Source organism: Vulpes vulpes, chromosome 14 (assembly GCF_048418805.1).
Source record: "Vulpes vulpes isolate BD-2025 chromosome 14, VulVul3, whole genome shotgun sequence".
Lineage (NCBI taxonomy): Eukaryota > Metazoa > Chordata > Mammalia > Carnivora > Canidae > Vulpes > Vulpes vulpes.
This window is the reverse complement of record NC_132793.1, coordinates 14,455,563-14,574,856: the sequence shown is the minus strand read 5'-3', so window position 1 is coordinate 14,574,856 and position 119,294 is coordinate 14,455,563. Positions and strand designations below refer to the sequence as shown.

Here is a 119,294-nt window from a genome sequence, read left to right as displayed (position 1 = left end):
AAGTCTAATACAGTATCAGAAGGTATTGTTACCATTCACCCCATACAATTACTGTAAAAGCCCTATGCTTGGGGCAGAGGAAAGGACGCAGTCCTGTCCTCAAGAGGCTGAGGTTCCGGGGCCAGATAGGCATGTCAGTGGGGTGGAGTGCCATACAGAGTGCTGGTTAAGAGCTCAGACCCAGCAGGCAGAACAGTTGTTAGAATCCCCACACCACCCCATGCTACGTGCATACACTCAGACTTAACCTCTCTGTATAACGGAAGTGTTAATAGCTACCTCATAGGCTCGATGGGCCTTAGAATAGTGCCTGACATGTTAGATAATGAATGTCAGCTGCTAGACTCCCATGTTATGAAAGCTCTGAAATGGGTACCTAATGAAGACCAGGAGGGTCAAGGAGGGCTTTCTGGACGAGATTGGGCCACTCTGGACAGCAAGAAGTCCAGGGGTATAGAACACAGGCAAAATAGCTTGGAAGTCAGGCCACACAGGGCTTGTAAGGCCTTTAAGGCTTTTAATTAAAATGTGGGGGCTTTACCCTGAGGCAGCTAACGAAGCCTTGAGTAGGGCAATGATGTGATCAGGTTTGGTTTCAGAAAGCTGCTTTTGGATGCCTTATGGGAAGTGACTGGCAAGGAGGTTAACTACTCTTCTGCAACCTGGTGAGCAATGGCTTGGCCTGAGTCACAACAGCCAGTGGGCTCAGAAGGGAGGGATAAAAGGGTAAAGGGAAAGAGAGAAAGTAGCAGGGCAGAGTAAATTACAGGTGGAAAGGAGGCCGATCCCCTGGGGTGCCGTCTCTGAGATAGGGAATGCTGCAGAACAGGATGGAAGGTGAGGGGATTTATCAGTTTAGCACAGGACCAGCTTGAAGTACTCAGGATATGCAGGTAGAAGTGTCAACAGGTAGCTGGTGCCATGGTTAAGAGCCTTGCTCGTTGCCACCAAATGTCTCTGTGCCTGGATAGGTCCCTTCACTCTGCCTTAGTTTCCTCCACAGTAAAATAGGGCGAACAGCATCCGACTGCCTCTCGGGTTGTGTGGACGAATGAGACCCGCCTGCAAGGCACAGGGCACTGCACACAGGAATCAGTCCTGGTGACAAGCCCTGATCCTGGCTGGAAACGTGAACTGGGAAATTAATGTGTCAGAAAGGGCAGCCGAGAACACGAAGGAGTTGGACAGGGAGGACCATGACAATAATAGTACAGGTCAATGTTTCAAGGTGACAGTAATGATATTAATAATAGCATTTATTAATAGTGTTTAGTCTGTGCCACGCTCCATTCTAAGCACTCTGCACACTAGCTTGCACTCACAACCCTGCAAGGTAGATACTATCTATCATTGTTCCCATTTTACAGAGTAAAGGAAACTGAAGCACCGGGTGATCTGTCCCCAGCAATGAGGATTCAAACTCGGGCAGCCTGACACTAAAGCTAAAGCACCGCTGCACTGAGTCAGCTTGGTCCTGAGGCCTGCTAGAACTGAGTTGTGTGCAAAGAGCTATAGAAGCCAGAGCACAGCCAGTGGGAGAGGGATCAAGGGAGAAGATGGTATCTGAGCTGGGCTGAAAAATTTGCCAGGCTTATTAGAGGAGGAAGGCATTCCAGCATGAGCAAAGGCCCAAAAGCTTCAAAGTGCACCTCCACTGTCCAGAGCAGTAAGGATAGATTACCCAGTGTGGCTGGAACCTGAGAGGGGTAGGAGGGGAAAGGAATTTGGACTTGATTCTAGAAGCGAAGGGGAGCCCTGAGGGTATTTCAACAAGGGAGCAGCCAGGTCAGATTTCTTTTAGCTGGATCTTGCTAATGGCCCCATGTTGAGCACACTGGCATTGGCGGGAGCTGGAGGCAGGGATGCAGGGTGGAGATGATGACGTCAGAACCTCCTTCCCGGCTGTGTGCCCCTACCCTCCTCTCCCATTTCCAGTATGGAGCACCTATAAACGCTCTGAACAAAGTAGAAAAAGTCAACCAAGAGTGAATGCTGCCTGGAACGGACGGATACGATACCCGCTTCTCCATCGCCAGCCCGGTAGCTTGCACCCCAGACCCAAAGGCTCCAGAAAGGAACGACGGCGGGGAAGGAAAGGGGCCTCACCTCGGCCTCCCGCGGGTTCCAGCCTCCTGCCGCGCCCTCACCCTACCCGTCATCCCCGGCACCCTCACCCCGACAGCTCCAAGCTGTGCCATCCCCGGCACCCTCACCCCGACAGCTCCACCCGCACCCCCACCGCCGGCCTCCCTCCTCCAGCGCCAGGCGCCGCTGCAACCCCGCCGGCCGAGCTGTGCACGCCCAGCGCCAGCGCCCGGGAACCTGCCCGGGCTCCCGCGCCTCGGTGCGTCCCGCAACTCGGGTGCCCGCTCCTTGGAGCCCCGAGGCGCTCGGGTGGTGCCCCGGACGGCAGCCCGGCCAGGCGGGCCCTGACACCCTCACTCAGGCTACGCGCTTCGCAGTGTCTGCTTTTATTCCCCTGCACACAGAGCCCGCAGGGGCCGCGCCTCCCTCCCGGGGCTGAGGCTGTGACGGGGCGGGGCGGGGGTGCTGAGCCCGCCCTCGCCCGAGGGACCGCGGTCTGGGCGGAGGCGGGGGCGACGTCTTACTGCACGCCTTCCATCATCTTCAGGAACTCTGCGGGGATGGAGAGCGGAAGCGTGAGTCGCACGCACCCGCCCGGGCTCCCGCCTTGCGGACAAAGCCACGGACCGCCGCGTGGGAGCCGCGCCCCGCGCCCCGCCCCGCGCCCCGCGCCCCGCGCCCCGCCCCGCGGCCCTCACCGTCGAAGTCGATGCGGCCGTCGTTGTTCTTGTCGCCGTCTTTCATCAGGGACTCAATCTCCTCGTCTGTCACGTGCTCCCCGGAGGCCCTGAAAATTTCAGCCAGCTCCTCCGCATCGATGTAGCCGTCTGCGTTCCTTGGGGCGAAGGGACAGGGTGTCAGGACAGGCGGGGGCCAGCCGCCCCCCACCCCACCCCCGCCCGCGCCGCCTGGTCCAACGCACTGGCCCAGCCCAGCGCCTTCTCGGCTCCCCAGCCCTCAGTGCACCTGTCGAAGATGCGGAAACACTCGGCCAGCTCCTCCTCGCTCTTGCCCTTCGCATCCTCTTTCATCTGGCGCACCATCATGACCAAGAACTCCTCGAAGTCGATGGTGCCGCTGCCTGAGGCGAGCAGGTGGCGAGTGAGCCTGAGCCCTGCAGGCCCACCCCGCCCGCCGCAGTCGCAGCCCCTGGAGGGCCACCTGCTCACCGTCCTCGTCCACCTCCTCGATGATGGCGTCCAGCTCCTCTTTGGTGGGGGTCTGGCCCAGCATCCTCATCACCGTGCCCAACTCCTTGACGCTAATGTCCCCGCCACCATCAGCGTCGAACATGTCGAAGGCAGCCTTGAACTCTGAGCGAGGCAGAGGACCGAGGTGGGCCTGGCTGGACTGTCAGCCTCACACCCTCCCTCCCACCCTGCCCAGCCCCCAGCACTGCCCAGCACACAGCCACCCGGCCCACCCACCCGCACTCACCAGCGATCATCTCCTCGCTGAGGTAGGACCGGGCCTCCGCCTGCTGGTCCGTCTGCAGGAGACACAGAGTCAGCAAGCAGAAGCGGTGGCCCCAGAGCTCATTCTTGCCTTAACCCCCTTCTCTTCAACCCCTTTCTGTCAGTGCCCTTTGGTCTTCCAGAAGAACAGTTCCAAACTAACAACACCTTCTGCATGCTCCCGCAGCACCTGAACCCCAGTTTTGAAGAACAGGGAGGAAACACAGATTATGCCCAGGGTCTCCAAACCTGCTAATCAGATGTCAAGTCAGGAATCCCCCTTTCTAACCTTGGGCAAGTCACTTATTCTACTTTAGCTCTTCTCAGCTGCATTTCAAGAATGAAAAGATCAGAGATGTCAAAGGGTTTTGTAAAGTACCAGCACTATTCCAGCATCATTTTCCAGTGTCCCCTAGCTCCCAGTAGAGCCTGGTACTATAATAGGGGCTCAGTAAATGTTCTCAATAATGCAAGGCAGAGTCATTGAGCCCCAACTAAGCGTCAGGCCAGAGACTGGACACTGAGGCCAAGAAGACCCAGACACCCATCCCTTCCCTCCGACAACTTGTGGAGATGGAGATTTTAAGCTCCCTTCTTATCACTTAGCCATTGGAGTAAATCATAATCATGCTGGACAGAATATAATGGGGGCCTTGTGGAGGTGGAAATAAGATTTCAGGGGAGGCTATCTGGCCACATCCAAGCCAAGGCATCTGGCTATGGGACTTTGGACTGAGGCTGGCGGGGAGGAGGGGCTGAGGTGGCCAAGGCCTTCTTCGGCGGCCAGCTAGCCACTGCCCTCCTCCTTACCCTCCCCTCCTCCCTCCTCCTTGCCCATGCAGGAGGGCAGGCTATTTTTAGCCTGGCATGGGCAACAGCAGCTGTCCTGTGGGGTCTAGTTACCCCTTGAAGTGGGGAGGGGGACCTCAGGGGAAATGACCTCCCTCTCTGGGAGGCTGGGGTCTCTAACCTTGGTCTATCATCTTCTGCCCCTTCTCTCCCTCATAGCTCTTGGGATCCTGCACCTTAGCTGGCTTGAAGCTCTGCAGGCCTCCCTTCTTCTAGAGGACTCCTCTCACCGGCAGTAGGATGATTTGGCAAGACCTCCAGCTAGCTCACCCCTGCCACTGGCTTGCTAGGTGACTCACTCTGGCCCTCAGGGTCCCCACCTCCACCGTGAGGGAGACAAGCTAACATCCCCCTCACAGCTCCGTGGTCAATACTGCCAAAGCCTTAGGTCTGCAGGGAGTTGGCAATCCCAGAGCACCCAGCCCTCCCCTTCCTAGAGAAGTCCAAGGCCTTCTTCCCAGGCTTCCTCCTAGACATCTAGGCTCCAGGGGCCTACATGTTCCATCCTTAAACGTCCAATTACTGAACTACAGAGCACCCGGATCTGGCCTGGAAGAGGTCCAGAAGTGCTCCAGCAAGCAAAGGGATGAAGTTCCTTCTTGTCCTTACCATGGTTGCAAGTCACTGGGCCTCCCCTGCTTCAGGTCAGTCACCTCCTCAGCACTCCACCACCCAAAGATACTCTGGCCTGCTCCAGCACCTTGGATTTGTAGGGGCACCCTCTCCTCCCACCTCTCTGCTCCCCAGGACTAATTGCCCTGGCCAATCAGATCCTGGGGTCAGCGAGCACCTCCTCCTTTCCTCCCCCATCCCCATTCCAGAGTCCTGGCCCATTACCTAATTTAGCCAAGGGCCCTTGCAGAGAAATTTAAGCCTGTGAGCAGGTGGCAGGCCTTGACGTCCTAGATTCTTGGGAGAAGAACCCGCCCTGCTCCACTGCTTTAGGGAGCCCCTGCTCAAGAAACACGCTTGCTCCAAGATGGGTGAGGATAATCAGAATCCAGAAAAGTGAAGCAGCATGGCAGACAGGAAAGAGCACGAGCCTTGAAGTTTTAAACCCAAGACCCAATACTTTCTTTGCAAGCTGTGTACTCTTAGGCAGGTGACATGCCACTCTGAGCTTCAGTTTCTGAGCTTCAGTTTCCTTCTCTGTGAGGTGGAGATGGGGACAGTCATGACCTCCCCTCACAGAGAGACCAATGGGAAATGGGGCCCAGGTGTAAGTCGCCGAGCTTGTGCCTGCTCCATAGGGTTGGTGCTTGGCAAGTGGAATGTCCTGTCTGAACCATGCTAGAGGGCAGGGGAGGGGAGGAGGAGAGAATGACAGCCAGTCACTGAACCTCTAGGTTCACACTCCATGCTAAGCATTTTAACCATGTGATCTCACGTAGTAGTCATCTCATAGGGGAGAAGCTATTATTATTCCCTTTTTACTGGGGAGCTTTGTTAAATCACAAAGGTCTATAGTCATGTCAATGATTCTTATTACTCCTGAAGGGAAGTTGGGACAGCCAGGAGGGGACCTGTCCAAAGGAGAAATCTACAGATCCAGGAGATGGGTATGCATTTGGAAGAGAAATAAACATTGAGGGATGCCTGGGTGGCTCAGTAGCTGAGTGTCTGCCTTTGGCTCAGGGCATGATCCCAGTCTAGGGATGGAGTCCCACACTGGGCTCCCCACAGGGAGCCTACTTCTCTCTCTGCCTATGTCTCTGCCTCTCTCTCTCTCTGTATCTCTCTGAATAAATAAATACAATCTTTTAACTAATAAATAAACATTGAAAGCAGATCTTTCGAGTTTACCTGCTCCAGGGAAACGGTGTTTGTAATTCACTTTTTTTGAGGGAGAGGGGGACTGGGGGTAGGTTCTCTAGGTGGGTAAAGGGGCAGCAGACCCTTTCCTAGAGCTCGGTGAAGAAGTCTGGAGCAGCTTGGCCGGCCATCTGGAGAGTGAAGGGATGGGCAGAGCAAGTCTAGTCCATAGTGAGCCCAACACCCAGGGTCTAGGCTGGGTGTTGGGGAGGTAGCCGAGGCTGTGGACAGCAGCTAAGTCAACAGAAAGAGCACTAAGGCAACTGAGCGCAGAGCCCAGGGCCAGTGAAAGGAGGCTGGATTCCAAGGAAAGGCAGATAGACAGTGGCAGCTGGGCTGCCATCTTCCTCTATTTATAGACATTCCCAAGAAAAGCTCAGTGGAGCCAGGCCGGGCTACATAAGGCCTCCCCCTGCCAGGCAGAGGGCCAAGGGGCAGCGACACCAGGGGAGTCCAATTTGGATGTGAGCCTTGGAACCACAATGATTTCTTTGAAGCAGAGAGTTTGGAACCCTCCACAACCATTTGTTCATTAATTTGTTTTTGCATTTATTCAGAGAAATAGATAAGGTCCAGATTTATCTATTCCCTTTAACCTCCCAATCTCAATCCCCTTTCCTCCCCATCTTGCATGCTGCTCTGGTCTGGTCAAACTAAAATAGAGCTCCAAGCGCCACCCTTTAGAGCCTCCAGGTCTTTGTACATGCTGTTTGTTTTCTGCCAGTAACCCCCATCTTCTCTTCACCTGCCTACATCCCTGTCATCTTTCTCAGCTTGAACATCACTTCCTTGTGGTGCCTGGCTAGCTCAGTCGGTAGAGCATGCAACCCTTGATCTTATATATAAACTCTTATATATATACTTATATAAACTCTTGTCATGAGTTTATATATAGAGATAGATATAAAATATATATATTTAAAAGGGCACCTGGCTGGCTCAGTCAGTGGAGCATGGGACCCTTGATCTCCAGGTCATAAGTTCGAGCCCCACGTTGGGTGTAGAGCTTACTTGAAAAAGAAAAATACAAATCAAAAATAACATCACTTCTTTCGGGATCCCTCCTCCCCTACACAGGCCAAAGGAGTCCAAGGCAGTCTTCAGTCATAGCCCTGAGCATGCCACATGACATGACCTGTTCTGAGTTCCATGGACCAAAGATTGTTAGTTGTTCATCACTGCATTCCCCGGTACCCAGCACTTGGCACTTAGCAAGCACTCAATAAATATCATGTTCTTTTATATGAATAACTGAACTGAGTGGCATCTGGTTATGAGGAGGAACTTCCTAACCATCATGGTTGGATAATAACAGGAATGGGAAGCACTGGGAGATAATGAGTTTCCTGTTACTGAATGTGTGCAACCAGGAACTTAATGACCATCTCTAGGGGCAGTTTTAGGGAGATATTATACAGAATCCAGGACAATGGAGAGAATATAAGACATCAGGAGAACTAGTTCTCGTCCTGTTTGTATGACCCAAGGCAGGTCCCTTCCTCTCACTGAGCTGCAAACTTCCCATCTGTAAAACAGATGTACCAGACCAGATTTCTGACAACCCATGGTTTTGTCTTTTATACCCAGATTTGTGAGACATATGCCAAAATACAAGTTAATATTCTTGTTTGCTGTTCAGTAAATGAGTGAGTATTGAATAAATTAAGGAATGAAGTGTGTCTTTTTTGCCCCAATGTCCTATGCTAAGTGGAATGAAAATTAGCTAGAGCCTTGAAATTACATGGGATGTGGCCATAAATCCCAGCTCCCCTATTTCCTTGCTCTGGATTTTGGGAAAGTCAATTTGCCTCTTCATCCTGAAAAAGGACCATTGTTATCCAATAATAGCTCCCTCCCCAAGATGTGTGAGATGTCACCCTATGTAAAGTGCCTAGAACAGGGTGTAGGAGTCAAACCTCAAAACTGAGAGCCCTGCCTCTTCTGCACATAGTGGAGCAGGGAGTGTGTTGTGTTTTCCATTCAAAGCTACTTTCCCCCACCTGTCTCTCACCCTATGTAAAGTGCCTAGAACAGGGTGTAGGAGTCAAACCTCAAAAACTGAGAGCCCTGCCTCTTCTGCACATAGTGGAGCAGGGAGTGTGTTGTGTTTTCCATTCAAAGCTACTTTCCCCCACCTGTCTCTCCTGTGCCATTCAAAAAGGGTAGTAGGAAGGATTGTCAGAGAGATTTTATTTGTTCAGTTGTATAACAAACAATATCTGCCCTGCTAGGGACTGATCACGAGGCCTTTTGACAGGAAGTGACAATTAATTCTTTCTGACCTACTCCTGCCCTCCCGATAAAAGGTAAAACACAGCCCTTCAGGGAAGTTGCTGAGATTACCAGGCCTTCTGTATCAGAAAAGAACAGAATGAGGAACTCATAGCTGCAAGTCCCCACACTCAAACCTCTGGCAAGCTGTGTGACTCTGGGCAAATAACTCTGCCTTTCTGGATCTCACTTCCCCGTTTATTACTTCCTATGTGTGAGGCTCAAATGAGATTTTAAGAACCTGTGAACACTGTAGAAACAATAATCGCTACGTGACTGATGGATATGTCAGCCCCAGGTCTGCGCCAGGCACTGGATCAGGGTCCTTCCAAGAACTAATTACAAAATTAGTACCAGTTTGAAATGTTCCCGTTTCACACAGGAGAAAAACCAGGTTCGAAGTCAGACTCCATCCAACTCGAGGAGCATGTCTTCCCTTGGCCTCAATTTTTTTCACCGGAGTGATGGGCCTCCCGCTGTCGCCTGACTTTGGAAAGTTGGGAGTGTTGGATGGATGGAGACTGCGGGACAGATTGGGGCCCGCCGGGGCAGGCCGGGTCTTTGGGATGGGTGGGAGGACTCACCGAGGCTGGGAGCCCCTGCGGATTGGGTACGATCCCGCAGGAGGGCTGGGGTTCGCCCAGGCCTACCCAGGATTCCCAAGTCCCTCCCGGAGCGAAGGGCCCGGGATTCCCGGGAGGCTCCGGGGAGCGGGCGGGGCCGGGGGCGGGGCGGCGGCAGGAAGCGGCCGGAGCGGCGCTGGGAGCGGCCTGGGCCCGGCGAAGCCCGGCCGGCCTCGGTAAGCTGCCGGGGCTGCAGCCCGGCCCCCGGGGTACCGTGCGCCCCTGAGCGCAGGAGGGAGAGACGCGCGAGCGGGCGAAAGAGACGAGGGGAGCCTCCCGGCCTCTCCCGGGAAGAGCGCGGCCCTAAGTCCGCGCGGGGAGGGCGGGCGGCGACGCCCGCGGCCCGCGGGACCCCCAACGGGCTGGGGCGGGGCCTCCGCGGCGCCCCTCCCCCCCCCGCCTGGGCCCCGCCCCTCCTCCCCGCGCGGGGCCCCGGGTCTCCCTCCGGCCCCCGCCCAGGACCCAGCGTGGCGCGCTCCCCCCAGGGTGCCATGGCCTCGCGGCTCCTGCACCGGCTGCGGCACGCCCTGGCCGGCGACAACCCGGGGGAGGCGGCGGCCGGCCCGGAGGCCGAGCAGTTCCCGGAGAGCTCGGAGCTGGAGGACGACGACGCCGAGGGCCTGTCCTCCCGCCTCAGCGGCACCCTCAGCTTCACCAGCGCCGAGGACGAAGAGGACGAGGACGACGAGGACGACGGGGAGGTTGGCCCCGACCCCCTGCCCTCCGGGGACGGGGCATCGGGAGAAGATGCAGGCGAGTTCCCGAAGACAGAGGCGGGAACCCTGGGGCTCATTAGGCCTCCACCCTAGCCCTGTTCCCCAGCCACCTCTTGGCTGTGTGACCTTGAGAGAGTCACAACACCTCTCTGAGCCAAGTTTTCCCTCGTGTCAAATGGGGTAAATCACTCCCACCTCGAGGTTGCTGCGGGCATTAAACGTACAGGGTCTGGGATACAAATCGTAATAATGTGCTTGCCATGTTTTGCAGGATGGAGGTATTTAGAGCCTACTATCTGCCAGGCATGGTTTTGGCACCTGGCCCCTCTCTGGCCCTCAGTTTCCATTTATGTCAAATGGAAATAAAGCCTATCTCACCTGTTGGGAGGATGAGGGTGGGCATCATACACAGTTTATGTCTAACTTAGCCCCAGGCCCACTGATGTGACTGGTCGTGTGCTCATGCAGAACGGAGCCCCCCACCTGATGGGCAGCGGGGCAGTCAGCCCCTGGCAAGGCAGTTGCAGGATTTCTGGAAGAAGTCCCGGAACACCTTGGTGCCCCAGCGTCTGCTCTTCGAGGTGACCAGCGCCAACGTGGTCAAGGACCCACCCTCCAAGTACGTGGTGAGTGAGGGCCCAGGAACTCCTGGGCTGTGAGTCTAAGTCTGGCTAAGAGAAAGGGAGGAAAGACTCCCAACTTCCTGCAGCGGTGGGGGGCTGTGGGGCGTGGCTATATAGTTATAAATGGTCATCTCATTTTAGAAATGGGGAAACTGAGGCCAGAAAGGGGATGTAACTTGATCAAGTCCTTAGGCAAATGACTTAGCTTTCTGAGGGATTATGGACCTGCCCCCATCCTGGTTTTGAGACTAAGAACTGGTGTGTGTGCCCCACCCCCACCCCAGATTTTGCAAACCCTAGCAAAATACAAGATATACAGAAAAGAGTATTATGTGGGTCAGACCTGAGACCCAAGTTGCATTGGTTAGTGGCTAAAACGGGTTTTCGATCCAGACCTTGATTCAAACTCTACTTTTTCCCAGCTGTTTGACCTGGGGTGAGATGTGTAACCTTGGTGACCCTCTTTCCTCATTTCAGCCGTGAGGATAAAGCAGAGAATTGTTGCAGAAATTAAATGAGACAGAGATGCCCGGGTGGCTCAGCAGTTTAGCACTGCCTTTGGCTCAGGGCATGATCCTGAGTGCCAGGATTAAGTTCCACATCAGGCTCCCAGCATGGAGCCTGCTTCTCTCTCTACCTGTGTCTCTGCCTCTCTCTGTATCTCTCATGAATGAATAAATAAAATCCTTAAAAAAAAAAATGAGATAGTGCAGAGAGAGCCCTTAGCACTGTGCCTGGCGTTACGAAGTGCTTGATAAAATGGTAGCTCCATTATTCTGACTTAACTTTGGCTTGAAAATGTCTGGCATCTAGGACCTGTTGTGGCCTCCTTACAGCCCAGGTGAATCAGTCCCCAGGCACCCACAGTGTACACAGTAATCTTGTTCTGACGGCTAGATTTAGGGGGTAGGTGGGGTTGGGATGAAGAGCAGTGTGGGGGAGGGCCTTGGAGTCTAGTTTTCCTTGCCATGGCATGGGAGAATGAGGTCTGCCAGTCCTAAAACCCAGCCTGACCTGGCCAGTCCTGGCAGACTCAGACTTCCTTCATCTTCACCACCCTCCTCCATTTCTGACTCAGCAGGAAAGGGGCCTGGAGCCCTGTCCCACATCTGGGCCTCTCCATTCCTTTCTGCTGCTGTTAGTAAACGAGGGCCACGCCCATGGGGTGACTGCTCCAATTTGAGCAGGGATTGACTCAGATGATCTAGTCTTAAGTGGCAAGAGTCCCAGCCAGGCGTCATGCACAGGAAAGGGACCCTGAGGAACAGCCGAGCAGCAGGGAAGTATGGGGTGAATCTGGGAAGAGAATGACAAGATAGAGCAGGAGGGCCAGATATGCCCTGGCCCATGTCTGGGGAGACAAGTCCCCTCCCCTGTCCAATGGGACCCTAAATTCCCCATTTAACTTTTCCTGGGGGTAGAAAGCCCAGGCTGTGGAATTAAGCAGGCCTGGGTTTGAATCCCAGCTGGACTATTTCCCAGCTGTGACTTAGAGGACATCTTTGAGCTCTTTGTCCCTCGTGAAGCCCACTTCCTCTGCTGTCAAACAGAGGCAGGGACTCCTTACTTACTGTGCTTCATAGTCAAGTGCCCAGCACAGCACATCATGGCACAGGGCAGGTGCTCAGTTAATGGAGCTACTGTTATTATTTTCTATCTTGGCAGAACATTACAAAGGTCAGATGATAATGGATATAAAATGTTTCCTTTCTGACCAAAACTTAAAAATAAAAGTAAAAGCTACATGAATATAAGGGGTCATTTTAGACAATGCTTCCTGAAGTATATTTTGCAGGAAACTGGTTTCCTGGAATGTTAATAACTGTTTCTTAAAAAAAAAAAAAAAAAAAAAATGAAGCCACTATGTTTTGGGAATGCAGAATTGAATGAGGGTAAAATAAATTTCTTAAAGACGGGGATCCCTGGGTGGCGCAGCAGTTTAGCGCCTGCCTTTGGCCCAGGGCGCGGTCCTGGAGACCCGGGATCGAATCCCACATCAGGCTCCCGGTGCATGGATCCTGCTTCTCCCTCTGCCTGTCTCTGCCTCTCTCTCTCTCTGTGACTATAATAAATAAATAAATAAATAAATAAATAAATAAATAAATAAATAAATAAATAAATAAATAATTTCTTAAAGATTAAACTTTTTAATCCTTGATTTTTTTTTTAAGATTTTATTTATTTATTCATGAGACACACAGAGAGGGAGAGAAGCAGAGACACAGTCAGAGGGAGTAGCAGGCTCCATGCAAGGATTCCGATGCGGGACTCGATCCTGGGACTCCAGGATCACACCCTGGGCCGAAGGCAGGCATTAAACTGCTGAGCCATCCAGGGATCCCCAACCCTTGATATTAATGTACTTTGAGAGAAGCAAAGAATAGACCAGAGGTGGCTAGAATATTGGTGGTTTCAAAGAACAAATTTGAGAGAGAGAAGTCTGGGTTTGATGTTAGCATGCCTTCATCATATCATGCCTCACTAACCTTCCTTTTTAAACCTGGTGGGTCAACATTATTACAGAGTAATCTATACTCCGGTGCTCAGACCTCGGGGAAGCTTCATGGTCATCTTGATCAGCGTTTCTCAAACATCAGTCATTTCAGTGCCACCTTCATGATTCCTATCCTAGCTAAATACTACTTGTATCATCCCTTGCTTACCATTTTTCTTTAAGTCCATCTATTTTTTTTCATAAGTTTAAAAGACTTTAAAGCACTACTGTGTGTGGAAAGCCTTGCTTGCCAGAAAAAGAACCATAAAAATTAATTGATTAAATCCAATAAAAGCAGTGAAAATGAAAACTCATTAAAACCCTGCATGAATGCTGTTGCCTGAAGGCCCAGACCTGAGATTTGTTTCCTAGCTCTTTTTTAAGATTTTATGTATTTATTCATGAGAGGCAGAGAGAGAGAGAGAGAGAGAGGCAGAGACACAGGCAGAAGGAGAAGCAGGCTCCATGCAGGGAGCCCAACGTGGGACTTGATTCCGGGTCTCCAGGATCAGACCCTGGGCTGAAGGTGGCGCTAAACTGCTGAGCCACCCGGGCTGCCCCTGTTTTCTGGCTCTTTTCTGAAAGTGGAGATGAGAAGTGTTGGAGAAGTGCATTTTAAAAACCAAACTGAGAGCTTCTCAGCCTGTAGTCAGGATCCAAAGAGAATTAGGGGGGAGTCACCTCCTGTCTCTGATTCAGTATTACTCCAGCACATACCACCTAAAATCTCAGGACCAACATCTACTTATATTTTCTAAGTATCCCTCATGTGAGTGGACACTGACCTAGGCCAATGTTTCATTCACTAGAGAGGAAAGGAGACCCAAGGGGGTACTGCTTTGCAGATGACACATCGAGAGGGAACAGCTGACCAGGGGTTAGGACCTGAGCCCAGGTCCCGATGTCCTCTTCACAATGATAGCTACTGGGGCTATCTGAAGACCTCTCCTCTGGTCTGGTTTGGAATAACCTGGCTCTGGATGTGGAGGCTCTGTGTCCAGAGTGGAACAAAGTCCCAAGCTGGTCTTGAAGGCTGGTTCAGAGGCCCAGGAGATCAGCCTGGGTTCCAGCTCGCAACTGGTTTACCAGAGGGGCTGTCAGAAGAGCGAACTACCCGATCAGAAGGGAGTGCTCCCTGGAAGGGGCAAAAAGGGCTGGCAGCTCCAGGCACTGAAGCTCATCTCTGTCTTTCTCTCCCTGTGCTGCCTTGGGCGTGGGTCGTTTCAGACGAGCCTCAGGTAAGATGAAGCTGGGCTACCTGGCTGCTGCCCCTGCAGCTCCCACCCTCCCGGGCCCAGTCTCTGGAGCAAAGGGAAGAAGTGGGTGAACACAGTTTGAGGTGTGGGTGTGGGGAGGGAAGGGGCGCATAGACAACTCACACCTCTCCTGACCCCACCCTCCCCACAGCTCTACACCCTCGCCGTGATGGGTCCAGGGCCACCTAGTCGCCAGCCGGCCCAGATCTCTCGCCGCTACTCGGACTTTGAGCGGTTGCACCGAAACCTGCAGCGACAGTTCCGGGGCCCCATGGCTGCCATCTCGTTCCCCCGGAAGCGCCTGCGCCGGAACTTTACCGCAGAGACCATTGCCCGCCGCAGCCGGGCCTTCGAGCAGTTTCTGAGCCACCTGCAGGCAGTGCCTGAGCTGCGCCAGGCCCCAGACCTGCAGGACTTCTTTGTGCTGCCTGAGCTGCGGCGGGCACAAAGCCTCACCTGCACCGGCCTCTATCATGAGGCTCTCGCACTCTGGGCCAACGCCTGGCAGCTGCAAACCCAGCTGGGCACCCCCTTGGGCCCTGACCGCCCTCTGCTGACCCTGGCTGGGCTGGCCGTGTGCCACCAGGAGCTGGAGGACCCTGGGGAGGCCCGGGCGTGCTGCGAGAGAGCCTTGCAACTGCTGGGGGACAAGAACCCCCACCCTCTGTTGGCACCCTTTCTGGAGGCCCATGTGCGGCTCTCCTGGCGCCTTGGCCTGGACAAGCGCCAATCTGAGGCCCGGCTCCAGGCCCTGCAGGAGGCGGGCCTGACCCCCACACCACCCCCCAGTCTCAAAGAATTGCTCATCAAGGAAGTACTGGACTGACCTTGCCTAGACTTCAGGCCACTGTGGGGAGAGGCACTGCCCAAGGACAGGGGGCTGGCGGGCAGTGAGGATGGCAGCTGGGAAGCTGGGGGTGGGGTGCTGGCAACCCCTAGAAGTCCTATGGAGAATCTATAGTAGACCAAGGAAACCTGTTCTTTCTGTTGAGCTGGACTCAGGACAAGCTTCAGCTGGGGTTGCCCTGGGATGGTGCAGGGAGGAAGTCTGCTGCAGCTTATGAACGCCTGGGGACTAGGCCCCAGGGTAGGTCAGTGTTCCCTCTTCCTTGGCCAGAGGGCCAGGGATTCTGCCTCCAGAGTCCTGGAGTAGGGCTGCGGTCTGGCCCGGGGGAATTAAAGGCCGGCAGCTCCAGTGGTACTAGTCTCTTTATTGGGTTTGCGGACAGAAGGCCCAGCCCTCGACTGTAGGAAGTTGGGGGGAGAGGGGGAATCCTTGAAGCCCTAGGCCGAGCTGGTCCCTCTGGCTACAGCTTGCTCTTTGAGGCCCAGGGCTTCACTCGGATCACACCCTCCTGGGCACAGGACACAGCCAGGACGCCATCCCGACGCCACAGCCGCCCTTGGACCAGCCCCCGGGAGCCACCTGTGGGTGAGGAGAAGGGTGAGAAGGGCCTTCTCTCTCCTTCACAGCACAGCCAACATGCTCCTTGAAAACTGTCCAGCCCATCTGGCTGCCCCATACAAGGGCACACCAAGTGTTGTGGCTTCTCCCAACTCTAAGTGGCCCTTTATGAGCCTAGTATGGATTGTCCCTGGGGGTAACTCCTGTGGGAACCTCACTTGACAGTTTAAAAGCACTTTCACATATCCACTGGCTTCCTCAAAAAGCTCACAGGGGGAAGAATTCTGAGGGCAGTCTGGGGTCAGAAGCTTGGCTAAATAGATCCACCCCACCCTGGCCACTTGTGGTAGGAAACCTGGCAGTTCCCTAATAAATCAAACCGGGGCCTCCAAGTGGTAATTCACCAGAAATACCCCTATCTTCACCCCTACCAGGAAAAAGGGGGTTGGGGAGGGCCTGGGGCCATCACATCTGGCCTCCCTCCCTCCCTGCCTGGAGGCTCCCTTGCTAGCCTTGGGCCTGAGTAGAAGCCAATGGTCCCCCTGATGCAGAGTAGAGCTTAGTTCTCCTAGTAGCCAAGGGAAGCAGGCCTCAGCCCATTTTCCAGATGAAGACACTGAACTCCACAGAGCCTCAGGTACTCGGCCATGAGGAGTTGGCCAAACCCGACTCTATGTGTCCTAACTCCCAAGTTTGCTGATCCTGTGTGGTGTCGCTATTGGTGCTGGAGAGTTCCCCTTCCCCTGAGGAGAGAATCCCTTTCGTTCTGTTCCTGTTTTACAGAGCAAGGCCTTTTTTCATTTGAAATGTACTTCCCAGGAGAGGAGCCCAGGGCTCTGAGACTAGGCTGTGATGAACTAGTCTGGGCTTCTCTGTGCACTAACAAGCAGCCAAGTGGTGGAACCCTTAGAGACTACGGAGGACCCTGACCCCCACCCAGGGTGGTTAATCAGCACTATTGCTCAGGGACCTGCTTAAAAATAGTTTCCTGGATTTCATCCAAGACCTGCTGAGTCAGAATCTTGGGGGTGAAATCTGAGAATCTATTTTGAAAAAGCTCCCCCAACTGGCAATCTGATGTGCCACCAGGTTCAGATACCACAGCTCTAGGGGTACCTAGAATAAATAAAAACAAATAGGGGACCCTATTTGTTTAGATGGAGAAACAGGCTAAGAGAAAAGCTGGGACTTTCCCAGGATCACACAGAGAATCTGAAGTGCTTCTGGGACCAGAACTGGGTCTCTCACCCTCCCTGCATATTAGAGAAATGAAGCTGACCCCTTTCAAGCCTCACACTGTTTTGAAGACAAGAATGCCAGAGCCTAGGGGGGCAGGATCGGATAAAGCAGGCTTCCTGCCCTCCCCCCCACCTCAATCCCTTGTCCCATGTGGCCCTGTACTCACCAGCCCAGGGGCTCTCACACTCATAGAGCATCCAGTGGTCAGCTCGGAAGGGAGTGTGGAACCACATGGAGTGGTCCAAAGAGACCATGAAGTGCACCTTGTACTGCCACTGGTGAGGCAGCAGTGCTGTGCCCAGGAAGGCGTAGTCCGAGATGTAGGCAGCCACGCAGCAGTGCATCTTCATGTCGCCCTCCCCTGCAACATGTGCTTGTCCCGTCAGCCCTGCACTCCTGGGCTTTATAGCTCAGGACCTGCAGAGAGGCGGGCCTAGAGGGGCTGCCATGCACAGATGTGTAGACTGCATAAGGGCACCTGGCCCCAGGTATATGAGCCAGGTAACAAAGTAGGTAGGGAGGGGCAGAGGGCAGAGGTAGGTGAGGACTGAATTCCAGTCTCCCCTCCCTAAGTCTCCCACACTCCGCCCCCTAAGGGGTGTCTTCCAGCTTGCACAGAGCTACCATAAGGTTAGCAGGGGTCCTGGAGAATCTCGGCAAAGTGCCTTGCTTCCCCAGAAAGGGCCTACATTAAGGTTAATATAGTCACCTCCCCTTTATCTTCACATAAGTGGCCAAGAGAAGCCAACTTCCCCATCACGCCAACAAGGAAACAGGCCCAGAGAGGGGAAGTAACATGCTCAATGCCACAAAGGGCATATGAGGTCCAGGCCTAGTCCCTGAAGTGTTTTCTTCTAGTCCTTGGGGTCCTCTTACCAATGTAGCCCCGGGCTCGCACCCAGAACATCTGCTTAGGCTCCATGCTCTGCAGCTGGCTCAGGGTAGGTGGGTTTACTGGCTTGATCTCAATGGGCACCTCCTTGGCAGCAATTCGGTTCAGTCCTACTCGGTACTTCTCTTGGAGGTTGGGGTCCCTGAAAGTAAAGGGAAAAGGGAGACCCTCTCTGAGCTGCTTCTGTGGCCCCTTCCTTTCTCCATGGGGGCTCCTGACTTTTCCCCACAGCTCCCCTTCCATCCAACAGGCAGAAGAGCATAGTGTCTGAATCCTTTCTTTGCTGCGTATAAGCGCTGTGAACTTAAGTTTGTAACCTCCCTGAACCTATCTTCCCATCTGCAGAATGTAGGTAATGACAGCAACCTATCTAACACTGCAGGGTGGCAAGGTGGACCCCGTAAGAGGCACTGCCCTAAGCATTTCACATGTTGTGACTACCTCATCACAACAACCCTGTGAGACAATGCCACCATCATCATCCCCATCTGATAACTGAACTGAACTAAGCACTGGGGAGTCCAAGGAGCTTGCTCAGGAAGTTGAGAAAGCAGGATGTGGACCCAAGTGGTCTGGTTCCATGGTTCAAGCTTTTACCCACTTCGCTATTCACAACTTTCAGGAAGCAGGCTGCACAACTTGGAGCCTCGGACTGGCCTACCTAATCCTCAGCAATTGGGAAGACCGTGTTCCTGGGAGGAGAAGCCCATCCCCAGGGAAGCCCCTCCACCCAGTAGCAACCACTCCGAGTGCTCTTCACCAGGGTTTCCATTTTCACCCCCACCCTCTAGGGCACTGTCCTGCAGACCTTATGTGATGATGGCATGTTCTGTACCTGCACTGTCCACTCTGCTAGCTGACCTTATGTGACGATGGCATGTTCTGTACCTGCACTGTCCACTCTGCTAGCTGCAAGCCACATGTGGCTACTGAGTGCTTGAAGTGTGGCTAGTGTGACCGACAGAACTGTTGATTCTATTGAATGTTACTCTAATATAGCCACATGTGGCTAGTGGCTTCCTTGGATAGCACAGCTCTCTATTTAGGGACCTTTAAGAATGATGTCCTCCTTTCATCTCAGCAAACATTTTTAGCTCTGACAGCAGACCAGGCTCTGTGCTTATTCCTCTCTAATGGTAGTGGTATAACTACAATTCACTGAGCTGTCACAAAGCGATTTATTGTCTTTTACCTCACTTAATCCTCATAGCAGCTTTATGAGGTAGGAATTACAATTAGCACCCTTTTATAACCGTGAACAGGCTCAGAGTGGGAAAGCAAGTTGCTCAACCTCACACAGCCAGCAGAAAGAGTCTAGATTTGAACCCAGGCCTTTACCAAATGATCAAACCCACATCTATCCCATCAATACTCTGCTGCCTCCCCAGCATGCAGCAAAGGACAGGGGAGCTCTCCTTATGATACAGCTGTGAGGTAGCCAGGACAAACATAGCCAGTCCCAATTTTTAGACAAAGAACCAGGTCTCTGACAGGCTGGGAAGTTGGGCAAAGTCACACAGCAGCAGGTGAGTACTAACAGAGGCACAGACCTAGCCAGAACCCATGTGTTGTCCTGTGTCAGGACCCAGAGCTCTTTTCACTGCCCCAGCATTTTTCCAACTTTATGAGCTGTGATCCAAGAAAGGAATATGTTTCACCAGGTGATACTGAAAATATTTAACACACACTAAAGAAAAGGTAGCAGGGACTGTCACTCTCTGCCAGGTATTACCTCCTAGGCTGCTGGACCATGAGTGATTCCCAAAGGAGGAGAGGGATCACTCAAGCCCTGGAGAGGTATGTACCATGTGATTAGAGAAGTATTTCAAAATTTTAACAACCAGGAAAGTTGTGATAGTACCCGAACTGGCTGAATCATACACTCTGCCTTTATAGCCTTACCTGACACACTTGCCTGTGCCCCATACTTACACCAGAGAGACACCCAACGGAAACTCAAGTTTTACAGAAGGGGTCTTACCCTTAAGGCACACAATACGCTCCAGTATCTGTGTGTGTGTGTGTGTTTTTTTTTTTTTTTTTTAAATACCAGTCAAGACCCACTAAAGGATTCTATGACCTGCTCAGATGACAACTGCAGTTGTCCCAGAGCCTCAGGGTCTCTTACCTTAAATACTGGTCGATGAGGGCCTCATGGTCAAGCAGCTGTTCGGGCGGGGGCACATTGGGCATGGAAAACTGGTGCTGCGCAGGGCTGGGCTGAGTCTGCTGGAAGGAGGCCTGGCAGATGAAGATGGGCTTGCCGTGCTGCACAGCCTTCACAGAGCGCACTGAGAAGCTCGTCCCTGTTCGCGTCCGCTCCACCTGGTACAGCACCGGCACTTTTGGGTCCCCTGCGGAGAACACAAGTGACACAGTGAATCCTAGGAAGCCACCAGAGGAGCAGTCATCGTCACCATGGCAGGACAGTCACCTCTGCTACCTGGATTCTGTTCCTTTTCGGCCCAGTAATCCCTAACTGAGGCCTGCTAGGGCCTGGGAACTAGGGGTACAAGTACCAGCATCTGTCACTGGGCACTCCAGCACAAGTGGAGCTCCTCTCTCTCAACAGCACAGAACACAGGGACATTGCCATGTTCCCTGCATTTGCATACTGTCCCTGCCGCTCACTGGCTGTGTGGCCTTGGAAAAAGAAATCTCTGAGCACTTTACCCATCTGTAAGATAGGGATCATCAGTGCTTGTACTTCTCAGTATTTTAAGGAGAATTAAATCAGTCATAGTTGCAAAGCATTTAAAATAGTGTCCAGCACACAGTAAGTGCTCTATGTGTTTGTTAAAGAAAATAAGTCATCCCAGCTTTTGTCTTGCTTCCATCTGTGACTGGGGGATCTTGTCATGAGTCCAGGACTATTCTTTAGATCAGAGGTCAGCAACTCTGGCCTGCTATCATCATCATCATCATCATCATCATCTTCTTCTTCTTCTTCTTCTTTTTTTTTTGGAACAAGCAAAAGCTATTTCTTCAGAGTTTAGTATAGCAAGGGAGTCAGTTACCATCACTTATGTCTGGCAGAAACTCAAAGGCAGGCAAAGGAGTGGGAAAGCATTATTGTGAAAAAAAAGATTCACACTATACCACAACTGGAGGCTGTTGGCATGAGGAATCTGTAGGGAAGCTAATTAGAAGCAGGGCATCCTATATAATTGGAGAGGTATGCATATTTGGCTTTCTCTCGTTGGTTCTAAGTTGGAAGTGGGGACAAGAATTAGAGAAGCTATCAGCTTTTAAACAAGTCTTTGGGGGGATCCCTGGGTGGTGCAGCGGTTTAGTGCCTGCCTTTGGCCCAGGGCACGATCCTGGGGACCCGGGATCGAATCCCACGTCGGGCTCCCTGCATGGAGCCTGCTTCTCCCTCTGCCTATGTCTCTGCCTCTCTCTCTCTCTGTGACTATCATAAATAAATAAAATTTAAAAAAAATAAAATAAACAAGTCTTTGGTGTTTGGGGCTGATTATTACAGGGGCTATGCTCTGGCTTCCCGGACTGGTTGCTAGGGATGGTGGCCTGACTTCCTACAAGTCTGACATGTAGACAGTGGATTGGCTTCCTGTGCTGCTTGCTGCCAACTACGGATGAGTTCTATCTTTTTTTAAAGATTTATTTAGGGGCACCTGGTAGCTCAGTCAGTTAAGCAATTGCTTTTGGCTCAGGTCATGATCCCAGACTCCTGGGACCCTGTTCAGTGGGGAGTCCGCTTCTCCCTCTCCCTCTGCCTGCCACTCCCCCTGCTTGTGCTCTCTTATGCTCTCTGATAAATCAAATCTTTTTTAAAAAAGCTTTATTGGGCAGGCCGGGTGGCTCAGCAGTTTATCACCACCTTCAATCCAGGTCGTGATCCTAGAGACCCGGGATGGAGTCCCATGTCAGGCTTCCTGCATGGAGCCTGCTCCTCCTTCTGCCGGCGTCTCTGCCTCTCTCTCTCTCTGTCTCTCATGAATAAGTAAATAAAATCTTTAAAAAATAATAATAAAATAAAATAAATAAAAAAGATTTATTGGGCAGCCCAGGTGGCTCAGCAGTTTAGCGCCACCTTCAGCCCAGGGCGTGATCCTGGAGACCTGGGATCGAGTCCCATGTCCGGCTCCCTGCATGGAGACGGCTTCTCCCTCTGGCTGTGTCTCTGCCTCTCTCTCCCTCTCTCCGTGTCTCTCTCATGAATGAATAAATAAAATCTTTTTTAAAAATAAATAAAAAAGATTTATTTATTTATTGGTGGAGGGAGAAAATCTTCAAGCAGACTCCACACTGAGCACAGAGCCCAACGTGGGGCTCAATATCATGATCTCACGACCCATGATATCATGACCTGAGCCGAAACAGAGTCGGACGCTCAAACAACTGAGCCGACTGAGCCTCCCAGGCACCCCAGAGTTCTCTTTTTATATATGGCCTAGCCATCATTTGTCTCTTCATTCTCTCAGGAAAAACCATTGTCAGTTACTTTGTCCTAGATGCGAACAGCAGTCACTCGGCCCTTCTCTCTTGGGTGTCTGCAACCCCAGTGTAGTATGGAAGTCACTGGCTCTGCATTGAGGCCTATTAGTTAGTCCTCAACAAACTGGTCTGGAGGGCTTTGGGGAAGAGAGAGTCTCCTTGGTGTCCCTGAAGTCCTTCAGTGTCTCTCTGATTCGGGCCGATGTTGGAGAACTCTGACACCTTGGCAGTGAGACATCTTGGGGATGATTTTCAATATTCAGACAAAGAAGCAGATCTCCAGAGGTGTTGCTTCCTCCACCATCATCCAAATGAGGAGCACACCAGGCACTAGAGGCTCATTCAACAGCAATATACATCACCATCTGAAGCTGGTTGGTTTGCTCAGCAGCCTGCTGGCTGGCAGTGCCAAAGGGGCATTTTTATCAGAATGGGTATTCTTCAAGGTTGAAGGCCTTTAGGAAGGGCTTCCCAAAAGTCTAGATCCTAGAAATAGCTACATGTGCAGTCTGATTTCAGGAGCTGGAAAGGAACCCTCCTTTCCCTACCAGCAAACTTAAAAAAGGAGAAGAAAAAAAAAAAAAAAAGGCTCTAATCCAATCCTTAGGCTGTAGCTAAAACATAGTACTTCCAGTTACTTACTAGTGATTTACTTTTCAGTGTGAATGAATTCCAGACCTGTTTTTGGCCACTGTTATTGGAACAGAGTAGATAGGCCCTGGAATATATTGAAGGAAGGGGACAAATGATTGTGGAGTGACTGCTGGGTACCAGGTGGCATTAAAAACTAGAGCAGGTTGGGGTGCCTGGGTGGCTCCATCAGTTAAGCATCTAGCTGGATTTCAGCTCAGATCACGATCTCAAGGTTATGATAGAGACCTCTTCTCCCACTGCACTGAGCTCCATACTCAGCAGCGAGCCTGCTTAAGAATTCCCCTCTGGGGGGCAGCCCGGGTGGCTCAGCGGTTTAGGGCCACCTTCAGCCCAGGGTGTGATCCTGGAGTTCCGGGACCAAGTCCCACGTCAGGCTCCCAGCATGGAGCCTGCTTCTCCCTCTGCCTGTGTCTCTGCCTCTTTCTCTTTCTCTCTCTCTCTCTCTGTCTCTCATGAATAAATAAATAAAATCTTAAAAAAAAAAAGAATTCCCTTCTGCATACCCCACCAACACAGTCACTCCCTAAAATAAATAAATCTTAAAAAAAAAAAAAAAAGACACTAAGGCAAGTTTTCTCCAGTGGGTCTCACAATAGCTATGCAAAGTAAGTTTTATCTCCATTGAACAGATGAGGAAACTGATGCTATTAATAACATTTTCCTGACTACACATAAGCCCATTTACATATTGTCTATTGTTGCTTTTGCCCTAAAAAATCTGAAATATTTTTTTTTTTCAAGAAGGCTCCATGCCGGTATTATGCTGAGTGAAATAAGTCAATTGGAGAAGGACAAACATTATATGGTCTCATTCATTTGGGGAATATAAAAAATAATGAAAGGGAATAAAGGGGAAAGGAGAAAAAATAAGTGGGAAATATCAGAAAGGGAGACAGAACGGAAAGACTCCTAACTCTGGGAAACGAACTAGGGGTGGTGGAAGGGGAGGTGGGCGGGAGGTGGGGGTGACTGGGTGGTGGGCACTGAGGTGGGCACCTGACGGGATGAGCACTGGGTGTTATTCTGTATGTTGACAAACTGAACACCAATAAAAATAAATTCATTAAAAAAAAAAAAGAAGAAGGCTCCATGTCCAACATGGGGCTTGAACTCATGACCCTGAGATCAAGTGTCACATGCTCCACGCACTGAGCCAGCCAGGTGCTCCAACACATTAAATATTTTTTTATCTGGCCCTTTACAGAATAATGTTTGATGATTCAACTCTAGATTTGCCAACCTCTAAACCTATGCCAAGTCAGATGACTCCTGTACTACATTTTTCTATGTCTTTAGAGAAATACCTTAAAAAAAAAAATTGAACTATCATTTTATCCAGGATTTTTAAAAAAAGAATTGATATATGATAAATAGCCAAGGATAACAACCCTTACCCCAGCATCAAGCTGTCTTGCAACCTTTCAAGAAGCAGGTAAGGACACAAATGATTGGTGATTATTCTGAAATAGTAGCGTGGGCATGTCTCATTTCATGCTGCTCCTGGATGGAGACTTTCCAAGGAAAAAGATCCTTCCCCCAGAACCTGGTAGCTCTCCCCTGGTTTGAAATTAATTATCTCCCAAGACTGAAAGAGAATAGCAAAGGGGGGAGGACAGAGTATGGAGCTTGAAGAAACACACACTCAGGTTTAAATCCTGGCTCTGCCTCCCTGAACACTGTGGGAGCTGGTTACATAACCTCTTCCGGTTCCTATTTCCTTAGAGGTGGAATGGTGGCAGGCAAGCATGCCCACCCCTCATGTTTACTTAGAAGGACCAAACAAGGGACACCTGGGTGGCTCAGTGGTTGAGCAGACATCTGCCTGAATGTGTTCCTGGGGTCCCAGGGTTCTGGGATTGAGTTCCACACTGGGCTCCCCGCAGGGAGCCTGCTTCTCCCTCTGTCTATATCTCTGCCTCTCTGTGTGCCTCTCATAAATAAATAAATAAATAAATAAATAAATAAATAAATAAATAAATAAAATCTTTAAAAAAAAAAAGGAGCAAACAAGATAAGGTACATAGCTATTCTCTTTATCATGCAAATTTTACTTATTCCTATAAGCTCCTCATCAAAAAATAGTTCTCATTTATGGAAAACCAGCAATAGTCCAGGGCCTGCACTAGATACTTTACCTGAGAAGACCCAGAATTCTTTCAGAAACAAAAGAAAGAAGCCCATTCAGAGGGATCAGGTAATGCCCCCATTGCCACAAAACAAAACAAAACTATCTCACTGGGCTAAAGGATTACTGTATCAAAGGCCTAGCCCTTTTGGAGCTTACAATTAAACTGAAGAAGTGTCCATCTGCTCCCAGCTAGCATAAAGGTAAGAATGGGGCTGACCCCACAGTAAGTATTCAAATACTTTACAGAAATGATTGTCAGAGGGGCACCTGGGTGGCTCAGCGGTTGAGCGTCTGCCTTTGGCTCAGAGCCTGATCCCCGATTCCCAGGATCGAGTCCCACATTGGGCTTCCTGCATGGAGCCTGCTTCTCCTCCCTCTGCCTGTGTCTCTGCCTCTCTCGTGAATAAATAAATACAATCTTTAAAAAAAAAGAAAGAAAGAAAGAAAGAAATGATTGTCAGGGAGTGACAGGCAACACCAGGATAGTGGGTAGTAGCATGGATATGCAGTATGAATAAAAGGGTACGCTATTATAACTACACTTGTAAAATAAAGGGGAAAACCTCGCTATTGTTTTCTTGATATAAATCACATATTGTAAAATTCCATAGATTCTTCTCAGCTGATGGGACTGTGCAGAAGAATTGGAAGCATCTGCCTTAGGAGTGAGGAGAAGGGAGGGGAAGTGAGATTTTTATGTTTCTCAAAAGAAAGCATGGGTTTTAAAGGATTGCTCTCTCGTTCCTTTATTTGATTCCAGAGCTACAAGCAGCTGTATGGATCTGGGGCTAGGCTCCTCTCCTTCTCCATTCTTCAGGTGGGAGGAACCAAGCCTGGAAGAGATGGGGGATGGAGGTGGGGGTGGTAACTACTCAAGATGGCTTGGTAAGTTAGTGGCAAAGGTGAAACCAGACCCAAGGTTTCCTGATTCGCACACTGGTGCTCTCTTTTCCAAGCCAAGCTGCCTACTGCTGAACTCCTAGCACAGGTGACAGAATCTCTCTGAAGATCCAGTACAGTGCTTGGAACCAAAAGGTGTGTGAAGAATGAACAAAAAACCTGCAGGGAGTAGTTAAGCAACAGAGTCTTCTGTCATTCCATGCCAGATAACAAGTCATGTGGAAAACAAAAGCAAAAGAAAAAATTAATTTCCTTACTACTTACAACCCACTGACAAGTCCTTGAAACAGGTAGAGTGATCCTCCTCTAGAGACTCAGCTGCCTCCAGGTTAGTACTTTGCTAAGGGCAAGAGGCAATCTTAGCTTAACATTACCCTGACCCCGCAGTATCCTGGAAGTCTTCTTTAGACACGTAGAAATTCCTTTGGAAACTTCCTTTATCTCTACCATATTGGCATGCTGCATGTTGGCAATCACCCAAGCATATGGCCCACCAATACACATCTGAAGGGTCTCATGACTCAGGCTTTTTAAGACAGGAATAAATGACCTTTTCCTAACAATAGCTAGCCCCCTCAAGGTCCTGGAAACCTGACTTCTAAAATACCTTGGAGACTTGTGCTGTCCCTAACCCCCACCCAACTTGAAAGTATATAGTCATTTGTCACAATCCCAGTACAGCCTTTTCTGCCCAGAAGTCCTGTTCTTGTGCTCTAGTAAGACCACCTTCTTAGGGAAGCCTGGGTGGCTCAGTTAGTTAAGCATCCACTCTTGATTTTGGCTCAGATCGTGATCTCAGGATGCTCAGCAGGAAGTCTGCTTGAGATTCTCCCTCTCCCTCCTGCTCTCCTCCCCCCACTCTTTCTTTCTAAAAATAAATAAATCTTTAAAAACAAACAGACAGAGACACCTGGGTGGCTCAATGGTTGAGCATCAGCCTTTGGCTCAGACTGGATCTAGTCCCACATCAGATTCCCCGCAAGGGGCCTGCTTCGCCCTCTGCCTATGTCTCTGCCTCTCTCTCTCTGTGTCTCATGAATGAATAAATAAAATCTCTTTTAAGAAATAATAAAAATAAAAACAAACAAACAAAATCATCTTTTTACACCAAACACATCTCAAGAATTCTTTCTTGATCATTTGCTCTGCCGCCAACATTTCCTCACCAACATTTCTTCAACAAGCACTCAGTGATCTCATCAGTGTGAAGTCCAACACTCCTCTGGGCCCCAGACCTTGCTCCTCTCTAGGTTTCCCTGAGGGGAATCAACTGTCTCACTCTCCCCTCCCCCACCGCCCTTCCTCCCTCTTCCAGCCCATCAGCCCCCCAAGTCCAGGAACAAGTGGCTGCTGGGCCCTCAGGGTTGGGTTTGGGTATAAAGAGGGGATAGTTTACCTGTCCGTACAAAGTAACAGTGCAGAGAGTGCACATGGACGTCTTCACTCACAGACTTGGCTGCAGCCACCAGGGCCTGGCCCACAATCTGACCCCCAAACAGCCGCTGGGTTGTGGGTACCCAGTAATGTCTTCCTCTGTGGAGAGAGGGGAAAGCAGGAAATACTTGGGCCAAATCCTGCAACCATCCTATAGAGCAAGACCTCTCAACCTTATTGACGCCTGGGATCCTTCTGAAATCTGGTGAAAGCCATGGACCCTTCTCCCAGGCAAATACCCTTACTCTGCATACAGCATACATATAAGTTTAGTGCCTTCAAGACTGCCCAACCCTTCTGTGGGCTTCAGTTAAAGATAAGGAACCAGCTCTCTTCTTTTACCCAAAGAGAACAGGGATCAGAGAGGGAAAGTGACTTGAGTGAGGTCAGTCAACTTAAACATTGCCAGTCCTGAGCAGTGTCTGCGTCTTCTGCCCCCAAGTCCAGTGTTTCTTTCACTGCCGATTCCAGGATAAAGCAGAAGCCTCTCAAGGCCATAAGGGGACCAAGGTGATCCCCAAGACCTGAGGGCAGACTGCGTTCAGGCCTGCCACTTGGGCCTCTCAACTTTAGCCCAGTTCTTCCAAGAACTACAAAGGGTCCTAGAACTCAAAGGGTCCTCAGGCTTTAAGGCCAACCCTCTAGCGCACAGATGAGGAAATGAGGCCCTGGAACTCCAGCTTCCTACCACTGAGGCCAGCTCAGCTCCAACCTAGGTTAGCATTTCAAAAAAATATAATGCATTCCAAGTAGCCCCTCCAGGAAGTCATTTGTAATTCATTAAGTGGGGGGGAAGTGAAACTCTAACATTTAAGATTGCCTCTGAAAAGCCAGTAGGAACCCTGACGGCCAAAACTATTAAATCCCTAGCTGCAGAAAAGCATTTAAGTGGTATCTGGAGGGAAACTGGCTCAGATCTTAGGGCAATGAGGTACTAGATCCAAGTGGTGGAAGGTGCGAGGTACGTAAAAGGAAAGAACAGTGAATATGCAAGAAGCTGCTTCTAAATTTTCAACCGGATCAGCTGCGTGCATTTAAGTGACCACCCCTTATGGGCTGGCCCCTAGGGACAGGACTCCTCCAGAGAGCCTGCTGAGAAGGCCGGCTCAAGCCACCACTTCATCTGCCCGGATGGCTAGCGCCTCCTAGTGGCGGGGCTGAGCAGACCTGGCGCGCACTGGAGGAAGCTGGGGCAGCGAGGCCAGCGAGGCCAGCCAGGTCTGTCAGGGACCAGTTCTCTCCCACTCGCGGCAGAGCCTGCATCCTGCACAGAGCCCATCCCCGTCCGGGGGGCTATGAGCAGGAGGCAACGCGGTGGCTGCAGTCGAGGTCGGAAGTCTCTGTCCCAATGTGGGGGGTGGCGGGGGGGAGGGGTGCGAGCCAGATGCAGCCGGCTACCTGAACAGATCCACGTCTAGCGGCTCGAGGTTGAGCACGCTGGTAACCAGGACGCTGCGGAGGTCCCCGGAGGGATCGCCGCCGCCCTGCTCATCCTCGGGAGCCTGCCGGGACGACATGGGGCTCACGTGCAGCCGGCCAGAACACCGCGCTGAGCGGACACGAGGAGACCCGCACTGAACGCCGACCTTCTTCCGGCAGCTTGCTCCAGTAACAGGAAATCGCCTCAAGGCCCCCCGCCCAAGAAAGAGGGGTCCAAGTTATGATTGGTCGGCGCTCCTGTCAGTCTTCGCGAGAGGCGGGCTATCTTTCTCTAGCGATTGGAGAAAATGAGTGCCAGTCTGGGAATACCGTGTGTGATTGGATGTAACTGTGAGGGGGCGGAACCCAGGGCTGAATAATAAGAGCTGAGCGTCATTTCCCCTCTGTGAGAAAGCAAAGACGCCCCCAGACCCCTGAGCCCTCTCGGCCCTTAGGGCTCCTCCTGAGCTCCGTAACAGGCCACTCAGCTGAGGCCGACCCTTAAGGCATCCTGGACATGCGCCAGCCTGTAGGCCCTCACAGTGTGACCTCTGAATCCTAGTGTTGATCCGGGGGCCAGCCCCTGGTGTGGGCTGAGGGGGCGGCCATGGAGCTGGGCAGCTGCTTCAAGACCTACGAGGATTTCAAGGAGTGTTTCAGCGCCTACAAAAAGGAGAACAGGTGCTCCTTCATTCTCAGGGACTGCGTCTCCGTCCGCTTCCACAACCTCAACCATGGCACCTGCATCCGCGAGGACATCCTGTAAGGGCGGGGCAGGTCTGGGGCGGGGCAGGAGGGTGGGGAGGATGCCGGACTGTCCCCTGGAGGGAGGCCTTGGAGGAGGAGGAGGAGGAGGAGGAGGAGGAGGAGGAGGAGGAGGAGGGAGCGCAGCTGGGCCCTGGTCTCAGGGCAATCAACAGGCACCGAGCACCTGTCCTGTGCCTGGTGGAAAGAGCAAAACATTCCCAAGGCATCGCTTTTTGACCACCCACTTCCCCTTCATTCATTCACTCCATTATAGCTTTCCTGAAATAACTGCAATTTGCCCCATTCTTTGAGCACCTGCAGTATCCCTCGTACAAAGTACCGTCTTCACAAATGGATACAAAACGCCTCTGGGATGGTTTCCTCCATCAGTGTTCTCTTGACAAAGCAATGAACGGGGTCAGTTGTTGGTTAGTTTGCTCATTCATTCGTTTTCTACGTGGTTCTCGAGCTTCTGAGATTAACAACCGTTTTTTCAGACACTTCCCATGCCCCAGGCATCCTTCGCTGTTGTGTGCATGCTTTACCAGGCAGGGCTGTATTGAGAATTATAGATAAATGCTGTTTTTCCCTTTTGGCAGCTGAGAAAACAGGCTGAGAGGGTTGACAACTCCATTGTCTTCAGGGCTCGGGTGAAACAGCCCAGCGTCAGAAAGTTTTAATTTCACCCTAAGAGAAAGAATGATGAAATAACAACGGTCTTTGTAGCAGAGACCACAGAGGTGTGTGGTGACATGGAGAGCAGGCCCTATCTAATCAACTCCAGCTAATGGCCACCAGGTGGAAATGAAGATCCGGTGTTGCCAGAAATGGGAGCAGGACAAGAAATCCAAATTTGGGGCAATATCTCCACTTTTTAAAAAATTGCAAATCAGTTTAGATTTGAACACACTCTGAGGGGGCCAACTCAAGGAACGGTACAAGCTCCCTGTCTAAATTATTGTTAGGCAGTTAAGGGAGAGGAGAAAAGCTCTTCTTGAGTCTGTTGGACCTTGATGGTTTTCAGCTCAGAATAATCCACATGCCAAAGTGGCAAATTCTGGGGCAGCCTGTCCTGAACCCCATCAGTGGTTAAAAGGGAAAGCTCTGGAGCCAGAAAGACAGGCTTTACACTGGAAGTTGGGGAACACTTCATTTCTGTGACCGTTTCATCCTTTGTAAAATGAGATGGATGCGGTGAAGAGTAAATAACAGAAATGCGTATAGGAGCAGAAACGTGGTGCTCTGTAAGTACTCCGAAACTGTAATGAGGACATGTTAGAAAGTGGTACTGGGACTCAGTACTTTGAGAGGCAAATGTGCTGTAGGAATTATCACTAAATGATCAAAAGTCCCATTCCACTCGAACTTCTTTGATTTTTTTTTTTTAAGAGAAGTTTACCGGGTTTTTTTTGTTGTTTTTTTTTTTTTTTTTTTTGGATTTTATTTATTTATTCATGACAGGCACAGAGAGAGAGAGAGAGAGGCAGAGACACAGGCAGAGGGAGCAGCAGGCTCCATGGCAGGGAGCCCGACATGGGAGTCTGCCCCAGGTCTCCAGGATTCCACCCCGGGCTGAAGGTGGCGCTAAACCGCTGGGCCACCCGGGCTGCCCAACTTCTTTGATTTTTATGCCCAGTTTCCCCTCTCATATTTTTATATACAGTTGTTTTGTTTTTCTTTTGGGGGATTGATATTCTTCAAACACTCCATGAAGTATTCTCTCTCCACTGCCATTCAGTTTAATAGCTACTGCATTCCAGACACTCTGATTTTACAGGCATTGTTTTATTTAATCCTTACACACCCTTTGAACTAGGCCTTGTTATCTGAGTTTTCATTTTCCATGTATCCATAGTCACAAGGCCCAGTAGGAAAGCAGATGTCATATAAAAATCATGCTAATAAACCAGCCACTAAAAAAATTAGTCACTATTTAATAATGTCCTGCTTATCTCTACCAGTCTCATTAACATCTTTGGCACTCAGTTTCTGGCTAATCAATGGATGTGGTAAACATTAGGATAATACAATGGAAATAAAATGAATTGCAGGCTGAAATTACACATCTCCCAAGACCTGTAGGACTTGGGTCTCTGAAAGTAATGATGGAGAACCCCTTCCATCTCCCTCAGCCTGACACCCATGAACAAGGGAAGAAAGGAAGTCAACAAGGCTGATTATGTGAGGAATTTGACAAAGGATTTGCATAGTGAAGAATTAAATTAGGTCCTTGGGAAGCCTGATAGAGCTTAGGAATATTTCTGTAAAACCTTTCCATATTGTGAAAGACATGAATAAAGTATCAGTGTTTGGGGAAAAAAAAATATTTGATACTGTAAGTCATGCTTTAAGAATTTGTATACAGCTGCCATTATAACCTACATTTTGTTAAATATAATATTTTTTAAACTATTTAAGTGATCTCTACACCCAACATGGGGCTTGAATCACAACTCTGAAATCAAGAGTTGCTTGGTCTTCCAACTAACCCAGCCAGGTGCCCCTAAATATATTAACTTCATAATTTTAGTCTATTATAAGATTAAGTTTCACTCAAGTCTTTTTTTTTCCCACTATTTACTCTGATATGTTGTTTCTGGGGAATGTTTTTTGGCTGCAATTAACTGAAAACTCTGACTCAAAATGGCTTCTTTCTTAGAAGCTCAGAGGGGGGCCTCTGAGGGTCATTGTTTCCATGGCCCAGGCTTTTTGTGTCTTTCTACTCTGCCATCCTCAGGTCTCAAGCTTTGCCTGCAGAAAGGCTCCTCACGAAGGCAGAAGTCATATCCAAAGGGAAAAGCCTTCCTTGGTTTCCTGCAGATTTCCTCTCATGTTTTTTTCTTCAGAATTGGGCCAGTATCCATGCCCATTCCTAATGAGATTACCTTAATTGGCTTAGACTAGCCCTGAAGTACTTAGCTATGTGGGGGAGGAATGGCAACCCAAATTAAGTTGGCTTGCTGTTAGTAAGGAAGAAGGGGCTAAGGGCTGTTGAGTTAGCAACCCACAGATGCAGTCACAACATTTTAAATGAATTCACTTCTAGTGGTTCTGATTGGTTTTGGATGAGATGCTGACTTCTAATTGGTTTGGGATGAGGTACTGACTTTGATGAACTATAGACCAGTACTCTTGTTATTTCTGTGTTTACAGATAAGGATTTGGAGGCTTAGAGAAAGTGAAATGACTTGTCCAGGCTCACACAGCTAATAAGTGGTAGAGCTAGAACTTAAACTCAGATCTTCTGACTCAGAGTCTTGTTCCTAACTCAAGTTACATTGTCTAAAATGACTTTACCTATAAAAATCCTATTCATTGCTGAAGGTATGATTTACACACAAGGACACAAATCTTATGTAAAATTAATCAAAATCCGTAGTTAATCTGTACAAGTTCCCATAGAGGGAATTATTCTTTGTTCTATTGTAATATTGCTTGTACCTCTCCTTAACCATTCACTTGATTTTGACTTCACTGGCTACCTATGTGAGTCTCTCTCTGTTCACTAGACTTAGAGAGTGGAGACTAATGAGTCTATGTAGCCCTGTGAACAACTACTGTAGTATTCAGTACATAGCGGGACTTGGTAAATGTTTGAAATTAAACAAAGGACTTGTCCCATGTCGTAGTGAAAGTAACAATGCTAGGACCAGAAGCCAAGTTGTCTGACAGAATGTTCCCCATGCTCTGCCTAGTAAACTTGTCATGTTATACGAGGAGAATCATTTAATGTTCATTTGGCACATGTGCTTCAAGCATCTGGTGGGTGCCAGCTATGGGAGCCAACACGGGAACACACTGGTGATGCTGTCCAGTAGGGAATATAAACGCCTAGAAAGTGGATGGGAAGGAAGGCTGGCTGACTCCCTCCAGATCCCGAGTGAGCAGTCTGTGATATAAGCACTAAGGGAGATTCTTAAAGATGTGAAGCCTTGTGCCTGCCCTCAGGAGTCGATGTTTTAAGCTGGGAGGCAACTAGGTACAGACTAAAATAACAGAAGTGCTCAACAAGGTTGTTTTTGTTTTTTTTTTTAAGGATTTTATTTATTCATGAGAGAGAGGCAGAGACACAGGTGGAAGAAGAAGCAGGCTCTATGCAGGGAGCCTAATGCGGGACTCGATCCCAGGACTCCAGAATCACGCCCTGGGCCAAAGGCAGGCACCAAACCCCTGAGCCACCCAGGGATCCCCGCTCAACAAATTCTTAACAAAAGATTTGTATACTTCATTGTAGGCAGGTTATATCTCAATAAAAAAAGATGAAGCAAAGCAGGGAAAAAAGCAAGCTTCACCCTAGTACCTATTATGTTTGAAATGCATGATGCCAACAAGGACATTTAGTGATCTATAAGGAAGTTATTGGACCTGACTAGTGTGTTGAGGGTCAAGCTGAAGGGGTAAAAATTATTATTCTGAGAAAGGAGAGAGATTTTGACAACAAGACAGGCAGCATAAGGGTTAACTACACAGACACTAGCCAAGCAGGCTTAGTTCATATCCCAGATTCTTATCCTTGAGAACATTTTTAAGCCTGTTTCCCCATCTGTAAAATTAGGATAATAGAACCCCTTTCCTAGTATAAAGTGGTGCACATTAGGGGCTTAATAAAGCCTGGCATATGATACCTTAATACATGTTGTACTGGCAGGAAAGACTGTAAAAGCCTTGTTAACATATTGGGTATAGACGTGGAATAGGAGGAATTAGAATGGCAAAATTTCTACCCTGGGAGGTACAGTCAGTCATTAATAGGATCAGGAAAGGTTTGAAAGACCCTTATGGTTGGTGTTCACCAGTATCTTTTTTCGGAGTAGCCTAACAAACCTGCATTAAGAACACATGAAGTTGGGATGCCTGGGTGGCTCATGGGACACCTGGGTGGCTCAGCAATTGAGCATCTGCCTTGGGCTCAGGATGTGATCCGGGTCCAGGAATGGAGTCCACATCAGGCTCCCTGCAGGGAACTTGCTTCTCCCTCTGCCTGTGTCTCTGCCTCTCTCTTTGTCTCTCATGAATAAATAAATAAAATCTTTAAAAAAAAAAAAAAAAGAACACATGAAGTCAATCTCATTTGATGAGCTAGGGCTATGCTAAGATCTTAAGCCAGCAAAAGAGTAGGGCCCAGTCTGTGGGCTTGGGGAAGGCTTCCTAGAAACATTGATGGTTGCACATAGTCCTGAAGGATGAGTAAGCTTTAAGATGAAAACAGGTGGGAAGGGCATTCCAGAGAGAGACAAATACAAGCAAAGGCAGAGAACTGAGAGACAGCATAGTGAGTACAGGATGCTGTAGGCAGTTTGTCTTTCTAGGGCACAAAATGTGAGATGGTGAGGGGGTGGGAAGATTGGCTAGTGAGATAGGCAGAGGCAACACCTAGGTCACTATGACTGGCCTTGCCATACCAGTTGGCTGCCCAAGCCCCTCCTGGCCCTGAGCTGGGGATGGTGTTGCCATCCCAGCACTAGGCACACAACAGGTACAGGCATTTCCAGCCCTGGGCCATGCCACCCTGTTATTGTAGACCTGACGTATCCTGTTTTTCTAAGCTTACCCCACAGGGTGGGTAGACAGGACCAGCAAGATTAGAGTGTTTGGAAAGGGTTAGTGAGAAGTCCAGGCTGTGTCACGTCATGCCAGAGGCTGAGATTTTTTTTCCCTTCTCCTTGTTGCTGGGACACTCCCTGAGGAGGCAGGGGTGCAACCTGTGCCACCCATGGTCTATGAGTCATTTATCAGAACATCTTTGATAAGCATCTGCTGAAAGAATAGCATTGTGTTAGGTGCTTGGAATACACTGAGAAATAACTCAGTCCTGTCACTTGACAATAGCCCCATCCAATTATAAAGGTACTTTATAAACATCCAAGAGAATGTCATAAGACATAAGAGCTATAATAACAGTAGCAGACTTTGATTTAGCATAAATAAAAGGGTGAACCAGGCTCTGGGCTATTATGTCTCAGGCTTCTTTAATACATATAACAATCTTTTTTTTTTTTTTTTTTTTTTTTTTTTAAGATTCTATTTATCCATGAGAGACACAGAGAGAGGCAAAGAATAGGCAGAGGGAAAAGCAGGCTCCCCACTGGGAGCCTGATGTGGGACTTGATCCCAGAATCCCGGGATCATGACCCGAGCCAAAGGCAGACACTCAACCACATTGCCACCCAGGAGCTCCTCTTTTTTTTTTTTTTTTTTTTTAAGATTTTATTTTTAAATGATCTCTACACCCAGTGTGGTGGAGCTCAAACTTACAAACCCAAGATGAAGAGTTGCACATTCTACCCATTGAGCCAGACAGGGCTAATCCTCATAACAGTCTTAATAAGACAGTCTCATTTTATGACTAGGAAACTGCACACAGAGAGGTAAAGTGACTTGCATAAAGTCAAAGATCTTACGAGTGATGGAGTCCTTATTAATATCCAGGTAGTCAGCCTCCAGCATCTCTCTCCAGTTTAACCACTAGTTATGCTGCCACCCAGAGAAGTTTTAAGCCTTTTATGTTAAATAAATGCAATGAATTCCAAGAAGGGAGCAGTTACTATGGGTTGAAACATCCACAAAGGCTTACTGGAGAAGGTGAGACCTGATTTGGCCTCGAAGCATGGGTTGAATGATGATAGGAAAAGAACAGATATTCAATTTAATTATCCCTCTCCTTTGTTTATTTAAGATTATTTGAGAGAGACAGCAGAGCATGTGAGAACATGAGTGAGAGGGAGGGGTAGAAGGAGAGGCTGTGGCTTGAACCCAGGACCCTGGGATCATGAGGTGAGCCAAAGGCAGATGCTTAACTGATTCAGCCACGTAGGTGCCCCTATCCCTCTCCTTTGAATCATCACTTTCATCCTAGAATGGCAAAGCTAAAGGGACCCGAAGGTCATCTAGCCCCGGGATTCTTAGACTCTCTTGGGATTTGGACATTTTTGTTTAAGTGAAAGATGAATAGAGATCTTTCCTCTGAGAGAAGGCCACTTGTATCTTTGCTGTCTGGAGGAGGAGGAGGCAAAAGCAGTAGTTCCCCAAAAGGCAAGAACATAAAGGACATTTTAAACAGTGAGTAACCAGCTGGCCCTCTGCTGCCGCCTCTTGTCTGTTTTCCCTCGTGTCTTGCCTCATGCTGAATCACTGGGAGCTGCAGACAGGCCACAGAGCATGAATGAAAGGAGTGGGGGCTTTGAACTGCTGATGATGAAAATGAATGCAGTGTCAGTTGGGCAGGGTCTTGACAAAAGAGCTAAACACTTTGGGATTGGAATGTGAATATCAGTCTTCCTTCCCTACGTCCTACACTGCCTCGTGGTCTCTGGGACACATAGCAGCCACTGTAAGTCCCTACGGGGTCTTGTCTTAGAAAGGGGTGGGCAGTACCTTTCTCACTGTCACCTCTACCTTCCTTAGATATGTGCAGGTGAAATTTGTCTGTATTCGGACTCAGTCAAACAGGAAGAGAACATCAGAGGTGGACATGTGCCCAGCATACTTGCTCCTGCGGTACAATGAGAAACTGGATAGATTGTTCATCAGTGAACTCAACACCCAGCACATCCACGTTGACTACAAAACTGCAGGTCCCAGAGGAGACACCGCTGGCAAATCTCAGAAGACCGTATGCCTGCAGAAACCCCAGCCTGCGCAGCCCATGATCGAGAAGGACCTTGACCTGGCCAAGAAGTCCCTTGTTGAACCATCATTTTGCTTAGATAAGGTCCAAACACCCTCAAAGCCAGAGCAGGAGGGAATCACTCCTTCTGACCTGGCCAAGATAGCCAAAGTGATGAAAAACTTTCTTAAGGTGGATGAGGGTTCCATGGCTTCACTCAGCGTGGGCAACAGCCAAGACCTGGACCGGTTGAGCTTCCAGAGCAGCAAGATGAGTGATCTGTTTATCCGCTTCCCAGAGAATCTCTTGCTACACCGGGTGGAGAACGCCCAGGGCCACATCCTTTATGCTTTCTTGGTGGAGAACAAGGAACGAGAGGGTCGAGTGGTACACTTTGCCGTGCTTCAGGCTGAGACGGCTACCTCTGTGGCCAAGATGCTGAGTATCTTCACGGAGTTCAACTGTGACTGGCCCAAGGTCAAGGTGGTGTTTGTGGATCCCTCCTTCCCCCATCGAGCCATCCTGCAGGAGATCTTCCCTGCTGCGCGCATCCTCCTCTCTATCTACCACACCACCCGGCTCCTGGAGAAGAAGTTGCATCGGAGTTCAGCAAATCCATCCTTTAAAAGGCTCATGAAGGAAGCCCTGCGGGAGGCGGTGTTTGTCACTTCTGATGCCAGCCTGCAAAATCTCTGTCAGATGTCCCAAGCCCTCCTAGACGAGGAGCTCTTCAGCTTCCTCCAGGCCCACTGGTTCTCCTGTGAGCTGCTGTGGTACATGCACGTGAGGAAAGGCCTACATGCGTGTAACACATACATGGATAGCCTAGATGTCATCACCAGCAAGGTGTCCAGCCTTTTCCGGGAACAGCAGTCTTTGCTGGACTGTATCCTCCGCTTTGTAGATTATATAGACTTCTTTAATACCAAAGGCTTGAAGAATGTGCCCACAGCTCCTCCCAAGTTAAAGAGAGCCCGGCCAGCCAGCCTGCCACCAAAGCCCAAGAAGGCGTTTGGAGTCTGTGGGGGCAACCTCAGCAGGCTCCCCATGGAAGAGACCAAGCCCGGCCCCCAGCGGGTGCAGCTGCAGCAGCAGCCACAGGTATGGCCCTCCCAGGGCGGCATGCTGGATGCCTTGCATGAGAGTGGCTCCCAGCTGGCCTATAAGCTGTGCCAGAACGAGTGGGAGGTGGTACAGAACTCCACCCACCTGGTGGACCTGGCTGGCTCCTCTGTGGACATTCAGCTACTAGAGGATTCTCACCATGTTAGCAAAGATGGCTGTAGCTGCAGCTGTTCCTTTCAACAGTCGTACCACCTGCCATGCCGGCACATTCTGGCCCTGCTGCATACCAGCCAGAAGCCCGTGGGTGAAGCCATGGTGTGCCGCCGGTGGCAGAAGAGGTACCAGCACCTCCTCGGGCCCAACGGGGAGCTCCGGGACCCTGTCATGATCCCAAACACAGGCCAGCCAGGGAAGCAAGGACGGAGTGACATGATTCAGGACCTAAGCAGGGAGCTGGCAAACCTGCTCATGCAGAGTGAAGGGCCAGAGCTAGAGGAGCGCTATTCCACCCTGCGCAAGATTGTGGACATCTGGGCGGACCCCTGCCAGCCTCCTGAGCCCAGTCAGCAGCCAGAGGACTTCAAGGATGTGGGCCGCCTCCCTTTCCTCTGGGGAAAGCCAGAGGAAGGGGAGGGACTCCCTCTTGCTGGAGCCACAATTCATGACTGAAGCACTAGCACTGGCACGCTGGACCACAGATCCCTCTTCTTGGAAGTCGGAGAGCCCAAGGCGGGCAGGACATGCTAGGGTCAGCATTTCAACCAGTGTCCCTACGTAGGGCTAGGAAGATAGTTACATCAGGGGGTAGAAGAACCCCACTACATGACAGTCCTTCAAGCCTACCCCTCTTCTGCCCTACCTTTGTCATTCTTTGGGAGCCTCCTTCATTGTCAAGGCCAAAGTTATCTCCATGCTGAAAGGTCATCCCTCTTTCTGCTCATCTCCTGAGATCAGAGATCTCACTCCCATTAGAGTTGAACTCCTGCCCTAGTATAGGGCGAGACAGTCTATACCTGGGAAAAGGACCTGTTTTCAGGGACAGAGGGTGATCCTTGGCTGTTGCTGCTCTTTACAAAGAATATGTTATTTGTACTTATTTTTATTCACATTAAAGTTTTTTTTTTTTGTTTTTTTTTTTAATAAAATCAAACAAGCTGGGGAAATGTGTGCTGTTTGGACAGGGAAGGAATCTAATGGGGGTTGTGGGGCCAAACAGAATCTGATGCCTTAAATTCAAAGACTTAGCAGTCTGCCACCAACTTCATCCTCTTCCCACCAACCAAGCCTTCAACAAGGATTTCATGCCGCCTAGAATTCTAGCAGGAAGCCACCAAATAGATGTGGGGCGAGGGAAACCTGAACCCTAGAGTCTACTACCTGCACTTGCTGGGAGACTGTGGGCAGGTTTCTAATTTCTTTGACCCTACGTTCCTCATCTGTAAAAATGAGTCTTGGCCTGTTCTAATCCCAATTTGCCATCTAGATTTATATAAACAGAACTTTTTCCTTCCAGTTCTAAGCACCAGCCTGGACTTTTGTTGTTGCTAGTTTATAATCTTAACCACCTAAATCCTGGGAGCTACCCAGCTTTCCAGGATGTTCTGTTCAGGGGAACCGAGGTCAAAGGTGGCAGTCTGCCTTGGTTCCTGCGCTCGTCTGCCAGTCTGCCCTGACCTTATAAAGATCACCGCGCGCTACCGGATCTCTTCTACAAAACAATGGAGGGGGCGGGGCTGGGCAACAGAAGGTTCAGCTCTCACAAGATCTGGATTTCCTCAGCTGTAATGGAGAGGGCAGATTTCGAGGCCTGGGCCTCAGTTTCCCCATAAAGCAGGAGACACGGTACAATTACAGAGGCACCCTTTCCTCCCCTCCACCTTCCCCCGGGCTTTGGAATTTGACCAGACAAGAAAGAAAGAAAAAAAAAATCCATAAAGCACCGCTGTTTATTTCCCTTTAAATTTTCGACCCCTGAGGAGTTTCCATAGCAACATGCCCTTCCCGCGTCCGGTCCCCACGCGGGGCTGCGGAGTTCCAGCCTCCCGGCTCCGGCTCTCTAGGATCCTGGTGTCCTCGGGCTCTCATTGGCCACCGCCAGCCGAGCCCCTCGTAACCCTGGGAACAGCGCCCGCCCACAGATCGCCGGGCTACGATTGGCCTAGGCCCCAAAGGCCGAACGCGAACTCTTCAGGCCATTGGCCCGAGTCTCGGCGAAGCTGGCGCCGCGGTTGGTGAGCCTAGAGGTCAGTCAGAGTCAGAGCCAGGGTCAAATAGGGAGAAATGGCGACGGAGCCAGGCCGTAGGTGAGTGATTTCTGAAGGGGTGAAGGTGTGAGGCAACTGATGACCGCGGTCAGCCATGACAGCTCCCAAAGGGGTGGGAGGTTGACTTCTCTTCTGGCTCCGGCCGGACTCGGGACGCGAACGTCCGACCTCTACATCCCCCCACCCGGGTGAGAGGTCACAGGCTGCGCCCCCTCTCTGGTGTTTGGACCTCAGGTACTGTGCAAAGCAGCCAGGATGTCGAGCCAAAGGCTCAGCTTCCAGCTACTTGCAGAGTAATGGTGGGCAAGTCACTTAACCTCTTTGAACCTCAGTTTCTCATCTGTAAAATGGGGACAGTAACCCGGTTTGGGGCCAAATTGAGTAAACACTGGGACAGAGTACTGCATTTAGAGGGATTTCTGGGGAGGCAGGAGAAGTCAGCCATGCACATTCGATAGCCCCTGTTTGTGGTTCAAGGGCTTGAAGCTCAGAGGGAGTCACTGACTTGCCCAGCATCATAAAAGTTCTCTTATGTATACTAGGACCAAATGGAAGAATGGATGCCAAGCAGTAATCTGTAAATATAATGTGCTAAACAAATATTTTAAATGCTGTTTGAGGAGAAAAAAAAAAGACCATATGCAGCTCTAGCCTTCACACCCACTTAAATCTCTTGGAACTGAATCTTTCCATGGCCAGCTTATCAGTTAGGTCTCAGCTCCAATGTCATCTCCCTCCCCAGCAAGAGAGAGCTTCCCTGACCACCTTAACTGAAGTATCCCTCCCTCCCCCAACTTACCTTCTACCTGTTACCCAGTTTTGTGGTCTTGCTAACCTTCATTGCCTGTTATATCTTTGTTTACATGTTTATTGTGTATCTCACCCAGGACAGTGAGGATACAGAGTAAGCAATATTGTCTGGATGAATAATTGAGGAACCAAGCCCCTACTGTCTCCTTAAACTTCTGTTCCTCTCCATAGGCCCATCTTTGGAACAAGATCGGGGAACTACATTCCAGCCTCAAGCTTCAACTTAGTTGGAGCTTGAGATCCTGAAAGTCTCCTGGACAGCAGCCTTGCAGAGAAAATATTTTGACTGTGGCATCTAGACATCTCCCATCTCCCTCATGGCCCTGACAATGCTGAATGAGCTCTTGATTGAGGACCCAAACCCACCTATGCTGCTGTATCAGGTTAGCAAGACTGCTCAGTTAGATACCCTCAACTACCAGAGCTGCTTTATGCAAGGTGTCTTTGCCCATTTCCCTGAGATCTTATTTATCCACCGGACCTATAACCCAATGGGCAAGGTGCTATATACCTTCCTGGTAGATGGACCTCGGGTGCAGCTGGAGGGTCATCTCGCCCGGGCAGTCTACTTTGCCATTCCTGCCAAAGAGGATGCTGAGGGCCTGGCCCAGATGTTCCAGGTGTTCAAGAAGTTTAACCCAGCATGGGAGAGAGTCTGTACCATCCTGGTGGATCCTCACTTCCTCCCCTTGCCCACCCTTGCTATGGAGTTTCCCGCGGCCGAGGTCCTGCTCTCAGCCTTCCATATCTGTAAGTTCCTCCAGGGCAAATTCTATCAGCTGTCACTTGGACAGCCTGTGGAAAGGGTGCTCCTTACTTCCCTGCAGAGCACGATGTGCTCAGCCACAGCTGGCAACCTAAGGAAGTTGTATACACTCCTGAGCAGCTGCATCCCTCCTACCCAGCTGCCCGAGCTCCACTCACACTGGCTGCTCAACGACCGCATCTGGCTGGCCCACCGCTGGAGAAGCCGAGCTGAGAGCAGCCGCTACTTCCAAAGCCTGGAGGTCACCACCCGCGTCCTCAGCCAGTTCTTCGGCACTACCCCATGTGTGGAACAAGGCATGGTCTCTCTGCTCCGATACATGCACCAGAACTCTGGAGACAAGGCAAGTTTTAGCCTGGGCCTGAGTCTCCAGAACAATCATGCCGCCTTAGACATCAGCCCCGAAAGCCCCAAAGTGGAGCAGCTAGTAGAAGCCCGCATCCAGCACTCCCTCAATGCCATCTGCACGGGGCCAGCTGCCCAGCTCTGTCTGGGTGAACTCGCTGTGGTCCAAAAATCTGTGCACCTCATTGGCTCCGGTTCAGAAAAGGTGAACATCCAGATCCTGGAGGACACCCATAGGGTGCAGCCCCAGCCCCCTGCCAGCTGCAGCTGCTACTTTCACCAGGCCTTCCACCTGCCCTGCCGCCACATCCTAGCCATTCTCAGTGCCCACCACCAGGTGCTCCAGCCCGACATGCTGCCAGCTCAGTGGACAGCAGGCTGTGCTGCCAGTCTAGACAACATCCTGGGCAGCAAGTGGAGTGAGACGCTGGATAAGCACTTGGCCGTGGCTCTCCTCACTGAGGAGGTGGGCCAGCTCTTGCAGCACTGCAGCCAGGAGGAGTTTGAACGGAGGTACAGCACCCTGCGGGAACTGGCAGACAGCTGGATCGGCCCTTATGAGCAGGTTCAGCTCTGATTACCCTAAATGCCCAGAGATGTTCATACACACGTACACACTCACACCCACCCACCCACACACAACACACACACACACACACACACTATTATACTCCTGCGGGCCCTCTTCCCAGGAAAGGACAAGGGTCTTCTATTCTACTACAGTGTGCTACCTAAAATGTGTCTAGTTCCCTAAGACAGGAGTCAGCAAACCTTTTTTGTAAAGGGCCTGGCAATAAATATTTTAGACTTTGCTGACCACAGTCTCTGTTGTATATATATTCTTGGTTTGGTTTTTGTTTGTCAGCCTTTTCAAAAGATTAAAACCCACTTAGCTCAAGGGCCTTACTGAAACAGGTGGCTTCTGTTCTAGAGTAAGACACTGGGTGTAGATAAGGGATCAAGGGCAGGAGTTTGGTAATAGCTTCTGCAGTCATTAGATGACTCCTCTGAGTCACAGAGGAGAGGAGATGGGTCCCAGCCTTTGTCCCCCGGCCCCCACCCAGAGGTCATTAAAGTCAAATGTTGTCTGTTCCAGCACTTGACTAGTTTTTGTTGTCTTCTAGAAGACAGCAAATATTGTGGAAAGAATAGATTTTGGAGTCTGACACTACATGCAAATCTTGGGTTTTTTCTCTGCCTGATTTTTGAGGCCTGGTTGTGCCTTTTACTAGCTCTGGGACATCAGGCAGGACACCCCTCAAAAGGCTCAATCTGTTCATCTGTAAAAATGGAGATCCTCAGAGCATTGGTAAGATTAAAGGGGAGCCTGCATGTAATGGGCCCAATGACCAGTGGGCGCTCAAATAACTGTTCATTTTCCTTCCTTGCCTCTGGTCCGTCCCATCACTTGCCCTCAGCTGGCTGAGAAATGTAAGGTAAGAGGAAAGCTCACATGGCCTAGGACTTTGTACATCTTGATCAAATCCCAAAACTGTACAAGAGAGGCCTCCACTCCAAGCTGGGCTCCCTCAGGTAATTTTCATTATAACTACCCTGAGAAGACCTATCTCCTGACTTAGTGATATCTGGAGAAACTTCTGGGGTCTGGGCCCTGATGACTCAGATGAAAGGCTTGTGTTCATCAGGGTGGCTCAAACAACCACCCTCTCCCCCCATCCTTGTCACAGGTACCCCCAATTCTGTCTGTCCAAAAACCATGCGGAGAAGCCACCCTATGTGTCTGGTGCTATTTCATCCAGCTACAAGCAGGAGCCAGGAGGCTGGCCTCTCCTGGATCTCATTAGGGGCATTTGCCCTGAGGCTGTGTGGGCATGTGTCTGCTCACACCGCGCCCCTTCCATAACCCCTTCTGGCTCTGGATGGGCCATCATGAAAGCTTGAGCAGCCCTGATCAGGTCCTCTTCCCTCAGGCCTGGGACAGGCACGGTGGGGATGCCAGCGATCATCATGGCCAGGGTAAGGATGCAGATGTCAGGCTGGGAGCCGGCCTCCGTCCCCCCTGCCTCGGAGGGCATCGGTAGAACCCCTGGTGACAGCCCACACAGCAGCAGGGGCCCAGGCCTGCTGGGGCCACCCAGCTGGGGAGCTCTGCTTCTGGAGCAGCCATCCTCCCAGCCCAGGCTCTCTGGGTGCCTTGCATAGGGGAATTTGTGGTTGTATCGGCCATACTCAGTCCGCTGTAGTATCTCCCAGCTAGCCCCCCCAGGGCAGCCTCTGGCTTCCGGCACTGCCAGGGCTGGGCCCCAGGCCTGGGCAACAGGTGCCACCTGCTCAGCTTTCTGGCTCAGTGGGCCTAGTCCACCAGAGGCCACCACCACTGGCTCTACAGGACTGTAGAGGCCAAGGGATGAGCCTGGAGAAGCAGCCCCACCTGTAGAGACAAGAATGAGATGGAATGTTATTCTTGGTCTCTTTCAGGAGGCCCTGAGGGGCAGGGCATAGGAGCAGAATATTAAACAGGAGCAATTAAGACCAGCCCAGGAGGGCTGTCTAGTGGTTGGGAACTAGGTGTTTTACTCATATCCGCACCCCCAGTCCCCAGCACCAAGTAAGGAATGGAGAAGTGTTTGTTGAATGAACGAGTGAGCAAGCAGGTAGTTCCTGGTAAGGACTTTTGGAAGGCTTTCTTCAGAGAATTGACTCTAAGGCCAGCCCAAAAATGTCCAGCAGAACCTCCACCTCCCCAGAGCCAGGAAACAAGTTTTCAGGGAAAGCTGTGGTACCCCTTCCAATTCCAGGAGCCCCTCTCTCACCTTGGCTGGAAGGCAGAAGACCTTGATGAGTTTGTGGAGACACGAAGTAGGACATGGCTGCCCCAAAGCCCCCATTTGTGAGGGAACAGTCATCTGCCTCCTGTCCTACCCTTCCCACCATTCTAGAATGTCACCTCATAGTCCCTGCCCTTTACACCTGGAACCCACCTCACAGCATTGACCTGTTCATTCTAGAACCTGTATATTACAATGGGATGGGGTTAAAAGAGTGCTGGACCAGGAACTGGACATTCTAGGTTCTTACCTCTACCTTGGGCAAGTCACTCAGACAGTTTTGTTCCTCAATATTCTCCTCTGTAAAGCAGAAGTAATGACTACCCACTACCTCACCAGAAGTTGTAGGGATGATATGAAGCTATTTGTATGGAAGCAAATGATCAGAGATACAAATAGAGGCAAGTGCTTTGTGCTCTGCAGCATGAGAGGAGTGCTCTGCACTCATTCATCTGCTGTGTGACTTTGGAATACATTTCCATCCTAGGCTTTGGCTTCCCATCTCCAAAATGATGTCGTTGGTCCAGGGCACTGGGTCTCACCCTGGGATGCACATTAAATTCTCCTGGGAGCATTCAGAAATCCTGATGCCCGGCCTCACCTCACACCAATTAAATCAGAATCCCAGAGTCGGATCCAGTTAGCAGTATTTTTCAAAGTCCCTCAAATGGTTATTATATATGCCAAAATCAAGATCTCTATTCTAGGGGAATCCTAAATCCTGGCTGTGTATTAGAATCTCTGAGGAGCTTTTCCAAAGAACAAAGTCTAGGCCTGATCCTCTGACAAATGGAATGAGAATCTCTGGAAATGGGGTTCGGGGCATCAGCTCTTTAGTTTATCCCAGAGAACCTGAATGAGTAGGGTCCCAGGCTAGGAACCACTGGTCTTGGTGACATCAGAAATGCTCTCTCTTGTTCAGACCTGCTGACCCACAGTGATTCTAAAAGAAGTGCCCCTCATGGGCTTCCAGGGCAAGGAGACCCTCCAGTGATTGGTGTCAGCACCAGCTGTGTTTATTTCCAGGCCTGGCTGGCAGCGGTATGGCCAGTTTCAGACCAGCCACAGCTCCGGGGCCAGGACAGGCTCATGTGGCCCAATTCCAGGGTGGCTGCAGGCCTCTACTCATACTTGCAGAAATCCTTAAGTCCTTTCGGCAGGTGGAGCCCATCAATGGCCAACCGGTGCACCACGCTCCTCTGGATGACTAGGCGGCACAGAGTCTGCAGGGATGGCACTGTGGAGAGAAGGCTGTCAAAGACAAACTGAAACGGAGAGGGGAGGGGTCTGAGGGTGACACCCAGAAGATCTAGGTCCTGGTTCTCCCTCTGTCATTAGCTTGGGCTAGTCCCTTCTGCTCTGAAGGCCTAGCTTTCGTCATAGGGCTGCACGTGTGGTTGAGATAAGTACCTCTTTGAAAACATCCACAATGTTGCCAATTTCTATTTTAACTCTCCCTTAGCAGTTTTGGGGGTGGAGGGCTATAGGTAGTGACTGATTCCCCTGTGCATGGCCCAGCCTCCAGCACAGGTCTGACACCAAGGGGGTTCTAGTTCACTGAATTCATAAATAAGGGACTTAATGGAGATATAAAGGGCCAGACCCCATGATTAAGACGTCTCAATCTGGGACCTACGATGCCTTTAAACTGGGATGCCCAGGGCAGCCCGGGGTGGCTCAGCGGTTTAGCGCTGCCTTCGGCCCAGGGCGTGATCCTGGAGACCAGGGATTGAGTCCCACATCAGGCTCCCTGCATGGAGCCTGCTTCTCCCTCTGCCTGTATCTCTGCCTCTCTCTCTCTCTCTCATGAATAAATAAATAAAATCTTTAAAAAAATAAACTGGGATCCCAAATCCAGAAGCATTTGTCTAATAAAAGAGCACAGGATTTAAAGGAAAAAAAAACCAAAAAAACAAAAAAGAGCAAACCATTTACACAGCAGCCCAAGTGTAAAATCAGTTTAGAATCCCTGCCCTAGGTTAATGCAGAAAATACTAGCAAAGCAAAGATCCTAATGGATCACAGCCAAGATGGCCAAACTGAGGCCCAGAGCCAGGGAGCTACTTGTCCAAGATCGCAAACAGAGGGAGAACCTGAAGTCAGATTCCCCCAACTTCGAAACTAACGCTGGACAGACCAGGCAGGGCCTTGCCAGCTGGCTTGGGAATCCTAGCAAGTTGCGGTCCCCACGCTGGGCCAGGAGGGGTCGCTGCCCAAGGGGTGGGATACCTACAGCCATACTCGAGCTGGACCAGGCGCACGCTCTTGGTGGAGGCAAACACGTCCACCACTGCGTAGAGGGGCTGGGCGGCTGGCAGCCCCCGGGCGCTGGGGCCCATGTCCTCGCCGTTGATGACGATGTGCATGTCGGCCGTGCCGTCCGGGCGCGGACAGAAAAGAACGCCCAGGCGGCTGCGGCGCGCGGTCGGAGGCAGCACGTTCAGCTCATACAGCTGATCCAACAGATGGCTGTAGAGCCCGGGCCGGCTGCGACCCACCAGGCGGTCGCGGGGAATTCGAAACTGCTCGATGCACAGATACGGTTCCACCAGGAGGGCAGGGGGGCGGCTGGGAGCCAACGCCTCTGCCTCCGGGCGGTCCTCCCGGGGCACGCGGTTGTGATGGCGCGTGATGGCGAAGACCCAGGTGTGGCCGAGGCTGACCAGGTCGGGCAGCGAAAACTCGGGCACGGCGGCCAGAGTGGCGGGGTCCAGCGCGGTCAGGCCGAGGCGCAGGTGCCCGCACCAGCCCAGCTCTTTCTCCTCGATCTCGACCAGGAATACCTGGCCCGGGGCCAGCGGCTCGCGACTGAAGCATACGCCGTGAGCGAAGCTCTCCACGCGTGTGGCCCGCGTCCCGGAGGGGTCCACGCGGATGTTGGCACCGTGCACCTGGTGGAAGCGGGTGGGAGGGGGCTCGGGGCGCGCGGGTCTCCAGGGCGCACGCAGGCCCACGGGGTCGGAGACAGCAGCCATCTCCCGGCCACGAGACAGACCGGCGGGCGCCGGGGGCTATTTTGGGCGGCGAGCTCAGAGGGTGACCGCGGGGGCACCAAGTAAGGTATCCCTCCCACCCCCGCTGCCTTCCCCGAGGCTCTGCCCGGGGGTCCTAGCGCCGCTTGCTCAGCCACCCCGCCTGGACCTGGGCCCCCGGGGGGCCGGGCGATCGTGGCCGCCCGCATCTGGGTCATCTGATGGCTGGCGCGCGCGAGGCGACCTGGGAGGCCCCCGCGCGGCCGCAGCCGCCGCCAGCAGCCCCGGGTCCCCGGGGGACCGGAGAGGCGCCGGAGGGCGGCCGTCACGTGACGCCGGCGCCCACGTGACCCGGCCTTCACATGACCCTCCGCGGCCGGGCCCCTCCTGGAGAGCAAGGACGCGGGGGAGCCGAGGTGAGGGCGTCCCGGGAGGCTGGAGGGGACCCGCGGTCCGGGACGGTGCGGCGGGCGGGCGCCGGGGCCGGGCCGGGGACTCCCGTCGCCGCCGCCTCCAGCTCCCCCGCGGGGCGGCCACGCGGAAGCGCGGAGGAGCGGGGGAGCGCGGAAACAGCCCGCCTCGCTTCCTGTGGCAGATGGTCCGAGCCGCGCCGTCGCCGCCGTGGCTGCTGCGGCTGCTGCTGCTGCTGCTCCTGCTCTGGGCGCCGCCGGGCCAGGCAGCGCCGGACCTGGACGAGATCCAGTGCCTGCCCGGGCTGGCCAAGCAGCCGGCTTTCCGCCAGTACTCCGGCTACCTCCGCGGCTCCGGCCCCAAGCACCTCCACTACTGGTCTGCGGCCCTCCCTCCCGGGCGGGGCGGGCGCGGGGTGCGAGCTGGGGAGGGGCCGAAGACCCCCGAGGGAGCCTGCGAGCTGGGAGCGCCGGCAGGGGCCCCTCCGCCTGCACCCACCGTGCTCTGCCTCCTCTCGCAGGTTTGTGGAGTCCCAGAAGGATCCCAAGAGCAGCCCTCTGGTGCTTTGGCTCAACGGAGGGCCGGGCTGCAGCTCCCTAGATGGCTTTCTCACGGAGCACGGCCCCTTCCTGGTGAGTGGAAAGCCACTGTCCCCCACCCCGGACCCCCACCACGGGCCGGGGGAGAGGTAACGGAGCCTGCCTAAAGGCAAGAGCCCGGGAGGAGGGAGAACACGACTTGGAGGTGTTTCCAAGTGTGCCCTTTTGAGAGTCTGGGTTTCCTGATCGGTACTATTGGCTTGACTATCTGTACTTTTCAGGGGTTTTGCCCAAATGGGAAGTGCCCAGCACCGTGGCCCTTCCTTCTACCCGGTTGGCCCTTGGCAGTCAGCCATCTCTCTCCTCCTCAGGTGCAGCCAGATGGTGCCACTCTGGAGTACAACCCCTATTCCTGGAACCTGGTATAGCTGGAGCCTTGGGTCCTGTGGGGGTGTCTGGGCAGTTGGCTGGGTTGGGGAGCCTTCTTCAGTTGGTTTCCTCCTCCTCTGTAGATTGCCAACGTGTTGTATCTTGAGTCCCCAGCTGGGGTGGGCTTCTCCTACTCTGATGATAAGACTTATGCAACCAACGACACGGAGGTGAGTCCAGTCCCTGCCCCATGCCCCAGCCTTCCTGGTTCTCTAAGCGCAGCAAGACACAAAAGTCTGTTTTTGGTTCTGTCACATGTTATGTGTGGTCTCGCCTAAGCCACTTCCTCTTGCTCAAACACAGTGGGTGGGTGTCATCTCTGATATTTTTCCAGCTCAAATACCAGAGTCTTTTGATTCCCTCCATCTTGCTTTCCCTAGGTCGCCCAGAGTAATTATGAGGCCCTTAAGGATTTCTTCCGCCTCTTCCCGGAGTACAAGGACAATGAGCTTTTCCTGACAGGAGAGAGCTATGCTGGCATTTACATCCCCACCCTGGCAGTGCTGGTCATGCAGGATCCCAGCATGAACCTTCAGGTACAGGGCCACTGCAGAAGGGAGGTGAGGCAGCTCATGGTTGTGGCCTTAGTGAAGTCAAACAGGCCATCTTCCCTGCCTGGTCTCCTTTGCAAGATGCTTGCCACCAGCCAGCCTACCACAACAGGAAGCTCACCTGTCACCCAACCCACTCTTTTCTTTACTCTGAGTGGCCTTCCCATAAACCACTTTTGGATTTCAGCTTCCAGATTGCTGAAGGTCTGGGTGTAGTCAAGGGAGGCTCCTCTCCCTCCAGATTACCTGAATGCCCTGGGTGTTTCACAGGGGCTGGCTGTGGGCAATGGACTCTCCTCCTATGAGCAGAATGACAACTCCCTGGTCTATTTCGCCTACTACCATGGCCTTCTGGGGAACAGGTATGGGAGGGGATAGTTGGGCAATCTCCAGGGTGGGGCAGGTCACAAGAGCTCATGTCTGCTCTCCAGGCACATGATACCCTAGGCCCTACCCTGGTTTATGAGCAGGAGGTGGGGCTGGGGTTGTTGGAAGTGTTTGGTGCTGAAAGAGACTAAGGAGCACTGGCAGTATGGCCCCAGAGCAGCTAGGTTTGGAACCTACATACCATTCCCTGTGATCCGTTTCCTCATCCCCTGGGGTCAGGTGGTGGTGGGAAGTGGGAGGAGAAGGTGGGAGCCCGGCCTTAGGCCTGAACGCTTTTATCCATCTCCTACAGGCTCTGGTCTTCCCTCCAGACCCACTGCTGTTCTCAGAACAAGTGTAATTTCTATGACAACACCGACCCAGAATGTGTGACAAATGTGAGGTTCTGCCCCCAACCTGTGTCACCCCTGACACCCCCAGCCCTGAGAATAGGACCGCATTCTCTCCTTGGGGACTCCTGACCCCATCCCCTATTGCTTTTCTATTCTGCTTGCTCCAGCAATTTTATGTTTTCTGGGACACATCTAGGGATGTGTTCCTATCACCATTTCCTATGACTTTCTGGGCAAATCCTGTAACCCGTGGGAAAGGATCTCTCACTTACTGAACACCTACTATATGCCAGGCACCAGGCTGAAATACATCAATACAGATATTTAATCTTTAGAACTCTCCTTTAAGGGAGATTATATTATCCACATTTTCCAGAAGGGGAAACTGAGGCTGAGAATGTTAAAGTCACTCGCTGGAAGTCACAGTGCTAGGAAGTAGTGGCACCAGAGTTTGGACCCTGAGTGGAAGCAGATTCCTTCCAGTGTGCTTCAGTTTCCCTACCTATAAAAAAGTGGGGGAAGGGTAATGCCCAGTGGTGAAGTAGGAAAGCAATAAATCTTGGGCCGAGGTGGTGAGATGGTGGGGAGGCCAGGGCTCAGTGAGACATGGTTGCTCGGCTTGTCATTGCAGCTGCAGGAAGTATCCCGCATCGTGGGCAACTCTGGCCTCAACATTTACAACCTCTATGCCCCATGTGCTGGGGGGGTGCCTGGCCATTTAAGGTAGGCCCTGTGGTGCACCCTGGAGGCCTGGCCCAGCACCGCCTAGAGGCCGAGGTGCCCAGCCCCTACTTACCTTGCAGGTATGAGAAGGACACCGTGGTGCTCCACGATTTGGGCAACATCTTCACTCGCCTGCCGTTTAAGCGGGTGTGGCATCAGGTGTGGCATCCGGTGTGTGTAACCATGGGCTTTGTCCCAGTGGGGTTAGGGCCAGGAAACCACCTGATCTTCCTCTGTCTGTGCCCCCAGGCACTGCTGCGTTCCGGGGATAGGCTGCGCATGGACCCTCCCTGCACCAACACCACGGCTGCCTCCACCTACCTCAACAACCCTTACGTGCGGAAGGCCCTTCACATCCCCGAGCAGCTGCCCCGCTGGGACATGTGCAAGTAAGGCTCTGTGGCCAGCTGGGGCCTGGGGGTGGCAGGCTCTCGGGGCTCTCAGGGCTCAGAAAAGTTCCCAAGGATCCCTTGACTAAGGTTTCTCAGGAGTAGTACCCCAGAGGGCGGGGGGTGGGGGTGAATGGGTGACGGGCACTGAGGGGGACACTTGACAGGATGAGCACTGGGTGTTATTCTGTATGTTGGTAAATTGAACACCAATAAAAAATTAATTTATTTAAAAAATAAAAATAAATAAAAAATAAAAAAATAAAAAAAAAGGAGTAGTACCCCAGGCACTCAGGGTGTGTCAGACTGAGTTGTGCAGGATATTTAACCCTTAAATTGGTTGAGATTTAGCCAGTTCATTCTTACTTGGCCACAGTGGTTGGTAAAGTGGCACTTACTGCTCTGGCATTTAGTAAACACACACTCCCCCCCCACCCCGACTCCCCTCCTGTCCCCAGTGGCCTGGATCTCCAATGACCCGTGTGAGTACAAGGGTGCCACCTGGCACAGCAGGGGCCACTCAGATCCATTCTGATTGGGCTGTGCTCCTGCCCTACTGTTGCTACAGACACACATACACACACACACACACACACACACACACACACCTCGCACACCTGGGGGCCCCTGGCACTATAGGCCGGTTGTGAATCAATCACTAGGTATTCCTGTATACGTTTCTATACGGCGGGGGTGGGGGGGGGGTGGAGTTGAGGACCTCTAATTCTAGCCCCATAGCCAAGTCAGTCTTAGAGAGGGGACATGAGAGGACTGAATCCCAACTCTGCCTCCTATGCTGGAGTTCAGAGAGAGGAGGTGGCAGGAAGGGAGGGCCGCTCTGTGACTGTCTTCCCCGGGCCTGCCTGTGTGCTCCCACAGCTTCCTGGTGAATATACAGTACCGCCGTCTCTACCAGAGCATGCAGTCCCAGTACCTTAAGCTGCTCACCACACAGGTAAGTGAGTGGGGGCGGCATAGCTGGGACCACCAGTGGCCTCGGGACCCCTTTCAGAGTGCCAGTTCGGATGCAGGAAGCTGACACTCCAAGAAACGAAGTCCAGTGATTGGCAGGGTCACAATTTGAACATGGCTTTGTCTCCACCCTGTGCTTCTCTGTCGTAGGAGGCTGAGGGGTCTTTCTCAGCCAAGGAGTTCTTGACTTGAGGAGAGCTGATGGGAATATGTCACAGACAAGCAAACGGGAGGCCCAGGGTAGAAGAGGGCCTTGTCCCCGATCATCTGGGAGACCCTGAGAGAGCTGGGGCAGGGTCAGGTTCTGTACAACACAGTGGTTAGAGCATGAGCTCTAGGGTCAGACTGCCTGTATGCACGTTCCTTTACTAGCCTTGTGACCCTGGGCAGGTTTCTCATATCTTGACACCTGAAAGTGGGGGTAATCATAGTAAACAGTATCTACCTTCACAGCTAAAGCGTTTAGTAGAGCACTGGACAGGTAGGAAACAGAAAACATGAGTGTTCCTGCTTCGTGCTATTTGCCTGGGCTCCTTGAATTCCCTGAAGGGGTAGGGCTTGAACCAGGGAAGAACAAGGGCCTGGGCTCCCTCCAGACCCCCCATGGCTCCCCCTGCCCCGCTCCAGAAATACCGGATCTTGCTCTACAACGGAGATGTGGACATGGCCTGCAATTTCATGGGGGATGAGTGGTTTGTGGATTCCCTCAACCAGAAGGTAAGGCAAGGATCCCGGCTCTGGGGAGGGATGGGCGGCTGTGCCTGGAGTGTGGCTCTGGGAAGACAGAGAGGGCAAACCTGGGGGAGTCCCGGGCCCCTGAGATCTTGTTGGCAGCTGTGAGCAGGGATGAGGGGGCGGCCGCAGGCTGCTGAGTCTTTCCTGGTGGGGCAGATGGAGGTCCAGCGCCGGCCCTGGTTAGTGGACTACGGGGACAGTGGGGAGCAGATTGCTGGCTTCGTGAAGGAGTTCTCTCACATCGCCTTTCTCACCATCAAGGTAGGGCCTGGCTGGTGATGGCCGGCATGGCTGGAGGGGATGGGGCAGGAGCCACCATCCTCTGCTTTCTCTTTCCGTTTACACCGGGTTACCATCTGGGCCCCTAAAAGCAAGTTTTCTGACGAGGAGTGGGAAAAATGCAGAGCTTGGGGCAGGGTTGGGAGAAGAGGAAGGCTACTGGCTGGAGGCATTCAGTAGGATGGAGGTGGTACCCAGGGGCAGGGGTCACAAGGAAGGTGATCTCACAGAGCTTTGCTCCTAGGGTGCTGGACACATGGTTCCCACGGACAAACCCCAGGCGGCCCTCACCATGTTCTCCCGCTTCCTGAATAAGCAGCCATACTGATGAAGACCAGTCAGTCCCCTTCTGTCTAATCCAGCTCCTTTTTCCCACCCCTCCTGCTAGAAGGGAGGTCCTCCTTTATGCAAAATGCCCCTGTGGGGCAGGTCCCTGCCTCCAGAACTGCTCCCCACCCCACCCCCACTTCCCACGGCCCCTGCCCCTTCCACACCCCTCTGCCTCCAAGACCAGGCCCCAGTGCCTCACATAGACAGACTGGGGGAGTTAGCACTTTATTCCTGACTGGGGTGGGGCCTGGCCCCCTCCCTTAACGCACTGGAACATAGCAGAGCTCAGGACAGCCCACGGGAAGGGTGGATGGACGGTAATTGATGCATTGACTGATTATGGAATTAAATTGGGTACAGCTTAAAACCCTGTCTTCTCTGTGGCACTGGGGGTTAGACTGGACAGTATAGGCTGGGAGGGGCTGAGGGAGGGGCTGAGAGGTGTTGGAGTCCTGAATGCCCCTGCCAGGGCGGGCTTGAGGGCTCAGGCAGCTGTTGTGGAGGGTGGTGGGGCACTGGATGCCAAGGGGTCCCTGGAGGCAGGCCTGTTCTTCTCAATCACCTCTCGAAGCCCTTTGGCAAAGTGGAGGTCGGCCCCAATGGTGAGGAAGCCCTGTGCGGTGGGGCAGAGAAAGGAGTCTGTTCAGTCCATCACAGAGGACAAAAATTTCAATGTAAAGAAACAGAGTCCTTGGTCTTGAGGGGTTCTCAATCTAGTGGGAGAGGAGGAACGGCAAAGAAGTTCTTCTAACTCCCTGTGAAGGGTATGAAAGAAAGGCTGCAGGAGCACAGTCTGTGGGGGTCAAGGAGGGCTTCCTAGAGGTGACCTCTTAGCTCAGAGATTCAAGATTAGTAGATATTGGGGATGGAATCCAGGAAGAGGGTTACAAGGTGAGGGCACAGCTGTGCAGAGGGCTGGAGAAGTCTGATAAGGGAAGATTCAAATGGGAGGGGCTGTTGATGAAGAAGATGAGTTCTGAAGCAGGGGTGGGGAGGCTCTGCCCTCCTCCATCACCCCCCTACTCACCGCATGGTTCGTCACCACCTCACGCACAAAGTTGATACCCTCAGGTAGTGGGATCTGCACCCCCCGCCACATCCGCTCTGTGGGTAGGAGCAGCTGGCTTAGCCTGGGTCCACCCAGTTCCCTCTCCTTTCCCTCTCCTGCCTCCCGTCCCCCAGCCCTACCATTGAGCATGGGCATCACTCCAATCTGCAGCATGGTCTTCAAAGGGGCCTGCAGTGGGATCAGCTGGGAGGGAGGAGGCAGGATGTCAGGGCAGCCAGCAGGAAGTGGACTTGCCTTAGCTGCTCCCCCCTGACCCAGCCTTGGCACTCCCACCGCTCCCAACTCACTGCCAGCGACTCCAATGCAGACTGGTTCGAGTAGATTCGGAACCTATGGAAGAGAAAGAACTATCCAATGGGCACCAGCCCCGGAAGCACCCCTTCCTCAGGCCACTCAGGCCTACCTACCCAAAGTCCCTGAGCCTCAGCCTCAGATGCTCCCACCTCCACACCTATTTGGAGGCCTGCCACCTGCCAGGTGTGCATCCTTGGGTGAGTCATTTCTCCCTCTTGGGGCTCCTCTTCTCCAAGTCTGCTACCTTTCATTTGTTGAGCACTTCCTGTATTCCAGACTAGTGCTGGCAGCTATTCATGTATGGTGTGTGTTTACTTAATAGAGCTTACTCCCTGACCAATACGAAGCATGTCACAGAAGTTAAATATTAAGATATTTTAAAATGCCAACCTGACTTAATCCCATAACCTAAAAAATAGGCACTATTAAGCAATTTGCACTTTTTTGATGAGGCAGCTCAAGCCTAGAGAGGGCAAGTAATGTGCCTGAGGTTTCACAGCTAGTAAAGGGCACAACCTCCCTCTAGAATCTAGGCTCCCAACCAGTACCCTACAGTATCTCATCTAACCCCTAGGACAGTGCTGCCTGATAGAACTTTTTGCAAACATTGTGCATTTACACTTGCCACATGGGAGCCACTAGCTACCTGTGGCTAGCACAGTAGATGCTATTTTTCCCTGCATTTAGCCCATGAGGAAAATGAAAGATAGGGGGCGCCTGAGTGGCTCAGTCAGTTAAGCTTTTGCTTTCTGCTTAGGTCATAGTCCTGGGGTCCTGGGATTGAGCCCCATGTTGGGCTCCCTGCCCAGTGGGGAGTCTGCTTCTCCCTCTGCCTGTCTCTCGCTCATGCTTGTGCACTCTCTTGCTCCCTCACTCTGAAATAAAATCTTTAAGGAAAAAAAAATGAAGATAAAGCAACTCCTCTCAGGATCACAAAAGTCATGCCGAGGTTTTTGCCTGAACCCATGCCATTAGGCTCTCTGCTGTGTGACTATGGGCATATCATTTAACCTTGCTGGGCCACTTTGGTCATCTCAAATACCTGCTCTGCCTGCCATTGGGTTATAAGACAATGCAGAGAAGTTACACTTGAATGAAATGCATTTGTTATGAATTAGCAAAGACCCCAGCCCTCCAGTGGCTAGAGATCTGAGAGAATTTTAGCTTCCCAGTAGTTGGGCAGGTGCAATTATCTGGAAGACACCAAGGCTCAGGGAGCTTCAGGGCTTGCCCGAGATCTGGGCCATCTACTCACCGGCGCAGGTCCAGCTGGGTGCGCAGCGCCTTTCCCCGGAGTGCCATCTTGGCATTGAGACGGGCGTCCTGCAGGCAAGGGGGTTGAAGAGGTGTTACCAACCCACAGGGTCCACAGCACACTTGTCCCTGAACCTCAGTGGCCCCCACTCTGGTGCCCGCACCATGGTCATGCTGGACAGCTGGACCTCAGGCTGGTCAGATGGGACCAGGGCGATGGTGACACTGGCAGTGACAGACACAGTGGTACCCGAAGGCTTGATGGTGCAGCGAGGCGGGGCCAGGACGCGCAGCTCCAGCTTCAGCGGGGAGTCGATCACCGCCGGGCTCTGGGGACAGAGTAGGGAGAGCAGGTCAAGTCCCAGAACTGTTTTCTGATGAGCCCCGGGAGAGGAGATGGCAAGGCTCAGGCTCTGCCCACTAGGAGCCCAGACAGATGAATATGAAGGCTGTGTCCAGCCTCTGTGCCTTTGCTCACACAAGGGATGGAATGTCTCCTCCTTTTCCCGCTTTCCTGAATTCTCTGTAGTGGGGATCCATCTCCAGCCAGATTCCTCGGGGACAGTGTTTGCATTGCACATCCCCACCCTCTGTCATATCACCCTTCTGGAAACCGCTGTGCTCTTTCTCCTGTAGGCGCTGACCAATGCTTCACCTGTGTTAGCTCATTTAAACTTCATCACAACCACATGAGAAGGGCATTATCATACTCATTTTTGAGATGGATAAACCAAGGCACAGAGGTTAAGTAACTTGTCCAAGGTTCTTTGGTCATCTAAGTGTAGAACCGGGGATTCAAACCCAGACAGTCTGGAAAGTGAGTCTGTGCCCTTACCAGTGCTTGGCCATCAGGCTGATGGCGTTGACAAGGATGACAGCAGGGGGGACAGCAGCTAGTGTTTCCTGAGCACTTAACCCGAATCGCTTTCCATGAATTGATTCAGTGAATAATCACTGAGATCCTTTTTAAATTTTGACCTCCCACCATCAAACAAAGGAAAATAATAAGCAAAAAGAAGAATACATCAGTGGTGCCTGGCTGGATCAGTCAGTAGAGCATGCAACTCTTAATCTTGCGGTCTTGAGTTCGAGGCCCCACGATGGGCATAGAGATTATTAAATAACTAAATTAACTTGAAAAAGTATATTGGTCATTGTTACAATCCCTACACTTACAGAGCTTGGGTCTCAGCTTGTCTTCCTCCTCACTTCATGAACAGGAAGTAGTGAGGGCCCTTCACAGACTTGGAAAGGAACTTGACAAATAAAGGACTTGGGGGCAGTGTGGGTGGCTCAGCGGTGTAGCGCCATCTTCAGCCCAGGGCCTGGTCCTGGAGACCCGGGATCAGTCCTGCGTCGGGTTCCCTGCCGGGAGCCTGCTTCTCCCTCTGCCTCTCTCTCTCTCTCTCTCTCTCTCTCTCATGAATAAATAAGTAAAATCTTTAAAAATAAATAAACAAATAAAGGACTTGGCCACAGGCGAGAGGCCAGGCCAAGACAGAGGTCTACTCTATGGTGGCCATGGGAGCCTCTGCTTACACACCTCACGTGTCCCCTCACTTGTATCCCAGCGATACATCCCCCACCCTGGCCACAAACCCACCGCCCAACAACACTCACCAGCAGGACGATGCTCCCGAAGTAGGTGGCCCTCAACAGCATGTCCAGATCGTGGGGCACCTGGAGAGGGGAGTTAGGGATGAGGCAGGGTTATCAGGAGTTCTGTGACAGGGCTCCCCTTGCCCATCCCACAGACAGGCCTTGGTATACCTTGTCCCCCACCAGTGACAGCTGCAGTGCCCCCGCTCGGAAGTAGCTCTCCATGGCAGAGTCAAAGAAGAATTCTGAGAAGGCCACATACACCATCCGCTCCTCCTCCTGCAGTTGGGGCTCTACTGCCCGATTGGGCAGGCTCCAGTTCCTCTCAGCCAGGGGAAAGAAGGCCCCCTGCAGTTGGGGGAGCAGGGTCAGAGCCAAGGCAGCGTGGCCCAGCACCCAGATGTTCCCATTCCCTGTGCCAGGCACTCAGGGATGGTGGGGCTCGGACCCAGCTGCTGTCTTTAGGGGATTCATTAGCACAACTTTTTTCTCTTTTTAAGTTATAGTTATTTAAGTAATCTTTTCACCCAATGTGGGGCTTAAACTCATGACCCCAAGATCCAGAACTGCATGCTCTACTGACTGAGCCAGCCAGCTGCCTTCATTAGCACAACTCCTAAAAAGACATTCAAAGGAGGGCAGCTCAAGTTCTGCAAGGGAACACTCCAGGTAGACCAGAGAAGGGACACCCAGGAAAGGGTTTGGGGGGGAGGTGGCATGTCAGTGGGCCTTGGAAGATGCAGGACAGTAATGACAAAAGCTGCTGTTTACATTTACATAGTACCTTTTTTTTTTTTTTGCTTCACATTTTTGTATTGTACATTACAGACATAACATTGCACACTTAAATATTTCAGTAAGACTCCTAAAAATACCAGCACAGTTTTCCACAGAACTGCAGTACCATTACTGAACTAAATAAAGTCAACAATTCTCACATATCATCGGTGTTCAGTTAGGAGGGGTTTCCAAAGCCAATTAACATCAGAAAGCATACCAAATACATAACCAGGAGAAATGATATCTGCAAGTCTAAGCATCTATTATAATTTTCCTATGAAAGACAACAAAATAACTTCCCTTGTACACTGAAGAGAAATAGAAGGAACTTTTTTCCATAAAATCATCAGGAAATGGGCAACGTAAACATAAATTTATGCATAAAGGACCTTCTGTATACCTGTGCAAAGAAATATGTAAGAATGTTCCAGTGTGACTGTGTTCGGTTGGTGGGAATGTGAATTTACTTGGTACTTCTTCCATGCCTTGACATAGGTCACTCCTTTCATCTACATAACACTCCAAGGAGGGATGTTTTCTTACTCTATTATTTCCATTTACATATTAGTAGGAAACAGGCTCAGAAAGTAAGGCACTTGCTTAAGATCACGTGGCTAGTAAGTGGCAGAGTCAGGACCTGAACTTTAGGCTCCAGTCCTTGCTCTGAAACTTACCCTCCACTACAGGGAGCAAAGGAAATGGCCACATACTAGATGTGTGGCCTTGGGCTGTGATGTCACCCCTCTGAGCAAGTCTCCACATCCCCCAAATGAATAAAACATTAGTGCCTGACTGACACAGTTGTGAGGGCGAAATGAGATTATGTGCATAGAGCTGTATGTCCTAACTGCTTCAGGGGAGATGAGAAAAGGCAGTGCTTGAGCAAAGTTCCTGAGGCAGGAAGCAGGGGCATATTTGGGAAAGAATGATTGCAGAGAAACAGGGTGAAGTTAAAAAGGTGGGCCCAGCGGCACCTGAGTGGCTCAGTTGGTTAAGCATCTGCCTTCAGCTCAGGTTGTGATCCTGGGATCGAGCCCTGCATCAGGCTCTCTGCTTAGCAAGGAGCCTGCATCTCCCTCTCCCTCTGCCTGCCATTCCCCCTACTTGTGCTCATGCTCTCTCTCTCTGTCTCTCAAATGAAGAATAATAATAAAAAAAAAGAAAGGGCCAGACAAGATTAACAAAGCTCAGAAGCCAAACCCAGGAGTTGAACCTAATTCTGCAGGAAGTGGAGAGCCATGGCATGCTCAGCAGTGGAGCGTCTCATCAGAGCAGTGCCTTAGGAGGACAAAACCAGAGAGTTGGGGACAAGGGGGAGGTCTGGTTAGGTCAGAGATGCCACAGCAGCCAGGCAGCTCACCCGGAAGTCCATGTCCAGATTGCTGGTGGAAGCTACAGGATCCTTCAGGAGGGAGTAGTCAATGCCAACAAGGTCATCCACAGAGCTGCGTACTGTGGAGAGGAGCTCCGTCACTCAAGCTATGTGATGCTGGGCAAGGTGTTCACCCTTCTGGGCCTGTTTCTCATCCACAAAGTGGTGATTATGAATTTTCCCTCATAGGGTTGTTGTGGGGATCGAATTATTTTTATGTGGGAACCACTTAGTGCTCAGCAATATTAATGACTATTACTACCACGAGGGTTTCATTAGATCCCCTAAACAGGATGGCAGGGGATCCCCTTCCTCCACTGGTTTTCCCTGGCTGCTCCCTCCCTCCCTCCTCATGCCGTGTGTGGGGTGTGATGATCTCTACCCCATAGCAGACAGAAATCACAGTTGAGGAAAAGGGAATTCATTTTAGTTGAGCACCTATTAAGTGCAGGGGATGAAGGCAAACGGGGTCCCAATGATCAGCAGGCACATATCGAGGACCCTGACAATCACTCAGCTAATCCTCACAACAACCCCAGAGGGAGGCATCGCCAGCCAAGCGAAGGTACTAAAGCCCAGAGAGAAGTGAGTGCTTACCTAGGGTCATGTGGCAAGTCAGCAGCAGAGGCCATATTTCAAGCCAGGGCATGGCAGGGGCCCACTCTGCATACCTAGCCTCCTCCTCACCCCCATTCCTGGCCCAGGCAGGGCCCGGAGTTCCCCTCCCAGCCAGCACCAACTCACCAGGCACAGTGTCCAGGAGGGAATTAAGGAGCACCATCCCTGCGTGGTAAAGCACGGGGCAGATCTGCGAGGTGGGGTCTAGAGTTAGGGCCTTCACAAGAGAGGCCCTCTCCCGCCCCACTACTGCTGTACCTGCTGGTTGAGAAGGAAGCGCATCCCCGAGGTGATGAATGTGGAGAGGAACTCATACACCTTCCTGTAAGGAGAGAGACCACGTGAGCCCAGACTCCGCCCTATCCCAATCCAGGTCCAGGAGAAATCAATAGCCAAAGAGATGGGGAGGAGGTGACTTAACTTTGACCTGTATTACCAGCTCTTTAATGGAGGTTTTCCAAATCTCTCCAGCCTGATTCTCAAGACCTCTCCTAACCCCTGCCCCCTACCAGCCTAAGGAATTTATCCCCAGTTCTTCAAACCTGCCGTAAACATCCCCACTTCCAGATGCTTATCCATGCCTTTCCTTCCACTCTCAAAGTTCCTGTCCTGTATTTCCCTGTATGGCTCAGATGCTTCCTCTTCCAGGCAGTCTTCCCAGATTATCCTCTTCTGAACCCCTGGAGTCCCTCTCTCAAAGCCCTGATGACAAATGTTTTGTCCCTTCATCTAGGCTCTGAGTTCCTTTAGGAATTCTCAGGGACTGGCATATACTTCATTTGTTGAATAAAGAAAAACTTGACAGTATACCAACACCAGATAATAAATCCACCATCTTTTCTCTCCCACTCTCTTTGAGAAGTATCACAAAGTTCCTTTCTCAGCCTCAGACCTGAAACTATGCTACTGTTTTTAGTAGTAAGAGCTACCAATTATTGAGAACTTAGTTCATGCCCAACTGTGCATACACAACTACTCCTATTTAGGAAGCTAGCCACTAATATGCCAGGTACTATTCTTTTTTTTTTTTTTTTATGATAGAGAGAGAGAGAGAGAGAGAGGCAGAGACACAGGCAGAGGGAGAAGCAGGCTCCATGCACCGGGAGCCCGACGTGGGATTCGATCCCTGGTCTCCAGGATCGCGCCCTGGGCCAAAGGCAGGCGCCAAACCGCTACGTCACCCAGGGATCCCTTCTTTTTTTTTTTTTTTAAGGATTATTTATTTATTCATGAGAGACACAGAGAGAGAGAGGCAGAGACATAGGCAGAGGGAGAAGCAGGCTCCATGCAGGGAGCCCGATGTGGGACTCGATCCCAGGTCTTCAGGATCACACCCCGGGGCTGCAGGAGGCGCTAAACAGCTGAGCCACCTGGGCTGCCTGCCAGGTACTATTCTAAATATTTTTACACATACTAACAAATAGTTTTCCCAGTGTCTTATAAAATAGTTTCTATTATCATCCCTATCTTACCAATGAGGAAATTGAGGCACAGAGCTTCAATGACTTGCCCAAGGTCACAGAGACAGGAAATGAGGGTGCTGAGAGTTGGACCCAGCTGGCCTGACTCCCAAGCCTGTGCACTTTGCATTGCACAAGGCAAATGGGCAGTAAAGCTTAAAGGGGGTGCACTGGGCTGGAGATGCACTTACTTGAAGGTTCCCCCAAAGGCTGCGTGCATTCTGGAGACCGAGGCCTGGCAAGAGACGTTGGACACTTTGATACGGCCAGTGGGATCCCCAGAGAGCTGCAGAGCAGTGCGGATGGACACACCCTCGGCAGAGGCATTAATATAGCCCCCATCATAGCTGCAAGGGGGTGGGGAGCAGTTAATGTCCATCTTGGAGCTTAACTGTGTCTTCTCCACTCCCCTACCCACCCAGTACATCATGATACTTAACAAGACTTCGCTTCGGCAGTTTATCAAACATTCTACCAAGCTCTACCAACCTTTAGGAAGTGGGTATGTTTTTTTATTTTATTTTATTTTTTTAATTTATTTATGATAGTCACACAGAGAGAGAGAGAGAGAGGCAGAGATACAGGCAGAGGGAGAAGCAGGCTCCATGCACCGGGAGCCTGACGTGGGATTTGATCCCGGGTCTCCAGGATCGCGCCCTGGGCCAAAGGCAGGCGCCAAACCACTGCGCCACCCAGGGATCCCATGGAAGTGGGTATGTTTATCCCTATTGTACAGATGAAAAAACTGAGGCACAGGAGGGCTAAAGTATTGCCCACAGCCCCCCAGCATCCCAGCCCTCCTGATCCACCCTCCACTTCCCTGAAGGTGTGAGGTCCTTACAAGAACCAGTAGAGAAGCTGCCTTCGGAAGCGCAGCCCCAAGGAGGCGTTGCTGATTTGTAGCACCAGCTCCTGCCCTGGCTGGAAATGGAGCTCAGAGGATGTCAGCTGCAGCTCTGTGACCTTCACCCTGCAGGAAGCCTCGGGGTCAGTTTCAGGACCAGGAAGAAGGGGTCCCACCCAAGCACAGGAAACTCATTCCCTCCTCTTCCAGTCCAGGCCTGGGGAAGCTGAGGTGGGGGGGGATGGATGAATTCTTCCATTAGCTCTCAAGGGCCCAGCCTGGACTTGGACAGCTCAGAGATGAGCTGCTCCTGACCCAGGTGTTAAGAGTGAGCTTCACCCCTTCTCCTAGATGCATTATGGCGTGCATTCTCTTCCCTCCCACACCCTGTGGTTGCTTGACTTGTTCTTTTAACTGAGTCCTTTGATTTTCACTCTGTCAGCTGGGTTCCACTCCGTACCCCATTCCTCCTACCCTCATCGTCCCCAATGAGGCTCTGGGCTCCAGTTCCGAGACCTCTCCCATTAGCTCCACCTGGGGTCCTAGACCCCAATCTCATTAATTGGCAAGTTTCGTGACTCCGCCTCTCCGGTGCTCCTAGGCCACACCTCGGCCCCCAAGGCTCCCGCCTAGGTTGGCCGGCTTGGTCTTTATCTTCTCCGCCCCATCCTGTTTCTTGAGTCCCGCCTTCTCGATTTGGCCCCACCCCACCCTCTCAGTTTCCCCGGCCCTAGGCCCCGCCCCGGACCCGAGACCCCGCCCCCCGGGTCTCCTACTTACTCAGAGATGTTGTAGTAGAAGTGGCCCTCCCTGCCTCGCAGGTCCGGAATGGTGATGGTCTCTAGCTCTTGTTCCAGAAAGCGCAGGCCCTCCTGTTTCACTGAGGTAGCAGCGAGACCCTTCGGTCCTGCGCCCCTCCTGGGGCTACCCTCCCTCCTCCGCCTTCACCCGCCCCGCGCCTTACCCAGGTCCAGCGCCTTGGAGGTGACGCGGATCTTGCAGCCGGGGAGCTCGGCGTGAGCGCCTGCCAGGAGCGCTAGGAGGAGGGCCCCGAAGAGGGCCATGGCGCGCGGGCCTGGGGTGGGGTGGGGTCGCTGGGGTCATCGGGGCCGCTAAAACCCACTCCCCGGTTGTCCAGCCAGAAGAGGGGCTGGCCGGATCGTTACCCTCGAAACAGCTCTTCAGGGAATTTGGAACCGATTCGACTATATTGCCTCCATTTGGCAGATGCAGAAACTAAGGCTTAGGGAGGCGATGCGACTCGTGCTCTGGGTCCCAAGGATTTGGGACACGGGGGAAGGGGAGGGGACATCCTCGGTTCCCCGTGCGCCCGCCGCGTGACGAGTTTGGACCTCCCGGGGACCAGTGCCCCCCCCCAGCTCCCCCTTCCTTTAGCTGAGGGCGGGCGCGGCTTGCCTGTTACCATGGGAACGGCTGCACGCGCATTCCTGGGGGGTGGCTCGCCGTCTCCCAGGCCCCTCGCCGAGGGAGTCCCCGCGGCCCGCCAGCCCGACCTCGGGCTCCCGGGTCTCCCGGCTCCGCCGGGTCCTAAATCCCTGCCACCAGGATTCGGCCTGGTACCCCCCCATCAGCGCCCTGCATGGGATCTCTTCCCCACCTCGGGTTCAGTAGACCATGCGGCCCCGCGAGGGCCTGGGGTGGATGGGGACGCGCCCCAACTCACTGCGGCGGAGCTGGGGGTCGGCGCGGTCACGCGGGGCGGCGGACTGCGCAGGGGATCCGGGCGGCGGGGTCTGGCGGGCAGTGCGGTTCCCGCCGCCTTTATAACGCCGGGCCTCTCCGACCCCCCTCCTCGCTCCCGCTCTCCCCTCCTCCCTCGGGGGGTTGGGAGGGGACGGGGCGGAACGCTGGCAGTCGGGAGGGTGGAGAGGGCTGCACGGAGCCCCGTGACAGGCCCGGCCGCTGTCAAGACAAGTGGGGGACCCACGCCGGGAAGGAGGGAGGGAAGTGCAAGAGTCGGCCCGCCCAGTCCCAACAGTCCTTGCTCCTCTGGGACCTTGGTTCAAATTCCAAATGCCCACGTCTTCCTGCAGGATCCTGAGCAAGTCACTTCATTTGGGTCATGGGCCTCAGTTTCCTCATCCAGCAAAATGTGCCGGATACTTGGAACCACCCAGGCACATTTTCTTCCTTCCTTTCCACTCATAATCATTAAGACCTCTCCTTGACAGGCTTTGCTAGGGGACATTCCTCCCACCCTCCAAATGTCTCCATGTCACTACCTACCGACCTAACAGGCCCAGACACTTCTCCCACTGGGGTCCAAGCAAGTGCTGCCGGCCCAGGAGGATAGGGCACAGGCTGTTGGAATCACCCCAGAGGGAGGTTTGGCGTTTTCCAGAGATTGTGGATTGTGTGTGTGTGTGTGTGTGTGCGCGCGCGTGTGCATGCATTTGTGTGAACCTTTGCAGTTAGATTCTCTGCACAGGATCTCCATCTACCACCTGCAGTGTTCCCAGCTCCTGGGACAGGCACAGAGTAGGTGCTTGCTTCCTTTTTTTATTGTCAAATGGATGAAAGAGGAAAGGAGAAGCAATAAAGGTGAGTGTCCTTTTTTTTGTTTTTAAGATTGTATTTATTTATTCACGAGAGACACACACAGAGAGAGAGGCAGAGACACAGGCAGAGGGAGAAGCAGGCTCCATGCAGGGAGCCTGACATGAGACTCAATCCCGGGCCTCCAGGATCAGGCCTGGGCTGAAGGCAGTGCTCAACCACTGGGTTACCCGGGCTGCCCGGTGAGTGTCCATTGAACATGTATGTAGCATCAAACACTCATCCAGGTAGGAATACCAACATGTTCTGATTTGCCCAGGACTCTCCTGGCTTTGAAACTGAATGCCTCCCTTCCAGGGAATCCTCTCCATCCCAGGCAAACCAGGATGGTTAGTCATCCTAGATCTAGATTAAGTCATTTAATCTTCTTAACCTATGAGGTTGGCACTGCTATGAACCCGCTTTAGCAGGAAACCAGAGGTAAAGACCATCATACAGCTACTAGTAAAGAACCCATGAACTCTGAAAGGGTGGGAGGTGGTGTTTATAGTAGTTAGTGCTTAGACTCTTGCATCTGACAGACCAGGATTCAAATCCTAGGCTGTCGGGTTCTCAGGTCCAATTCTTGGACCCCTTACTGAAACAGCTCTGAGACGTAGTTTCCTTGCCCTAAAACAGAAATGATAAAGTTATTGCAAGAATAAATTCAATGGGCCTAGTGCATGTGCTGAGCACAGTATATGACACACCGTTAGTGCCAAATAAATGCTGGCTTTTAAGATTAGGGGCACAAACCACAAGCACATGAGACAGAAAGGGTGTTGGAGGGGAAGGAAGAAAGAGCTAAGGATATCCAGAGGAGGAAGTGCCTTAATGCCTTTGAACTCTAGTAGCCCTCATTCTTCCTGGAGCCTGGCTCAAGCAGAAAACCTGGCAGACATTAGTTCTCTTTCTCACTTTCTTCACAGAAATGCAAGCTCCATCTTTGTATCACTGTGATCTCCTGTGGGAGGTTCTTGGCCGTGCTTCACTGCCCCACAGCAGCCCCAGTACCTTTCAATGTAGCTGCGTGATCTTGGGCCAGTCGTTTCACCTCTCTGGGCCTGTTTCCATATCTAGACTGATCATAAGGATTTAAAAAGTTAATGCATTTAAAGGACTTGATGAGCATCTGGCATTAATAAGGGCTCAAAAAAAAAATAAAAAAAATAAAAAATAAAAATAAGGGCTCAAAAAAAAAAAAAAAAGCTAAATCATGACACTCAGAATGAACTCCTGCTTCCATACCCTAACTTCCAGGCATGCTACACTCATACCCTATCTCATCACCCACCCTGTTGCCCTTCTTCATTCTGCTCTGGCCACGCTGGCTTTTACACTTGCTGTTCCCTCTGCTTGGAATGCTTTTCCACCCGGCCTTCCCACAGCTAGCTCCTTGTCATGTTGGTCTCAGCTTCAATGGTACTGCCTCAGAGAGGACCTCCTTGCCTATCTAGCAGTTACTTTCACATCAGCTTGGTTTATTTGCTTTATAGATCTTGTGACTATTTTATATTGGTTTACCAAAGCATTGGCTAATGGAGGCATGGTCTGTCTCCATGAGAACTGGCATCTGGTTCAACACTTATCCCCAGTACCTAGAACACTGCCTGCTTTGAGGATTCTTTAGCAACTCCTGCACCTCGTTTGTCTCAGCCCAACTGACTCTATAAACACAGCCCCGAGCTGGGGGACAAGATGTACTCACTGGCCTTGATTTTAGGAACTTGTCCTGTCAGCCTGACCCCCTCCATCACATGGGTTTCTCTTTCTCCCAAAGCTTGTGTCCCCAACTCTCACACTTCAGTGATATTGGCAGATGTGCAGCCCAGGAGGGTCTCTGTCAAGCTCCTGGAGTCCTCAACACTTGGCTTGTGGGATGAAGAGATCAAAATGCTCAGATCCCTTTCAACTTTCACTCCTGGCTTTGAAGAGGGAAGGAGGAACCAAAACATTATATGTTAATTAATTGAATTTAATTCCTACCACTCGAAGGGACTGGGAAGAAGTGCTCTTCTAGCCTCTACTGTGTCTCCAGCACAGGGAGATTGTAAAACACCAGGAGAGCAAAGCATTAGTTAAGTACTTTGGAATCAGACAGACCTGGTTCAAATCCCCCTTCTGTCATTTTCTAGAACAGAGGTCAAAGACCTGTTCCTGTTAAAGATCAGATAGTACATACTTTAGGCTTTGCCGGCCTTGTGGTCTCTGTCACAGCTGTTCAGACTCTGCCATTGCAGCAATAAACAAGATTTAAATGAACAGGCTGCTCGCTGGATTCGGTCCACAGGCTGTAGTTTGCCAACCCCTGTTATAAAGCAAATTAAAAAGTAAATATTTGAGAGCATCAATTTCCACATCTGTAAAATGGGGATGATCTAGTACCTGCCTACATCTCTAGGTGGTGGTGAGATTTTAATATAATTAAGCACATGAAGTGCCGAGTCACCCAGGTGGCTCAGTCGGTTAAGTGACCGGCTCTTGATTTCGGTTCAGGTCATGATCTCAGGGTCCTGGGATCGAGCCCCATGCTGAATCTGGCTCCACATTCAGTAGAGTCTGCTTCAAGATTCTCTCTCCCTAAAAAAACAAAAAAAAAAAAAAAAAAAAAAAAGATTCTCTCTCCCTCTGCCCCTCCCCTCACTCTGTCTCTCTCTCTCAAATAAATAAATAAACTTAAAATATATATACATATATATGGGGCTCCTGGGTGGCTCCCTCAGTTAAGCACCTTCGGCTCAGGTCATGATCTCAGGGTTCCAGGATGGCGCTCCTGCTGGGCTCCCTGCTCAGCGGGGAGTCTGCTTCTCCCTCTGCGTGTGTGTGCGCACTCTCTCTTTCTATCTCGCAAATAAAAAAAAAAGATCTGTGAGAGACTCACAGATCATAGGAAACAAATTGAGGGTTGCTGGAAGGGGAGGCCTGGGGTACAGGGTAACTGGTTGATGGACATGAAGGAGGTCAGGTAATGGAATGAGTGCTGGGTGTTATATAAGAATGATAAATCCTCGACCTCTACCTCTGAAACCAAAACATTATATGTTAATTAATTGAATTTAAATAAATTTTTTAAAGAAAAAATCTGTGAAAAAGAAAACCAAAACAAAACAAAAAAACAAAAAACAGTATGTAAAGTGCCAAACCTAGTACTTGGCACACTGAAGTGCTCAGTAAGTATCTCTGGTCGTTAGTATTAACTAGGTGTTTAACAAACAAAAAATGCTTTATGGATATTAACTCACTTAAAACTCATCGTGTCCTGTAAGACAGGTATCATCAGCGCATTTTACAGATGAGGAAACAGAGACCTGGAGAGGTCAAGTCTCTAGCTCAAGTCAATCTGGCTCCAGGGCGTAGGCTCTTCCCCACTCCGCTCAGTTGTCTCTTTTTAAATGACCCCATTTCATCCTCATAGCAATTCTTTGCAATAGTTATCATCGCCCCGGTTTTGCAGACTTGCATACCGAGGTACAGCAGGAGGAAGTCACTGGTCAAAATAAGTAAACACCGGCTCTGCTGACCACTGGACACCAAATTGGATTTCTGCCCAAGATCTCCACATGTGTAGCCTGGCTTCCCCCTCCTGCTCCCCATCTCCAGCTGTGTTTTCTTTGGATCCTTGCATGGCTTGGAGAAGCTGCGTCAGTCCTTCTCCCCTCCTGACCATTCTTCCACTGCCCCTACCCCCCAGGCCCATCCAAGCTACCCTTTGGGAAAAGCACCCCCCACCCTCACCATGCTGGAGCCCTTGAGCCCCGAGCACCGCGGCGTATGTAATGCGTACAGGCCTGCGCTGGTGAGCGTGCGTGTGCCTGGGCACGAGTGTTAGGGGACGGATTGGAATGAGGGAAGAGGTGTGGGGGGGGGCCAGATGTCAGACCAGGAGACTCTGATGACATCTCCCCAAACAGGCGGGAGGGAGGCAGACGTTTACCAAATGGAGAGAAGAGAAACACAGGACTGGGGCTTTCTGGGTTCAGCCAGGGGCAGAGCTGTTGACTGCCATTCTGTGGCTTCTAAAACTTGGACACTTGGCATTTGGGTTTCTCCTTTTCTTTCCCATTGCTCCTTGAAGAGCAGCTCCTTTTTCTGTGGAAGGAGCCGGCCACCTAGGCCCCAAAGGGTCTTCCAGGTTTGAAACTCAAGGACTCCCACGCTGCTCACGGGGCGGTGTTCCCTGGCTCCTGGATCCTGTGTGCCCCTGTCCCTGGTACCGCTCCAGCAAACTTGGCCTCCAGCAGCTTCCTCATCCTCCAACTTCTCTCCTTTTCTTTACACTTCACCCTCCCAGCTTCTATGCCTCTTGCAGCCTCCAGCTGACTCTGACTCATGGGGGCCTCTTTCTCAAAGGTCCTCTCAACCTCCTGTCCCTGCTGTCATTAGCATTCAGCATGGGCTTCCCACCCACTCACTGCTTTGAGGAAGGGGTGGAAGATCTGTACAGTGCTGTCTAGACGTTTGGAGTTCATAAGCCAGAACTACAATTTCAAAGGGAGGGGGTGCCAGAGGTACTGACTTTTCTCCTTTTGATGATCTTGATCTTCATTGGCCTCAGCTTGTCTCTTTGCAGACCTTTCCAAAGGTTGTGAGAAGCCCCCAACACATTGCAGCATCCTGACTTTTCCGAGATGCTCTGTTACCACAGCCTCTGAGGGCCTTCCCCTCCCGGGAGGGAGTCGTGAGGACATCACAGCCTCCCCACCTTCCTCCTGGGTGCCACCCCACTAGCGCCATATTTCAGCACTCTCCCCACAGTGGTACCAAATCCTGTCGCCCTCCCAGGCTTCTCATCTCAGATCATGGCATCATGCTCACCCAGATGCTCAAGTCAGAAGCAGAGCAGTTTTCCTTGACTCTCTTACTTCCTGAAAGCTCATATCAGTGAATCCTGGTGTCCTGAACTCCAAAAGGTGTCCCCCACCTCTATGCACGGTTCCCATTTGCACCAACACTAGTCTGGGCCATTTTCTGCACCAACCACAGTGGTGTTCAAAAAATAGAAATCGTAGTACCTCACTACCCTATTCAAAACCCTCATTCACTCCCCATCACACACAAAGACCTGGGTGCTGGCCATGAGCCCAGAGGACTAGGCTGCCCAGCTCCCACCTACCTTCCTCTTCAACTCTATTTCACCACTGTCTGGACACCAAGTCACTCAGCCTCGAGCTTTCCATTTACCCTTCCCTCCACCCGATGCACCTTTACAGAGAGACCTTGCCTGGTTAGCTTCCTCTATTCACTGGAGTTTCTCCCCAAGTGTCACCTGCCCAGGAAGGACCCCACCCCATCAGTGCGCCTGTTGCTCTGCTTTGTTCTTTATCGGCTGTTTCTTCCAGCAGACTGTAAGCTCCATGGCGGCAGGAGCCTGATACTTACTCATGGCTGTGTCCCCAGGGCCCAGCACAGGAGCCAGTGTATAGAGAGTGGGTAGTTATTACTATCTACAGACCCTTCAAAAGGGGAGATTTTATCACGGACTGAGCAGCGCCGGCCTAATTCCCCCCTGAGCCTCTAAGCTCCCTATGCTTCCTGCTGGCACCATCCATCTCCTTACATCTCTCTGGGGTTATCTGGAGCTGGTCTGCAGCCAGGAATGCCATACTTTCCTAATCTCTTCAGAGGCCTGAACAATCCCTAAAGTCACCTCAGGAGGGGGTGGGGGTACTCCCTTAGGATCTCAGCTGGCTGCACAGGAATCAGGACTCCCTGACCCAAGCCACTCCCAGGCCCCTACACCTTACCTTCTAACAGGCCAGGCTGCCCTGGGACTTCATGTGCCTTCCTGGTGTGGGAGAAGCTGCTGGCCAGATTGAGATCCCTCTCAGTGCCCCATAGGCCAGAATTTCAGGCCTAAAGTTAGATCACTGGTTCTCAACCCTTTTGCACATTAGTAGCTTTTGAAGTGGGGAGGGTTTTCCTTTGTTTTGTTATGTTTTGAATACCTATGGCTTGGCCCCAAACCCTAAGACTCTGATTTTTATTTATTCATTTTTTTTTTTTTAAGTAGGCTCCACATTGGGTTTGAACTCAATCAAGACCTGAGCTGATTAAAAAAAAAAAAAAAAAAGAAGACCTGAGCTGAGATCAAGAGTCAGACACTTGGGGCGCCTGGGTGCCTCAGTGGTTGAGCATCTGCCTTTGGCTCAGGTCGTGATCCTGGGGTCCTGGGATCCAGTCCCACATAGGGCTCCCCATAGTGAGCCTGCTTCTCCCTCTGCCTGTGTCTCTGCCTCTCTGTGTGTGTGTGTGTGTCTCATGAATAAATAAAAGACTTTAAAAAAAAGAGTCGGACACTTGACCGACCGAACCACCCAGGTGCCCCTCTAATTTCTCTTTTTAAAGCAGGCTCCACGCCCAATATGGGGCCCCAGTCATGACCCTGAGATCAAGTGTCCTACGCTCTGTAGGCTGAGCCAGCCAGGCACCCCGCAAAACTCTTGATTTCATTGGTTTGGGATCAATGGGTGTTTTTTTTTAAAGTTCCTCAGGATGCCAAGGTGGCTCAGTGGTTGAGCTCCTGCCTTCAGCCTAGGGGTTGATTCTGGGGTTCTGGGATTGAGTCCCATATCGGGCTCCCTGCAAAGAGCCAGCTTGTCTCTCTGCCTGTGTCTCTGCCTCTTTCTCTCTGTGTCTCTCATGAATGAATAAAAAACAAAATCTTTATATAAAAAAAAAAAGTTCCTCAACAGGATATAATGAACAAGACTGAGAGTAACAAGCATTGGAAAAAAACAAAAACAAAAAAACAAGCATTGGCAAGAACACGGAGAAAGGAGACCCTTTCCCCACTGCTGCTAGGACGCAGCGTAGTGCAGTGCTTTGTCAGTTTCTTATAAAGGCAAACATATGTTCACTACCTATCCAGCAATTCCACTTCCAGGTGTCCACAAGTAGGAAAACCTATGTTCATGCAAACCCTTGCACACAGGTTCGTGGTAATTCCATTCCTCATAGCCAAAAAAGTGGGAACAGCCCCCATGTCCAGCAGTCGGTAAACAGATAAACAAAATGTGGCACACTTGTGTGCTGGAAGACTATTCAGCAGGGAAGAAGATTGATCTGTGCCACAGCATGGATGAATCTCAAAAACATGATTCCATGTATGTGAAAGGTCCAGAGAAGGCAACTCTATGGAGATCAAAGGCAGAGCAGTGGCCACCTGGGCCTGGGGTGTGGGAAGAGGGGGTGAATGTAAATGAACAGTCACAAGAGGTTTTTTGGGGGGATGGAAATGTTCTAAAGCTGGCTTGTGGTGGCTGCACAGCTGTGTACATTTGCTCAAAATCCTTGAATTGTACATCTGAAACAGGTGAATCTCACACCGTATAAATCATACTCCAAGGGATGCCTGGGTGGCTCAGTGGTTGAGCATCTGCCTTTGGCTCAGGGCATGATCCTGGTCCGGAGATCAAATGCCACATCGGGGTCCCTGCGAAGAGCCTGTTTCTCCCTTCTCCCTCTGTTTATCTCTCTGCCTCTCTGTGTGTGCCTGTCATGAATAAATAAATTAATTTTAAAAATCTTTTTTTTAAAGATTTTATTTATTTATTCATGAGAGACACACACACACACACAGAGGCAGAGACACAGGTAGAGGGAGAAGCAGGCTCCATGCAGGGAACCCAATATGGGGTTTGATCTCCGGACCAGGATCATGCCCTGAGCTGAAGGCAGGTGCTAAACCGCTGAGCCACCCAGGGATCCCAATTTTAAAAATCTTTAAAAAAAAAAAATCATACCCCAAGTTTTTCACGCAAGGCTTGGGATCTCTGGGTCAGAAGCCAAGCATCCTAGGACCCCCTCAGCTGGGACCCAAGCTCAGTTGGTGTCCTCTCCCTTCCCCCTCTCTATGTCAAAATTTCCTCTGATCTCAGATGTTCAGGAAGCTGCCTTCTGTCATCCTGGCTTCTTTTTTTGGAGAAGTCTAGGATTTCATTCTGCAGACTCAGCTCTATTTAGTGTAAACATCCTGGTTCGTGGCCACTCTGCCCAAAGTAGTAAAAATGGGGATCAGAAGGAAGGGGTGGGGAGGGTGAAAGTGCCCCCCCACCGCAAGTCCTCCTACTGAGATGACCCAGCCACCACCTGGAGATGCTGGGTGCTAAACCAGAATGGGGACCAGATTTGGGGTCCAGGAGCCTGGCTCCACCTGCACCTTCCCCATTGCCTGGCAGTGCTCAGGATGACTAGTGACCCCAATACACCATCCCTCTCCACCCTTCCAGGCCTTAGCACAGGCTGTATCCTTGCCCACCTGGAAAGTCTTATCCTTTATTGCCATCTCTTCTGAAGCCTTTTGCCTCCTGGTCAGCCCAACAGAACTCTTATCTCCCTGAAGCAGAGGGTTTATTTATGTGTCTGCCTCCCTGCCTCCTCTGTGAGCTCCCTGAGGACAAAGAGTCTGTCTTATTTATCTCTGGTTCTCAAGGTTCTAGGGCAGGCCCCACCACACACTGGGCCCAGCTGAGCGAAGAAAGGGGGGGAGCGTGACACCACATCAGACACTTACAGGACCAGGAAGACCAGAGGAAACGCCCCGCTCCCCTCATCTATTCTTGGCCTAAATGCCTTCTCTCATCTGGCCCCAGGATGGCCAGAGAGCCACTCCCAGTGGAAACCACAGTTTGGAGTGGAAGACTTTCTTCCACAGCTTCCCCGGGGCCAGGCCCACTGGCCTTGGAAACTGTCTTGGTGTTATTTAAACTGCAGAGCGGTCTCTGGGCAGCTCTGGCTGGACCTGGGTGGGGGCAGCCTGGATTAGGATCACACTGGAGCCTCCCTTCCCCGACCGCCAGGACCTCAGGGTTTGAGCTAGCCGTGTGGTTCCCTCTCAGCAGCTTCTGGCAATAGTGGGAAAGAACAAGGGGGTTAAGATATGTGGCAGCCTGAGCCTGCTGAGCCTATACATTTATGTTTCTGCTTTAATATGGAGGCTGGGCTTTGTCCTGAGTTGAGGTTGAGGTCCTCAGAGGCTCTGCCAGCAGACTCCCAGCCATGATAGGCTAAAACTGGAGGAGCCCTGCTTATCTCAACCATCTCTCCCAACTCATGAGGCTTCTTACTTCAGAAAAGGTGATTAAGTGCTCGAAAAGCCCCAGGATCGATCTTTGCTTGGCCTGTTCATACCTATCTCCGGAGTAGAGGACTCCAGGCTGCTGGCAGAGACTCTGTCACAGTACGCAGCTCATGCTTTTCTTGGCATCTCAAAGGCCGCTGCTTTGGTGTGCCCACCACAGAAACCAGAGCCTGGAATAGAAACAGGGATACCTGAAAAAGTCATCCAGACTTCAATCCAGTGTGGTCTGTCTGTGGCCAACACATACTTACAGAGCATTAGGCATAGCACTGGGAATGGGGCTACAGATGTGAACAAGCCCCAGCCCCACCCTTAAGCAGTCCAGCCTGTGCTTAAGCACAGGCTGCTCTAGGAATAAGAAGAGGGGGCCTGACTAAGCCTGGGTGAAGACAAGTTCAGGGAAGGCTGCCTGGTGGAGGCGATATCTAAAGTAAAACTTGAAGAGGGCACCAGGGTGGCTCCGTCGGTTAAACATCCCACTCTTGATATTGGCTCAGGTCATGATCTCAGGGTCGTGAGACCAAGCCCCATATCAGACTCCACACTCAGCAGAAAGTCTGCTTGACATTCTCTCTCCCTCTTCTTCTGTCCCTTTCCTCTACTTCTGCCCCTCCTCTCTACTCCCCGCAATTCCCTCTAGCCCCTACTCGCCCTTCTCCCCCCTACTCCTTTCTTCTGCCCCTCCCCCCTAGAACTAAATTAAAATTTCAAGTAAGACTTGAAGGTTAAATGAGTCAAACTGGGGAGGAAGAGTGAGAGCGAACAGCTTATGTAAATGCCCAAGGTCAAGAGAGAACCTGGCACTTTGGGGGAAATTACACATAGTTCAAGATGGCTGGGACCCGATGAAGGAGAGGTGGTTTGAAGCTCTGGATCATGAATAACATGAATGTATGTAAAGTGCTCAGCACAGCCCTTACTAAATGCTCTGCCGTGGTAGCTCTCATTATACTTAGGATCTTGTAAACCAAGTTAAGGGTTTGTAGTCAGTGGGGAGACACTCAAGGGTTTTGAGCCCAGAGTGACTTGATCAGATTTGCCATATGATCAGATTTAAAGAGATCTCTGTGACTGCAGTATGGATTATGGACTAGGAGAGAAGCAAGGCTGGAGGACGAGAAGACCGGTTTGGAGATTGGTCTCATTCATTCATTCATTCATTCATTCATATATTTACATAATTAACCAATAGATTAACTCATTATTTATGTAAGTGTAATTTTTTTGTTTCTAATTATTATCTATAATAATTCAGAAAGAAGAAATGGGTGGGAGGTTTCAAATATCTCCCAACAGTAGAATAAACATACTTTGGAAGACAGTACAGCAATGAAAATTAATGCTGCCACATGCAACAACATAAATGGGTTTTGCAAGTGCAATGTTGAACAACACTGTATAATTCCATTTGTATAAAATTCAAGGAACAGGCAAAATGAAAGTACAGTGTTTAGGGATACATGCTTAAGTGGTAAAACTATACAAGCAAAGAAGTGGTTATCGCAAAATCAGTGATTACCCTGTGCTTTGTGATACTTTGACCTGAGTGATGGTCACCTGAGTTGTCACTCTGATAAATCATGAAGTTTCATATTTCTGTTTTGTGCACTTCTCTGTATGTGTGCTTTTTTTTTTTTAAAGATATTTATTCACGAGAGACATAGAGGGAGAGGCAGAGACACAGGTAGAGGGAGAAGCAGGCTCCCTGCGGGCAGCGCAATGCTGGCCTTGATCCCGGACCCCAGGATCACAACCTGAGCCAAAGGCAGATGCTCAACCACTGAGCCAGCCGCCAGGAGCCCCTGCATGTGTGCTATTCCTAACAATAAGGAGGTTTCAAAAATAATGGTGCTTGCTCTATGGTAGCAGGAATGGGGATAGAAAGAAGAGGCTTATTTTGACTCTATGTGGAAAGTAAGGAGAAGAGGAACGTGAGGAATGCCCTGGGAGGAACCAATCTGGGGAGCGGGGCAAACAAAGGCAAGGTGCAGTGTTTAACACCGTGAGTCTGAAGTTGGAGATGTCCAGGACCACCGTGTGAGCTCAGGCAAGTCACTTCCCTAAAGTCCAGATTCCCTCTCAAGAGGGAAGCAGCAGTGTGGTTTCATGGAATTGGCTTTGGGTTTTGATGCTGGAAACCCCAGTCTTATGACCCCAGTTGATACTTAGTATGATTTCATACCATTACTTGACCCCTGCCCTGTCCCTGCAGCCTGTTTGCTCATGGGTAGACTTGAGATAATCATTTCTACTCTCACGAGTTCTTGAAGAGGATTAAATGGTAAAATAGGATATGCACTTGGGATATTTGGTGCTTTCAATTAAGAGACTCTTAGTAACAAAGGAAAAGACACTTTGAAAGTATAACAGCAAGAACAGCTAGAAGTGACTATAAGGTTTTTACACTCCAGTGTTAAGAACTACCTGGGGAGCTTGCAAACCTGGGCATTCTGTAAGTCTCAAATGACCATATAATTTACTGTCCAAACCAGGGCACTTTTTAAAAAAGATTTTATGTATTCATGAGACACACACACACACACACAGAGAGAGAGAGAGAGAGAGAGAGAGAGACAGGCAGAGGGAGAAGCAGGCTCCACGCAGGGAGCCTGATGTGGGACTCGGCCCCAGGATCCAGGATTACAGCCCCGGGCGGGAGGCAGGTGCTAAACTGCTGAGCCACGCAGGGATCCAAAACCAGGGCACTTTTGAGAAAGGAGGCAACATTAATAATTATGCCAGGAAAACAGATATAAATCAAGACTGTCCCAGGGAAAGCAGGACATGTGGTCCCCCTAGCCAGGTCTGAGGTGGGCACCAGGCATCCGGATTTCCTACCAAGCTTCCCGAGTGAACTGGATGCTCTGTGAGGGCAGGATCGACTGCACCTCCCGTGCCTGTATGGAGCCGGTTTATTTTTGGAGGGCTCGAATCTACTTGGAGCAATCCTCATCACTCGGTGAGGCGGTAACAGCTAACGTTTATTAAATGCCGGGTACCACACATGCTGGGTACTGTAATTACAGGTTATCACCCCAGTTTTCACCAAATCTTTATGAGGTTTGGCGGACTACCTTCAATTAGAGGAAACTAAAGCTTGAAGAGGTCGAACTCCCGCAAGGCCACACATCTAGGATGGAGGCGCAGGGCTCTGAATCTAGCCGGACAGGGGGGGACCCTCGTTCATGCTGCTGCCTCCGATACGGACAATGCCCCAGCCCCACCCAGCTGCACGGGGCCAGGCACCACGGATGCAGAAGCTGCTGCGCAGCGAGGGTACCCGCTGCCTCTGGCTCCGCTAGGGACGCGCCAGGCGAACAGCAGGTGGCAACCTTGGGTTCCTCTTAAGCTACTGTTGAGGTCAGTTTAGCGAGGCGGCCGGCGGGAGGCGGGGCCAGCCTAGAACCCGGCAGGGCGCCGGGCGTGGGGCACCCAGCAACTGCACCTCCCGCTGGGCTAACTTTCGTGGCCGGCCTGAGCTCTTAGCGAGGCTCTGCCCCGCAACTCGGAGCCGGATACGTCAGTGCTGGGAGAGCCCTTCTGATGCATTCAGCATCTTCCTAACTTTGCCGAAGCCCATTATTAGGTCTCCCACGGCTGTTCTGAGTTTCTTCTACTCAGGAGCACTTGTAACTAGCGTAGCCTCAACAGTGGGAAAAGGTCCGATTTGCATGCGGCCTGGACATGGAAAGCAGCTGTTAGACATTCTTGACCGAGGCCCAGAGGGCAAGCGGCTACACGTTTCGGTGGCAGCGCCCCGCCGGAGCTAGGACCCAGGGCCCCGCTACGCCGAGAGCCGCGTCACCAGAACCCCGCCCCCGGGTCGGCGTCTCAGGGAGCGACCGCAGGTTCCCAGCCCGCCCCGCGCCCCCCGGTGCGCACTCTCAGTCCGGTCCTCCCGCCCGGGCCGGTGTGCTCGCGCGGGGAAACTGAGGCAGGGAGCGTGCCTGTGAGCTCGTTCCTTCCTCAGTCCGCACCCCACGGCCCGCGAAGCTGCCGTGCCCTCTTGAGACCCGCATGGGACAACAGGGAAGGACAGGAGGAAGGGGAGGGGGCCAAAACCCAGCAGGGTCTGTGGAGTCGGCCGGTCCTGCCACACTCAAGATGGCGGCGCGGCAGCGGCGAGGTCCCTCAGAGGCGGTACCAGCGCATGCGCAGCGCGGAGTCCCGGCCCGGGACACAAGATGGCGGCAGCGGCGCTGGGGAGGGCGAGGCGGAGGCGGCAAAACGGGAGGTCGAGCAGAACGTGTAGCCGCGTCCCCTCGAGTCCGCTCCGGGCAGGTAAGAGCCCCAGGAAGCCATGGTCCCGCCGCGAGCCGCTCCGGGGTCCGGGGATCCGAAGCCGAGCGGCGGTGGCCCCTCCGGCGCTTTCCGCTCGGGGCCACCGCTTGCCCTGTCTCTGCCGCCGCCGCCATCTTAGGCCCGCGGGTGGGCGGCCGGGCCGGTGGCTTGGGTGAGGGAGGTGGGCCCGGAGAGCGCGGGTGGAGCGGCCTCTAGGGCCCCTCCGCTGCTGCCGCCGCCACCGCCTTTGTGTCGGGCTCCGACTCTGAGTCGCCTCAGCCCGGGGGCGGGAGCGCGCGGTGGGGCGGGGGGCGGAGCCCGGGAGATGGGCCGGCGCGCGCGCGCCAAACAGCCCGCCCCCGCTGGTGTTGGCGGGGAGGGGAAAGGGTGCGCGCGCTGGCGCGGGTGGGGGGGGACCCCTCCGCGAGCGGCCCCCGCGCCTGCGCATTTTGCAAGTCCTTTGACTCCGCCTTCCTGGTTCCGAGGGTTCTGATTGGTGCATTGTTGCGATAGTCCCGCCCCATCTTCTTCCAATCCCGTAACCCGGTTCTTTCCTTATGGTGGGTTCCTCGGGTTGCGCAGATACAGTTGTTTATTTAAGCCGATCGGCGGTGTCGAAGTGCGGTATGCGCGGGGGTCGGAGAGCCTCGATAAATAAAAACGTCATCTTAATGATAGAGTCATTTCTTACGTAAAATGTACAATACGCTGGACTCTACGTATACAGACCCTAGAGGTCGAAAGATTCGTGTTTGTAAGTCAAAAGCGGCAGAAGGATCTGGACCCCGGGTCCGCCCAAACCCAGAACGGGTTCCTCGGCCGCCGACTTGCTGCTTCCAGATCACTTGGGGAATTAAGAACAAAATATTAATCGTAAAAAAAAATGGTGATTTGAAGCAGTGTTAAGAATTCGTCATCCCGATTCCCAGATCCACCTTTTGGGGTGGGTTTAGAAAGTACAGATTTCTTGTGTATCTCCCCTCCCCATTTCTGATGCCTAGGACGTGAAGTGAGGGACAGGAATCTGAATTGTTTTACGAGCCCTCGTGATGCGTAGTCGGTTGTAAAAGTACTGCAGTGTCCCCATTTGGCCTGTAATTGTGCTGCTCTCCCTGCCCTGTGTAGTTGAGCTACGTAGTTGGTGGCGCCTGGATGCCGCACGATATTTACTGGGGAACTGTCAATAAAGATGAACATGCTGTGTTACGTAATGCATTTGCATGTACTGTTATTATTGTAATTTTAAAAGATTGATTTAAGAGTGTTTTTTCTGCTCACTGTTGGTGGCTTGGGAGCATGCCCCCCATCTGTGATATGTACAGTTGGCCCTTGAACAACACAGGGCTTTGGGGCACTGATCCTGGCAGAGTCAGAAATCCCAGTATAACTTTCCACTCCCCACAATTTAGCTACTAACAGCCTAATGTTGACTGGAAGCCTTACTGGAAACATAGGTAGTGAATGAAGACATATTTTGTATGTTATGTGTATTATATAGTGTATTCTTACAATAAAGTCAGAGGAAAGAAAATGTTAAGAAAATCATAAGGAAGTGTAAATACATTTATAGTAGTGCATCGTACTGAAAAAATTGCATGTAAGTAGACCCACACAGCTCAGACCTGTGTCATTCAAGAGCCAAACGGTATGTTCACTTTTCTCTTGTCTTCGGGATATTTTGGTTGATAGGAGCAGCTACACAATTCATGGGGTCCAGTGTGCAAAATGAAAACGTGGTCCCTCTTGTTAAAAATTCATTAAAAATTTCAAGAGAGTGACAAGAGAGCATGAAACCAGGCTTAGGGCCCTCCTCAAACCGGGCCTGTGTGACTACATGCTACAAGTCTATGAAGGTGAACCTTTTGGTTTGCAAAGCTTGAGGACCATTTTCATCCTTTTAATCTCCAGATCTCCCACAGTGTCTCCTGCCCCATCCTAGAGGCTCCCAACTTGCTTTGTGTCGCCCCTGTTGCTGTTAGCCCTGCTCTGCGGCATTTCACTGGTCTGTGACTCTCTCTTTTTCTATTTGCTCTGCAGTTGCTGATGCAAGGAATTCCCTGGGCCCCCGTCCACTCCACTGCTGACCAGCCCACCCACCTGTGCTGAACCTCCTGCAGATCTCCCCCCTGCCTCTGTGGGACCCTGTGACGTGGGGGCCCATCCAGTCGGAGAAGAAAACCCTCTCATGCTAGCGTTGCAGACCCCAGAGGGTGAGAAAAAGAGGGACCTTGTTCAGGCTTGAGACCTATGGGCTCAGCCCCAAGGCACCGGGGATCCCTCCTCCCCAGAGAATCAAGCTTTTTCTCCCCTTGGTTAGTGGTTCCGAACCTTTTGTTACCATGGCCCCCTTTGGTTGTATGTATGTCTCTTGCTCCGTGCATTTTTACTGCCAAACTGTACCAATGAAGTCACCATTCACTTTTCCCTTTCCAAATTAACAAAGACATCTATGACTGAGTGTACAAATAAAATTAATGTCCCAGTGATTCCTATGATGTTGTCGATAGCCAATCAGAGCTTCTGATCAGCATGAGATAATCAGTGTGACCATGATGAGTTGATAAAATTTTAGCAAGCAAAGATAACTGATGTCTCACCATGCCTTTGTGCTCTTTTTTGGGTAAATGTTTGATTTCTTTGGGTGTTGTGACATATTGAGAACAACTTTGGGATCACCAGTCCAATCTCATTTGGGCCCCTAGGAGTCCACCAGCCAGGTCGGAAATCACTGGCCATTGAGGCTCGCACTGGGTGTGCTTTGGTGGGGGTGGTGGAGAATACAGATCTGAAGGAGCTGCCCTGCTTCCTGATGTTTAAAGTAAATTTTCACATGAGGATGAGGAAGGACAGAATTAGACATTTCTTCTCAGTCCTACGGGTTTCTTTAGCAACAGATTGTTTTCTGCTCTGAAGCAGAGAATGAAGCAGCCACTCAGATGCCTGTCCCCTCTGAGCTGTACTATGTTCCAGTTAGATTTTATTGGATAGGAACAGGAAAGAGGAGGATTTGCTGTTCTTTTTTGTGGGAATAGCTTCTCAGGGGCAGACCCTGTTCTGTCTTCTGTGCCACCCTTTGCTTTATAAATATTTGCAGAATGAATAGAGTTCCTATTGTGTCCGGGTACCATGCTGAGAACTGGAGAGATGAACTGGGCCCAGTTCCTAGCTCTGGGAGTTCTGACCATCTGATGGGTAGACAAACCCAGCTGATAGACAGGACTGGGTACCACAGTGGAGATGTTCATGGCCCTGCAGAGGAGCTCTGACCACCTAGCTTAGGGGAGGGAGAGTCCAGGAAGGCTTTCTGGAGTAGAGTAGACATTGTGACAAACCAGGCAGAGAACTGGGGAGAGTATGTCAGGCAGAAAGAGCAACAGAAATGCACCCATTTTACAGCCTGAGGGGACTGCGACTTAGATCCCAGGGCTCCTCTGCTACCACACTGGCCTTCTGGGACAGGACTGAATTGATTCCTTCATATCTGCAAGTGGTCAATGGAGCCCTCAGTGGATTGTAATTGGTGGGTGAGGGGTGGAGCTGACCTCCATGCCCTGCTGGCCTGACACCCTTCGGTCCTCTGTGTGGCAGGTCCGGTGTGGGTGCTGAGATGGCCAATGAGAATCACGGCAGCCCCCGAGAGGAGGCGTCCCTGCTGAGTCACTCCCCAGGCACCTCCAATCAGAACCAGCCCTGTTCTCCAAAGCCCATCCGCCTGGTGCAGGACCTCCCAGGTACTGGCGAGGGGCAGGGCAGGGTAGGGTGGTGGGGTAGGAAGGATGCCTCAGGAGCAGCACTGACCCTGGCTGGGTTCCATGCTTGTTTGCAGAGGAGCTGGTGCATGCGGGCTGGGAGAAGTGCTGGAGCCGGAGGGAGAACCGTCCCTACTACTTCAACAGATTCACCAACCAGTCCCTATGGGAGATGCCTGTGCTGGGCCAACATGACGTGATTGTGAGTGCCAGCCCAGGGCAGGGGTCCAGAGCAGCTTCTAGCATCCGGGCCTTCCCTAAACGTCTCTTGAGCCTAGCTCCATCTTGGAACCCGGGGATACAATGGCACACAGATACATTCCCACCCTTGTGTAACCTACACTCAAATAGGGGAGACTGACCCCTAAAAAGATGATTGTGTTAGTGTGATATTGAACCTGAACTCCATGTCAGGCACTGTGCCTGTGATGCAGTTGTGAGCAAGATGGATCTGGTCCTGCCCTTGCACTCTCGGGGCCCACAGTCTATTGAGTAGCTGGCAGGATGGCGCTGGCACGGGCATGAAGGATAGTGTTAGATTACACCAGGGACCCTGGTCGGCTGGAAGGGAGGGGACAGGAAAAGCTTCTCTTTGAATTAGCATTTCAGGTGACAAAGTGACATGAAAGTTGTCAGATGGGAGAAGCGTGTTCTAGGAAAGAAGTGTCAATGTGATCAAGGAAGTACTAGCACGAGATGTCTGGCAGAAACGTGGGCTTTTGGATCCCTATCCGTTGGGGCAGACTTACTTTACTGGGCATAATTAAGCCAGTTGGCACCCCCATTTTGCAGATGAAGACACTAAGGGTCAGAGATGGGAAATGACTGGCCCAAGACCTTGAGCCAGTACGAGGCAGAGCTGGAGTTGAACCCGGTGTGATTTCAGGGCCACCCTGCCTACCATCACTAGTTCTTTGTGTCACCAAAGGAGTTCCAGTGTTCAAGGAGGAGAAATTAACGTGTACAGAGGGTTCCTGTCATGTCAGATGTCCTGTTAAGCTGGTCATATTCATGGACTCATTGAATCATCTTCCCAAAGGGAGGTTGGGCCTGCCTTAGCATGGCCATTTTGAAGGTGAGGGAATTAGGAAAGAATGTAACTCTCTCAAGGTCACACAGTTGCAAGTGGCAGGCAGGAATGGAACCCCGTGTTCTTTCTGCGTCCCAGCCTCTTTTGTTCTTCTCTGAGCAGTTGGAGCAGGGGGGCATCAGGATTTTATGTTATTGGGGCTCCTAAGCCACTGGCCCCACTCGCAACTCTGCTGGTCTCCCTCCACCAGTCGGACCCTTTGGGACTGAATGCGACTCCACTGCCCCAAGACTCAAGCTTGGTGGACACCCCCCCGGCTGAGAACAAGCCCCGAAAGCGACAGCTCTCAGAAGAGCAGCCAAGCGGCAATGGTGTGAAGAAGCCCAAGGTGAGTGAGTGCAGGCTGTCAGGATGTGGCTGGTAAGAGGCTGCTCTAGGTGGCAACCAGCAGGTTTCCTGCAAGGGCTGGGCAGTGGTAGGTTGGGAGGGGGCCTGGTGCACAGCCTGCCAGCTGCACCAGCGTAGCAGCCATAGGCCAATCCTCCTGACCCTGATACCTTTTTTTGTTGTTATTCTAGATTGAAATCCCTGTGACACCCACAGGCCCATCGGTGCCTAGCTCTCCCAGTATCCCAGGAACCCCAACACTGAAGATGTGGGGGACATCCCCTGAAGATAAACAGCAGGCAGCTCTCCTCCGACCCACTGAGTGAGTCCCTGCTGATGGGCATCCATCATCAGTGCAGCCTGCATGCCTGGCATCCCTCCCTCCTTTTCCTCTACTGTCCTCAGTGCTCCTTTCTGTGCCCCAAGGGTGTACTGGGACCTGGACATCCAGACCAATGCTGTCATCAAGCACCGGGGGCCATCAGAGGTGCTGCCCCCACACCCTGAGGTGGAGCTGCTTCGCTCCCAGCTCATCCTCAAGCTTCGGCAGCACTACCGGGAGCTGTGCCAGCAGCGAGAGGGTAACTGCTCCTGGGCTCCGGGACCCTTGTTTCCACCTACCCTTAGCAAGGGCCAGGCTCAACCAGCTGGGCTTGGGGATGGTGCTGTGAAGCCTCGTGGCTGAGAGCATAGGCTGTGGAGGGGACAGGCCTGCTGGAGCCCCAGGTCCGCTGACCGCTTACAGAAAGGGTGGCTGGCACCAGTAACCACAGAACTAGTCCGTAACCTTCCAGAATGCACACTGTCAGATACACACGAAGCCTTTTTGTGTGCCTGTAAGAGAGCATAGAAACAAAAAAGTGCCTGTACCTCACGGCATGGCTACTACTACACGGAGTAAGTGGATAGGAAAGCCCTCCGTACACTGTAGCTTTTATTAGTTGTAAAGCAGCCTTCTAACTATGCAGACATATAGTTTCTCCTTTTCCCTCTTATCTAAGTAACATTTACTCACACTCAGTATAAAACTAGCAGTTCTCAGAGGACACTTAGGGGATGTTGCCTAGAGGATGAGCTGCTGGCAGAGTGGGCTGTCGTCTCGGGTGCCCCATCCCTCCCGTGTGCTGGGCCCACACGCAGGCAGCTGATCGAGCCAGACCTTCACCGGCTGTGCTGTCCTGCAGGCATCGAGCCCCCTCGAGAATCTTTCAACCGTTGGATGCTGGAGCGCAAGGTCGTGGATAAAGGCTCTGATCCCCTGTTGCCGAGCAACTGTGAACCAGTCGTGTCACCTTCCATGTTTCGAGAAATCATGAATGACATTCCCATCAGGTAGAGCCCACGGCTGGGGCCGACTCGGGGGGCTTTGGGTCTGCGTAGCCACTCCTATGTAGAAGACTCTAACCCTGCCTGCTCCGTATGCCAGGTTATCCCGAATCAAGTTCCGGGAGGAAGCCAAGCGCCTGCTCTTTAAGTACGCAGAGGCTGCTCGGCGGCTCATTGAATCCAGGTTTGCTCTCCTGCCCTAGGAAGCTGGGTGTATGCTCAGAATGGGGGAAGTGTTGGGCTGTCTGGCCATCTCACGGAGCTCAGTCACTGCTCTCCGTGGCAGGAAGAGGGCAGGCTCCCAGAGGAGGAGCAGGGGCTTTGAGGGAAGCCCTGATGCCTCAATGTTAGTACAGGTGGGTGGGAGGAGGAAGCGTGGAGCAGACGCCGGACAGCTGGCTGTTATGTGCCTTCAACTGGCAGGAGTGCATCCCCTGACAGCAGGAAGGTGGTCAAATGGAATGTGGAGGATACGTTCAGCTGGCTGCGGAAGGACCACTCGGCATCCAAGGAGGACTATATGGTGAGTGGCCCTGGGTGAGGAGGCTGGTGGAAGGGCTCTGCGGCCACTTCCCACAGCTGCCTGCCTAGGCTGGGCTGGGCCCCACGGCAGCCTGTCTGCAGCTCAGCAGACCTTTGATGCTCATTGGTCCCAAAACTCCCGCCATGTAGAGGTTTGTCCAGGCTCCTGGCTCTCTCCTAAAGACTGATCCTGTGCTCGGCCACACATGAGAAGTATCTGCCTTTTCAACTTAACATCTCCCTTGAATAGATTTTTGGACACAGATTGACAAACTGCCTTTTCTTGGGTGTGTGCGCTCACCACAGTTAAGAGCCGGCACCAGATTCAATTCCCTCCTTTACTGTGTCCACAGCAATTCTGTTTTCTGGCCCAGACCCATCACTTCTTTAACTCTCCACCAGCACTAGCAATGGGCTTTCTTTTCAGGACCATTTTTCACAAGAGACAAGGTTTCGCACTTCACGATAGTAACTGTACTTGACACGTAGAGTGACAAAGGTAGGTGTACTCACTAGCCAGTGACTCATTTTCACTCATCACTTTCACACGTGTGATTCAGCAAAATTACAAATGCCTAGTTAAATCCTTGCAAGTTGCTAAAAGCTCAAATTTTAAATCTGCAATGACCAAGGACCCTGTTTTGTAATGGTCTCTTCTCCCTGGTAGATGGCGAATGCTTTGTAAGTGGGGACTGTGCCTGGTTTGTCTGTTTCCCCAGAAATTATCATGAGATCTGGCACAGTGTAACCCCAACTATAGATGCTGGCATTTATTAGACACTTGCTGGATGCCAGAGGCTTTCTTAAGCCCTTAATGGGAATGTTCACATTTAATACTCAAACTGCCTTCTCTGGTAAGTATTTTGTGTTCCCTTAACAGTTGAGAAATAAGACTCAAAAGACACCAAGGGACTTGTCCAAGTGACACAGCTAGTAGGTAGCAGAGTTGGTTTCAAAATGAGGACTGCTGGAACCCACCAGCCCTCCTCCACCAGCCCCCTAGAGCTCTGATCACGAGTGTCTCCTCCAGGACCGCCTGGAACATCTGCGGAGGCAGTGCGGCCCCCATGTCTCAGCCGCAGCTAAGGACTCTGTGGAGGGCATCTGTAGTAAGATCTATCACATCTCCCTGGAGTATGTCAAGCGGATCCGAGAGAAGCACCTTGCCATCCTCAAGGAAAACAACATCCCAGGTAGGGAGCCAATGGCAGGGAGCCAGTTCGAGGCTGTCAGCTCTGTTTCCCAGTCCCTGACTGAAGGGGAAAGTGAAGCTTGGTTTGGGGAAACCCGTTTTCCCCAGCAGTGTCTGGGGCAGGACCTGTTGTCCTTGAGCTCAGGTATTTCAGCCCTCCTCCAGGAAGTGGACAAGGGCTGGGAAAGGGGGAGCCAGAAGGTGGTGAAGACAGGCACAGGGTAAGCAGTTAGGGGGACTTGGGTTTACACCTGTTCTCTGCAAGCCCCCATCTCCCCCACACTGCGGACTAGGATCATACGAGAACTTAGTGGTAACTCAAAAGAGTGCTGGCCAAAAAAGCTCCCTAAACAAGGTGTTTTAATTCCTGTGAGAGCGATGCAGTACTCCTGCCTGGCAAACTGAGGGTCCAGGTCAGTACAGAACGTGTTGACCCGGGGCCACCAGCTCTTGCCCTTGCCTGGCTGTTAACGTGGTTATCAAACTATCTGAGCTCTGTCCTGCTCCTTCATGGGATGAGACTTCCCTCCCTCGGCTACTGGGGTGTATGCGTGTGAGGCACCCAGCATGCAGTAGGCACTGGGGCTGTCCAGGAAGCCATGGCCCCTGACTGCTCTCCCTGCCCACAGAGGAGGTGGAGGCCCCAGAAGTGGAGCCCCGCCTGGTGTACTGTTACCCAGTACGGCTGGCCGTGTCTGCACCCCCTATGCCCAGTGTGGAGATGCACATGGAGAATAACGTGGTCTGCATCCGGTACAAGGGAGAGATGGTCAAGGTCAGCCGCAACTACTTCAGCAAGCTGGTAAGAGCTGGGGTGAAGGGGAAGCAGGTCCCCCCAGGTGGGAGGTGAGAGGAGGGAGGGCCAGCTGCTTCTTGACCCAGTGTCCTCAGCAGACCCGTGATTAGGGAGGGAGGGAGGGAGGGAGGGAGGGAGGGAGCATTGCTGAAGGCCATTCCCCTCTGTTCCCCAGTGGCTGCTTTACCGCTATAGCTGCATTGACGACTCTGCCTTTGAGAGGTTCCTGCCTCGAGTCTGGTGTCTTCTGCGGCGGTACCAGGTACAGGCCTGGGGCGGCAGTGGGAGGGCTCCTCTAGAGGGTGGGAGAAGGCTGAGCCTCAGAGGCTGACAGTGGCCACCGTGCAGATGATGTTTGGCGTGGGCCTCTACGAGGGGACAGGCCTGCAGGGATCGCTGCCCGTGCACGTCTTTGAGGCCCTCCACCGACTCTTCAGCGTCAGCTTTGAGTGCTTTGCCTCGCCCCTCAACTGCTACTTTCGCCAGTACTGCTCTGCCTTCCCGGACACTGATGGCTACTTCGGCTCCCGCGGGTGAGAACCAGGGGCTGCCAGGGCCCTCTGCCCAGGGAAGGGGTCCCCTAGAGCATAGATCTCCCCTGGGCCAGCTACTTCCTAATGCTTTAGGGTCTTGGAATCGGGTGGTGTTGGGTGTAAGCCCTTGCTGCCTGTGGGGCCTTGGACTGCTCACTGTACTTCGGGAGCTGGTGGGTTTCTCAGTGAATTAGCGTTGGCTGGGGTGGGAGCACATGGTCCAGGCACTGAGAGGCATGGGAGGTGGGGATTCAGACCTCAGGGACCTGACAGACTCACGTGGGAGATGGGAGGGGAGGGAGCACGAATGAAAGGAGACGCGGCCTCCAGCAGAAGAAAGGCTGGGCCAAAAAGGGGATAGGCTCTGCAGCTGGGGACCCCTGGCAGGGGCTTGTGCTGTGATGGCAGCAGAGTCTGAAATGGGTTTGAATTCCAGCCCTTCCATGAAGTGCTTGGTGGACTTGGCCGCCAAACCCAAGCCTCTCCATCCTCAGCCCCCAATGAAGTCGGCCACACTTATGGCCTGACCGCGGGGCCCATCCCTTCAACAAGGTGGGGGTGGCACCCATTTCTGCTTGAGGGCCTGGGTCCTGGTAGGACTTTGAATGCTCACCTCCATCCCCAGGCCCTGCCTGGATTTCTCCCCGCTGAGTGGTTCCTTTGAGGCCAACCCTCCATTCTGCGAGGAGCTCATGGATGCCATGGTCTCTCACTTCGAGGTGCGTGTGCTGCTGTGGGTGGGGGTGGCCAGCAAGATTGCCAGCCACCTGGAGGGCAGCCTTTGATGTCTGCCCGATGCCTCCTCCCTCCCACAGAAACTTCTCGAGAGCTCACCAGAGCCCCTGTCCTTCATCGTGTTCATCCCCGAGTGGCGAGAACCCCCCACACCGGCGCTCACCCGCATGGAGCAGAGCCGCTTCAAACGCCACCAGCTGGTCCTGCCTGCCTTCGAGCATGAGTACCGCAGTGGCTCCCAGCACGTCTGCAAGAAGTGGGTGCTGGGGGAGGGTGGGGCTGGGAGGACTGGGCGTCTTGCCAGGCCGAGCCCCACCCTGAGCTGCTCCTTTGCCCACAGGGAAGAAATGCACTACAAGGCCGTCCACAACACGGCCGTGCTCTTCCTGCAGAACGACCCTGGCTTTGCCAAGTGGGGGCCGACACCAGAGCGGCTACAGGAGCTGAGTACCGCCTACCGGCAGTCAGGCCGCAGCCACGGCTCCAGCTCCTCCTCTTCCTCTGAGAACAAGGACCGGGACTCGGGCCGTGAACAGGGCCCTAGCCGCGAGCCTCACCCCACTTAACACATCCTGCAGGGAGGAGGAGCCCCAGGGTGCTGGTATGGACTGCTGGGACTCAGGCCTCTCGGGGCTGAGCAGACCCCAGGACCCTCCCCCTGAGGTGGCTGCAGGACTCAGGCTGCCAGGTCATAGGAAGATTATGGCTCTGCCAGGGCTCCCCCTCCCTGCCCGATCCCCCAACTCCTCACCTCAAACTCACTCCAACTCCTGTGTAAATAGGTCCCATCCCTGCCCTTCCAGTCCCTACCATCTTATTGCCATCTTGTTTCATTTGTAAAAGGAAATACAGAACCCTGCCCTCCCCTCTGAGAATGTGTGAGGGTCTTGAGGGCAGAGATGGCGGAGAACCTGGAGCTAGTCTTGGGACCACACACACTCCACCCAGGCCCATCTTCTTATGACACCCCTCCCCCCTCCGCCCCGGCCTTCACACTCCCAACCTAGGGCTCTGGTGTCTAACTTCCCACCCTGCTGACCCCACAACTGAGTCTCTGGTGGCCTCTGCCTACGTCCAGTGAATGTGTGGAGTCCAAAGGCCCACCTCATCTATGTGCAAGCTGTTCTCACAGCCAGGCCTGCACTCATACCTCCAGGGAGCAGACGACTGGGGGCTGTGCCCAGGCAGAGCGCTAGACTCCTGCTAGACCTGGAGCTGCCACAGTGAGTGGGCAGCCAGCTGATTCACAGTCCCGGATCAGTAGGAAGAGCAGCTCAGCCACCATGGGCTTTAGGGTATGGTCTCCGTGCAGATAGGCACCTGGCTGTGCTGCCCTCTGAAGACACAGAGGAGCAGGTGTTTTTCTGGGGCCGGGGGAGAGGGGAAGGAGGTCTGAAAGTGCTCATAGGGGTTCTTACCAGCTCAGCCATCTCTCCTAGTATCAGGCCTCTGCCCCAAGGGCCTGCCCTGCTGTTGGGCCACCACACTTACAGAGGTAGGGCAGGCCGCACTGTGGAGCTAGGCAGCTCTTGTGAGCTGTAACAGGCTCTTCTTTCCTGCCATTTCCCAAGTCCTTGCGGACAAAAGTAAGATGGTCAGGACTGGACTCTGGTCCCTTTATTGAGACTGAGGGGCCAGTGGGTCCATCCAAACAAAAATAAATTTCTCTCCCCAAAGCCTGCCTGCAGGCTAGGGCACCCAGCATGTCCTGGCTGGGGCCCAAGGTTGTCCCCTAAACCCAGCAACGCAGGTCTGGCTCTCTTAGAGGGGCAGGATACTGGCTGCTCAGTGTCTGGAGACCCTAGGCGGAACAGGGAGGGGAGTCCCAGTGGGCCCCCCACCCCCAGCACGGTTGGCCCTGATATCCACGGTCTGCGTTGGGCCCTTGGGGCTCAGTCATCCGTCAGGGTGATGACATCATACTCGATGCCCTGGTGTTGCAGCTGTTGGATGTGTTCAGGCACCGCCTCTTCTGTGCCAAATAAGCCCTGGGCTTGGGCCATGGCAGCATCAGCCACCGCTGTCAGGGGAGGGGAAAGGATGGTGAGCTCAAGGCCCCAGAAGCTAGGCCTGAGTCCCCATGGTTGTCAGGTTCCCGCCCCATACCTGTGACGGCTGAGTGTGCCGCAGCCTCCAGTTGGGCCTGTGTGACCAGCTGCTGGCCTGGGGACACAGGCACATACTGGATCTAGAGTGGAGAAGCCAATGAGATCTGGCCTTGGAGGAGCTTGGCCTGTAGCCCAGCACCCCCTGACCCCCTAAAGGCCCTACCTGGGATTCCTGAAGGAAAGGGGCCCCTTGTTCATACTGGATGTGTGTGATCTGGCCTTCTTGTACCTAGAGGGAGGAAGGCCATTCGGTGATCGAGGAGGTTGTACACTCCTCCCCTCACTTCCTGCCCCTACCCAGGCCTGGCCTACCTGGATGTGATGGCCCTCTGGAACCACAACATATTCCTGGGGGAGCAGATGCTGGACCCCATCCTGGGAGATGATGTACTGTACCTGGAAAAGGGTAGAGAATAGGCAGGAGCTTAGAGTGAGGAAGACAGAGCAGGGGACCAGGGACACCCACCATTCATGATGGCAGCTGCAGGTACAGACCCGGGGAGGGGTGGTTCCTCAAAGAGGGGCCTGGAGGCCGGTGGAGGGTGTGTGCTGCTGGCTGAGGTGCTCACCTGGTTGTCAGAGGTCACCAGATGCTGCACTGTTTGGCCATCCGCTGTGGTGATCTCCTGGATGTAGGTGGCTTCTTCCTGCCAGGACCAGGCCGGCTCTAGCCTCGGCTCTGTGCGCATCACCCCTCCCTGCCCCATCCTGTGACCTCCCAGCCCAGGCTCTCACCTGATTGGCCACTGTCTGTTCCTGGGCCACAATGATATGCTCCTGGCCCAGTGCCTGCTGTAGCCGCTCTGAGCCCAGGACCCCGTGGCTGGACTGGAGTGCAGCTAGGCAGATAAGGGAGGGTACTCACATAGGGGCTTAGGTGAACCTGGAATTGCCCTGGCCCCTGGTCCCCACCCTGGTGTCCTGGCCTCCACCCTGGTGTCCTGGGGGCAGCTCACTGTGCAGTGTGGCCAGCGTCTCATCGTCACTGTTCAGGATGATGGTCTGGGTGGGGGTCCGGGCTGGGGTCCGGGCAGTAGGTGTCCCTGGCTTTCTCCCATCAGGGCTGTGTAGCCGCTGGATGTGGAACTTGAGGTGGCCATTCCGGTTGAAACTGAGGGGCCAGGGAAAGGCTCAGGGGCAGCCCCATCACACCTGCAGCAGCCCCCACCCTGCCCACCTGTCCCCAGCCTCACCGCTGTCCACAGAGGTGGCATGCAAAAGGCTTCTCGTTGGTATGGGTCAGCATGTGCCGCCGCAGGTCCTTCTTATTCTTGGAGGCAAAGCTACACTGGCTGCACTGGTGAGGCCGCAGGCTCGAGTGCTGTGCCATGTGGGCCTGGGGAAGGGGCAGAGTCAGGGGTGCTGGCTGGATGACAACATAGCCCCTCACCCACAGTGCTGCTGGGGAGTCTGTCCTCAGGTGGGGAGGAGTTGCGTATAAAGTATGAAGCAGACTGAGACCTGGTGCTTCTGTGTGCTGAGAAGGAAACGTCACAGGTCCCATCGTGAGGTCACAGTTCCTGCCCCTGTTCTGACTCAGTGTACCCCCACTAAGCTTAAGATACAGGCTCAGATGAGGGAACCTCTGAAGGGCTCTTCCAGCCGGGATATTCTGGGGTTCTGGGCCCTGCTCCCTCACTGAGCTGCTGTGAGGACTCAGAGCAAGGCTACATCTGGAAATGGTAATTCCTGGGGGAAGGCCCCCACCAGAACCTGCCCTCCCCACCAACTTCCTTGCTCTGTGCGCTCTCCCTATTCTAGACAACCTGCGTTTCTCTGAGCACGCCTCATGCTACCATGCCTGTGCTGCGGCCCCTGGAGACCCAGGTCGGCCAGCACCCACACCCTGAGTCCTGTTCTCTGTGCTCTGTCATCTGCATTCTGTTCATGCCGGGGACACTGTTGGGCATGAGTCACGCTGGTTTGGTTTCCCGCCAGACTGAATGCTGAACCCTCTCGGAGTCATCTCTGACCCTAGAAGGGGGCAGAGGGCTTGGCTTGGGGTGTTAAGGTTTATGACACAAGTGGCCGAATGAGTGCCAGGAGAGGCACAGGGGCATAGCACCTACCCGGACCTCAGGCCACTGGCGGGCACTGAAGGGACAGTCAGGACACTTGAAGGCACTAGGTCCGGCGTGGGCCCGTTTATGACTCTCCATCTCTGCACGGCCAGGGAAGGCCTCAGCACAAATCTTGCAGGAAAACTTCTTTGATGATGCCGTGGCTGCAGATGGCGGCGATGGTGGAACTCCCAGACCCAGGGCTTTGTTGGCCACAGGGGGTGGGGAAGCAGAGCCCTGGGAGTCTCCCACCCGGTGGGTCCTGGCTGGAGATGGGGGTTCAGGGCCGTCTCTGGGCAGACCCCCACACTGTAGCAGGGGCCACTTGGCTCCAGAGGCCAGGGAATCCGGATTTGGGAAGGAGATAGAGCCATCTGCAGTCAGCTGTAGGGAGATGGGGAAGCATGAGACACTGACGAGGATGGGGGAAAGATGAGAAACAGGGGAGGACTGGTATCCCAAGCCTCACCTCGATGTGGTGCAGCTGGGTCCCATCAGCTGCCATGATATAGTGGGTGCCAGCTTCCTTCAGGGTGTCACTCACAACCACAGCCTGGGCTGCCTCCCCTGGGGGCTCCTCACTGTGGGCACGAAAGAGGGGAGGAATGAGTGCCAGGATGGGATGGAAGGCCACAGAAGCCCCCTACTCCCAAGAAGTCATCAACGGAGGGGTGACTGCCACCATGGGTGGCCTCCCTGGCATGAACTTTCATTCTGCCCCTTTCCTGCTGCACCTCGACAGTATCTTCCAGAAACGGTGACCACAGTCCAATGTATCATCTTGCTCAACCGTAGTAATCCTGGCACCCTTGGAGGGTAGGGTGGGCAGAGAGCCCCAGGGGTCTGGCCAGGTGCAGCAACAGGAGGGGCCAGTGGGGGAGGCAGGGCTGGCAAGTACCCGGAGACCAGAGCAGATGGCAGACACTGTGACCAGGCCACCCGAGCCCGCAGCCAGCCCAGGGACCCGGATTCCCATCCCAGCCACACACAGTGACACGTCGGTGCCTGGACGGAGGGCTTTCTCCGACTGCCCAGGACTTCAGTGAGCATACACACAGTTCTGGCCCGAACCTGCTCAGTGTAGGGGAAGCAGAGTGCAGTTGCCAGGCCTCCAGTGCCAGAGAGGAGCCTGAGCTTGCCTGCTGGGGCAGAACTGGACACCACCTTAGGGATCACCCACAACAAAGAGCATGTGACTTTAGAACCAAAGGTTCAACTCTTCACTTACTCCTGGTCTGACCTCAGGCCAGTTACTCAACGTCCCTGGCCTATTTCCTCACTTGTAAAATGAGAGAAACATGGATCTCACAAGAATGGTTTAGGTGAGTTCACGAACGTCCAGTGCCTGGAAAATCTAAGTAGCCCAAAAATAGTAGCTTCCAACCTCCTGAGAAAGCTATGACTCTCATGGCTAATTATGTTACACGTATTAGGACTTTTGCTTCCCGCCAACTAGACTCCAGTGGGCACAGCTCTTATTTGAGGCTCCCGGCATGCCTATCAATAGCTGAAGGAGGCCTTAGAGGCAGCAGGTCTCACCTGTAAGGTGTGCCAGGAGCTGACGTCCCCTCCTCCATAGGGGGTGCTGTGATGACGCTGTAGCCAGTCCCACCAAACGGACCCGGTGCCAGGGTGATCTGCTGCAGGTCAGGGGCGCCTAGCTGGCTCTCTGCTGCCACACTGCCCCCCGGCTCTGCCACGTGGAGGGTTACCACTTGTGGAGTGGCACCTGCTGGGGAAGGCTGCCCACCAGGGCATGCTAACTCTGCTTCCATGTCCTCTGACTTCACCACAGCCACCTATAACAGAATCCGTGGGCATTATGAGCAGGGTCTGTGGTGAAGAGGCTGGTGTTCAGGGGCCTTCTCTATCTCAGGGCCTAAAGGTTACCCACACTCAGACAACCAAGTGCTGCCACCAGTCATTTGTACAACCCCAACTGTGTGTTCTTTCTAAAACACAATCAGGCTCTCCAAGCCCCACCCAGCAACTGGAAATAAACAAGACCAGGGTAGAGCAATGCTGCCCTCCAGGGGTGTTGGGCAATGTCTGAAGACAGTCTTTGGTTATCACAATTCCAAGGGAGGTGGTACTGGCACGTAGGGGTTATTTGTCAGGGATGTGGCTAACCACCCCACAATGAAGAAGATGGCTCCTGCAACAAAGAACCATGCAGCACAAAAGGCCAAGATTGAGAAATCCTAGGATAGAGAGACAAGTGGCAAACCATTAAAAAAAAAAAAAAAAGCATGATCTCACATCTTACTCCAGGTCCGATTCAAATAGACTAAAGACTCAAATGTAATAATAAAAAACGCTAAATAGGAACGCCTGGGTAGCTCAGCAGTTGAGCATATGCCTTTGGCGCAGGGCGTGACTCTGGAGTCCTAAGATCAAGTCCTGCGTCAGGCTCCCTGCATGGAGCCTGCTTCTCCCTCTGCCTGTGTCTCTGCCTCTCTCTCTGTGTCTTTCATGAATACATAAATAAAATCTATTAAAAAAAAAAAGCTAAATATATGAAGAGAAAATGCAGATAAGTGTTTTTATGATCCAGGGTGGGAAGATTTTTTTCTAATCATGACAGAAAAAGATGCTAGAACCTACAGCAAAACAAACCATAAACTGAAATGAGAAAAATGTAGTAGTTAACGATTCATATGAGAGAGAAAAGGGGAGTCTCCTTAATATACAAAGAGTCGCTGCAAAGTGATGATAACACTAATAAGGGAACCTGGGTGGCACAGCTAGTTGAATGTCCAACTCTTGGTTTCGGCTCGGGTCATGATCTTGGGGTAGTAGGATCGGGCCTGCATGGGGCTCCATGCTCAGTGAGGACTCTGCCTAAGGTTTCTCTTTCTGCACCGCCCCCCCTTCACGTGTGCGCTCTCTCAAATAAAATCCTTTTTTTTTTTCTTTAAGACTGACAATAGGAAAACGGATACGTGACACAAAAAGGTAAGTCAGAGAAGAAGTAAGTGGTCTGTAAACATACAGAAAGTAGTTCAATCTAATTTATGGTCACAAAATTATTAATTAAGACCATGAGGGGTACTGGCTGGCTCAGTCAGAGGAGCAGGCCACTTTTGATCTCGGGGTTGAGTTTGAACCTTATATTGCTTGGGTGTAGAGATTACTTAATTAAAAACTTAAAAAAGAAAGGTCATGAAATATACTTCTAGGGCAGCCTGGGTGGCTCAGCAGTTTAGCGCCACCTTCAGCCGAGGGCGTGATCCTGAAGACGCGGGATTGAGTCCCATGTCAGGCTCCCTGCATGGAGCCTGCTTCTCCCTCTGCCTGTGTCTCTGCCTCTGTGTGTGTGTGTGTGTGTGTGTGTGTGTGTGTGTGTGTGTCTCTCTCTCATGAATAAATAAATAAAGTCTTTAAAAAAATTTACATATGTATGTGTATATATATATATATACACACACACATATATATATGTATATATATATATACACACATATATATATATACATATCACACACTTCTATGTGGAAGAGATTTACTAAAATTAGGGACATCCAGTGTTGGCAAAGACACAGTAAACACGCTGTAATGGTGGTCACAAAAACCAACGTATCTCTGTAAGAGGCTTCATACCTTCAGACCCACCAATTCTACTTCTAGGAGGCTTTTTAACTAAAAAATGTTTACGAGCACCAGAAATATATGTGTACTGAAGTACTGCCCTGATTAATGAAAAACTGGAAATAACCAACAAAGGACTGAATGAACTTACAACATCTATACGATGGAATAACATGGAGATGTAAAGTGGAAATGTCTTAGTAAGAGAGATCTGTATGCACCTACCAGGCCATGCCTCACATACTGCAGAGTGAAGAAAAGTGGGCTGTGGATAAGCATGAATCATGTGACCCTAAATATATATATATTTATTTATTTTTATTTTTTTCTAAATATATATTTTTAAGATTTATTTATTTGAGAGAGGGGCAGAGGCAGGAGGAGAGAGAATCTCAAGCAGACTCTGCATACAGCATGGAGCCCGATGTGAGGCTCGATCTCATGACCCTGAAATCATGACCTGAGCCAAAACTGAGAGTCGGATGCTTAACCGATTGCACCACCCAGGCACCTCCATGATCCTATTTTTTAAGGAGCAAAATGTCTCTGTGTTACTGTATATGTAGAGAAAACTGGAAAAATGCCTGTTAACGGGGAGGGGACGGATGTTAAGAACTTTTACTTTCTGTACAGAACATTTCCTAATGTTCATTTTGGTGGGTTTTTGTTTTTTGTTTTTTTTAACAATATGTTTTTGTAATCAGAAAAAAATGCATGAAATACTGGCATGATGACAGAATAACAGAACAGAAGTTGTCCTGTATATGTGGGAATCTAGAACATGATAAAGTGGACATTTCTAACCACTGGGGAAGATTATCTGATATACTGCACTGGATAACATTTGGGGGAAAAGAAGTAAAGTTAGTCCCCTACCTTTGTGCATACATCAGAAATAAATTCCCGGTGGAGTAAAGATTTAAGTGTAAAAAATGAAACCCTAAATAGAAAATACAAATGAATGTTTATATAATCTTGGGGGGAGGGGGGGGAGAAGGAGGCCTTTCTAGGGATGATATCAAAGGCAAAAACTATATAAAAGCCTGATTTAACGGTCTAAAAATGTACCAGTTCCACGCTCCCTCAAAAGCGCTCAGGGAATCCTAGGAAGCTGTCCTGGTCCAACAGAAGGCTCTCTCGTCAACAGACTTTTGTCTGTCCTCCAGCCCCCAGGAGCACATTATTGCTCCAAGTTCTTGGAATTTATCATCTCAAACACAGATTCAATATGTTTTCAAGAGGCTCAGAAACAGGAGGGGCTCCCAAAGCTCTCCCCACCTCTGAGGAGCGTGGGAGGTGAGGAGGGGCAAGAGCGACCCCAGGCGGCAAGGAGGGAGAGGTCGTGATGGGGGACGGGGGTGGGGTGGGGGTGTTGGTGGCTAGGGATCAGCCAGGGCTCCAGGCAGGAGCAGGAGCAGCACCCTGGGGGCCTCCTGGCAGTGGGAGGCATCCCAGGATGAGGGTGCTGGGCTACATGGGAAGTGGGCTCCGACCCACAGCACAGGAGGCTGCAGAGCTGCGACGCCTGAGCCGGAGCAGGGGGTGGCGCTAACCGCTTGGCCGGGCAGAGGTCGCCAGTGGCCCTCCCTGCACCGGGGATCCTCCAGGCCCGCGTCTGCTCCCTCCTGGGTTTTGGTGGACTGTTTCTTGGCTCAGCGGGAGTGCCCCGAGCATGACTGGCTCCTCTCCTCCAGGTGGGGTGTCAGGGCAGAGCAGATGCGGAAGGTGGCTGCGTAGGGGGGTTGGGGGGGCGGCGGCGGCTCACCTGCAGGGCTGTGCCCCCCAGCTCCCGCTGTGCACTCATGTTCAGCAGCAGATCCAAGGCCGTCTGCGTGGCCATTGCTGTCGACTCCTCAGCGCCTGGGTTGAGTGAGACCTATGCCTCAGAACAGGCCACCGCCCCGCCCCCCTTCTGCCAGGCTCCCCAGGCTCCCGCCTTCCCTTAGAGCTCACCTTGCTGGTAGATGATGGTGGCCCCACCAAGGGTGTCAGGACAGAGCAGTGGGGGGGTCTCGGGTGCCTGGAAAGGTGCTGCCTCTGGGGGAATCTGCGGGGTGGGGATGTGGCCAAGCCTGAGAGGGGGCAGCTGGGATTCCAGCACGGGTGACCAAGCACCTCCTCAGGCGCTTCATATCCTCTGGCTTGTTTCATCTTCACACAACCACGTCTCAAGATATCTCTCAGCTCAGTGCTACAGATGAACTGACCGAGGCTCAGAAAAGCGGAACACTGGCTACGGTTCCACAGCTAGTAAGTAGCACAAGACTGACTCTGGAGCCTGTGTTCACCAGCACATAGAAGCGGTCCATCTTTTGGGGCACGGGAGGGGGAGACAATGTACTCGGCTATGAGACTACACTTCTCGGCCTGCCTTGCAGCTAGGAAAAGTGGGGCCTTGTGGCTAAGCAGGAGCTTCTGGTTAAGTTCGCAGGGAAGACAGATGGAGAGATGGCACGCTTCCTTTCTGCCCTTCTCCCATCCCTTCCTCCTGCTTCTTGCCTGGGATGTGGCTAGAAGACTGGAGCGCCTGCAGCTATACTGGACCATGAGGCAACCACAAAGATGGAAGTCGTATGCCTAGGATGGCTGGGAAAAATATTGAGAGAGCTTGGTCCCTGATGACTGACCGTGGAGCTGCCACACTAGCCCTGGGCTGCCGACCTCTGGACTCGTTTGTGAGAGAATAATAAACTATTACCACAGTTAAGCTACAGAGATCCCATTCTCTATTCCTAGCACTGGAAAGCCACTCCCACTCTGAGCTTAGGGATGACATATCTGTGACCGCACCTGCTCTTTACTGCAGTTGGAGAGGCAAGGACCATTCTGTTGTCCCCAGTGTGCAAATGAGGATGCTGGGGATGGGAGAGGTGATAGGACACGGTCATCCTGGCCCAGGGCCCCAAGCCCCTTCTGAATGCAGCCTGTGTGCTGAGCTTACCTCAGGAGGTCCTGGGGAGCTGGGGGGTGGTCCAGGGGCTGCACTATGCTGCTGCTTCAGCTCCTCAATCTGCTGCAGGGAGAAGAAGGGGCGACGGCGGGAAGGGGGCTCCTCAGGGTGGCGCCGCCCCCATTCCTCAAAGCTGCTGGCATGTCGGCATCGTACATGCAGGCGCAGATTCTTCTTGTGTCGTGTGCTGAAGTGGCAGTACTCACAGGCAAAGGGCTTGGCCCCTGCAGGCACAGGCGAAGGGATGCTTGGGCTTTCCCACCCCCCTTTACCATGAAGCCTTCCATGAGCCCAAGGACCTCTCCAACTGTTTCCCTCCCAGCACTTCGTCCCCAAGCTCAGGCAAGCACATGGTGCAGTTTGTTCTGGCGGGCCAGGCCAGGTGTGAACTAGGCCCCCTGGCTGCACTCACAGCCTTCCTAGCAGTATCTCATTTTCACAGCACATGACTACACACTCCTCTTATGAATCACCTCTCCCACGTAGACAGGAACCCAGCCCTCTAGTGTGTCCAATCTCCCCCAGTGTGCCCATCAGAAGGCTGGGCAGCAAGCATGAGAAAGAATCAACTGTTTTGTCCACTTTCTGTGGGCCAAGCATGTGATGCTGCTTCTCCTACTTCATGCGCAAGGGCAGGGCCTCTGTAAACGTTTCCTGCCCAGCACCCAGCAGACAGGGCTCAGGGAACAGAGCTCACTTTTACAACCATCACATGGTAGGTACTTCTGACTCCCCCTTTCACAGCCAGGGAAGACTCAGACAGGGCAAGTTGGCCCACGATCATGCAGAGAAGAGCTGGCTGAGCTGAAGAGAGAGTGTGGCACACTTAGAGGAGATTCCCTTACAACCAAGAAGCTTAGGCTGCTCTCTCCGGGGGCTGTGGCTGCGGAGCAGGAGGAAGAGGACAAAGCAGAGCCTGTGACTCGGGGCACAGTGAGCTGAGGGCCAGCCTGACCTGTGTGCTTGACAGCCACATGGGAGAGCAGGAAGTCCTCCCGGAAGGTGCGGTAGGGGCAGAAGCTGCATTTGAATGGCTTGTCACTGACATGAGACAGCTGGTGGTTCAGTAGTGCTTTCTTGTCCTCACACACAAACTCACAGAACTCGCACTTGAACCTTGGGGTGGTGAGAGGGAGGGAAGTTCAGCAGTGGGCTGGGCTGGGCTGGGGTGCTCCAGTCCCAGGGGCCTCCTTGGGAATATACCTGCGGTTGGCAACAGCCTGGATGTGTGTGAGCAGGTGCATCTTAAAGGTGTAGCGCTTCTTAAAGGACTTTCCACACTGTGAGGAACAGAGTGAGTTAGATGGGGGACTTCCCAGGGAGACCCTCCATCCTGCCCCCAGCCCTTGGCCCCACCCACCTTGTCACACATGTGGGGCTTCTCCGTGCTGTGTGTCTTCATGTGCTGTGTGAGTCTCTTCTGCATCGGGTAGACACGGCCACACACAGGGCAAGGGAAGGAGCTCAGCTTGGGGGTCTAGGATGGGACAAGAAGGGACCAGATGAAGAAAGAAGGGGAGAAGAGAGGGTGAGACCTCACCTCCTGCCTCCACCCTGACAAGCAGCCCTCAAGCAGGCTTCTTTCTCCAGGCTAGGGCCCAGACTCACCGGATCTGGTCTCTTCTTCCTGGGGGAGAAAGGCATAGGAGTCAGACCACTGCTTCCCCAAGCCCACCTCAGACCTTCTCACATAGACCAGACCCAGTCTCAGCCCTGAGTATCCCTATTGTCTGACCAAGCCCTTCTCTTCACAACAGGGTTTCTCTAAGTAGAATTCACTAGGAAATGCTAGGAGGCATGCTGTAAATAAATTCTGGAATGGTGCTTTCCTCCTTCATCACAAAATAAAATGTGCACTGTAAAGGCCCTAAAAAGTCCTGCAGAAAAGAGTTAGTGAACCAGGTGTTCTATTTGGTGTCCCCAATCTTACTTCCCCCTGCCCAACTTTTTATTTTTTTATTTTTTATTTTTCCTGCCCAACTTTTTAAAATAAAACCCATAAGCATCTTGGAGATCAGGCTTTCCTGAAAGCACAGTTTGAAAGTCAGTGTCCTCATGGATTCCACCTCTGCTCACACAGCACCCCAAGCAGACTGAGCTCTTTCCTAAAGCTGAGCTGATTTACTGAGCTCTAGCTACACGATTCCCTTCCATCCTTTCAACAATGACCATACCCACCTCACAAAGCGCACAGCTGGGAAGAGACTGAACAATAGCCCCCAGAAGCCCTGTTACTGCTCTAAGCCAAGCGAGCTGGGATGAATGGCCTATCTTTCTGATGTCTGTAATGTGCTGCCAAGGGGGTAGCCCAGGGCAGGTGCTCAGCAAGGGGGAAACGCGGTTGTGCTGGACCTCTACTTCCCACTCTGACCCGTATACACCCCTGCATGCACTGACCGGTCTCGACTGTGCACAGCTGCGTGCCGGACCACATCCTTCCGGTAGACACTGGTATAGCTGCATTCGTCACACTTGTAGGGCTTACTGCCCACGTGATTGAACATGTGCTCCTAGGACAGAGGTAAATGGGGTCGTGGGCTGGGGTTGGCCTCCCTTGCTCCCCCAACCTGCACCCATAGTCTTAGAGCTGCTGTGGGAGCAAGTTCCCAGAACAAAGGAGTGCTGTAGGGGCCAGAGCCTATTAGGGCTGGGCCCTCTCCTCAGCATGGGTATCTACTCTGCACCAGGCCCTGTGCTGGCTCACCATCTGATGGAGGCAGAAACAGGTTCAGAAGGAAGTAACCTTGGCCCCAAGTGACCTTGTGAATGGCAGAGCTTGGAGTCAAATCCAAGTAGCACGGCTCTAGAGCCCACACTCTCCTGGGGCAGGGTTCTAGAGAACAACTTCTAGGTCATGGGGCCCTGTATGAGGGAGAATGTACCGTGTGCAGAAAGCTTAGGGGCTCTGGCCTGTGCTTCAGGTAGCCCCTATCCCATGATGGCCAACTCTCTACCTTACTTTGGCCAGGCCAAGCCAGTTTCCTGGGTCAGTAAAATGGGGCTACTGATACCTACAATCACTTTGGGTTGTGTGAGCATGAAATTCAAGCAGGCCTACAAGGCCCGGGTACTGAATAAAAAATGGCCTAGGGTGGCAGCAAGCTCACCGGCACTTTTGGGTAATTGATATAAAAAGGAATGCCTTTCTTGAGACACATTACTGCCATCTACTGGAAAACTTTCTAACATACTGAATTAGATAAAACCAGTTGTACTGCCATCTGCTGTGAAGTGCAGTGTGTCTGTGTGTGAAGCAAACCTATGCTGTCTGCAATGTGCAGAGCACCTCTGATGACATGGCACCACTGTGCAGTGTGCAGCCTGCACAAGTGCCCAAGGCGCTGCCTGAACTTCTTCAGCACACCAGCAGCATGCCATGTAAGGTGCCCGACAAAGGGGCAGGAAGGTGCCAGCCAATGGCCCGTGAACTCCATTCCCTTTGGCACTGCCTGCCAGCCATCACCTCTCTATCCTAGTGCTGCGCCCCGCCCCCCACCCCACCCGTTGCCTACCTTGAGTGAAGACCAGCGGCGGGAGCGGTAGCTACACTGCAGGCACCTGAAGAGCTGGGGGTCCCCGGCCTCGTGGGAGTTGACATGGAAGCGCAGGTCCTCGTGGGACAGGAAGCGGGAACCGCAGATGCGGCACAGGAAAGGTCTCAGGAGGGGTTTTGGAGACTTGTAATAATACCTGCCAGGAGGGCGTTGGGGAGAGGTCTGGCTGGGCTGCGCCGCCAACCATTTCCCCTCCCCTTATCCAGGCTCCCTGTGCCACATACTTGCGGTATTTCTTGCCCAGGAAGCGCCTGGAGGGCCGGCCGCGGCGGCGGGGCAGAGCGTCGGGCTCATCTGGGCAGGAGGGTGCTGCGTTCTCTGCATCCGACTGGCTCACACCAGGGTCCACAGGGGCCCTATCAGCCTTGCCCAGGGCAGCCAGGCATCCTGGACCTGAGGAGCTGGGTGCTTCGGGGTCCGGGGGCTCTGGAGGGCTCTGTCCACTCTGGGAACTCACCAGAGGTTCCCCTTCCACACCTGCCACAGACATGGGCACGAATTAGCCACAGACACACCAAGACAGATGTGGACAAGTGTGCCACAGGCCAGCCAAAATATTTCCTCAAACACTGTCACAGGCTCCCGATGGGCACTTCAGGTCATGGGACAGATGCAGTGGCCTGCAGTTAGAGGGCAGTGTGGACACAAACCCTCCTACAGTTGGCCTGCTGCTGGCACAGGACAACTTACACATGACAGTCTGCAGCAGCAGCAAGAGCTGGGGACTTCCCTGTCAAGAGACCCACATGCTAGCTCAGCTCAGACACCGGACTTCTGTGCATCCTTGGGCAAAGCCGCCGCCCTGAGTCTCATTTTCTCATCTGTCAAGTAGAGATGATACCTGCTGTGCTAGTGATCTCATGGAACATTCTAGGGCCTGGGAGTAACAGCAGGGACTTTAACACTGCTTTTCCCTAGGGAGGCTGGGAGTCTGGAGGGCAGATGAGAGGAAGGGAGGAGACATCACATCACTGTACACACTCAAAACGTTTAAAAGTCTGAACAATCTAAATGTGTTATCTATTCAAAAACATCAACAGAAAAAAAAATCTACAGTATTCCAGTGTAATGTTTAAAAAAAATTTTTTTTAAATTAAAAGTGATCTACACAATGCCAATGATATCTGCTTCTTGATGGGGGGGGGGGTACTGGCTATACAGGTGTATTGCCCTTATCAAAATTTCCTAAGGATTATGTGTATTTTCCCATAAAGATCTTAACAATAAGTTATTTTAAGACGCCTGGGTGGCTCAGTCACTTAAGTACCTGCCTTCAGCTCAGGTCATGATCTCAGGGTCCTGGGAACAAGCCTGCATCAGGCTCTCTGCTTGGCGGGGAGTCTGCTTCTCCCTCTGCCCCTTCCCCTGGCTCATGCTCTCTCCCATGCTCTCTCTCTCAAAATCTTAAATAAAAATTTAATAATCTCCCCCAAACTGCATATACGAAAACAGCTAATATGTGATTTTGTATGTATTTACACCTTAAAGAAATCGTGAAAGACAGGTGCAATCATCTCCATTCATAGTAATGGAAGAGGGGATTCAAGAGGCAAAGTACCATGCTCTGATTCACACAGCTAGTAGGTGGCAGAGCCTTCATGCCCACGGGGCTTTCTCCTCCCCTGCCTGTAATACTCCAAGCCAGTGCTCCCTGGACAGTTTCAGGCCTCAGACTTGATGTCATTTCGGCAGTCATACTTAAAACTTATCTTCTTAGTTCAGTTATAAAGATTCAAACTTCTGTGCTGTGACACCTTGCCATTGAGAAGCCTTGTCACAAAGCTGATGTATCACTTCTTAACTCAGGGTTTCTCAAGCTTGTTCTGAGAAGGCTGTATGAGGAGGCCTGCAGGCCCCCCTGGTTTGTTATATGCTGCTCTGTATGGCACATTCAGTCTCCAACGCTCTATAGGAAGAACTAGGGAATGAGGCCACCATTCAGCCCCACTCACACAACCCCACCTATGACCAACTCTCACCATCTGGGAGGTCCGAGGTCTCTAGGCGAGGCAGTTTGCGAGGCCGGCCAGGTCTCCTTCTCGGTCTTGGAGTACTGGGAGTAGGGCGCTGGGGCCGTAGCTGCCGGCCCCGGGGCTCATCCTCGGCTGGATTGTAGTCACTGTCCTCTGTGGGGACCACATGAGAAGGTGGTGGGCATCAACCCTGACCCCTAACTCGGTTTCCCTGGGAAGACGCCCTCTTCCCATCCCTGCCTACTTCCCCTCCAAGCTCACCAACCAGTAATGCCTCCTCCAGAAAGCCCTCCTGGTCTCCCCCTGGCTGACTATGAATGCCTCTCTCCAAGCCCCTGCAATCCTTTCTCTGCACCCTTCCTGACTCTGACCACTAACTCAGCACCACTGTGTTAACTAGAAAAAGATGCCCCTTCCTTAAGACACTTTATAGCCACTGTTAGAAAATAGTTGGAATAAACATTCAAACCTACAACTCTGACAACCATGCTATTCAGTGCAAGAGCCACTAGCCATGTGTCACTATCAAGCACTGTGTCTGATTTACACTGAGACACTGGATTTCAAAAAACTAGTATAAAAAAAGAAAGTAAAATAACCTGATAATTATGATTAAGCTTAATCTTTCAACCTTTTTACGTATAGTTACAAGAAAAAAGTGCATGTGTGGCTTGTACTCTATTTCTGTCAGACAAGTGTGAATGTGGCCCTCTTAGATGTGGTGCTCTTTTTTAGTGCACAGCCTGCACAGCTGTACAGAGGTCCTGACCTCAGAGCCCCAACTCCTGTCTTATACTGGAGGCACCCACATGCCTGAATCTGTGCCAGGTCCTCTTTCCCAGCCCTCCACATGGGTCAGAGGGAACTCAGTATTTGAAGATGGCCATGGCGGTAGTACGCCTGGGAGCCAAGGTGGCCTACCCTCTAGGTCATCAATGGCGCCGGCGTCGATGATGTCATCATCATCTTCCTCCTCTGGCCCCTCTTCCTCCTGGGTCTTGGCTGAGGTGCCCCATTTCCGCAGACGTCCCTTCTTTCCAGCCGCAGCTGCTGCTGCTGTGAAGATCAGAAAAGCTTGCCATGTGTGGCTCTCGGCACCCACCCCCACCCACGCAGCGTCAGCCAGTCAGCCAGTGCACCTGGTCGGAAGTGACGCTCCCGCATATGGCGCAACAACGTGGCCTTGGTGCTGCTCCGGTACTGGCACATCTTGCACTTGAATTGCTGTACCACCACCACCTCCATCATGGCCTCCAGGCTCTGCAGGTCTGGCTCCTCGGTGCCAGAGCCTGGGGGCGGCTGCGCTGGGGAGCTGGGCCTACCCCGTGCTTCCTCAGGGGGCTCTAGGCATGTGGATGTGGGGCCATCAGCCAGGGCCTCGATGGCTGCCAGGCTGTGAGCCAAGGTGGAACTGGACATTGGCGAAGCCATGGGGGCACCTGGTGGTGGGTGAGGGAATCAGAGAGAAGGGAAGGCGAGGGGAAGGCGGGCCATGATCAACAGATGCCCCTCCCAGGGAGGTCCAGGGATCCGGGAACCCAAATCCCCACCAGAATGACTGGGGAAACGGGCCCAGAGCAGTGGACAACCTGCCAAGATCACACAGTAAGTTTATACAGAGCCCCCTCACCCACTGCAGGGCTCCCTGGGTCTTACCATCATCTGGGCCCTGCAGGATCAGGTACCGTGCAGTCTCGGCCCCACCATCCTCAGCGCTGGTTACGGTGATACAGCCTGGGCAGAAATGTGGGGAGCTGACGATGACAACTGTTACTGTCCACATTCACAGCCAACTATGAACCAGCTGTACTACCCACCGAGCCTCACTTGCATCCTGTCCCTGCTTGTGCACCGTCACCCAGAGCAGGACTGTCGGGAAGTCTGGTGTGACACGCTGGCCCAGCACCCAGCCTAGTCACGTAGGTGGCATGGCTACCCCTGCCACCCTACCTCTGACCACTAAAACCTGGAGAGTCCCCCTCCCCATCTTCAAACCTCCCCAAGGTCATAGGCCTAGCCCCTGCATCACTTTCTCCGGGTTGACTTCCCACACCACCCCAGGGTTTTTCAAAGTCTATGGCCTTTACACACACCATTGATAACACAGGATGCAGGTGGTAATTATGAGTACAGACTCTGGAGTCAGAGTATCTGAGCTCATGGCCCAACACTTGCTGGTCACAGTGGGTTCTCATCTAGACTGTGAGGATAATAGCACCTACTTTTTTGGGGTCACCAGGGAACTCGTGAAATACTATATATAAAGTGCTCAGGACAGACCCCAGTACAAAATAAGGTACTATTGTTTCTGTGTTTATTCAGCATTTATCACATGCCAGGTATTATACCGCACCATTTCATTAAATCCTCACCTCATTCTCCACTACAAGACAGGGGCTACTATTCCCATGTTACACATTTGGAATGCTACAGTTATTTGCCTAAGTTTGCACAGCTGGTTCTGCTGGACCTCACAGAAAAACCCGCGGGCTGACTCTTGCTGCCCTCTGCCCTAACTCACTCGGGATTAGGTCTGGCCCAATGGTGGACTCGATGATCTTGTCAATGGCTGAGCCCAGGTCTGAGGAAGAAGCCGTGCAGTCAGACACCAGCATGTTGGGGTCTGGGAGTGCGCTGGAGTGCACCAGGGCTGGGGGACCACCTGTCACCCCTGCCACTGGCCCACGGGACACAGAAGATGAATCAGGCAGGTACCCGTGGGGCAGGGGGTCTGTGCTCGAGCTGCTCTCAGATACTTCCTCCTGGATGATAGGAAACAGGGAGAGAGGAATTTTAGGAGTCAGGGATGGTGCAAGGCAAGTTGTTACCCACTAGACAGAGCTCCCGGGCCCTCAGACATGGTGAATGGTGCCATCCACACGTCAGCATCACTGATGACCAGCAGATGCCCTCTAGTCACAGAGCCACCAAAGAACAAGTTCCAGGGTCCCCAGCTCTGGTCAGGTAAGAGGCCCCGTAATCCCCATACCCACACAACAGCCTGACAGAACTATTTTCACTGGGCTTTTGTTTTTTAAAGGTTTTTATTTATTTATTCATGAAAAACCCAGAGAGAGAGGCAGAGACACAGACAGAGGAAGAAGCTGGCTCCTTGCAGGGAGCCTGATGTGGGACTCGATCCCAGAACTCCAGGATCACGACCTGAGCCAAAGGCAGATGCTCAACTACTGAGCTACCCAAGCACACCTTCACTGGGCTTTTGAATTAGCTCTTCCCTCTGCCTGAAATGGTTCCCAACCTTGCAGCATGGCTAATTCCTACTCAGCCTTCTCACCACCATTTCACTAGTACCTCTTCTAGGAGGAGGGCCAAACCAGGCCTTTCTGTCCCAAGTGCTAGAGTCACCTGTGTCCTCTAATTATGATTCACTCTGTAGTGTAAGGTCTCCTAGGTCAGGCTGTACTTTCAATAAGGGCCAAGCCCACATCTATCTTGACCCCTGTAGCATACCCCCAGGGTTCACCACAAGCTGGGCACATGTAGGCCCAACTCTGTTCATTTCTTTTTAAAGATTTTATTTATTTATTCATGAGAGTCACAGAGAGAGAGAGAGAGAGAGGGGGGCAGAGACACAGGCAGAGGGAGAAGCAGGCTCCATACAGGGAGCCCAACATGGGACTCGATCCCGGGACTCCAGGATCACGCCCTGGGCCATAGGCAGGTGCCAAACCGCTGAGCCACCCAGGGATCCCAGGTCCATCTCTGTTCACTTAACGAAACCCAAAATGGGGTCCATCTTTGGGCAGCTCTAGAACATGAGGTCTTGGAAGTCATTATCTTGCAAGTAATAACAATGGTAATGGCTAATGCTTACTGAGTACGTACTATGCGTGCTGAGCACTGTTTTATTAATGCTTTGCGTGTATTAATCCTCACAAAACCCCTACTGAGGCAGATATATTTATCATTCCGTCCTTACAGGTGAGAAAACTGAGAGCTAGAAATGAGGTAGCTTGTCCAAGATTACAGAGCCAGGAGATGGCAGCTTCACAGAACGTGTCCAAGAGTACTCCCTTCTGAGGCAAGTATTCCTGCTCCATTTTACAGAGAAAGAATGAGGCTCAAAGAGGTCTCCCGGTGAATCGGAGGCAGAGCCAAGCCTTGAACCAGGGTACCTGCATTCTCAAAGAGTGAGGACAGTGGGTAGAGGAGTGGGGGAAGACCACGGCTCAGATCTGAATCGTGGCTCTGCCGGCTCCCTGTGCCTCGGTTTCCTTCCCTATAAGATGTGCAAGAGTGACATGTATGTATGTGCCTTACTAGGTCTCAGACTTAAATGAGAAAAATCCACGTTAGGGGCTTGGCAGGGTGCCTGACGGGCCGTAAACCAAAAACAACTATCAGTTGCAAGCCAGCCTCTCCGGCTGCTTCCCTCGGCTGCCAGGCAAGCGCCTGCGGTCCCCGCCTCCACCCACGCCGGCCAGCACGGTCCATACCAGAGAGCCGCAGCCTCGGTCAGAGCTTTGCCCCACGCCGGAGTCGTCGGCCTCCGCCGGCCCCGGAGCGGCCGCGGCGTCGCTGCTGTCTGCCGACACCGCTTCAGAGGTGCCCACGCCCAGGCCGCTCTCAGAGGGCTCCTCGGGCCGGCCAGGCCCCGGGGCCGCGTCGCTACTGCTCTCCACCTCGTTCTCCTCCATGGGCTCGGGGGGCCGCCCGACAGGGAGGCGCAGGGGCTGGCTCCTTCACTCTGCGGGAAGAGGCGACGCGGGCTGGACCTGGAACAGGTGGGCCTCCTCCCCGGCCCATCCAGCTGCGCCCGTGTGCCCATTCCGCAGGTGCAAAGACTGAGTCTCCGCCGAGGAGGGGCTTTCTCGTGTGCGGAGACAGGAGCCTCGGGGAAAACTGGACCGAGAAGGCTGGCCTCCCGATCTAGAGCCTTCCCCATCCCCGGGAGGGTGGTCAATGGCCGGTAATCTTGACCCTCCTCGTCTCCCCTCCGTAATTCCCGCAGCGTGGTTCGCTCTAAGAGCGCGCTCGGGCCGGGCTCGGCGGCTCAGCCTTTCGGCCCCCGAGTCCCCCCGGGCGCAGGGTCGGTGGTACAGCCCGCAGGCCCCCCGGGTCAGTGGCTCGCTCCCCCCTCCCCTGGCTCCCATGCGGAGGGGGCTGACAGCGACGGTCCCGGGGCCTGGCGACTCGGGGCTGTCCCCGGCGCTGCCTGCGCTCCAGGCCCGACGCCATCTTGCGGCGGCGCCGGGTTTCCGCTCAGGCAAGTGCGAGAGCGACTAAAGGGCCTGGGACCCCGGGGCCCTGTTCGGACAGCCCCGCCGGCCCGGGAGCTCGCCGCCGGCTCTCTCCGCAGCCTGGCCCCACTTCGCGGCCGCGTGCAGTGGGGCGATCTGACTGTACCCGATGCTCACCCGACGCCTTCGTCGCCGCGCGCCTCTCCGACTCCGGCATCGACGAGGTCGCCATCCTCTTCCCCCCTCTGCGGAGGGACCCGTCGGCCCACCGTAGGCCGGGACTACTTCCTACGCCGACCCGGAGAAAGACAACTTTCCGGCGTGTCAGAAGGTCCTCCTGAGGCCTCAGAACCATGGTCCAGTCCGGGGAGAGTCTAGAATTTTATACGTCGCCAAGCACGGGCGGCAGAATCCGCTGTGGGTCGGGAACTACTTTCTCTCTTGGCGGAGGGCTACACTGGGAGTGGTTTGTGACGTCAAGGCTGGGTCCCTTCCCCGGGCCGCAGGGTTGGGCGCGGCGAAGGCTGCCCCACGGCCCGGGGGCGTGGCCAGGAGGGGGCGTGGCCCTCCGTGGCCTGGTCACGCCCCCTCCCGGAACTGCTCCCGGGAGTGTGCGGCGCCCGGGGCGCTCTGCCTGGGCCGGAGAGGAATAAACATTATTAGTCATTTCACCTGGCTCAGGAAGGACGGGTGACTTAACGCTCTTATCGAGCCTGATCGAATCCTTCCCGATTAGGTCTGATGTATCCTGGGAGGAGGGGAGCTTATAATCCTTGTACCGTTGGGGAAACTGAGGCCCATAGATGGGAAGTGGCTGGTCCAAAGTCACCTCTGGGCACTGGGGAGGCAAGTCCGGATGGCTGGATTCGGGGCCATGGAGAGGAGTCAGTGCCCGGCCCTTAGTGAACTTTATTCATACTTCTTTGTTCCACTAGTAGAGCTGGAGATAGAGACCTCCCCCACAACCCTCCTCTGCTCAGTGTAAACAAGTGTAGATGCATTTTGAGGTCTGCAGCCCTTCAGGTATACCCCTCCTGATGCTGCAAATGCCACCTTTGGCACTATTTTCTGTTGAAGCCTGTCTAGCATTTTGTGAGGGAGTCTGGCCCCTTGGTTTGTCCCTAAATCGGTGTTGCATGAGTTCAATTGAAAAATAGAAATGAGGCGAGAGGAGGAAGACTCTCAAAACACTCCTGTTTAAAAAAACAACAACAACCCTATTTAAAAAGGCAAAGGGTGCTTCTTATAATTTGTGTGTGCTTGAGTATGAGAGGGTTTCCCTGGTCCTTTACTAGGAGCAGGTTTTGGTAGGGGAAATACAGCATGAGGCCTCTGGATGGGTTAGGTCCCCTCATCCCTTCCACCCAGCAGGCCTAGCACACACACCCCCCCCCCCCCCCCCCAGCAGCCTTGGAAAGCTGAGTCAACAATGGTATGATGGCAGGTTGGTTTTGCACTCCCTGGACTGGTTTCCAGTGAGGACCTGATTTCTCAGCTCTGCAGAGCCAGCTCCAACCCTCACCATTTGCCAGTAGGATATATCCTGTCTCTGACCCAAGTCCCTCTCTCCCAAGGATTTTGAGGACTACTCAGGAGTAGTCCCATAGCACCCATTCCCCTCTCCAGCCCACCTAAGGATCAACCTTAATCTTGGCATTTCCCACCCAATCATAAGATTGCAGGATACCATGTTTTGTTTTGTTTTTGTTTTTTAAGATTTTATTTTTATTTATTCATGAGAGACACAGGGAGAGAGAGGCAGAGACACAGGCAGAAGAAGCAGGCTCCATGCAGGGAGCCAGACGTGGGACTCGATCCTGGGTCTCCAGGATCATGCCCTGGGCCGAAGGCGGTGCTAAACCGCTGAGCCGCCAGGGCTGCCCAGGATGCCTTGATTTAAAATATAAGAACCCCACCATGGAACAGAAGAGGAGCCCAAGGCCCAGAGAGGGAACACTCTTGGCCCAAGGCCATGGCTCCTTGGAAACAGCATATCAGCGTATTCCTTCCATTAGGAAGACAAGCAAGCCAACCCTGGTTTTCTGACTGCCAATCCAGGGTTCTTCCCACCAAAATGTGCAGTGTGTCATTGCCTCACTTCTGAGGGGGAGACTTCTTAGAAGTAGCGAAGAGGCTCTGGGTGAGAAGGATGAGGTGGACCATTGAGAAGAATGATGGAGGGAGGAGCCAAGAGGAGGGGCAGAGGAGGGAAACACTTTCAGTGAGCACCTGCCACATGCCAGGCAGTGTACACACGCTTTGCTGCATCATGGTGCCTTAAGGACGCAGGTTGTTATCATCTTACACTGTAGAGAAGAGGAACCCGAGGTTCAGGAAGAGGAAGTGACGTTTCCAAGGTCATACCACCAGGAAGGTGGGACACAGACATAGGTCTTTCTGATTCAAAAGCCCCAAGCAATTTAGGTGCTGTGCGTTGGATGCTTAGTAATCGCAACACTTAAAATGCTCTGTGCTAGTCATTGTTCTAAGCACTTTACCTCCGTTAGTTTATATAATCCTCTCAACCACCCTATGAAGTAGTTGCTGTCATTAACTCCATTTTATGTGTGAGGAAACATCAGGAAAGGAATCTAAGTAGGGGGTAGAGGGATCCCTGGGTGGCGCAGCGGTTTGGCGCCTGCCTTTGGCCCAGGGTGGGATTCTGGAGACCCGGGATCGAATCCCACATCAGGCTCCTGGTGCATGGAGCCTGCTTCTCCCTCTGCCTGTGTCTCTGCCTCTCTCTCTTTCTCTCTGTATGACTATCATAAAAAAAAAAAATAATAAGTAGGGGGTAGAGCTGGGATTGAAAACTGGGCAATGTGGCTCCAGGCACCACACTTTTAGACTGCTCCAACATTGCTCATGTTAGTAACCAATAGTAACAGGTGATACTTTAACTGTTCTTTCCTAAGCTAGGGAGGGCAGTGTTACTAGCTTCCTGTTTTATAGATGATGAAGGTGAAGCCCAGAGAAAGAAAGTGACTTGCTCAAAATCACATAGGACGTTTCTTGGTCTAATGGAGAGGGCTGTGATTTCTGGCCAGAGCTCCTGCAGCAGAGAAGAATCACACTAGTGAATGTTGACTGAGCGCTTACTGTGTACCATATGCTACATGAGGTGCTTTACATGCATTTTTAAACTGTAATCATCACAACAACCAGAGATCTTAGATATTCCCAATATTCCCATGTGGCTGATGAGGAAACAGGCTCAGGAGCAGTGAAGTGAATTGTCCAAGGTCATGTACTTGGTCAGCAGAGCTGGCATTCAAACCCTGGTTTCCTGACACCCAGTCCAGTGCTCCTTGCACTGTACTAGATGCCTCAGGAGGGCAGCAGAGCTAAGAGTAGGCAGTCAGCAGGTGGGTGCTCCAGGGCTCGTCTGTATCTTCTGTCTCCGTGCCCACTGCCATCTATGGGTTTAACTAAACCTGTTCTTAAAAACCTATTTATAGCTTAAAACCACACCACCACTTGAGATAATGAATCCCTTAAGTTGACTTCCCATGGTGTAAATTAAGGCTTCCTTTCATTTGTCCTAAATTTTTCTCTTTCAGGACTTGGGGGAGGAAAGGTGGGGAAAGGCCTTAGGACCAGAACACTTGAACAGGCTTTGGTCCAAACAGTGTTTGCCTGTGATGGCAATTCCTGAAACCCAGGCAGCAGGGGGCATTTATGCAAGCATCTCTTCTGATCATCACAGAGACATGAAGGATGGGCAGCATGTGGATTTTCATGTCTTATAATGTATCTTGTTTCCCGTGATATTTCCAACACTTAGCACAGGTGTACAGTCATGAGGAAGCCACTAGATTCCTATTTGTTCAGTGAATCAATGAGCCCTCTTTTTATAGGCCAGGAAACGGACACAGAGCATCTTCCCAGGAAAATAAGACCCATATCAGATGATTCTAAAGAGAGAATCTAATATGGAGAGTTCATTACAAAGTTGTGGGGTGACCAGAAAGAGCAACCACGGGAGGCTGAGGCAAACCAGAAGTTAGGAACAACTTTGAAAGCCATGATCCGCCCCCCAAGGTTGGAGCTCTATGGGGAGGAGATGGCATCACCAAAACTGGTAATGGGCCACCCAGAGAGGACTGGGAACCACAATGGGCCTTTCTAGAAGAAGCCACAACTATGTAGGAGAAATCATAGCTGTGTCATACCCCTGCCCCTCCAGCCCCAACCCACAAGGCTGAAAGAGATGGGGAGAAATACCCTGGCTTCTCCTTTCATCTTACTCTGATCTCTCATCAGGGCTTCCCATTGGTCAAATGCAGCCAGAAGCCTGTTGGCAAAGGAGCCCAGGAAGCATAGTTTGCAGGGACCAGCCTCTACTGTAAGGAGTGTAGCAGGAGTGAGTGGATTTGAGATAAACAGAAAAAATTAAGTGGCCCAAGTAGTCGCCCACCTAGGAAGGAGCTACATCATGTATATTCTATCAGGCAGTCCACCTCCCCATACCTCCACTTGATCCTTCTAGGCTCCTTATCTTTCCATATTCGCCTTAAGCATCACCTCTTCCAGGGAGCCTTCCGGGACTCCTTCCCAACAGAGTGGTTATCTCCCTAGTGCATGTTCCCCAGCACGTTCTACGTGCCTCTATCATAACATATACCACAGTACTGATGCTACCAGTTATCCCTCAGCCTCCTCCACAGATTTAGCCTCCCAAGCCAAGACCCGGCTTTGATTTTTTTTGCTGTGAAGAAAATAGTTGTTGAATGAATCAGGGGCACCCTGGGGTCTGGATTCGGGCCACACCTAGGGTCTAAATATTCCAACACCTATGTTTATATGCCCTGTGACCTTGGCCAGCCCTCATTCCCTCTGAGTCTAGTTTCCTCATCTGTAAGGTGGGAGTAACAATACAAACTCTGAAGAGTAAAAGGGAGAATGCATGGCAGCACCATTAAGCTCAGGTCCTGGAACTAGACTATCTACAATCACGCTTTTGCCTTCTCTTCAAGTTATTTAACTCTACATCTCCACTCCCTCACCTATAAATTGGGGCTGATATGAAGACTTCCTATGGCACCTGGGAGCATTAAATGAAACCATGCATGGAAAACAGTGCAGGCTCTCAACAAATGGGCACAGTATCAGCATATATGGGGCCCCACTCAGTGGCTGAACACCAAAGAGAGAAGTTAACAGTCATACATTCATAGCAAACAGTGATGTAGACATAGCAAATCTTAATTTTCTCATTTACCACTACAGCCCCATTACCAAGAACACTTACTGGTGCATAGTAGGTGCTCAATCAGTCTTTGTTAGGCCACTGAACAATACTGAGTTATATGTGGTGATGTCATTCTGCCTATGGGCCAGAGCTCATGTGCCCTCCTGCATTGTCCCCAGGCCCCACAGAAGATACCTGTTCTATACCCAGGCCTGATGCAGGCCTGGAGACATACAGGGACAGAAGGTGGTGACAGCTGGGCCTATCAGGAAGAGCCACGGACAGCAGGAGAAGAGGGTCTGGAGCAAAAGACTAGCAAAAGGATCTAACATTTATTGAGCATTTGCTGTGTACCAGATGCTGTACATACCTGATTGCATTTCATCCTTCCAGGAGCCTGCAAAGTGCTGGTCCTTACCTCCCTTTTACAGGGGATGAAATAGCAGTTCAGGGAGATGAGAAAACCCAGGGTTGTGCAGAAATGACAGACACAGCTAGATTTGAACCCTGGACTGTTTGGTTCTGAAATCCTGCTTCTTCTGTGGTACCAGCTGCCTTCCAGAGGGCAGGGCAATGGAATCTGAGCCTCAAACCATACAGAAAGCCCCAACAACCAATGCAGAGGCCAGGCTCAGGCTGAGTGACAGCTTGAGAGCATGATTTTGACAGCTGTGCCCAAGCTGGCCCAGAAGCAAGCAATGCTCAGCTCGAGTGCCTGGGAACTGGAGCTGTGATCATACAGGCAAGGGATGGCCAAGGGTGGCAGCAGGGCGCCGTGGAGGTGCTGGGCCCCAGATAGAATGTCCTCAGGCTGCACCCCCAAAAGAGAAAGGTCCCTACTAACTGGCTCTGTGGCCTTGAGCAAGTCCCTCAATCATCTCCATTCAGCATCCTCACTTGTCATACAGGGTCACCTTGTCTTCTGGGTTGTCATAGAGTTACTTGAGACAATGCAAAGAGACAGAACTGGGGTGAGTCCAGGCCAGGACTCCAGCACTAATTTAGTTGTGTGATCTGAGGCAAGTCACTCCACATCTCTGAGCCTCAATGTCCCCAGCTGCATAATGGGCATAGTACATGCCTTACCAGATTGCCATGAGGATGTAGTGATTAAAAGTATGAGCTCTGGGGGGTGCCTGGGTAGCTCAGTCTATTGAGCATCTGATTCTTGTTTCTGGCTCAGGTCATGATCTCGGGATCCTGGGATCGAGCCCCGGGTTGAGGCTCTGCTTGAGGATTCTCTCTCTCCCTCTGCCCCTTATCTGGCTCTCGCACTCTCTTTGTCTAAAATCAATCAATAAATCAATCTTTAAAATCACCTTTAAAAGGGGGACACCTGGGTGGCTCAGTGGTTGAGCATCTGCCTTTGGCTCAGGTTGTGATCCCCGGGTCCTAGGATCGAGTCCCACATCAGGCTCCCTAAGGGGAGCCTGCTTCCCCCTCTGCCTACGTTTCTGCTTTTCTGTGTCTCTCATGAATAAATAAATAAAATCTTTAAAAGTATGGGCTCTGGAGTACAATGGCCTAGGTTCAAATCATGCTTCACCCCTGACCAGCTGTGAGGTTTGCCAAGTCACTTGATTCCCTGTCCCTTATTTTCCTCTTCTGTAAACTGGTAAAGAATAGAAGTATACTCATTTTGTGGAGTTGTGGTGATTAATGATATCAACAGAAAGAGCATAGAACAGCAGCTGGCACCAGTAAGCCCTCTGTCACCATGAGTAATCATAACCCTGGATCTGGCATCTAATAGTGACTGGTCCTTGCCACATGCCAGGCACCACTTTAAACTCTAATCCTCAAAGCAGTCTTGTGCGATCGGTGACATTACTGCCCCATATTTCGTTCATGAGGAACTGCGTTATCCAGGGGTTCAATGACTTGCGGGAGGTCATGCAGTGATCAGAGGACCCGCCAGGACCTGAGCCCACAGATCCTCCCTCCACCAGGGCACTCCTTCATTCCTATATAAAGGCTCCATAAAAAGAAGCTATCAGGATATATATGTTCTATGTGAACGTCTTACGAAGGTAGGGAGATAGCAATTATTCTGCTCCACTCCACGTGGAGTACCCTAAATGCACATTAAAAGATGGGGAAAGCCTGGGTGAGCGGCCGCAGAGTGGAGGCGCGGAGGGACCCAACTGCTCAATCGTCTTTGGCTCCAGCAGGGGGCGCCCGCTGCCTCCGCCTGGTCGCTGAGACCAGAATCAGGCCGCGGGGCTGGTGGCTGATGCCTCGAGGGGCCCCGTCCAGGTCGACCTTGGGGACCCCGTGGAGGGATAGCGAAAAACGACAGCCTGGACCAAACCAGGGACATGCCGAGAGGGGCTTATCTCCCATGGTTCCCAAAATAGGCTGCCCAACTGCATTGCACAGAGCTTCCTACAGATGCAGAAGCCTCAGCCCCATCCTCCCAGTTAGAATCCTCTAGGGGATGGGCCAGGGATCTGCAACTTTTAAGAAACTTTAAAGAAATACTGTATAGGGGTGAACATCAATCATGATCAAAAACGTTATGTTGAGTGGAAAAGCGAGTTGTCAAATGCACAGAATTTAGTGTATGGGGGGCCGGGGAGGAGAACCCAAGGCAAGAATAGAGGCCCACCCCTATATCTGCATCCCACCTCATTCCCCGCGTTTGTGTGGGCACATCCGCCCGAGTTCCATTCCATTTACTCTCCATCCGCCCCCGCCCCCGCCCCCAAACAGCCCTTGACCACCCCTCGCATCTAGGGATGCACCTTCAGGTAGATGGCCCACCTTCAGGGGGATGGACCCTGGAGAAAGTCCTGCATAGATTCTGCATAACACTAGAGGCTATATGGACTGGGAGTCCTGGGGGCCTGAGTACTCTGAGTGAGCATCTCAGAGATGCTGGCAGGGGCTGCATGTGCACATTCCCTTGGGCTCCTTGCCCCGTAGAGGGGAGCACAGACAGAGAAGGGCCAGGGAGGCCCTCTAAAGCTCTGGATGTAAGGCCTGAGTTGCCTGTGTCTAAGAGCTATGCTGTAAAAATTAACACTAATTCTACAAAGGA

The 119,294-nt window shown here is 52.2% G+C and overlaps 11 protein-coding genes across 25 annotated transcripts; 5 read left to right on the top strand and 6 right to left on the bottom strand.

The window, feature by feature from the left end:
- Positions 1–2,455: 2,455 nt before the first annotated feature.
- TNNC2 (troponin C2, fast skeletal type) lies at positions 2,456–5,106 on the bottom strand. Its single transcript, XM_072735745.1, has 6 exons — positions 4,998–5,106; positions 3,523–3,574; positions 3,255–3,398; positions 3,052–3,166; positions 2,784–2,920; positions 2,456–2,637 (listed from the first exon to the last, which is right to left on the bottom strand). The coding sequence occupies exons 1-6, from the start codon at positions 4,998–5,000 to the stop codon at positions 2,606–2,608; spliced, it is 483 nt and encodes a 160-aa protein (XP_072591846.1). The 5' UTR covers positions 5,001–5,106; the 3' UTR covers positions 2,456–2,605.
- Positions 5,107–8,583: 3,477 nt separating this feature from the next.
- SNX21 (sorting nexin family member 21) lies at positions 8,584–15,378 on the top strand. 4 transcript variants are annotated; one of them, XM_026014597.2, is made up of 4 exons: positions 8,584–9,270; positions 9,580–9,847; positions 10,279–10,436; positions 14,335–15,378. In XM_026014597.2, exons 1-4 carry the CDS (start codon positions 8,986–8,988, stop codon positions 15,007–15,009), a joined length of 1,386 nt encoding a protein of 461 aa, XP_025870382.2. In that variant the 5' UTR covers positions 8,584–8,985; the 3' UTR covers positions 15,010–15,378. The 4 variants fall into 4 exon arrangements, with proteins under 4 accessions (XP_025870382.2, XP_072591841.1, XP_072591840.1 ...); XM_072735740.1 differs by having other exon boundaries at positions 8,584–9,847; positions 10,279–10,429; XM_072735739.1 differs by having other exon boundaries at positions 8,584–9,847.
- Positions 15,375–28,824, bottom strand: ACOT8 (acyl-CoA thioesterase 8). Its single transcript, XM_026014601.2, has 6 exons — positions 28,692–28,824; positions 27,256–27,392; positions 19,848–20,073; positions 17,704–17,861; positions 16,994–17,188; positions 15,375–15,609 (listed from the first exon to the last, which is right to left on the bottom strand). Exons 1-6 carry the CDS (start codon positions 28,808–28,810, stop codon positions 15,491–15,493), a joined length of 954 nt encoding a protein of 317 aa, XP_025870386.2. The 5' UTR covers positions 28,811–28,824; the 3' UTR covers positions 15,375–15,490.
- Positions 28,825–28,905: 81 nt separating this feature from the next.
- On the top strand, positions 28,906–43,131 carry ZSWIM3 (zinc finger SWIM-type containing 3). Its single transcript, XM_072735738.1, has 3 exons — positions 28,906–29,474; positions 36,864–40,433; positions 41,376–43,131. The coding sequence occupies exons 1-2, from the start codon at positions 29,320–29,322 to the stop codon at positions 38,797–38,799; spliced, it is 2,091 nt and encodes a 696-aa protein (XP_072591839.1). The 5' UTR covers positions 28,906–29,319; the 3' UTR covers positions 38,800–40,433; positions 41,376–43,131.
- SPATA25 (spermatogenesis associated 25) lies at positions 40,059–45,355 on the bottom strand. The gene is made up of 2 exons (XM_026014712.2): positions 45,090–45,355; positions 40,059–44,707 (listed from the first exon to the last, which is right to left on the bottom strand). The coding sequence occupies exons 1-2, from the start codon at positions 45,208–45,210 to the stop codon at positions 44,076–44,078; spliced, it is 753 nt and encodes a 250-aa protein (XP_025870497.2). The 5' UTR covers positions 45,211–45,355; the 3' UTR covers positions 40,059–44,075.
- ZSWIM1 (zinc finger SWIM-type containing 1) lies at positions 41,522–43,131 on the top strand. The gene has a single exon (XM_072735743.1). The coding sequence runs from the start codon at positions 41,522–41,524 to the stop codon at positions 42,890–42,892; it is 1,371 nt and encodes a 456-aa protein (XP_072591844.1). The 3' UTR covers positions 42,893–43,131.
- A 740-nt stretch (positions 45,356–46,095) lies between the features above and the next one.
- On the bottom strand, positions 46,096–48,184 carry NEURL2 (neuralized E3 ubiquitin protein ligase 2). Its single transcript, XM_026014711.2, has 2 exons — positions 47,338–48,184; positions 46,096–46,341 (listed from the first exon to the last, which is right to left on the bottom strand). Exons 1-2 carry the CDS (start codon positions 48,077–48,079, stop codon positions 46,226–46,228), a joined length of 858 nt encoding a protein of 285 aa, XP_025870496.1. The 5' UTR covers positions 48,080–48,184; the 3' UTR covers positions 46,096–46,225.
- A 117-nt stretch (positions 48,185–48,301) lies between these two features.
- Positions 48,302–54,520, top strand: CTSA (cathepsin A). Its single transcript, XM_026014706.2, has 15 exons — positions 48,302–48,492; positions 48,672–48,865; positions 49,008–49,119; positions 49,398–49,448; positions 49,539–49,625; positions 49,836–49,991; positions 50,277–50,368; positions 50,686–50,770; positions 51,357–51,448; positions 51,529–51,607; positions 51,698–51,837; positions 52,717–52,792; positions 53,437–53,526; positions 53,701–53,805; positions 54,068–54,520. Exons 1-15 carry the CDS (start codon positions 48,439–48,441, stop codon positions 54,149–54,151), a joined length of 1,497 nt encoding a protein of 498 aa, XP_025870491.1. The 5' UTR covers positions 48,302–48,438; the 3' UTR covers positions 54,152–54,520.
- PLTP (phospholipid transfer protein) lies at positions 54,363–65,409 on the bottom strand. Of its 3 annotated transcripts, none has more exons than XM_026014708.2 (16): positions 65,128–65,409; positions 64,408–64,518; positions 64,224–64,323; positions 63,441–63,569; positions 62,791–62,946; positions 61,398–61,461; positions 61,266–61,329; positions 60,510–60,601; positions 58,541–58,717; positions 58,391–58,450; positions 56,935–57,099; positions 56,772–56,839; positions 55,510–55,552; positions 55,342–55,405; positions 55,181–55,257; positions 54,363–54,766 (listed from the first exon to the last, which is right to left on the bottom strand). In XM_026014708.2, the coding sequence occupies exons 2-16, from the start codon at positions 64,505–64,507 to the stop codon at positions 54,638–54,640; spliced, it is 1,488 nt and encodes a 495-aa protein (XP_025870493.1). In that variant the 5' UTR covers positions 64,508–64,518; positions 65,128–65,409; the 3' UTR covers positions 54,363–54,637. The 3 variants fall into 3 exon arrangements, with proteins under 3 accessions (XP_025870493.1, XP_025870492.1, XP_072591843.1); XM_026014707.2 differs by having other exon boundaries at positions 65,062–65,391; XM_072735742.1 differs by lacking the exon at positions 65,128–65,409 and adding an exon at positions 64,867–65,011.
- A 13,483-nt stretch (positions 65,410–78,892) lies between these two features.
- PCIF1 (phosphorylated CTD interacting factor 1) lies at positions 78,893–90,501 on the top strand. 2 transcript variants are annotated; one of them, XM_072735737.1, is made up of 18 exons: positions 78,893–79,359; positions 81,397–81,569; positions 82,948–83,090; positions 83,186–83,310; positions 84,389–84,526; positions 84,717–84,847; positions 84,952–85,106; positions 85,710–85,857; positions 85,952–86,035; positions 86,275–86,374; positions 87,404–87,566; positions 88,195–88,367; positions 88,537–88,623; positions 88,710–88,894; positions 89,520–89,613; positions 89,710–89,885; positions 89,970–90,179; positions 90,345–90,501. In XM_072735737.1, exons 3-18 carry the CDS (start codon positions 82,967–82,969, stop codon positions 90,409–90,411), a joined length of 2,160 nt encoding a protein of 719 aa, XP_072591838.1. In that variant the 5' UTR covers positions 78,893–79,359; positions 81,397–81,569; positions 82,948–82,966; the 3' UTR covers positions 90,412–90,501. The 2 variants fall into 2 exon arrangements, with proteins under 2 accessions (XP_072591838.1, XP_025870532.1); XM_026014747.2 differs by lacking the exon at positions 90,345–90,501 and having other exon boundaries at positions 89,970–90,335.
- Positions 90,502–91,231: 730 nt separating this feature from the next.
- ZNF335 (zinc finger protein 335) lies at positions 91,232–111,630 on the bottom strand. 9 transcript variants are annotated; one of them, XM_072735736.1, is made up of 29 exons: positions 111,241–111,345; positions 110,320–110,570; positions 108,578–108,624; positions 108,384–108,443; positions 107,519–107,596; positions 107,002–107,301; positions 106,784–106,918; positions 105,869–106,015; positions 104,114–104,366; positions 103,848–104,025; positions 102,733–102,845; positions 101,944–101,962; positions 101,696–101,812; positions 101,539–101,615; positions 101,291–101,451; positions 100,327–100,559; positions 99,339–99,432; positions 99,151–99,245; positions 95,337–95,596; positions 94,267–94,378; positions 93,807–94,181; positions 92,931–93,073; positions 92,694–92,848; positions 92,473–92,576; positions 92,307–92,384; positions 92,050–92,133; positions 91,901–91,966; positions 91,736–91,817; positions 91,232–91,649 (listed from the first exon to the last, which is right to left on the bottom strand). In XM_072735736.1, exons 6-29 carry the CDS (start codon positions 107,291–107,293, stop codon positions 91,522–91,524), a joined length of 3,501 nt encoding a protein of 1,166 aa, XP_072591837.1. In that variant the 5' UTR covers positions 107,294–107,301; positions 107,519–107,596; positions 108,384–108,443; positions 108,578–108,624; positions 110,320–110,570; positions 111,241–111,345; the 3' UTR covers positions 91,232–91,521. The 9 variants fall into 9 exon arrangements, 6 of the variants coding, with proteins under 6 accessions (XP_072591837.1, XP_072591836.1, XP_025870529.1 ...); XM_072735735.1 differs by having other exon boundaries at positions 106,784–106,915; positions 111,241–111,319; XR_011996885.1 differs by having other exon boundaries at positions 92,307–92,380; positions 108,384–108,624; positions 111,241–111,604.
- Positions 111,631–119,294: the final 7,664 nt, after the last annotated feature.

Coding starts and splice junctions, on each gene's coding strand:
- TNNC2 (XM_072735745.1), bottom strand. Junction 3,399..3,522: donor CAGCGAGGAGATGATCGCTG/GTGAGTGCGGGT, acceptor TGCCTCGCTCAG/AGTTCAAGGCTGCCTTCGAC. Junction 2,638..2,783: donor CGGCCGCATCGACTTCGACG/GTGAGGGCCGCG, acceptor CCATCCCCGCAG/AGTTCCTGAAGATGATGGAA.
- SNX21 (XM_072735739.1), top strand. CDS start 8,986: ATGGAGACTGCGGGACAGATTGGGGCCCGCCGGGGCAGGCCGGGTCTT. Junction 9,848..10,278: donor GGCATCGGGAGAAGATGCAG/GCGAGTTCCCGA, acceptor GTGCTCATGCAG/AACGGAGCCCCCCACCTGAT. Junction 10,437..14,334: donor ACCCACCCTCCAAGTACGTG/GTGAGTGAGGGC, acceptor CCCTCCCCACAG/CTCTACACCCTCGCCGTGAT.
- ACOT8 (XM_026014601.2), bottom strand. CDS start 28,810: ATGTCGTCCCGGCAGGCTCCCGAGGATGAGCAGGGCGGCGGCGATCCC. Junction 27,393..28,691: donor CTAGACGTGGATCTGTTCAG/GTAGCCGGCTGC, acceptor CTCTCTCCACAG/AGGAAGACATTACTGGGTAC. Junction 17,189..17,703: donor GCGAGCCCGGGGCTACATTG/GTAAGAGGACCC, acceptor CACATGTTGCAG/GGGAGGGCGACATGAAGATG.
- ZSWIM3 (XM_072735738.1), top strand. CDS start 29,320: ATGGAGCTGGGCAGCTGCTTCAAGACCTACGAGGATTTCAAGGAGTGT. Junction 29,475..36,863: donor TGCATCCGCGAGGACATCCT/GTAAGGGCGGGG, acceptor TACCTTCCTTAG/ATATGTGCAGGTGAAATTTG.
- ZSWIM1 (XM_072735743.1), top strand. CDS start 41,522: ATGGCCCTGACAATGCTGAATGAGCTCTTGATTGAGGACCCAAACCCA.
- SPATA25 (XM_026014712.2), bottom strand. CDS start 45,210: ATGGTGGGAAGGGTAGGACAGGAGGCAGATGACTGTTCCCTCACAAAT. Junction 44,708..45,089: donor TCTTCTGCCTTCCAGCCAAG/GTGAGAGAGGGG, acceptor TTGTCTCTACAG/GTGGGGCTGCTTCTCCAGGC.
- NEURL2 (XM_026014711.2), bottom strand. CDS start 48,079: ATGGCTGCTGTCTCCGACCCCGTGGGCCTGCGTGCGCCCTGGAGACCC. Junction 46,342..47,337: donor GGTCCAGCTCGAGTATGGCT/GTAGGTATCCCA, acceptor TTCTCTCCACAG/TGCCATCCCTGCAGACTCTG.
- CTSA (XM_026014706.2), top strand. CDS start 48,439: ATGACCCTCCGCGGCCGGGCCCCTCCTGGAGAGCAAGGACGCGGGGGA. Junction 49,449..49,538: donor ACCCCTATTCCTGGAACCTG/GTATAGCTGGAG, acceptor CCTCCTCTGTAG/ATTGCCAACGTGTTGTATCT. Junction 53,527..53,700: donor TGGATTCCCTCAACCAGAAG/GTAAGGCAAGGA, acceptor CTGGTGGGGCAG/ATGGAGGTCCAGCGCCGGCC.
- PLTP (XM_026014708.2), bottom strand. CDS start 64,507: ATGGCCCTCTTCGGGGCCCTCCTCCTAGCGCTCCTGGCAGGCGCTCAC. Junction 58,451..58,540: donor TGTCACTGGTGGGGGACAAG/GTATACCAAGGC, acceptor TCCCCTCTCCAG/GTGCCCCACGATCTGGACAT. Junction 55,258..55,341: donor AGTGATGCCCATGCTCAATG/GTAGGGCTGGGG, acceptor TCCTACCCACAG/AGCGGATGTGGCGGGGGGTG.
- PCIF1 (XM_072735737.1), top strand. CDS start 82,967: ATGGCCAATGAGAATCACGGCAGCCCCCGAGAGGAGGCGTCCCTGCTG. Junction 83,091..83,185: donor CCTGGTGCAGGACCTCCCAG/GTACTGGCGAGG, acceptor GCTTGTTTGCAG/AGGAGCTGGTGCATGCGGGC. Junction 88,624..88,709: donor GTCTTCTGCGGCGGTACCAG/GTACAGGCCTGG, acceptor GCCACCGTGCAG/ATGATGTTTGGCGTGGGCCT.
- ZNF335 (XM_072735734.1), bottom strand. CDS start 110,768: ATGGGGAAGGCTCTAGATCGGGAGGCCAGCCTTCTCGGTCCAGTTTTC. Junction 106,016..106,783: donor CGCCATTGATGACCTAGAGG/GTAGGCCACCTT, acceptor TGGTCCCCACAG/AGGACAGTGACTACAATCCA. Junction 101,616..101,695: donor AGCCCCACATGTGTGACAAG/GTGGGTGGGGCC, acceptor TGTTCCTCACAG/TGTGGAAAGTCCTTTAAGAA.